At 44.6% G+C, this 111,260-nt stretch overlaps 2 protein-coding genes across 14 annotated transcripts; one reads left to right on the forward strand and one right to left on the reverse strand.

Annotated features, from left to right (window-relative positions):
• Positions 1-4,760: 4,760 nt before the first annotated feature.
• Positions 4,761-68,168, reverse strand: CAMSAP2 (calmodulin regulated spectrin associated protein family member 2). Of its 4 annotated transcripts, none has more exons than XM_081038949.1 (18): positions 67,469-68,168; positions 52,255-52,514; positions 40,795-40,956; positions 35,405-35,488; positions 30,833-30,865; positions 27,844-27,985; positions 27,392-27,531; positions 21,993-22,086; positions 20,251-20,344; positions 17,459-17,541; positions 17,075-17,144; positions 14,180-16,379; positions 12,520-12,656; positions 11,780-11,997; positions 10,715-10,787; positions 9,826-9,941; positions 8,228-8,346; positions 4,761-7,654 (listed from the first exon to the last, which is right to left on the reverse strand). In XM_081038949.1, the coding sequence occupies exons 1-18, from the start codon at positions 67,605-67,607 to the stop codon at positions 7,349-7,351; spliced, it is 4,470 nt and encodes a 1,489-aa protein (XP_080895075.1). In that variant the 5' UTR covers positions 67,608-68,168; the 3' UTR covers positions 4,761-7,348. The 4 variants fall into 4 exon arrangements, with proteins under 4 accessions (XP_080895075.1, XP_080895074.1, XP_080895077.1 ...); XM_081038948.1 differs by having other exon boundaries at positions 10,715-10,814; XM_081038951.1 differs by lacking the exon at positions 30,833-30,865.
• A 306-nt stretch (positions 68,169-68,474) lies between these two features.
• DDX59 (DEAD-box helicase 59) lies at positions 68,475-108,385 on the forward strand. 10 transcript variants are annotated; one of them, XM_081038960.1, is made up of 9 exons: positions 68,475-68,703; positions 70,055-70,240; positions 96,652-97,479; positions 98,609-98,776; positions 100,219-100,308; positions 103,484-103,735; positions 104,430-104,582; positions 105,092-105,220; positions 107,878-108,385. In XM_081038960.1, the coding sequence occupies exons 3-9, from the start codon at positions 96,667-96,669 to the stop codon at positions 108,139-108,141; spliced, it is 1,869 nt and encodes a 622-aa protein (XP_080895086.1). In that variant the 5' UTR covers positions 68,475-68,703; positions 70,055-70,240; positions 96,652-96,666; the 3' UTR covers positions 108,142-108,385. The 10 variants fall into 10 exon arrangements, with proteins under 10 accessions (XP_080895086.1, XP_080895084.1, XP_080895085.1 ...); XM_081038958.1 differs by lacking the exons at positions 68,475-68,703; positions 70,055-70,240 and adding an exon at positions 91,858-95,682; XM_081038959.1 differs by lacking the exons at positions 68,475-68,703; positions 70,055-70,240 and adding an exon at positions 91,858-95,515.
• Positions 108,386-111,260: the final 2,875 nt, after the last annotated feature.

Raw genomic sequence — 111,260 nt, forward strand, 5'->3', positions numbered from 1 at the left:
TTTGAGGACGAGACAGCCATCTGTTCTGAAAAGGTCGCTGGCAGAACTGTGCACTGGATGGGGACAGACTCAGGCAGTCCCACTGTGAGCCTTTGGCGTCAGCTCCGTTGGGGGCCGTGGGGACAGAAGGGAGAGATAAGTGTAACAGCACAGGTCTCAGCAGAAGGGTCAAGGGCGGGCCTGAGATGGCTCTGCCGGGAAAAACAGATGCCACCACGCAGGGGTGGAAATCTGAGGGGCTGCTGGAGACTCAGAAGGTTCTCTAACGTCTAATCACACGGGTGCTGCTGAGCGGCACCCAGAAGGGGGCCTGCAGCCTCGTCCCTGGAAGGCTGGCGGGGCAGAGCTCCTGGATGTCACTCCTCTGGGCACAGCTCCGTCTGGGACACCGAGAGCACCAGTGATTCTGAAAGCCCGAGATGAATAGCAGCAAGGGAACCGCCAGGAGGAGAAGAATGGGCGAGCAGCCAAGAGGGGGTTATAGGCGGGCGTGGGCGGAAGTAGAAGTAGCTTGTTTATTAAAAGCAGAGACCTGCTTCCTGGGGCTGTGATCTCATGCCCAAGGGAAGTCTGTGGCCCAGAGCACATGGCAGATTCTCGGCCGGGCCTGGGTCTTGTAGGTCCTTCTGCACTTGTGTGGATGAGAGGGAGCTGGGGCCGCTGCTGGGGCCTGGCCTCCCAGAGGCCCCGCCTGCTTTTAGTGCCCCAGACCCACTCACTCCAGGATTCTGCTCCCTCGTCGCCCCAAGGACAAGAAACAAGCCAACGCTTAGAAACACTCATCCTCATGACCCCAGAAGCTTGGCCGCTCACTGACAGCTGTCTACACAGCAAAGTGGAAAGGGTCCTGCCTCTTTCTCAGTCTTCTCTCCATCCATCACAGTGATTGGCACAAGCCTGAGACAGAAGAGATGACAATAAATATCCAAAGCCTTGAACTACCAGGTTTCCCTGAAAGTAAGACCCAGCTGGACCATCAACTCTAATGTGTCTTTTGGAGCAAAAATTAATATAAGACCCGGTCTTTTTTTACTATAAGACCGGGTCATAAATATAATAAATATAATATACCGGGTCTCATATTAATTTTTGCTCCAAAAGACGCATTAGAGCTGATGGTCTAGCTAGGTCTTATTTTCGGGGAAACAGGGTAGTAGGTTTATTTCTACGCATCTGTGGGTTTAAGCTCTTACAACTCCCCCCACCCCCTCGCCATTTCAGTTTTCCTGTACAAATCATCTTAAGCCTTTAGGAAAAGTGTTGAAAATTACATTTCCCTTTTTCATCATAAAAGCCATCTAATCACATTATAGAATTGGAAACAATAAAATCGTCCCGAGCCTGGGGAATTTACTTCCAACCAGCGAAGGACATTTTCAAGAGAATTTGTTGATAACCACACTATTCTGGGGTTTCCCACTCTTTCCACGTTCCATTTCAGATATTCTCCACATATGCACTTTTTTACGCCACTGTGTCAGTCCCATTTGGAAGCAGAAGGGACACAGTTTTCCAGTCGCTTCTCAGCGATTTCGCCAGCCCCACCCTCTGCAACTCACAATAAAACTATGAACTGAGAAATGTAGGAACGGCCACCGGCTCATTTTTTTCACAGCTACTTGGAGACTTCCCTTGAAATGGCAGCTTCTCGGAGTCCTGGCATGCTCATGGATGGTTATTTCCCTAACATGTCCTGCGGTTGCTGCAAAGCTGAGTAGGGATGAGCCCTGAGGCCGCGATGTCAGGAGTTAGTTTTGTGCTGTGATCATAAGGTACCCGGAGTTCACAATGAAATCCAGACTTTAGGAAAAGTGGGTAACAGTTGGCAGGATGGTTTGGGGGGGCATGGGATTTGGGGAGACCAGGTGGTGGTCTTAGGTGTGACATGGAGCCGGTGACAGTGAAGAGGAGGATCAGACTGAAAGCACGTGATGGGACCTGTTGGCTCTCTGGGCCGGAGGTGGATGGAGCCGGCAGCCGGAGGTTCCTGCCTTGGTGGCTGGATGCGCTCCAGGAAGGAGTTGGTTCCGCTGGGCATTTACAGGCTGAGGGTGACCGGGAACTGTCAGGTGAAGATGCCGAGATGACAGTTAGACACACAGAAGGCCCTCGGTACCCGCTCTGACTGACACTCCAGTGGGTACTGAGGGCCTTCTGTGAGGGCAGGAAGGACTGAGCCCTGAGACTGGCCCCCCACCTGGGGGGAAGTGTGAGGAGAAGGGAGAAGGGAAGAGGCGATCGGAGATCACCGCCAAAGGTTTGGAATTTCAGGCTGCGCCCGGGTCCCCTGGAGTGTAAGTGGGAACCAGAGGGAGTCAGGCCAGGAAGGCCAGCCTGGGGTTTCTATTTTGAGGGCAAACACATCCATGATAGGAAATCAGGGGTGGCCTAGCACACATCAGCCTCAGTTCGGGGCCTTTGGATTCTGGCCAGGGACTGGCCATCTGACAGGCATTCACCGGCCGCTCCCGTGACGACACGCGGACCCGTGGCACTCCACGGGTTCCGTCAGCTGAGGACACGGCTTGGACAACACAGCTGCCTCAGGCAGAGAGTGTAGAGGGTACAGTGGTCAAAGGGTGAAGTCATCGGCGGCCGTAGGGCCGTGTCACCAGAGCTGATGGCGCTGTGACCTTGTGTTCTTCATGAAGTCCCCTTTAACAGGCTGCCTTTGCCTGAGGAACCAGCCCCTCACCGTCACCCAGAAGAGCCAGTCGGCCGTGGCCTTGGGCCCGCGTTATCAGTTGTGGGGGCCGCTCCAGCACGCCGCCTGACGGCGCGTTCCTGGCTGGAGGTGCCCCTGTGCCCTGGTCCCTGCACCTAATAACGGTTCCTGCGATGAACTGGACCAGCCTGGGGGCAGAGTCGGCCGGGTCTCTCCATTCTTGTTCTGTGAACCTAGATGTCCGGGCACAGCAGTGTGATCTTAGCTGCCGTCGTGCTGACGCCAGTGAGGGCGTTCAGCCAGGGGACGACACCCACTTTCAGTGCAGTTGTGCTCTCCATCCGCCATGGGTCTGTCCCCACGTCGTGCAGCTGTCAGACTGGCAGTGTTTTGACCCCACACCATCTGCACCGTGGGGCACACACGGGCTCAAAACCACAGGGTGTGGCCTCCAGCTCGGATGCTGTCACCCACTAGTCTTGTGTCCCTGACACAGTTCCTAGTCTTTTAAAGACTCACCATCCTCATCTGCCAAGTGCACGCGTGACAGCTAATTGAAGAATTTTCAATTGTAAAGCAATAGTAAAGTGGGGGTTTCCATAGGTTCGAGGGTTGGGAGCATGTTTCTCATACAAACACACACCCCCTGAGGTCTGACTAGCCAGTAGGTCAGGGGTCAGTGCAGCTGGGTGTGAGGATGGGGGGCGCCGGGCATGAGCCGAGCCCCATGTGTGTGTGCCCTACAGCCATGTTCTCGCACCAACAGGCCTCCGGCACCCCTCCCCCAGGAAATAACCCCTTGGGCTCAAGTGGAAGGTACCAGCAGCCAAGTGGTTTTGCTTTGCACGTTAGGAAAAAAAAGAAAAGAAAAACCTTAGTGGGTCTTAAAACACTTTTTTGTAACTCATTTACTATTATCTTCTTCAATGAAACATGAATCATTTTTTTCTCTATTTTTCTGACCTAAACATAAGCCACGGCGGACGGAGGTAGCTTTAGTTGCAAATACCAGTGATATTAAGCACGTGCACACAACGGACTTGCCGAGGCCTCTGGAATACCGAGGAGCCAGGAGGCCTGTTCACCCCCAGAAGCAAAAGCAGGTGAAACGGGGTCCAGGCCTCCTTCTGTGAGAGCGGCCCCGACTTGCCCCACCCCCACCAAATGCGAGGAAGCAATGGTTTCTTCTAAAAGCAAAACTGCCATTGACGGAGATCCAGGCCAATGTTTCAAGCACAGATCCACTTCCGAGGCCTGGCAGAGTGATTTTCTGACGCCGGGTCACAGCGTCACAGCCACACTCCCTTCCCGGGATGTGGTTCTTCACTGTTTCTGTGCCGACAGGTCCCAAATGCCCTCGTCAACTCCTACTGAGAAGAGTCTCCCTCTGCCTCAGTTGGGACCTGTCATTAGCCAGACCAGGGACAGACCCGCGTTGTGTGTGGGCTCCAGGGAACCACCGCTGTGTACACGCCTCTAATACTGCCACATCTTAGGGGAAGGACTTTTATTCTGAACATGACAGTATCAGAAAACGTCGTGCTCTGGGTCTGAAGGCAGACACTGCCCTGCTCAGGAATGGCACGTTTCTTCAGGGATGCAGTGTCGTCTGAGGATTCTGTTGTTGCTGTGTCATTAGATTTTTGTTTTTTAATTGCTCTGGTCTCAATAAGTAGAATCGGCCAAATCAAAGTGAAACTTAAAGAATAACAGTCAAGAACTGCCTTCCCATGGCTGGTACGGAGATCAGTGCGCTCGTGAGCCCCTCAATTTCAAGGGGACACTGTCAATTCTGGCACAATTTAAGTACTAATTCATCGAAAGAGAGTGAGTTAACAGGCACAGCATCACTGTGCGAGGGCCACAAACACAGGTACACACTGTGAACACTGAGCTACGCACAGAAAGGTACAGACGTCTTAATATCGTCTTGAGGTCGGTATTCAAACGACGTCTAGTATTATTAAAAGTTGCCTCTTATGAATATTCAAATTGTTAAATTTAAACACAGGTTAAGAGAAAGGAAAACTATATGAGTTCACCTAAGTTCAAAGATTTCTTTGTGAAAAAACACATTTTATTCACGAAACAGGAATCATTTGGTGCCATGCTTTTATTCAAATGAGGGGAAACCACTCCACCAGGAAAGAGCAAACCTGACAGTATCTTAGAGCATCTTAAAAATCCTGTAGGCGGCGCCACAGCTGGGCAGGTGAGCACTCCGAACACGGTGCATTGCCCAGCAGTGTCCACAAAACCATCATTGAAAAGCTGAATTTGGCTTTCAACAGCCAAATAAAAACTGTAACAGTCATTTGAAAACAAAATCGAAAAGCTGAGAGGAACTGAGAGCTTTCCGAAGCTGTGTCAAACGGCAGAGTTTGACGCGGCCATGCTCACCGTGACAAGGGTTTGGCAAACTTCACTGAATAATTGTCATAGCAATTTGACCTCCGATGATGAAAGCACCAGTGTTTCAATAAGGGTGATGAAAATATCCAGCCTGGATAAAATGGCATCATTTCCATTTGTACATTGTTAAAACATAATTTTTAAAAAAGCTGCACCATAATAAAAAAGTCTGCAGATTAAAGAAACATATCCATATTCCTCTGCATTAATAAAGTAAACGGTCTACTGAGAGCAATGGACTTTGTGGCAATATCCACATTTACTTTTGGACTCTACGGACACTCACTGTTGGACACACGTAAATTTAAGAACAAAGGGTGGTCCTGTTTAGTGTCAATACTTCCTCCCTTGTCTTGCGTCCAATTTTTACAAATTGAATGGCCCAGTGACATTATGAAGAAGATTGCTTGGATGAAGGAAATTTGATGGCAAAGAACACATTTAGTAATGTAAAATGCCTACCAATGCTCCCTTTGAGGATAATTTATCACATTTTGATTAGATTCATTTGCTATTTTTGTAAACCAGTCTTAATCTAAACAATATCTGACAATTATTTCCTTCTACTGGTGATAGAAACTGTGGTCTGAAAGGTAAGATGTGCAATCCCCCATTTTTAATATTCATATATTATATACACAGTATGTATACACTTAGAAGAGTTACATATCCTGGTCTCTTACATGCAAACAGTAGGTCACAAATAGTTTTGAGCCACACGTGTATCTTGCACAGGTATTGGAAAAAAACCTGTGAAAATTTTTACAGTTTTAACAAATATACATAAATATAAGAACATAAATTACAGTAAAATATTGACAGCATTTGAGAAAATGTTGATAATTCAGATGCACTGGTACCTAAAGGCCGTGTAATAATAGAAAAGAACAGTTCAGGGACATCTCATTCCTAGTCTGTTTTTAAAGTAAGTAAATACATCCTATAAGATATTAGTTATTTCTCTAAGCAACTCAATTAGAGAAATGTATATATTTTAGTCTCTACTTCCCACGAAAGAAAACAAACCACGCATCTCATTTATGACACAATACTGTCGCTCCCCTAAGTTACACAGTTGTCACAACACTGAAACATGACAGGGTCACATAATCATTCAAGTCTTTTCCTGAGAATGAAGTTTTCCCCCAACTAACCCTCTGGAATACACTGTTAAAGGAACAAAAGTCACATAGAGAACATTTCAAGTGTGTACTTAATCTAAGCTGTTCCACTTGAAAAGGATAAAAAAGAAGAAAAACTCAATATAAGTAAAATAATGTGAAGCTGTTTTAAAATTAAAATGTAGCCCTTTGTACAGTTTAAAAATTCTAAATATAATTTTCATCAGTTATAAATATGATGTAAAGACCCTTGAGAATTTGCGGCAGGGAGTCTTACATCTTTAGGTTGAAATACTACTCTCAAAGTGTCATTGACTTCTGCCAACTTATAAAGTGACATACTGAAAAGAGATAGAAAGCCTTTTGGTTAAAAGAACAATCTAAGTTATGCTGAGTTGGCTAGAAGCGGAGTAAAAACAACACTGATTCAATCAGCAACTTCTTGTAACACATTCTTGGTTAAGCTCATGTAGTTGGAATCGAACCTACCAGCAGCTCTTTATGTCTCCTCTTATTTAATAGAGAAATGTTAATACTTGAGTGAATAATAAATACGACTGTAAATACTTAGCGGGATAATTCTTGCCAACAACTAACACCATTAAAACAGGAGGGTTACTGTGAAACTAAACACTAGTGTTTCTCTTAGCATCCTAAGAAAGGTGCGAATTCCCTGGGAAGGCCTATTTCCTACTCTCATGATTTCCACGTGAAATAAAATATAAAGTTATCTTAAAATAAACCCCCAAGGAGAAAAAAATGTCAAAATAAACCCTCTGAAGACAAGCACATACATTAAAAGTTTTTAGAAAAGCAACAAATAAAACACAGAATTTGTCATCTTAGCCATGTTCCTACCACCTAGTGTCTGAGAATTCAGTGTTTCAGTGTTGGGCACCGAGCAGGAGAGCCCGATGACACCATGTCCACCTGGGAGAGAAAGCACGTTCCTCATCGCTTGGACTCACCACCTCAGCGAGAACCTTCTGCGCTCCCAAACTCTGTGGTTTACATGCCAGCTGTTCACAACAGAGCTCAGTGTCCCGTTTCAATGCACAGAAGTCTGTTGGCAATTAGAAAGGTTTTCTACAGGCAGGAAAGATGAAGTGCAATTCACCACGAATGTCCTGAAGCAAACGCTTCCCGGCCCCTATGCTTTAGTGGGCAGGAGTTTTTTGGGCGTCATTGGTCTCTTGGTCTGCCACAGGTGGCTGTGGATGGTGATCGCATCGACACTGGCAGATAATGTTTTAGCGGGGATGTGGCTGAACTGCTTCCTGTCAGAATTGTACTTGTAAAGTCCTTCGATCATTTTCTTCGTGATGGATTTAGGGCCTATCCCAGTCAGTTTATTAATGTCCTCCGTTTCCGGGCAGTAGGTATACAATGACCTGAACTGACAGCCTGAGTCCCGGAACAAAATTAAGAAGTTGTTGGCGTCTGACTTCTCCATTTCCTTTGGGATAAAACGAAAACAAAACAAAACACCACTAAAAACCCTTAAACACTTCACAGAATTAATTGTGCACATTTCTTGGTCCCATCTGATGACATTTAATTTTTAAAAAAGTTAATAGCCAAAATCAGGTGCGCATTATGGAAGCAAAGACACCTGAATTGAAAAGCATGCAGACAGCGTGTACGGAAGGAACGCTGTGCTCATGTCGAGGTACTCACCAACCCCGCGCTTAGTCACAGCGTCTCTTCCTTACCAGCCAGGCCCTGATTTATCTTCTCTGCAATATAGCTTCCTTTTCAAAAAGGAAGGCTGTGTTACGTGCATTCATGAAACATGATTGAGTGATTCTGGGCGAGAACATAATTTATAATTTTATACCGTCACATAAGCCCAGGACCCCATTTGGAAGTGGATGGAGTAAAACCTAGAAACCTAAACACAGTTACAGATGGTCACGTGCTGTTGAGATGCTCAGAGCTGATGAGGAGTCTTGTTTCCTGAGCTGAGAGAGGGAAGACCCCTATCATTTGAGGATGCTGTGAAATTTAATTTCCATGCAAACACACTTACCTCCAGTATTTTTTTCTTCTGACCTTCATTTACTTTTCCAGCCAAACAGCAGTGAGCTAAAGCGTTTTGTATTATGTGCTTATTGGATTTTGCACTGGGTTCCTTGTAGAGCTTTGGTCCTGTGGTAAGAATTTGATGATGATAAAAAAAGCATTCCTAAGTCAGAAGTACCACTACGTTCAAATGACTCCCCTGTTCTTACACCGATGAAACACCGTGACAGAAAAGCAGTCCTGCACCCGAGGCCCTGCTGGCTGGAGCGCAGTCACACACTCTTAGCACCCAGGGACACTCGGGTCCCCTGCAGGCTGCTCCTGGCCTGCACCGGAGCAGTGCTGCCCTGGGAGCAGTGCTGGACTCAGGCGCCGCTGTAACGGTCACACTGCCTGTGTCACCTTCTTTCTCAACTCTGCTAAGGCTATCGGGGAGCTTAAAGCAGAATGGGTCTGTGAGCAACTTAAGCTTTTAAAAAGTCAAGGAAGCTTCATCTTTTCCTTCTCCCACACCTCCGATTTTGTAGCACTTTTTGCCCCGGTGGTGCTCTGTAGTCTGCAAAGCACAGAAGCACTTCTGCCACTGACCTGGAACATTCCTGTCAGGAAGGCTGCCTCCTATTCAGTCCCACTAAGCTCTGCCCGGGGAGGGTAGGCCTGAGCCTGCCCCGCACTGGTGGGCTCAGAAGCCAGGTCTCGGGGAAAGAAAGCCGTCAGCCCTGATTTGTGGTTTACCTATTGCTGTGGTGTCAGTGACTCCTCCCATGGCCGCTTTCAAGCTACCAGTGGGTCTGCAGCTGGTGTGATTCCCACCAACCGTGCGAGCGGGTCCAGTGCACTCCCAGAACTCTCACTCTAGGCTTAGAACAGAGTCCGGCCACTATGGTCTGAACGGGCACACAGAAGTAGAGGGAATAATAGAGATACCATCTGGGCCCAGCCTTAAAGGCTGGCAGCCTGGCCCAAAGCCACAGCCTGAAGCACAGGCTCCCAGCTCCAGGAGAGCGCGTGGGGGCCCACGCATGCTCCCCTGTGCCTTTCCATCGACCTCTTGACAGAGCATGTTTCCTCTCATTTCCTCTCCTGCTTCATTCCATTAGAAGTCCTCTCCTTACATTCTATTCCTCAGTTTGTGCTGATCTCAGTAATACCTAGCCAGCCAGGGGCTGGGGGAGGCCCTGATGGGGACACGTGAGGCTGGTGGCCCTCCTCCGTCCAGTGCAGTTTCTCAGTGCTTTAAAGGACGCACACTTCTGGACAGCTGGAGTCCCAGTGCTACAGCGGGCACTTCGAGCATTCCAGCCTTTGCTCAGTGCTCAGCACCCGTGACTGCGGACACACTCTCTGCACCCTCTTCAGACCCAAACCACAACACAGCAGCTCTACGAGAGGAGAGGGAAGAGGCGTCCTTCTGTTTGGAAACTTATCTCATCATCTGGGACAAGTTACTGCCTCGCTAGGCGGACCTGTGTGTGCCACTGCTTTTGACCAGTCTCCCGTGCTGAGAGCAGAGGCGACCAGTGAAGCCTTCTTCAGCAGACCCCACATCTATTCTCATCCCTGTGTTTAAGGAAAATGTTGCTCTACAAATACATAGACACGAACCTGTGTACTCCGCCCCAGACGCCACCGAAGAAGTGGTTGATGCGTTTTCCCAGTCTTTCTCTCCATTCCGACTGCCGCAGCGACTCGGAGACAAGAAGCCTTCCACAGACTCTGATCTGCATAGTAAAGACAATCATTTTCATGTCTCAAGCGAGGAAAGGACAGTGCGAGGGTCAGCAGGGGATGTGTGAGAGAAGCAACCCAAATCAAGCTAGAGGCTTACAAATACAAAGATGGTGATAACTGTCTTGTTCCACCCAAGTGCCCAGAGGGCCGCAGGCGCTGCACAGTACCTGCTGACTGAAGAAATGAATGCTTTGCACATGAAAACCGGCACTTCACGCAACAGGATGGTGCCGTTCTACCAAGGTAAGAACTCAGAGGTGACGACTTCACTAGAAACGTCCTTTTTTTCAAGTAGGGATTACAATGTCAGGTAACGAAATGCTAACTTTAGCTCCTAATCTATATCCTAGGACACAATACAACACAGATCTTGCCTATGTCAGAGGCAACCGACTTGAGAATTATTCTAATGGGGAAAAACCTCTTTCTATTTGGTGGAAAACAAACTAGAGGCTGTCGCTACATAGTTGACGGACTTTCTACTTCTCCAGACTGTGATTTTTATCACAGCCATTCAGCAATTAGTATAAATGATTTACATAGTTAATAAGAAGTATCTTATCAATGTCGGTGATTCTAAGCTTCTAAAAAACAAAACAGTGAAAGGTGAATAGACCTTTTATATACTAATCTCCTTTAAGAGAACCCAAACCATTTTAATCAGCAAAACGTACAAAAATTTTGATGATAATTATTACAAAATATAGAATAATTGCAGGGAACACACGCTTTCCTGTGAAAAGGGTTGACCTGAAGGATTTACCTGGGTGTCCTCTTGCCTGAAAGCACACTCTCGTTATCGCCCGTGTTCAGTGATGCCAAAGAAAGGCTGGAGACTGAAAAAACACGATAAATTCGTGATCCTGAACAAAAACAAAACCAGAAACTTAACAGGAGCAACTAGAAATGAGTCTGTTCATTAGCTGACACCAGCTTACGCGAATTGAGCTTCTGCAGTTCTGCAGTTTCCATCTTTTTTACTCTTAAATACATAATATGCATGCATGCATATGTGCACAATTCATTTACAATTAGCAATGAGCCTACTTTTAAGAAATAATGAAAAAACTGCTGTTAGGATTTATTCCAAAAGGAAAGTGGTAATATGACACATGATATGGTGAGTATAAGAAAAAAGGCAACAGAAGGAAAATTAACAAAAGAAATAAACACAAAGAATAAAATATATTTAGGAGTATCTAATTCCTAGGTGAAAAATTAATTTGTTAACTTCAGTTAACATAATTTCACTGTTAGAAAAGGCAGAGTTATATTATTTTTCCTGTTTTAAAATAATTATGGGAATTTTCTAAAATTTTCCTCCATGTTTAGTTTTAATAAATTTTTTTTAAACAATGAGTATGCATGTTAAGTTAAAATATATATATATATCCTCTCAACTCCAAAAATGATAAATTTAGGTTTTTGATCATTTCTATCTTAAAGGAGGAACTCGTGAACTCTTGATCTCATGTCCCTTACGACACCGATGGGTTTCTTATTCATGTCATGCACACAACGTCTGTCCTCACATTTACAAGAATGGGAAGGAAGGGAGGTTAATAATCCGGGGAGACTGTATCAGAGGGCAGAGTTCCCTAAGACGTTAGTATTTAAATTGGATTCTTTAGCACTCGTATCTGTCCTATTGAATATATGCATGCACACATAATACTAGTAAATCATAAACACGACATCTGCTCATTCTGGTTTTCCAGACACGGAGCATGCAGTCTCAGAGGTGGATCTCATTTAGCACAATCACGTTAGTATGACGAGCCAGGCTGGTGTTGTTTATGAACAGACTCTGCGTAATAAGCTGTGTTACCTGGAGGACCTTTGATTGGTGTTTTGGGGGATTCAATATGATCTCTGTGAATAGATTTTGGGCGCTGTTTTTTTTTTGCTATTTGAGAACGGGGTTTAATTACTGTATCCATGTCTTCCATTAGTTTCAGCTGTTTGCGCCTCATATATTCTTGCCTAATAAACTCTCTGCGTGCCCTCTCATCTTCTTTCTTCTGACGTTCTTCCTCAGTTTTACGCCTACGAAACCAAATGGTTAAATTTCTTATTCTGCATATCACAGAAAACAGACATTGGAGAGTACGTATTTATGTGAGTAGGTAAAACTATGACTTTTCAGCACCTTGGAAAAATGGTTCATTTAAAATATACTTGAGATAACTTAGGTCATTTAAATATATATAAATATGCCATTAATAAAAAATAACTACTTTAAAAATAATGTGTGTGAGTGTGGGTGGGTGTGTGGGTGTGTGTGTAAAACCCAGTGAAATTACCTTAATGTTTCTGGAGAAATTGCCTCGAAATGCTTCAAACTTAGGATGAAAACATACAGGTAAGTAATACTTTGGGGAAATAACTGAACATACAAAAAGCAGCAGAAATCAGCATTAACTAACTCAGCTGCCTTTCCATGGCGCAAAGGTCTGAAAAGCATGTCAGCAAAAGGCAGAAGAGACGCTGCCTCCTGGGGCACACACTGTCCCATCTCCCCGACACCCAGCGCCATAAGCACTTCGGCCAAACTGCTGTAGCCCTTACCTGGTCTCCTCCTTCTTATGCTCCATTTCTGCTTCCAACTGCTGTTTGCGAAGCTGGGTCTCTTTTTCCCTTCTCAACCGTTTCTCCAACAAAGCTGCCCGTTTCATTGCCATATCATTTTCTGCTTTTTGGTCATCCTAAGAACCGATTTCATTGAGAAAGATGAGATGTTTTAGGTGCTAATATTCTCGTTTCAGTTGTAGTCATGCTTATAACTGAAAATGTGATCTATTCAACCTTAGTCTAACCCCACACCATATGTGGACATGTTCCAGAAATTATGGAGGAAGAAATGAATGAAAGTGGTATCGGTTCTATCAAGTAACGAAGAGCACAAACTTACTTAATTACATGTTTTACAACATAGGAAGTTAGCAAAGAAGAACCGTAGGAAGGAAAGAAAGGACAGTTTTTGCTGGGCCCTAATAACTTGAGTGGGGAGTTTGCCCCAATTTTTAAAAAAGCATTGCATTGAAATGGTATTTAAAATACATGCTCAACAAAGAAAACGCAAGTAAAAGCATCAAAAATTAGCTCCCTGAGTTACGCGGCACAAGTGAAACCCTGCCGCGTTCTGTAAGCCGAGGTGCTCACAGGTGCCCACAGGGCCTGAACTACGGGGAGGGCTTGGCCTCTGGAGAGAGCACGGCCGTCCTGCTGTGCTCACGACCCGTCGGCCTCCTGGGCCTGCCTCGGCTTCCACCTGAGCCTCGGGGACAGCCCCGTTCTGACAGCTTCCGGAACACTTCTGAGGTCAGGGAAGCAGGTCATTGTCTTAAGGACTGCGTGGCACGCATTTCCTGGTGTCTGGCACAGTCACGACACAATGCCAGGCGCACGGGGTTCAAACGGGAAGAGAAATGCGCCTGAGCTCAAGGAGCTGAGACATCACACGAGGAAGGTGCTTGGCGTAGGGACCCAGAGTGATGGACCCGGATGAAGTCGGGAGGGACACGACCATCGGGATATTCACGTGTCTGCACCTAACACACTACGTACACCGGGCCGGGTGCGCTCTGGGGACAAAGTGACGCAGTGCCTGCAGGAGTTCTTGCTCTGAGAGCCTGTGGCACGAGCAAATCACAACAAAAGAGCTGAAACTCGGGGTGGCAGGTACCACGATGAGCATGTTTAGGACACAGCAGACCAAACAGTGATTCCTGTGAAACTGAAGGAATCACGGAGGCTCCGAGCGGCAGACAGATGACATGTGAAGTGAGTGGGAGAGAACAGAACAAAAGAGGTTACGGGGAGGTGGTGGACCAACGGGCTGACGTGACGCTAAGGGGCTGCATGTTGCTCGACAGGCACCTCGGGTTCTCTGACTACAGAGGCCCAACTGCATTGCGCTCTCGGGAGGAGGACTTCGAGTAGCATCTGAGGAGATCCGAACAGCTCAATTGTGAAAGGCTTCTGTGAAAGGGAGCGAGGCAGGGGAGCAAGCACAGCGCAGGCAAACATGATCAGTGGCTGTGATGGAAGAAGACTGTTCTAGAAATCGCAGGGAGCTGGCGTCACCGTGGTGCCCAAGGGGAGGGCCAACCCAGCTGAGCGCCGACGGCAAACCGGTAACAAGGGGCTGCTGCTGAGAGAAGCGAGCGCGTCAGAGGAAAAGACAACCCCAGCCCCAGGACGCCTGAGACGCGCCCAGCGCCATTACCTTGAAAAAGAATCCGCAGCACACCTTCTGGTCATCATCCAGCTGCTCTTTGTCACTTTCCCCGTCGTCTTTCTCCACAGACCCCTGGGCCTTTACGGGGGCTTTCAAGTCTGAGAGGGAAACTTCAATCAGATTTGCGCTTTTAGGAGCCGCCGCTGGGAAAGCCGGCCGGGCAGGAGGCTCCGTGGGGCCCAGGGGGCCCTCGTTTGGTGTCAGACACACAGTCTCCGTGACCGGCTGGGACAGGACTTCCGCGACACTCGACTCGGGCGGCCTCAGCTCCTTGGCGTCCGGGTGGCGCACCTGCTGCTCACACGTCTCTCTGGCGGCCTCGTCCTCCTTTCTAATGTCCTCCTTGGCCCTGGACTCCTTCCCCTGAGCTTCTCCGTCGTCCCCAAAACACACAAACGAGCGCGTCTGAATGGGAACCTGGCTTGGGGAAAACCTCCGTAACCGAGGGAGACTGTCCACGGACCGAGGGGCCGTCAACGTCCGATTCAGGGGCGTGAGTTTTAACTCATTTGGCCGAGGAGTCCTTTGATTTTTGACGGAGAAAGAGGTGCTCTTCCTGGCAGCAGACTGCGGCGATGGATGCGTGGCACGCGGGGAGTCTGAGGACAGCGGGGCGCTGGCCGGTGGCGGGCCGGCCTGCCGGGGGGCTTTCAGGTCCCGGACGTGTCTCTGTGGGGACGGCTGCGGCGGGGAGATCACCCACGACTGGCGCTCCCTCATCTGCATGAGCATGTCCTGCTGCAGAGACAAGCGCTGCATCTCCTGCTGCAGAAAACGCAGCGACGAGTTGAGCTTTTCGATGGACTTGGTGTACTCCAAAATCTCCCCCTCGTTGACCGTTTCTTCTGAGGGGCTGGCCAGGTTCCACTGCTTGTCGGCGTCCACAGGGCTGGGGGGCGACTTGCGCCACTTGGCCGGGGCACTGTCCGCGCTGCCCTTGATGTCCGCCAGGGAGCGGCTGCGCTGGCCGCCCGCTCTGTCCGGCTCCTTGTCCTGGGCGCGCTCGCTGTACACCTTCTCGTCCTCCGCGCCCGCGGCTTCCTCCCGGAGCGGGGAGATGCCGTCCCCTTTCTTCTTCACGACAGTGAGGAAGGCTGTGCGCCCCATCTTCTGCCTCTGTTTGGTGAAGGCAGCCTCCACCTTCTTCTTCTGGGCCTCGATGGCTCGCCTCTTCTCCTCCAGCTTCATCCGCAGCTGCACCATCTCCGAGGCCAGCAGCTGGGTGGTGTCCCGTCCCTGCGGAAGGCCGGCCTCGTCCGGGATGTGCGCCCACGTGACCACGTGCGGGATGTTCAGCTCCGAGCCCTCGGGGGTCGTTTTCTGAGAACTGCTTCCACTACTCTTGCCATCGGTATGGTTCAGTTTCCGGAACTTCTGTTCGGCAAAGCTGGTCATTTTCACCCCGGAGCTGGAAGACGCGCTGCTGCCAGGTTGAGACCTGGTGCTCACGGTACTCGGGCAAGGACTCAGCGCTTCCCGGGCGCTGCTGCCCCGCAGCTCTTGCTCCTGAAGGAAGCGGGACGCGTCGTCCATGGCCGAGTCGAGGCTCACTGTGTAATCTCTCAAGGAAGAATCTTCATCCAGAGTCTCAGGAATGTCTTCTGAAGGAACATGAATCCCAGTGTCCACCTCGGTGTTGTCGGTGATGGGACTCAGGGCGCCTCTCGTGTCGCCTGTGTCCTCAGGACTGGCCTGATGCCGCTTGACACTGGTGTTCATGATACTCACGTCCTGGCTGTGAAGAAAGAAGCCGTTGGCAACTTGGTCTGGCCGAGGTGTATGGGGAGACTTGTCCATGTCGTGAATTATTTGTAATGCTTCTTCAATGCTCGGTGTCTCGATCTGATTGCCAAACTCATCCAGAAGGACTCTGTTTTGTAAAGGCCCATTGGGAAGCTCGTAAAGAATGTTCTCATTAGAATTTAGCTTATCTGCGCGAAGGGGCGCGTACGACTGGAGGTCACTGGCAGAGCCGATATTAAGCTCTTCTTCAATACTTCCTGCTTCCTCTTCTCCGTTTACAGGCTTGAAGGACAGATTTTTCCGAATGTTTTTAGATACACGATTATTGTTCAGAGAAAGTCCTTCGTTACTAATAGAACGAGTGATTCCTCTGTTTGGGGTGGCTCTCTGTACAATATTTTCTTTATCAAAAGAAATATCAAATGAAACTCCATGCACTGATGATCTGAAACAAATTTAAAGAGATAATCCTTAGATAATCCCAGAAAAGAAATGGGTTTATATCACTGAACAATTATTTAAAATTACAGTCGTTCCTCGGCATCTGTGAGGGCTGGGTTCCAGGACCCCAGCAGACACCAGAATCTGTGCGTGCTCACGTCCCTTGTAAAAAATGGCGCAGTATTTGCTCGTAACCTACGCGTATCCTCCCATCTACCTACAGTCATCTCTGGACACTTATAATACCTAATACAATGTAAGTGCTGTGTAAACAGCTACACTGCATCGTTTAGGGAATAATGACATGACAAAAGTCTCTAGATACCCAGTACGGACACAGTTACCTAGGCCTTAGCATACAGTACACGTCAGCACGTCAGCAACAACATGACTTTTTTTCCTGAATGTTTTCAATCCATGGTTGGTTGAATCCACAGACGTGGAACCCACAGATACCGAGGGCTGACTATACACTACCTCGTTTTTTCCCCAACTTCTCAGTCATACTGTCCAAGGTAAGGTTAGGGCTACGGGCTACCTTTGCCCTTTAGCCCTCTGATCGATCACCTATGATCCCTTTTCAAATTTAGGTGCTAATTAAAAGTCCATTCCAATTTGGTTAACAATGATAAAGAGACACGCACACAGAGAATTAGCATTTCTTGATAGTGTGAGGATACTAAAAATCATTCTGTTTACCTTTTCTCTTTGGGCCATGTCCCTATGAAGCCATCAACGTAAGACATAGATGAAGACCTTCTAATTCCTCCTTCAAAAGCCAAAAAAAAAAAAAAAAAAAAAAGGAAAGGCATTGAAACCATGTAAAAAGTTTTAACTTATAGTAATTTAACAGATTTCACATATTTGAGGATTCATGAATAGCACTAAAAAATAAGTGCATATGGAGAAACAGATCATTTTATCAAGAAAAGCAAGCAAAAAGAAACAAATCAACCTTTTGGTGTGTATGCAACATTTTTTCAGAAAAAAGTCTGGATATTTTTGTTTATTTACATTTATCCTTAATCATGTCCCAGTTAACCCATTTCAATGGCATTTCTTAGGCTTTCTCAAATCTATTACCTGAGGCTGAAGAATGAGCTTGGGGACGTGAGTATCGAGAAGACAAATGATGAGAAGAGTGTGGAAATGCAGATTCTTCCCCACTGCAATGTAAATACATTTAAAACATTACGTTTTAGCTCTTTTAACATAAACTTTATATAGAATGGCTGAAACTAGGAACACCACCTTCACCTCTGACTGTCTGTCCTAAACTGAAAAAAGGAAGGAAGTATAATACACTGTTGAAACCAAAGGTTGGCTATGATTATGTCTTTATGGATTTTATGAAATACATCCATCTCCACGTCCTTGAGAGAGAAGATATTCACATCATTTTCTTTTTACAAACCTAAAAACTGAGAAATAAAAAGTGAAAGCCATCAGTTTGAAATACTTGGGTCAAATCTAAACCTGTAGAAGCCGCAGGTGTAACAAGCCCTGTAGGCCTGGCCAGCTGCCTTCTGCGTCTCTAAGTCACATTAGGATTAACAGAGCAAGCTACCTGTGAGGGTATGGGGCTTTCCGGGAGCTTCTTCTTTCAGCCCAGCCGTTTCCAGGGGGTTAGACAGGCTAGTTCTCAAATCCGAATGGCACTTGGCCAGAATTAGGTGCTTCTCTTTCTAAGTGTTACGTCTGCAATGGCCTACGTGCAGTCAGGTGGATGAGTTAAGCACCCCCACCCCAATCGGCTGGGAACGAAGTGGGGACTTCTGCAGCCCTGGCCACGTTATTTTTCAACCACATGAATAAGTCAACTAGTGAATTCAGAGGTAAGCAACAACTGTGTTCTTACTATTTAATGAAAGCCTAACTAAAGAGCTTTTCTGAAAGTCACAATGCCTTGCTTTTGAACTTGAGTAACCTTGCTCTGTCTGTCTGAAGCATATGCTCTTCTGTGGCCGCGGCCTTTCCCCTGAGCTGCATCTCACATTTTCTCCCAGTTTTGCTGGTAATCATCTGTTGGGACGGTCAGAGATACTCACACTGCCCCTGTCGTGTTTGTCTCTATTATTCCTCCCTCTGAAACCATGTCCACTTGCTACTCTCCCTTCCATCTATGATGGGAGGAGAATCCTGAATACACGCAGGAAGTCATGAGAATACATTCACTCTTTTCTTCTTTCCCAAATCACGGCTAAGGTACTGTTAATTCCTATGAATTGTCTCCCTTTCACATCTCCATAGGGGATTTTGATCTGGTGTAAGAACTGGACAGGCTAGGAGCCAAGTGTGTCCAATAGCTGCTAGAAATGTCTTTTGCTTTGCCTTCTTCCTATGTTTTCTTTTTTCCTTCATACAGCCATTATTTAGGTGCAATGACATTTGGAGATGAGATGAGAGGATTACGAGGGTCCAGAATGACAGCTAAACAATGTCTCTTCAAGGAAAAGAACTCAGACTTGCTTCTGGGTTAGAGGAAGTTTTTCTGCTAAAAAAATGGAAGAAGGTGGCCACTCAGATGTCTGAGTGGCAGAAAAGGCGAGTCTTCCAGAGGGCCTTGAGACATTCTCCAGTGTCCGAAACATGGAAGGCTGTCCACTCAGTTTCCTAGAAATCATAATTATGGAATAATCTACTCTTCAAGTGGAAAGTTAGAGATTTTAGAGATTTCATAGTTCAAGAGTTACGACCTAGAATACTGAGTGTTTTCTAAATTTTCAAGTCGGGAAATGTCACAGTGCTACCACCCCATGAAAGCACTGAGGAAGTAATATGGTAGACGTTTCCCATGGGAAACATAGAGAGAAGATCCTAGATCAGCAATAGTCTAACTTACCCTCTTTGTGGTAAATCTCAAGGATAGTTACAGAGTAGAAAGCTTAATGCAAGTAGTAAGAATTCACAGTAGTAAATCCAAGGATAAGGGAAACAACATGCTTCCTCAACCTGTAGGAAATGCCGTAGGCAGGGGGTACGCGCACGGTGAGGGTTTCACACACATCAGAAGCCTCGCAAGTGGGAGGACTGAGTAACACCTGCAGAACAAGCGCATAGCCAAGTTCCAATTTTCATGCCAAGCCAACAAGTCACATAGAAAGCCTTTCAGTTTCTTATAATTTTTTAAGTGTATTTTTAATGGATCTACTTGAATTTCTAAAAAAAACCCACAAAAGACATCAATTTTAAATTTAAAAAATCAGATAAATTAAGGAGTCCAAAGTCAATATAATTTTGGGTTCTAGTAAATACACATGAAAGCTGCTTACAGTATCTGCTGAAAAATATTTTAAAACATATTAATGTCTCTCATATATTTGGGTCAGAATTATCAGGATTATGCTGATATTAAATTTTTACTTAGCTTTCAATTCAGTTCCTGATATTAACAACTAAAGCATTAGATAAAGATTCAATATTACAATAAATATTCTATCATGACCTCTCAAAAGCTACAGTACCGAACAAACAAAACAGGAAAAACTGCTGCAAAGATTAAGAAATCACACAAAAAATGTAAAGATCTAAACAGAATTTTAAAATGTCTCCCGGAGGACTAAGAGTCACCTATCATTTCAGCAGTCCTCAATCATAAACATGTCATGCAGCAAGTTTGGTTTTAGGCTCGTTATGTGGACTTTAGAATATATTCTCCCACTTTCCAGTGTGATTCATAAAAGCCTATTTATGAAGCATTCATTTCAGTGTCAATTTCAATTACATTAGAGTTAAAAGAGGTTTTAATGGGGTAAGCTGATTAAAATTTATTTTGTTCAAAGTCCAACTGAAATTTTAAAGACTCGAATACGATATAACCTTATTTTGATTTCATTAGTAGCGAGCCATGGGGAAGGGAGCATTCTGGGGTCTACCTCGCAGGGAAGCCAGAAGAGCAGGAACGGTCCAAGGGGCTCCTTCTGGCGGCATTCGCGACAGGAACTGGAGGCATGTCGCTCACAGGTTCAGCTACAAGAGAAGGTAAAACCCCTCAAAATAATGAATGAAGCATGTTTCCAACATTATTTCAAGAATTCTAGACCACAAATAAAAGCTTAAATTTAATCTCAATTTCCATTATTACTTATAGAGAAATCATAGCATGTTTAAAGCTATCTTCTTAAATAATTTTCAAAAGGGAAAATTTTCTTTAAACTCTTCTTGAAGTGTTCTGGCTTTTAATTGAGGAAAAAGGCTTAACATAAAATAACTACAGATACTTAAAAATAAAAATAAGTCTGAGTGTCTAATTTTGTTTCTTTATGGAATAGTTGATATTTTGGTAATCAGTTAAAGAGACAGAATTTCATTGGTTAATAATTAACCCACTGATATAGTTTACATTTTTGTATAAATAACTCTGGAGAAGACGCAACTAACTTCTTGCCTTTGAGACCTAGTATAATAGGTGTTGAATACTTTGAACAGTGGGCTTCACAAACGAAATCAACAACAGCAATGTATAGGAAAATTCTATGTGAACTGTAAAAAGCTGTACAGATATTGGTTATGATAATTACTGAAGTCATCTGACTTTACCTAATGGCCTTAGGGAAGGATCTCCACTTCCTTACAGGTATTCTTTGGTACATAATGGATCAACACACACAATCTGCCTTAAACAGCTTGAGACGGAACAGATGACTTTTTATTGCACATTTCACAGACGTGTGCCTGAGATGCAGTGGGCTACTCCTGAGAGTGACATGCATTCCCCTTGACTACATATTTTTCCCTCCTTCCTGATCTCTTTCTCTTTGAGTTTTTGGGGCAGGAGGATAGAGATGGAGAGAAATAAGGGTACTGGTGAGAAAAATACTAAAATTTGGAGCCAGGGAAAGCACCTAAGCAGTTGGGACGCACAATAATCACGTTTTGTGTTGGGAAGGACGGCCTTTGGCAGCGGAAAAAACTGGTCCCAGAGTTGTGCTGGAAGAACTTCTCTAGTGGGGCAAACTTGTAACTTAGGACCATTCTTTCCCTATAGAAATAAGCCTCTGGTTTTATAATGGAAGCCAGTGGAAAATTTGTTTTGTTTTAGAGAAAATGCAGGAAGATTTTTGTTGCTTATTTCTAGAGGTCTTTATAATAACCCGTCTATTATTAGTTTTCTTATTATATACAATCAATAGATCATGATACTATAACAATCACAAAACCTATTAGGTGTATGTGTGTATATATATATATATATGTGTGTATATACATTTTTAATATAGTTTAATGCCAAATTCAAATGGCAGATTAAAACCAAGCCATAATTTGAGTGGATTCCTGGTAACAATGTTAAAAACTCAGAATCTAATAGGGAATCAAAGCTAGGGATGGGGATAAAAGATGCAAAGAGAAAAAGTGAACAAATAGTTAAAGCTAAAAGTTCTACAAGATCAGGATTCAAATCCAAGAGCCATCCTCTCCATTTTCTTTTCCTTTCCTATGTCATTTGTGTCTCATAGAGAATTTAGTGGCTTTAAATATTAAAATATTCGGAACTGAGCAAGCCTACTGGCTGGAACATGAACAATGGGAGGCTTCCCTCTAAAAGAAGCCGACACAAACTCTCCCTGCCGCCTGTTGTCGGAACACTTAAACTGCTTAAACGTAAGCGACTGGTCACCTCCTCGTGGGCACACCGCACGGGGCTGCACAAACGACGGCTTCACAACTTCAAACCACCAGAAGAGCTCTGCCATGAACACCAGGTAATTACTCTGTGAAGAGAGGTAAGAAATGGAAAGAACAATCAGGTGAAACTGGACCCCGAAGTAGTGACAATTACCCATTAAAACATGGATTAAATGTCATTCATCCATCAGTGGAGTATATCCACTCTAGGCTATTAAACCTAGACTAGAATATTAGCGTCTGTAGGTAAAATTTACAACAATTCTTCACATTCTCTACCGTTCCAGAATGCTGGTCCGGTTCGTCTGGCAGCGTTAATACCACTAACTGTAGAACGTGCAGGTAACGTCTAAGGGGTCCTTCTTCCAAAGAAGAAGGCTGTAGTATGCAAACAGCCTTTCACACTCTAAGACCGGTTATCGTTTACAAAAGAATTAAGCTCTTTCCAGATCCCTAAAAATTTCTCCAAAATGTAATCCGGTGTCTAGTTTAAAAATATTACATCTACGTGCTGGATAATGCTGAACTCAACAGTAAAACAAGCACTAAGTGACAGAGACTCTAGGTTGTTATGGCTAATTCTTAATAAATTTGAAATATACAAAAACATTCACACAGTTTAATGTACTTACTTAGTTTTAAAAAGTTACTAATAAGGATAAGTCAAAATGTCATTTGCCTTCTAATTTTAGTTGGAAACGTGAATTGTTAAAACAGCTTAAAATTAAAGGGATTAAGCGGGTCCTCAAGAGCCTATTTCTTTTACAAGTTTGTATCTTTAAAGGCATATATCACAAAAGCTTTAACATGAAGAATTGTTTTAATATCACAAAAGCTTTAACATGAAGAATTGTTTTAATTGTCAGGCATCTGGTTAAAAACTACACAAAATCTGTTTTTATAATTATTTAAAATAAATCATGTCTTTCAAATTCTGGGTATTTAGCATCTAATAAAACGGTTACTATCAAATTGATTAATATTTGATGAGGGACGTCTTACATTAAATTTCAGTTTTCAAAATTACCGTTGGAAATATGACTGTTTTTCAATGCCTGGCCTCCCTCCTCCCTGTTAACTATGAATGATCCCCAAGGCTCCACACTCGTTTAGAGTTCAGCTCTCTGTTTTCTCCTATTTGAGGTGGTGACTTTCAGACACTCATCTCTTACCCAGCCGTTCCAGAAGGCTATTGTGTATGGAGGAACCGAGGGAAAGAGGAGAACCCAGGGTGTCTCGGGTTTTTGTCTTCAGCAAGTGATAGTACCATTTAATGAAATGGGGAGCTTGTGAAGGAAGGGATCATAAGCTTTAGCTCTGAGACGCTGGCAGGCCTTTCAGTGGACCTATCGTGTAGGTGGTTGGAGTCTGGGGTGTTACGGACAATAAGGAACCGTGGTGAACGGCATTTGGTAGGCTTCCTACTTGCAGCATTCGCTTTTACCTATAAATTACCAGAATATTCAAACATGTATACAAACACATACTATTTTTTTTTTTAAGGAGGGTGCAGCTCACCGTGGGGATCAAACCGGCAACCTTGGTGCTATTAGCACCGCGCTCTAACCAACTGAGCCAACCGGCCACCCCCAAACACATAGTATTTTAAGCAGTCATTAAACTTTGTGACTTTTTTATAAAAAGAAAAGCGACTGTTTTAATCCCTAAGGCTGTGTGTTGGATCCCATTCCTGCTTACCTTCTCGGAAACTTTACATTCTTAATTATCTTTCTTTCTCCTGTACATTTATTCTTCCCCTCAATTGACTTCTGCCTACTTGGCTTTTAAACACGCTCAAATCTCTGCCATTGAAAACCAAATGCAGGCATCACTTGGGACGCCTCACAGCCTCTTCCCTCTGCACAAACTCCTCTGATGTGGGCCTTTCCTGACAACCCGTCATGCCCTCCGACTCCGCGTCTACCGGGTCCAGCACCCAGGGCATCGCCCGCCAACACGGCAGGAGCTCAGGTCACCATGACGCACCATGTTGGGAAATCAGCCGCCTTCAGTCTTCGCCTCACTTGACCTCCTGCCTCCTCCCTCCCCACACCCCTCTGCAGACTGCGTCCATGGCTGTCAGCTACCAAGTGGCTCCCAACGGTGCTGACCACACTCACACACGCCATGGCCTTCAGAGCGTTTTCTCCTGGACATCTCAAGGTCACCTCAAGTGCCCAGAATTGAACTAGTGACCTTCCCCAGCCCTCTCTTCCTGCCCCGTCTCACCTCACTGAACGGCACCACCATCCCCTGAGCAAACAGAGGCCCAGGCGTCACCCCTGTGCGCCTCCCATCCCCCTTCCCATATCTGGTTCACCACCAAAGCCGGCAGGGCAGAGTGTGCGTCCAAAGGTTCTCTGCAGCCACCCACTTCTCTCCATCTTCACCATGATCACTCTGATTTCAGACTCTCTGCATCTCTTATTTAGAACAAAATTGCTTCTTTTAGCTTATTAAGCCAAACAAACTTTTCAAAATGAACACACTTTCCATGCTCTTGGGAAATGACCATGGGCTCCAAGACCTCCAAGAGGGCACCTGATTGGGTCCCTTTTTAAATTTCTCCACCTGCATCTAATGCCACATTCTACGGGGGTCCTCACCTCACCCTCCAGACAATCGGGTCTAGAAGGACAAAGCTCATGCTCATCATTGTCTCTTCAGTGTTTAAAACAGTGCCTGGTCTGTAATAGATGGTAAATAAGTATGTATTGAACAAATACATAACAAAAAAGGCTAGCTGACAAAACATCAAATGCTGACAGGGAATATCTCTGGATAACATCACTGTGATTTATATTTTTTCTTTATATTTATCTCTACTGTATACTTTTAAAGCCAAAGTGTAAAATTACATTGAAAGTATTGGTGCTGGTTCCCCTCTACTAGCACAGTTATCTGAAAGCTGCCTGTATCTTTTGGGAAAACACTGTGTAGTGCTCAGTGATTATCTGCTGCTGGAAAAAATATTTGAAGCACCTTGCTAAGATAATCATCCTAATAACACAATTATACTGTTTGGCCACAAGATGTCAGCAAAGTAAGAAATAATTTTCCCAGTGACTAAACCTTATGAAGATCATTTCTTTCTGAATTTATGGTGATTAAACAGCAATAAATCTGTTACTATATTCCAGGAATGACACCAAATCAATTTCATTTACAAGCTTTTCTTTCCTCCTTTTAGTTAACACAGCCAAGTGGCTATATAGTAACACTCTTAAACAATGTAAACAATACAGAGTACAGATATAGAATATAGAATAAAAAGTAAAAATATGCTTTAACTCCTCTCCCCCAAATCCTAATGCCACACCCAGAAGAAACCACAGTTAAAGGTTTTGTGTTTATCTTCTATAGACCTTTTCCCATGCATCTCCATATGTATATAGATTTACATAAAAAAGAAAAAGGATTTAAAAAAAATACTATATCAATTACATCACGCTATATATAATGTTTGCCGCCTGCTTTCTTCACTTAATGTCTTGGAGAATAAAAAAGTAATGTCTTGGAGAGCTTCCTGTATCAGCAAAAACACCTCTAGCTCGTTCCTTTAATAGCTCAGCCATATCACACAACATTCAGGCTGTGTCCCTGCTGCGATGAGTTGTTTCCAACCATTCATCGCCATGGGTCACACTCATCCCGCCTTCTGTGCACTTCCAGTCTGGTTGGAACATGTCAAGCTGCCCTCTGAGAGGCCATGCCAGTCTCTACTGCCACACGGAAGGGAAGCCAGAGCCCATTTCCTTCACCCACATAAATGGTTGTCACTATGTGGAAAGTGTGAAAGTGTATATGGGCCAGGAAACCTCTCAAAGGCTTCAAGTCTTAAAACAGTCAGTTGAAGACAAAGCTGTGGTTCTAATAACTGAGCAGAGAATACAGAAAGTGAGCAATGGCTTCTCTGTACATAATTATCTTCTTTTTTAAAATTTTATATTATATTATATCCAGTCTTATAGTAAAATAAAGCCAGGTCTTATATTAATTTTTGCTCCAAAAGACGCATTAGAGCTGATTGTCCCTCTAGGTCTCATTTTTGGGGAAACACTGTATTACTTATTGGAAGTCCAGGGTATACAACTTAAACAATGTAATAAATCTATGTCTCAACGTATCTAATGAGATCATTTTTTCCTTTGACATTACAGACGTAGTATTTAAATTTTTTAACAGGTAAGTGCCAGAGAAGGCATTAACAAGATAGACATGGAGCTCATGTTCCCTAATTCTATTTTGACAGAAATGGCAAGGTAGAAACCTAAATTAATCAAGGTTTTTCTTTTGCTGCGTCAGATACTGGGGAGTGGGCAGTATTCTAGGTCGATAAAAATAGTGGTTTAGCTTAGCAATGCCTTTCCGCTTGGCTCTACCTTCTACCTTGTGGTAATCCAGAAACAGGTGAAGCACAGAGATACTGGGGAGTAAGACTTTCAAGAATCACAAGGCACCGCTGTGATGGGTCCATGGCAGAGTCTGTTGAAGTCGGCACTGGAGCTGCGATTAGGACTGAAATAAACTTGTTCCTCTCAGGCAGACGTAAAAACCTACTGTAAGACTATTTAGTCCTGAAACCTGGAAACACAAGTGGTAAACTTGGGGCAGGTGTGTGAGAGACAAAGGGATTCTGTGGCTAGGGCTGCGAGGAACAACCAAGGATTAATCCCTGCCATGAAATTCTGGAACAAGCAGCTGCTTTTCAGTTTGCCATTCCGAAGCAGTTCTGCCGGAGCCACGTGCTTCACCACTAGGAGGAAAGTTCTAGAAGGAGAGGGATCCTGCTTTTGTTCACTGATTTGTCACCACCACTACTAGGTGCACGTACGTGAGTCTTGAAAGAAGGGCAGTGGGCAGTGGCCTAGCGCTAACAGGCAGTGTGATAATATGAAGCAAGGGACAAGCAGCAAGGGAGCGGCTCGTACAATGGACCTTTTCAGGAGGTTCATTTCCAGACGATTGTAGCCGTTGCCTCCCTAGGTCTCGTGTCCAGCTCTGGGACCCGAGGGCTCCTTCTTCCCAGACACAGTCCACAGAGCGGCTGGAAGCTGCAGGTTACCGACCGGTAGTTCTTCACGCTCCCACCACTGTGTTAGCATCTGAGCTGCGGAATACTGACTGGCCTGGCCTCTGTTTTGCTAACATTACGATGACAGATCAAGTTTGTACTAGGACTGTAAGGTTAGCTTTACACTGTAAAAAAAAACCTGTAGCTAACAGTGTATTAAAAAACATAAAATAAGCGGAAAAAGCAAAAGCTATTTTTTTCCAAAAGCTCTTCTGACTGATATTACAGTTCATTTAAACTTAAAGTGGTTAGGCCATTTATGTATCTAATTATATGTTTTTAAACCAAACAAAGGAAAGGAGAATTATTGAATGTACCTTTATGGACGAAGCAGCATAGAGCATATCTTCCAGGGTAAAATGGCAACACTGGTTCAAATATTCTTGGCAAAATTCTTGAATCAGCTGCAGATTATACAGGCTATCAGCCAAAGACATGGTTTCTTTCAAACAAATATCTTCAAATAGGAAAAGAGCAAGGCAATGACTTGGGGTTAATTTTGATAATATATACATTTCATACCCATTTCATAATCAGCAACTTAGTACAAATACACGATTAGGTGGAATCTGTTTTAACAAACATACAGAGAAATATGGTGATCATTACACAGAAAGACTTAGAAGCCAAGCACTGCCCTACTCAACTATCCTCTTTAGGATTATACATAACTGTTCTTTTTAAGAAAGCCGTATTATTTATTAAATATTGTCTTAAACATTTGTTACCATCTATCTGCAGTTCAGAAATATTTCCCTGGAGCACTTACCCTCTAATCTGACAACCCCAGGACAGTAAAAATGAATGAGGGCAGCTAAAGCACAGCCATCGGTACCATCTTTCAGCAGATTTTCTACCACTGGAATGCAAGGCAGCTGCTTAAGCATTGTTTGTTCTTTCCTATAACGAGCCTAAAATATAAAAAAAGAAAGCGATGAAAATAAAGTACTAAACAACATACAAGAAAACTCCATACTGTGGTCAAATGTATCATGAATAAAATATGTCCAGAGAAATGAGAATTACTCACCAACACCCTTCTTTTCTCAATAATGCCAGACATTACTTGAACAAAGTGAAAAACACGGCAGCAGCACTCGCATCTTGAAGCCAGCACTTAATATAACATTATATGGCTAATTTCCGTGAAATGACAGTTAGCCCAAGTATTTAAATAAAGAAGCATCAGGAACTGGTCTTGAAGACTCTGTGCCCAAACCATCAGCTCTGCCCTCAGTGCCCAGGACAATTCCTCTAGCTTAATGGCGGCCCCTCTGGACTTCCGGTTCTCCTAGGGAACCGCAAGGGTCCTGCTGGGGCAGAAAGAACACCCAACTTGTCAAAACGGGGGCGAAGAATCCAGGACCACCCTTAAAGGAAATTCAGGGATTAGAAACCTGACTCTGAGGAACTGGAATAATATCCCCAAGACATTCCGGCTTATCATTGGCTTGTTACAGTAAAGCCAGTCAACTGCAACAACTGTGAAACTGAAAAAACCCTCCCAACTGAGGTTTCATTAACCAGTAGCAGAGCAAGTATAAGGGTTTTGGCTCCCCCTCAGAAAAACAAGAGAGACTTTCGGTTGTTAAAGATTGCTCAGTGTGACTGGATAGACATTTATAAAACAGTTCTCTAAAAATGAGGCAGCTGTGAAACTTAGTGGGTAAGAGAACAAGTTCCCGAGACAGACGACCCAGGTTCCAATCCTGGTGCTGCCACTTACTAGCTCTGTGAGCCTGGACAAGTTACTTAAACTCTCCTTTCTCAGTTTCCCCATCTGTAAAATGGGACCAACAGTACCTGTCTTCACAAGACCACTGAAGGATTAAACGAGATGCCGGACATAAAGTGCTATGTACACCACTGGGCACACAGCAGGAAATGCCTGTCAGCGGCTCTCAGCTCTCCTAAAGCCGGGAAAAGCAACGCTGGAGATGTGATGATGACACATAGTCAGGTATTTTATTAGCGAAATACACGATTATGTTGCTTATTGTTCTTCAAAGTTTTTTTTTTTAAAGTCTTACAATAACTAAATTTATTTCCCTAGATTCAGATAAGACTAAAGATTGGGGATTTTGGCTAGTGACAAAGTTTTAAAATATTATTCAAATAGTTTTTTTTTAATCAAAACTAATTTTTCTTTTAACTCCATCTAAACTGGTCATCTCTATATTTTAAAATACAATTATGAAATAAAGATAGAAAAAGAATGTACTGAAAGAGAAACACTTGATATTTGGTGGTGAAGCTAGATTTCCTTGCAATGGTGGCCTCGGAGAAGCACACGCCTTCAGGAAGAAGGAGACAGTCACTCCTGTTTCCCTCTCACTGGCTACCCAGAACAAGAACCGCGGGACGTTTTCCCTCTTGAAGATTTTCAGAGAAGCTGGCTCTCATTAACTAGTGTCGGCTAGACACCTACATTTAACAGTACGATCCAAACTCACAGAGTACCTATATTCAGAAAAAAATTACATACATGCACCATATAAACTCCTGAATTGACTATTTTTGCAGTCCTTAGAAAACATCCTCACTTTGCTGCTAGTAGACAGTTAAACAATCAACCATAAAAAAAGGGAGAGGAGAAGGAAGGAAGGAGGAGAGATCCAGAGAAATCAAGCAGGAGTGCCTCCAGCCTTAGGCTTCCATTCTCACCCTTGGTAAGCACAGTTCCAGATCTTACACTACTTTCTTTAAGAACCAAGCAGTCCTTGGAAAGCCTCCAAATGGGCTGCGCTTGCCCTCAGACTCCCCCGAGCTCTAGCACTAGCCTGTGTTCAGCCTGCAGTCTGCACTGCACTGAGCTGAGCGCCCAGGGTCCTGGAAAGAACTGGACTGTGTGCTTGCATTGTTCTCTGCCAAGTAGCCCTCTGCACAAGGCGCACACACTCACACCCCTTTACTGAGCTTTAGTAGGAAACGTCTACAGCTCAGAACGACACTCAGAGACGGATGAGTGGCACGCCAGCGCTGCGTTAGGTAACCCAACGCTCATCCTGAAGTCGTGTGCGACTCCCGGACGTTCATGTGCAATTCTCAAAGCTACAGTCATTTAGTCTCGACTGTGCTACGTGCTTATCAAGGCGCTGCACGGAAACAGTCCCTGCTCTTCCCATGAGCTGAGAACTCTGGCACTTAACAGGGGCAGCACACTTGCTTTCAACATCACGTTGTATTTCTCAGTTCCATTTTTACTTCTGAGGGTGTAAAATACTTCTTCAGTGGTCTCGCCCTGAGATTTAATCCTGAAAGATCAACGATTCAAGTCCAATAAGAATTGAATATAGTTTACATCCAATACAGGTAAAGATACAGAGAATCTGTCACTTTTTTTTATCACACACAGTGTCCCCTATAATTCAGGTTGAAAAGAAAATGATTCTTTCAAAAAGATAATTTTAAAATACAATAATTTACCATGTAATTCATATTCAGTTTTACTAAAATTATTAAAACTAATGAGAATCTATATTCATACTTTTTTTAACCTAGTTACTGACGGTCTGTGAATACAGACAAGATCATATCAAAAGGGTGCTTATACTTTACATTATTTTTAAAGCTTCTAATCCAAATCTTGGATAGATTTTTTTTATCTTCCCATTTTACATTAGGATCAAATACCTTAAAATCCCATCTCTATGTAGTGACTAACAGAATTACATGAAATGACTATCGGCAAGACAGAAACAATACCGTTCCGTGATTACAATTCTGGAGAGAACATTGAAGTAGCTGGGCAAACTTACTGGAACCAGTTTCCAAAACCATTTGGAAGGAGACTTCAGAGGAAGCAGCAGAAACAAAGGGAAAGCAAGAAGTAAAGGGAAAATTCATCAGAATTATTTTCAATTAACAAGTTACAGTCAAGTTTCCGCTAGTGGCATTCCAAGCTTATAGTTCCCACAACATTTTTTAAATGGTAATTAATACTTTCGTTTAGAATATATAAGTTTATTTAAATTATAAATATATCCGGACAGAAATAGATGACAATCCATTAAATAAGAATCCATAAATTCACACAGATAATAAAGAGATGATAGACAGAGAACAGACTTGCTTATAACAGAATCCTAACTAATAAGCACAGAAGAAAGGATGGAGTTAGAAAATGATCATTTTGTGACCATCACAGTAAAATCGAATTCAGGTAGGTATCATCAATGAATGCGAAATCTAGAGTGAGGGGAAACGCTGAAGAGGGCAGGATATTTACAGTCTCAAATTACTCATTACAAAAGGAAAAATAATAACCATGCAGTCAAGAAACTAGGCAATATCTTAACTTATTCAAACCGACGTCATCTAGTGGGGCAAATGGGTACCATGTGCCTCTGGACAGAATACCACGCGAAGGACACAATTTATTATACACAGTATTCCAGTCTAAGTTAAAGCACAACCTTCATCTAATTGTGAGGAAATATCAGAAAACCCCTAATTGAGGGGTATTCTATGAAAATGACCTGTATTCTTAAAAAATGTCAAGGTCATGAACAGAACTGAAAAGCTGAGGAACTGTTTCAGTTTAAAAAAGACCAGAGATACAACAACTAAATACATAATCTTGGATTGGATCTTGTACTGGAAAAAATATATAAAGTACGATTGGGACAACTGACAAAATTGCAATATAGGCTGTAAGTCTGATCAAAGTGTTACCCTGACATTAAATTACCTGCACTGTGGCTGTGGAAGTGAGCAGCTTTGTTCTTAGGATATATATATATATGTTGATGTATTAAGGGGTAAAGGAATATGATGTATACAAACTCTTTCAAATGCTTCAGAAAAATGTACATTTGTATGTGTGTGTATGTGTGTGTGTGTGTATACATACACACACACATGGAGAGAGGGGGGCATGAGAAAATGTTAAATTGATGAATCTGGGTAAAGAGTAGATAGCGTTCTTCTACTTATCTTCCATTTTTTTTCTCTGAAATATTTTAAAAGAAATGTTCTTAAAAAGTCCTACGAAGTCTACAACCCAAATCTTTGTAGGGTCTTCTGTCCAAATGCACAAGACTACTGACTTATACAGTTGGTGGAGAAATCTAATTTCTATAGCACTCTTAGGCAAATGTTAAAACCATGCTACTAGGACATCTAATACATCCATCTCTTCAGGCCAAATCATCTATAAAATACTGCTTGGAGGAAAAAAATCATGGTACCACCTCTGAATTTTAAAAATGTTTAAAATGCCCAGTTCCTCCCTTAACTACACTGAATGAGCTGATAATACAACAGGGGCGTACTCCAGAAATGGGGTACTGTGTTAGCAGTAAAGGCGAGTAAATTACTGTGAAAGAGAAAAGGGACGCTGGCAATAGATTCGAGGAAAGAACTTAATAAGCACTGACCACAAAAGTGCACACAGGATAAATTGTAACAATAGAATGGAATCTTAAGGGAAGAATTCTAAACAAGGCAGGTCAAGTCTTCACAATTATTTAAATAAAATAGTAGTATGAAAAAGGAAACCACGGTACATCTAAGAATCAAACCAAATAATGCATCTGAGAATGAATACTGTATTAGAACATCAAGTGTCTGTTTTATATAGTTATCTACATATGAAATAGATAACTAAATCAATTACAACATCACAAATTAATGTTTCCCAAAGTCGGCTCCAAAGAACACTTATTCTATGAGATATTAGCATACATCATTCATAAAAGAGTTTGAAAACCAAGTATGTTTGGGAAACAGCTAGACAGGCTCCTTAACTAGGCATTGACTTACTAAAATGAGTTGTGATATTCTTAAAAGAGCACAGACCAGGCAGCGTTTCCCAAACACGTGTGACTTCAAACCCTTTTCTCAAATAGTATTTTAGGTGCTGTTTGATGAAATGGAGTTGAACAAAAAAGTGGGTTATGGTTTTTAATTGCTAAGGCGCTTTGGTTAAGGCGGAAATTCACATGGGCTGAGGTAATCGAGCAGAGCATACACTACTCTCACTGGGGAAAGTGTAGTCTATTTTGAGACCATACCTTTAAATGAAAAGCAATTAGAGCTCAGTGAATGTCTTTTCTCCAAAGGTAATTCTTTCATGCAATTACCACCCCCCTGTAGAACACCTTGCCAATATTTCTCTTGAAAAAGTGGTAAATGTTACACTGAGTACACATGTATCTTTAATATTTTGAGAAACAAATTTGACTCTGTCTATCGTTACTATTCTAAGCTTAAGAATACAAAGCCATAAATTTACAGTTCTTTCAAAACCACCCAAATGGTCCCCTCACTATTCCCAAACGTGCCTTTTACTTGCAACTTAGCGTCTGCACTTGGTTCACTCCCTGTGGCCGAGTGCCCTACTTTGCAAACACGGCCATGAAACCTGCTAAGACCCTGTGCAGGCCCATTGCCTCCCGCAGGCCTTACACGCGTCACTGCCAGTTATCATAAACCTGCTAATGATGTCTATCCTACCTACCTACCTACCTACCTACCTACCTACCTACCTACCTACCTAGCTACCTACCTACCCGTTTATAGACACGCGTATACGGAAGTTTATGATAACCAACTACTTACTGCTTTCACCAACCTTTCGTTTTCAGTACTTTACGTTTACTAATATACTGAGAAGGGAAAATCTGAGAATCACTGTAGTTGCAGAATTTAGGAGCCATTCAATCCAACCTTTAGTTTTGACAGATAAAACGAGGCCCACGAGGCCGCCAGCGCAGAACCGGTCTGACTTGCGATCACGACTCGTGCGGCCGCAGAGAATGCATGCTGGCCTTCATGTCACGGGCCATACCCTCTAGAGATCTTTAAAGCAGGGTCGCCAGATTTAGCAAATAAAAATACAACATATTCATGCCACTTATACCAGAAAATCATTTCTTGTTTATCTTAAATTCAAATTTAACTGGGCATCCTACTTTAGAATCAAAAGGAGTAGTAGAAGCAAAAAAGGGCAAGTTGAAAAAAAATAGAGAAAATCACATTAGCAAACTGAACAAGACATTTTCTAGGCTGGCACTGCTTATAACGCCTTCCTCTTGGGACACCAACCAATTCAACAATCAGAATACGTCATCAGAGGACCTGATACCTAAAGCAATACCTTTGGATTTTAATTTTGGCCCAACACGACTAATATACAAGCAAGCTTCAACAACCACATATCTGACCAAGAAGATGGCTGTGAAAAGAAGTTTCACGAAATGAGAATCTCTGACAAGGACAAAAGGTAAGATGTGCTATCACCCAACAGTGTGGGCTCTGTCTGCAGCTGCGTGGGGCACAGACAACAGGACCGGCACCTGGGCAAGGCCATTAGTGTCATCACTTAGGCCAATGCCACTGGCACCTCATTCCTCGGTAGAGCCAGGAGCAATGGTGGGGGTGAGGTTATACCCATCTCCAAGGCAAAGGTCTCAGCTCCTGGGGGATGGGAAAGGGACGGGCTGGGGAGTGCCAGGCAGGAGGTGGGGCAGAAGCTGGTGGAAGGCAGGCAGAGGGAGCACACAGTTTGGGGTGATGGGCAAAGCGGTTTCCTTTCCTCTTCAACTTGAGCAGAAAGGATGCCCACAAAGACGAAGGGGCAAGCCCGGGCAATACTGTCAGGAGCTGTCAGTAAGCTAAATGGGGTCACTGGATCCCCAAACATCAAACTCAGACAAAATCTTAGGTGATCTTCCCCAAAACTTTTTCACTGAAGTTGGTAATACACCAACAGCTTTCCCTTTCTTTCCTTCTTTCTCTTTCTCTTCTGACAAGTACCAGTGACCAGTAGGGTCAGCCCAAATGCGGGATAACACTGAAGAGTGTTTGTCTGAATGGAAAATGAGGGTTCTGAATACTTATAACTTCTTATACCTCAACTCAAATACTATCCATGTTTAACGGGCTCTCATTATAATCCATTTCAAAACATGTAAGAAATACTATGCTGTAGAAAATATACTTGTGGTCTTAGCATATCACAAGCACCAACATTCTAAGAAGAAAACTCTAAATGCTGTTCAGGAATTTTAAAGAATGAATCCATGTTACCGTTTCTTCTTTCTTCACAGAGTGACCACTGTACAACTTACAATTCCTGGAATATAATTATACGGCTCGAGTCATTAACCATTTCTGCTAAACACCACCATCCAATTAAGCTTCACTTTGTTCTTCTTCACTGTGTACACCACTTACGTGGTATTTATGGCACGTCTTTCTAGGGTACAGTTCCCATCATCAAATAACAACTTAATGAACACAACTGGTAACATTTCCCAAAACAATACACGGATGTTAACATATGTCGAGTCTCATAAAGGCACCAATTTTTTCTTTGCAATATCTACCTTTTGACCTCCTGGAGTTTCAACTGTGTGATGTTCTTTCAATTTCTGTTCTTGTTCCATTATGTCTTTCAAATGTTCATTTACCTTAAAATACAGAAACATCAATTTGAAATTATATTCATATATAACAAAATAACATGTATTTTAAAATGTCTGTGGTCAACTTCCGATGCTAAATGTCAGTACCACTTAAATGAAGAAAATTTCATTTTCCCAACCAGAAAAAAGTACTTTACAGGTGTTACATTTGATAATCTAAAATGCATCATTAATTTATTAACTGTTGTTGAGCACCTACTGTGTGTCAGGAACAGGTTGGAGTGCTGGAGAAGAAAAGGTTTTCGGTTACTTCAGTTTTAATGCTCAGGAAGCAGTAAACCTTTTTTTGGTAAAAATTTTACAATCTCTTTTAGACTAGTAAATAAAATTATTTTCCCTAACGTTGCACTGGCAATGCTGCACTTTGAATCAAGTTCTGAATCTGTGACGTCACAGACACGCCCTGGACTGTACGTGGGTCTGAGTGTGGTCAGAAGGCCAGTTAAAATACATGAAAAATTTTTGCATGTGGAAGCTTTTTGAGGAGTGCTAGTTTATTTCCTATCGGGTCGCTCAAATAGCCCCCAGTGCAAAAAGGTTAAGAAACAGTCTCCCTAGTGCATAAAATATTTATTCAGCATATTTACATAATTTTGGATTTTGAGTTAATGATTTTAAAGTCGCTCTAGTAATAATAAATAAATGTTTAATTAATAATGGCACGCTAGGAAATATTAACGCCATTATCAGCTGCTATAAACGCTAAACTAAATCAATAATTTTCTCAACTCTATTGCCGAAAATTCATATCACTGGCTAAAAAAAGTGACTGGAGAATTTGAAGTTATGATAAATGGAATTAACAACAGTTGCCGAGGGTCTCCTCTGTTTGTGATGTTATCTAAGGCGTTACAAGGAGTTTAATCAACATACAGGGTCACTTTGGCTTGTGAGTCTGCCGCGCTCCGAGACCTCCCAGAGGGCCACCTGGCTGCATAAAACACTCTGAGAGACAGCAGAATGGAAGAGACCCGGGTCCGACTCAAAACCCCCATTATAAGCTGTGATCTTAGCAATTTCTTGACATCGCTGAACCTAGGTGCTGGTTTGAATAACACCTACTTCCCAGTGAGGTCTGGGGTCATGGCTCTACGATGGTCCCCAGTGAGGCCCTGGAGTGTGGGCAGGACCTGCCAGTTGCTTCTAAGCAACAGAACAGAATACAACCAAGGTGATAGGCTATCACTTCTGTGATTTGTGACCTAATGCTGTCATTTCTATCTTGCCAGCAGACTCTCTCCTGCTGGCTTTGATGAAAAAGCTGCCATGCTGGGAGCTGCCCCACGGGGAGGCCCACATTGAAGGCAGCTTCCAGCCAACAGCCAGGGAGAAATGGAGGCCGTCAGCCCACCTGCCCGAAATGCACCCTGCCAACAACCACCTGAGCTCGGAAGCAGGTCCTGCCACAGTCGAGCTTTCAAATAAGCCCCAGGCCGGGCTGACACCTCAACTGCAGCCGTGTGAGGGGCTATGAGACGAGGTGCACCTAAGCAACGCCTGGGTTCCTGACCCCAGACACTGGTATCATGAGATGCTAAAAAGAAGGAAGTGAATAACTGAGATACTGAAAGGGTGTTGTGTAAGCAGCTAAGTGTGTGATAACCATTATACCACAAGAGCGAGCGGAGACTAAAAGAGATAATGTGTAAAAGGTACCAAATAAAGTGCATGGCACATAGCACACACGCCATAAATAGAAACTACTGCCATTATTTAGAAACACCACCTCAAAGTCATGGCAGGTAGTTATATACCTGTGAGGGCTTTGGCAAACCCTCATCAAAATACTGTGAGCTGATATAATAATGGTATACATTACCCAAAACGCCAAAATCATAATTACAAGACAATTTTACACGTTTGTAATTCATTACCTCCTAGAATAGGGAGAACACAAAAAAACTACAAGACAGTTCACTTAGAGTTATTTAACTACTTGGGTACACAAAATGGATAAATGAAATAATTAGCTTCGTAATTCTCAAACCAGTTCCCAAATGCGAGGAGAAAGTTCTACTATCCAAGCAGAAACATGACATCCCTTGGGCAACTCAAGTATAAAAGCTAACGGTTTGTGTCCGAGAGCCCACCCTGAGTTACAGGTAGGCCACCTCGTGAACCAGTGGTGAGGACAAGTGACCCAGAGAACGCCAGAACAAAAGTTGGCTCTAGCAAAACAAATTAGTTAAAAACACATGAGCTAGAATGGTACATTCATTTTAAAATACCCATTAATTTAAAAATATGCACTAGCTTTTATTTATTTTTTCATTTTAAAATATAAAATAGTAATGTGTATCCTTTCCCTGATATATGTGTAAGCCTAAGGTTAGTCAATATTTTTACTTCCCTCCTGAACACACGAATGTTAGAAAGGCTTTAATTCAAATCACCTCCTTTCATGTTCCATGCTATTTCACCTACAATTAGTCCTTTCTAAAGGGCCTCAGAATTAGACACTGCGCTGATTTTAATAACACTTACTTAAACTTACCCATGTATATACCAATTTCTCTTTATCATTGCTTCCTGCATCCCACTTCTCTCTTCTAGGTTCGATTTCTTTCTTCCTGAAGTACACCCTTTAGTAGTTCTCTGTGCAAAGGCCTGACTGATAAACTACTGGTCTTTAGACAAATCTTGATTTCACTTTTAGTCCTGAATCAAAGGTGCAGAAATCTAGGCTCATGGTTATTTTTCTTCAACATCTTGAACAGTCCGCTACACTGTCTTCTGGCTTCGAAGTCTGCTGCCACTCACTCTGTCATTCCTTTAAGGGACTGTCTTTTATCTTCAGAGTTCTGCGATTCCATTACTATACTACATGCAGGTGTGGATTTATTTTAATTTATCCAGGTTGGAACTCACTGTGGTTCCTGTATTTGAAAGTTTATATCTTTCATCAGTTGTAGAAAATTTTCATTCACTGTCTCCCCAAATATATTCTCTCTTTTCGGAATTCCAGTCAGGCCACCAGGCACGTCCATCAGCCTCGGTTTCCTGTATTCTACCTCAGCTCTCGGGCTTCAGTCTGGGTCACTTGCTCTCAGGTAACTAACTCCCTCTTCAACTATATCTAATCTTCTGTTTAAACTGAGTTTTCAATAACTAAAATTTTTCATTTCTGAAGTTTTATTTGATTCTTTTCCCAATATGCCCTCCGCGGTGCCTTATTCCTTCCTGTGGTTTTTCTCCATGTTTTGTCTTCAGTCATTTCAGCCTTTGTTTGCATCGTCTGTTTCAGATTGTGCTCCTTTCTGACGTTCTGGGAGGGGAGCTGTCATGTCATGTTTACTCCTGACTCTTACGTGTGCTCGGTACTCCCCAGAGCTTCATGACTTTTGATTGTCAGTACTTTTGAATCTGCAGAGAGGATTCTCCGTCCCCCACTGCCTGGGAGATTCCCACAGCTGTGGGTCTGCAAGTGACCCTTCGGAGCAGGTACACGTGCTTCTTGGCGCATGCAGGAAAGGTATCGTGGGCCCCATCCGACTGTGAATTGGTTGCTATCTCCCCCTTTCTTCCTTGCTGTCAGAACCGCGGTGGTGCTCAGCTTCCAGATGCTCAGTTATGGAGGCCTCTTTCCAGACCGAGAGGGAGACTCCCCATCAGCTGCAGACGATCATGGCAGTCTTGGTCTTCTGGCCAGAGGGCGCTTTAGGCACAGGCAGGAGAACCAGCTGAGTGGGACCTGGGGTGGGAGGGGGAACTTTCTGGGGGAAGGTTCTCCTTGGTCACAGAAGAGCCCAGAAGACCTCATTTTTGCTGGATGTTGTCGTGACTGTGTGTGACTCCTGGACTTACTGCTGCCACTGTACAACCACGACTAGAAATGTCCTATACAGTTAAGATGACAAAACAGAAAAGACGGAAAGCACCTGCATGCACAACGCTGCTGCTGAGCCCCGGATTAACTCACCCTGGACGTGCCCAGCCTCCAGACATCTTGCCATGTGAATAACGAACCCCTTAAGCTGTGCTGAGTTGGGTGAAGTCAAGGAGATGGTGAGAATTAAAGGCTCAGTGACGTGGAACCCATGATGAAGTTGAGCATTGCACTACTGGGGTATTAGAGTAACTGGAAGAGTGTTCAAGAGCGAGACGGCTGCATGGGTGTGCAGGTCACAGAGTATCTGATGGCGAACTGGTCTGGCATGTGCCCATGATTCTCTATAGCGAAGGAGGAGCGGAGAAAAAAATCACCACAGATGGAAAATAAAGGAACTCCAGGCACAAAGTGTTAGACGGGCCTTCTCCATGGACTCGCAGGTCACAGGTAACGATGACAGAGGTGGGGGTCTTATACGTAGCTTCTTGTTCCAAGCTTCACAGAAGCACTCAAGGAAGAATACTGAAGATAAAACTGCTTTGGAATCTGTTCAGGTCTTGCTCACAGATAAGGTTTAGTTTTATCTGGGGTGATAGTTGTAGATGAACTAGAATCAAGGGGAATTAACCACACCAATTGGCAAAGGGAGTGACAAACTGACAACCTAAACATCATCGGGGCACAAATAACTAATCACAGTTCCATAAAAGTTTCCAAGAAGATTCTAGAATCGACATAATCTTATGCAACTCAGTCAAGCAAACCTAAGAATCATCTCATCGGAAACATGAAAAATGATTTCATTCTTGGGTTCAAATCATATGTACTGAACAGCCACAGTGTGTAGTTCCCTGCTCTGAGTGCTCTTAATTCTGTAATCATCTGATATGAACTAGTTTAATCATTATGAAATATAATCATATATATTACAGAATATATAGAAATCTATTTTCATCACTTTAACAGTAGTTTTTGTTTTGTTTTGTTTTTAGGGAATGGGCAATTTTAACAAGATTCCATAGCTTTAGCTTTCACTTTGATTTAAAACAAAAAGAGTAACGGAGTGCATCTTAGTCCGTTCAGTCCGCTATGACAAAAACCCCACAGGCTGGGGCTTCTAAACCACAGACACTGATTTCTCACAGTTGGAGGCTGACAGTCCCAGATCAAGGCCCCGGCAGATAAGACGTCAGCTGAGGGCCTGCCTCCTGCCATCACCCTGCTGTGTCCTCACATGGCTCAGGAGGCAGGGAGGTCTCTGGGTCCCTTTGTAAGGACACTAGTCCCACTCCTGAGGGCTCTGCCCTCCGATCCGATCACCTCCCAGGCCCCAGCTCCTAACACCGTAAACATGAGCTCTGGGGGACACACACTCAGCCCACAGCAGAGAGGCCAAGTGGAATTGCGGGTTTCCCTCTTCCTGGGGACGGGACTCCCTCTGCTCGGGTGAGTACACTCCTACCTTGTTTATCCAGTACATGACGGCGTCCTCGACGTCATAGGGCAGCTCCGAGGCTTGGAAGAACGCGGAATACTGCTGAGCACATGCCACCACTTTCTCTACACTGACCATCTCTACAGCGTAGGCCATCATTAGGGCGTCCACCATCGCCAAGTGAGCACTCTGGAATACAAGACAAGAAAGAGTTCCAGCTTCCACTTTCAAACTGCCCTTTGTCTATTTTAAGTAGTAGTAACATTTCCTAACAAACAGCAGGACTAAAGACTGCAGAGGACGGGACTTGTAAGAGAGCACAGATGGTGACGGCTCAGGTGAGCTCAGGTGCCCTCCAAATACTCCTGAGAGCCCATGCTGGAGACACTCATCGCCTTCTGCTGAAAGGTGTGCCTTTTCCTACTTGTGATAATGCCATAATCGTTTACTCAGCAACGTAATTTACAAACGTCAGTGGCATCTTCGACTCTGCTCTTTCCTCCAGCCTCACATTCCCGTAGTAGAACCTCACAGATTCTGCTTCTGAAACGGCTTGCAAACCTACCCTTTTCCTCAGTCTGACAGCCACAGTCGCACCTCAGGCCGGCAACACCTCTCACCCCTGAACAGGCAGAAACACCTCCACTGGGTGCCCTCGCTCCAGCTTCTCCCTCATCCTGCTGGTCCAGCACAGAGCTTCTAGTCCTCCCTTCCCTCCCGTGGTGGTTTTCTATTTTTAAATTCAAAAGTGTTACATGGGGTTCTTAAAATGCCCAAATGACAAAGTATCTAAAGAAGGAAGTACCCTCCTCCCCCAGCAATGTCTCCAAGTCTGCTATGTGTTGTTACAAAAAAGTTGAATGTGCGCCCCGCAGCTGGACACGCACACACCGGCTCCTACCATTTGGCACGACAAATCGTGCTGCTGCCTGTGTCTCTGGCACAATTCACTGTGAGCTCCTGGACCCCGAGGACCACACTTAACTTCGGGGAGATATAACCTGCTCTCTGCAAAGGCCGAAGCGACCCCGGCCTCCCACCCACCGTGTCACCATCGTGCTGCCCTCACCTTTGTGCCAACGGTAGATGTCACTGACTTATAATCACCTGTATCAGTCGGAAACGTTAAGAACCCTCTTTTGTCAACTTCGCATTTCTCTGATTAACAAGGAGGAGCCTCTTTTTCTATGTTTAATAGCGATCTGCATTTTTTCCTTGGAAAACTGCCTGCTCATAGCTATTGCCTATTTTTCTCTGTGGGAGGTTCATCTTTCTTGATTTCGAAGACCTCATTCTATATGAGGTACAGTAGGTCTGTGTCATTCGGGTAGCACATACTTTCTCCCACTTTGTCTCTGGGTTTTCAGTCGTATTTATCGTGTTTGTTTGCCGCCCAAGTTCTAAATACTTATTTGAATTCTGACTTCGTCATGGGAAGGAGGACATGGGGGGTTGTCTTTAAAAGCTCCCAGAGGACACAAATGAGCAGCCAGGGTTGAGAAGCACTGAGTCACCCTCCCTGCGGTCGTCACCTGCACACCTGGAATGTAATTCCAGGTAGACTGCAGGACTCCCGAGGGCAAGAGCGGTACCTCAGTCAGGTCCACATTCCCTACACCCAGAGCCCACCTGGCAGCTGGAGAAAGGAAAGCAGGGCCTCTGACCACGGCTCCTCGCATGCTTGCTTGTCTGTTTCTCCTCCTTTCTGGTCCTCGCCCAGAGAGCATCTCCTCAGAGAGGTCTTCCCTGAAGATCGTGCCTGCCTCTCCCCACCCAGTGATTCTTTATCAAACCATGCAGTTAACGTTATGTGGTGTCATCTGATTTGCATTTGTTTTCTGCCCACCACGTTGTCCCCTCTTCTCCTACCTCTACCACAGACACTTCATAAGAGAAGATGTATGAGTGGCCAATAAGCACACGACAAAACACTGAATTACGCTATGGGTGGATGCCCATTAAATCTACGAGGAGACACAACACCCAAAGGGTTGGGAAGGATGTGGAGTAACTGGAACACACTGACAGCGGGAAATGAAAGCCCAGCCACTCTGGGAAACTGCTTGGCAGCCACTCAGAAGTCACAAAGACTTACATACGCACGGCCCACCGATTCAGCTCCTAGGTAGCGATCCAAGAGAAATGAAAATACATTTCCTGCCAGAAATGGGCACAAATGTTCAGAGCTGCTTTATTTGTTATCGGCCCAAACCTGGAAACACCAATGCCTGTCATCTGGTGAGGGAACAAAGTGTGGCGTTCGGACGGGGAGTAATAGCAAGCACTAAAAAGGAACAAACGACATACAACAACGTGGGGGAATCTCAAAAACACGAGCAAAAGAGTCCAATCGTGCATTCATTTAGATGAAATTCTAGAAGAGGCAAAACCAATCTAGTGACAGAAAGGAGATTAACGGATGCCATCGAGTGGGGTGTGTGCAGGGAGCTGAGAGCAGAGGCACAAGGGAAATGGTCGGGGTGGAGGGTGATAAAAATAAGTGTTGTATATTATAACTAGAGCAGTATTTACACGAGTATATGCATTTGTCAGAACTCAAACTATTTACTTTACATACGCATATTTTACGTTAAGTTACGCCTCAACAAAGTTGATTTTTGGAAAGAAAGTTCTAACCTTAGGAAGTTGCTCAGACTTCAGCCAAGCTCATCTTCTTCATCTACTAAATGTGGATAATATTCAACTTCTCACCTCACATGGCATCAAACGTGATGGATATCAAAGTACTCTAAAAAGTCCTAAGTGATATCAAGATTTACAGTGTTCCTATTACTTCAGGCATTGCACAGTCAGTGTGTAACTATGGGATTAGCCTAGAGAATAGTTTAGTATCTAAAGATAATCTTCCAACTCCATGGTAACCATTGATTTTTTACGTTTTCCCAAACAAATGCTGCATCAACAAATCCTTGATGGAATTAAATCAGGAGAGTTCGAAACAATGTGCCCGGCCCACTAACGGTGGGGTTGCCAGGGAGCCATCAGAGATCCGTAAGCAGGAAACAACAACCAGAACACCGAGACGAGAGAACATGGCTGATTCCACCCACAGTCAAGATTTAAGTGCAGAACACACGAGGAAGTATCTTCCCCATGTCCTAACGGCGGTGACCTGGGCACGGTTTATTTTGAGGATATTTACATATGGCAGCTCAGGCCTGTCCACCAGCACTCAGCATAATGCAGCTACCCGAGCCAACAACGTGTGGTGACAGCTACGTTCTTTCATCTGCTGACCACTGTGACATTCCTAGTACAGTCTCACCAGGCACATATGGTGTACTTCAAAGTATGTTTGTGGTTTATAGCTTTCCAGATCTGAAAGTTTTCCAGGCACATGCAATGCGGAGCCAAAAACTGCTTCAAATCTCAAAATCTACAAGTTACATCAAATACACTGAAATATGCTTTATCATATAAAAATAACCATCAGTAAATGCTCCACTTAACACTCAAAAAATTGCCTGAAAGGAAGTTTGTCAGCAAATTTCTTTCAGCTGGGTGTGTATGAAAAATATGCCTGCCGTACGAGCTTTCCCAGAACAAAAAGAAACTGAAGCACACGAGGTTACCACAGTCACAGCTGCTGCCGGGCCGGCCCCGCCACCCAGCCAGGCTGCTTCTCCCAGCAGCGTCCAGGAGCAAGAGAAAAGGAGGTCCTAAGGTGACCCTGGTGACGAGGGAGGTTACACCCCAGGTTTTTAGGAACTTTCAATTCAACTGAAAGTTGCACAACAGCAGGGAATTTCCTAAGAATCTCACAGATAGGAAGAAGTGTGAGTACCTTCCCCAACCTGCCAAGTACCAAGAGGTGACCCTACGCAAATGCCTGCTGGCGAGCAGTGCCCAGACTAAGACCCCAAACAAACCTGACCTGAGCTGGCCACATGGCCTCCACACACACACACTGGCCAGAGCCCAGGAAGCGACAGCTACAGGGCGAGTAGAGAGCTGTAGGTCTGGGAGGCGGCTCACCGGCAGGAAATTGTACGCTTACTTGAGGAGTCGGCGTGTATGAACCAGTGTGCTCAGAATGGATGCGAGTCAGCCACAGAGCAGGTACTTTCCTTGCCCCCCAAACTCACCTGGTGACATGGTTCTCAGAAACTGCTCCGACCTACAAAACACTGTCGAGCCTTCACTCTGTTAACTAAGGGGAACAAATATATAAAGGGATCAAAAGACTGTTGCGGTTTTTGTTTTTTAACCCTCTCAGCTGGTTAATACCTTACTTGACTGATTTTTCAAATAGTTGACAAGTATTGCCCAAATAAAATGCCACCTCAATAATTTTTATAGATCATGACATATATAACACCTTTAAAACAATTTGTAATGAATCAGTAACTATTGACATTATTTAAACTGAAATTCAAATTTAGGTCACTACAAATTCAATAAATAATGGTCTTATGTATCAATAATACTGCTATCTAACAAAAGAAAGACTGAAAAGAGAGCTGTGTTCCTCGTATTTTCAGACATCCTCCAGTAATATTCTCATAATTAAATGGAAACTAGTGATATGGCATAAACTGTTTAAGATGAGGAGAAGCTTATCACAGGCAAGTGGTATCCAGGCATGCCACTGTAATTAATATATAATTAATAAAATATCAAACTATCCAAAGAATTTCTGAACCTATATGCCTCATCATTTAAAACTTTTAAAACAGAAACTTTTAGTTTTTTATTTCAAAACTACTTTAAAAAAATCTGAGATCATTCTTAATATACCTAAGAATTATTAATTAAGAATTATTTCTGTTTTTTAAAAATGGAACTCCGATCATTTTAAAACGCCTTTGGTTGTAAACACGCACCGACAAGGGACGGGGCGAATCCATGTGGTCTTTTCAGATCATAGAATATCGTGCAGACGGGGTCTATATTCGTTCACATGGAAAGATGGTTAGGAAGCCTTTCCATCCTCTCCCCCACCAACTCCACGGTTTGCCACGACCCCTCCTCCCCTAATTCCACCTCAGGACTCTGCTTAATTTCCCCATTTGCTTACAAGCAAATCTGTCCATGATTTGTGCAGATTTCTGAAGCAAAGAAACTGCTTGGCCTCATTCATCATCTTGTGCTGGGCAACTAGGCAGACACCATAGGTCACTAACTACCCTCTTTGGATCTTACCTGCTCTTCCCAAAAAATGGTTCTGGCCAAATGCAATAACACTCTGAATTAATTTTATAATTAAAATATTTCTCGATCAATACAGCACTTCTATATGATGAAAGAATTTGAGCAACAACCTCAAATCTACTGTAACTGGACTTAGTTTCTAAAATATGTCCTTGGTTTTAACAGATCTATTTATATCGGAAGCAGGCTTCACTTCATGACGACGAACTGGGAAAAATGCAGGATTAATTAATTGTGAAATTTTATTTCGGCCTTGAGGTATAGCTGCTACATGAAATTGCATGATATTTAAAAAGTACAATATGGTGATTTAATCTGTGTATATTAATCGTTCATTTGAAACCGCATGGCTGGACACAAAAAGCCCCAGTAGAGAGGGAAGTCAGCAAGTGATCGTGTCAAATTGAAATCAAAAGTCCACACCCTTTTCCCCATAATTATTTGAAAGTGGACCCTTGTGTTAAAACGATAAAATAGAAAGCTAATAATCTAATCAATTAATTAGATTCTCTCGGTAAACTCCATGAGTTCAGGAGCCTCCTCCAAACACGGCACTGGAAGCTCAATGAATGTGTATTTCATGAATAATTACAGCTTATTATTCAAATCTGTATGGAAAAAAAGTGAATCTTCACCACTCCTCAGCAGGGATTTTGAATGACTTCTCCTTCGAAAGAGTATATTTAATTCTTAATGGAAACCTCCAGTGCATCTCCTGCTCACGCCCTGACTGGGCACGTCCCCTGAGCCAGGCTGGGACATGACAAACATGGTCTCGGGCCCTGTGTTTGTGGAGCTGATTCCGTCTGAAAAGCACATTTTCATGAGCCTCGCTGGGCGGAGCAACTGGAAAGTAACAAACAGATTTCCTATTATGAGCTGATATGAGGAATTCTGCCTTGGCTCCAGCATGTAAAAATAAGCTGAAATTCATAACCCACCTTTACTAAAAAATGACTTCTAGAAGTTAAAAAAAGCTCTAACAGACTTAGAGTATATCTTTCTAGCCTCATTTATCAGAGAGCAACCAAAGGCTTAGATGTTATTAAGCTCACTGTGGTGAGCATTTTACAGCATATACACTTATCAAGTCACCATGTTATCCACCTAAAACTAACACAGTGTTATATGTCAACTACATCTCAAAGATAAAATAAAAATGCAACACAAAAAGAAAACACGGGGATAAGTGCTATATCCGTTTCCTTTCAGATAATCACACAAGACGCCCTATCATGTCTCCCCCAGTAGGCTGAGATTTTCCAGAAGTACTTTGATCAATGTAGACAAAAAATCTAGACAGGCCTTCCCCGACCATATCCTATGAAAGTAGCATGTCCCACTCCTTCCAGCTCCTTCTTTTTGATTTATTTTCTTCAGAGCATTTATTATTGTCTGAAATTATTACAGTTTTCTTATGTTTTTACTGCTTGTCTTTGCTACTAAAATATTAGCTTGATGATAGAAAGAGCCTGGTCTGCTCACACTGTATCCCCAGTAGAAAGTGAGACATTGAAGAATAGGAAAGTCTTTCTAATCACAGCAGATAATACACAGTACATAGCAGAAGCTCAATAAATTAACGAGGAAGCTAATGAATGGCCTGACTGACTTCAATTTTATTATAAATATAAAAAGGAGTTTTGAGATCATGTGGTAAAATAAGCACCCTTCATCAATTATTTCTATAAGAAAGTAAACTTCGAGTTCTAAATAAATGATTATAAATAAACTGACTCGAACATAATAAACACAGTTGTAAGATATCGAAAGAGAATGTGAATTTGTTTATGAAGTTAGCTAGAATTTATGGAATCCAAATTAGCTACATGATTAATGGGATACAAAAAACTGAGACTGAGCATTATCATGAAGGGAAAAAAATCCCTGTTAACAACAGCTATGAAAATTTAAAATAATTTGTCACAGACAAGTTCTACTCATAAATTTGCAAGGCATTGTTATACAAGGGTGACTAGATATTAATATCTCCACTACTAATGTGATGTTATATTGATATAATCCTTTTACTCTCAAGTGCAATTTTTCATCTTCTTGAATGAGGAAAAGATTTTTTCAAGCGTCTACATGACTAAATGACACGGTGTTCCAACAGATGGTGGTGCCACAGAATGGCAGCCAAGCAGGAGCAGTATGTCGGAGGGAGGGAGAAAGAGCAACAAGAGGGACAACACAGTGTTCCTGAGATCAGTGTCTCTGTTCTCCACACCTTTCAGGTATCCAGCAAAGACAGGGGTAACTGGGGATGACCCTGAACATTCTTACAAATCAAGAAACTCACATCCACCCCGAAGACTCCACCACACGTTTGCTTCCCCCTCTGTTGGGAGTCAAAGGCGACAGTCACTCCCAGGACGTGAATATACAATAACATACCCTCCCAGATGGAACAGAATGGGTCAAGCTCTGGAAGAAGCTTGGGCAGATTCCCCGGTAGCAACCATTTCTGTTTCCTTCCGCCATTGCACCTGCCCCTGCCCTGTTACCTCGACCTACTATCCCAGCACCGAGGCAAAACCCACACACAGCTTAGTGTGAAGAGCGTGGGTTTCCAGCTGAGGCAGAGACGGCCCGAACCGTGTCTTCACCACTAACTGTGCTCGCTGAGGCCCTATGTTCTCAGAGCCCCGGTTTCCTCATCAGCATAACAGGAAGGGGACGACACGTGTTCCTGTTAGGGTTGCTGTCGGAACGAAATCCTGTGAGATCGAGGATGTAAAGTAAGCACAGCCCCTGGCACACAGAACAGTCAGTGAAAAGAGCTCCCGATCGTCTGATGAGTGAACAACTAGACGCAAGATACAAGCAGGTGAGGAAGGCCTGAGACCGAATAAACCGCAGTGATTCGCACGAAGCCGACAGCATAGCAGTTTACACAGTGTTTCGAAGTGTTTTGTGATGTTTTATTTGTTTAATGTAAGCAGAGAAAACAAAACAAGCAACCACCACCACCAAACCCAGAGAAAATAGTCTGAAAACGCATTCCATGGTCCTGTAACCCACAAAAGTTTAAAGCCCTAACTTCGGCTTATGGCCTCTTCCTGACCGAGCCCAAACTAGTTGTGGCCTCATCTCACATTGATGCCTGCATGCTGTCAACACTCAGCTTGTAACACGTAACACGCTTTCCTAGTTCAAACGTGGGTCAGACAATTCCTTCAGACTGGTTAGCACTCTCATTCGCCCCTTTCCCCATTAATCTTCCATCCTGATCCTCCCAGCAGAAGTCGTCACATCCACCTCTGCAATCCCAAGGCCTGCTGCTTAAACTTGTGCAGAATTGTTTAGTTTATATTTTCTGAATATTCCCAAACAGCCATTCTAACAATACTGACAGTTCATGAGAGAACAGTTTATGCCTTACTTATCAAATGACCTATCAACCCACTTTAATTTCCATTCAGCACATAGAACAGTCAATCTCTTTTTGGTCCTCGTTAAAAGAAAGCACTTCAAAATAAATTTTTTGGTTTATATAATAATGACTGTTCCAAAAAAGATTTGGTTAAATAATAAACATTACAAGTCACATATGAAAGTCAATCTCATTACTTCACATCACACATACTATATACATTACTTAAGTGTTTTATAAATATCAACTCTGATTTCCTATATATGCAAACATGGTTAGAAAGCTGATTGGCAACCAAGAGTTAGATTCGTAACAGTCTCTATTTAGATAAAAAGCTGCATAAACGTGATTTCAATAAAGTGAGCAAAATTGCCACAGATTACAGCACTGTCCATTAGAAAGTCATGGTTCTAGCTCATTCGGCTTCTACTTCTAGTTTTGCTAAGTAACAGTGCTACCTTAGGCAAATCTTACCCTCTTTAAAGGCTCACACACATAAAAAGAATGGATTAGAATAGTACTTCCCACACATTCTTGATTGTGAAAATCACCCAGAACACTTGTTGAAAAGCACACGTCCCCACCCCTCTTCTCCGGGTTCTAATAAGCAGCTCTGGCTACAGGGTCAGGGGCTCCGGATTCCAAGGTGGCCAGGTTCCTCGTGATTGGGAGTCTGATACCCACTGGTTCCTGATGTCTAAGGCTCTTCCTGGTATAAAATTCCACGAATTTCAGGTTTTATGACACTGATCCCTCAATCCCCTAGCCAACCTGACGCTGCCGAATGCAATCCACGTGCAACTTCATTGCTGTAAGAGGCAGTTCAAAGCCTGCTCTGTACGTGCTCTGAAGCTTTCTCCGTGCCCTGCCCCTTTTTCCTTTGTATTTTTTTTAGCATCTGGCTTCATTTGCTACAAGTCCCTCACTTTTACATCAACCGAGATACCAGCACTCATTTTGACAGATTATTTGACAGATGAAATGATTTGGGCTAGAACATACTTTGGGTTGAAAGATACTCCCTTGCGATTTTAATGCATGTAACTCTTCCTCCGGTGACCATTCAGTCATTCATTTAATGTTGATTCAAAGATACGTTAATTCTAGCTCTCGGGACAGTGTGTATTTCAACACTGTAACTGCCTATTATTTCCATTTGTCCTTTACTCACATATTTATAATATTCATTAGGCAGAGATAATGCTTAGGTGCTGAATAAACTTTAATACATTATAATTCTTAATTATAATTACATATTCATTATAATTACTAATTGGCTTTAAAACACAGTGTCTGAAATATATTTTCCATTGATATAAATATAGAAGAAATCATATTAAAGGTTATACTCTCAAAATCTGTCCTCTTAAAAGCACTGTGATAAAAGGCACATTCTCCAACATGCATTGTCCTGAAAAAAAAAAAGCATTCCTCTCACCCCTCCCCCGCCCCGAAATGAATACGATCAAACTCACTTTATACTAACGATAACACTTGTGCTGCCACCACCCAACTTTTTCCCAAAAGGTTGTAAGGCATCATACAGAAATAGAAGGTCCCAAAGGTTCAGAGAATTTAGAGGTGGAAGGTGGGGTCTGGGGGTCACTATGTTCAATACTGTTAAACACACTATTTTGCAATATACTAAAGAGAATCTAAAGGAAATAACCCACTCTAAAGATACCTAGGTGATGTATCGTGTATCTATCTGTATCTGAGAGAGCAGCTACTAGCAAACACTGATTCACAAAGTCATCCCTGTGCTTTATAACCATCCATTTGGCCTGGAAACAATGAAGTGGAAATATGTACGGCACGCGTGCCAAGGAGCCTCCGTGACTCTAGAGGCGAATGTGAGATTCTGCCTGGACACCTGAGTAGAATTCTGCCCGCCCCTGGGCTGGGAGCTGCTCACCGACAGGGCATGTATGCAAAGTAGGTACACAAACACTAGGGTACGCACCGGTCAGTCTGCAGCCATGAACGAAAGTTCAAAATCTCATCCCTGATAACAAAAGTCTTACTTATCCTCAATAATTCTATTCTTAGTATAAATCCATAATTACATTCATCAACTGAAATTTTCTTAAGACATTATTCTCTATTCTTTGAAAGTAATAAAATGGGGGGGTATTAAAAAAAAGGAAAATAGGCAGAAAGCAAAGCAGGTCATCCCCTCATTTAGTACCGGATTTGGGCAAACTAACTTTTGGGCATCCTTCTTCAATTTCATAATTTCATCGATTTCTTAATCTAGTCTACACGTACCTCTCCCTCTCCCCTTCCTCCCAGAAGACGACCAATCTCATACAAGAGCATGGTTTAGAGCGATGAGCACAACTGTTTTTTCTTTCTAAAACCATTCCTGATGACGTCAGCACTTTGTAGAGTTCAGGTAAGGCGGACCACAGCCTGAAGCGGTACACAGTGAACTTAACTTGTGGACGTGTCTCCAGAGACCATCCCGAGTCCCTGCGTGCTTGTCTCAGACCAGCCTGGGTCCTTCACTGTGTGTTCTCCACAGGAGTGAATTAATGGCTATTAAATACACGAAAATATCTACTCTGCAGAAAGTGACCAAGGGGTTAGTTAGTCAAGCATGTAAATGAACACTTAACAAATCCCATCTCTTTCCTAATGAGAAGAAAATCAAGGAGACACTTTCTATCTCTTCTAGTTAGTCTGTGATGGAAAAAACAAGGTTCTAAACGGAATAAAAAATCACTTAAAGTAGCTGGAAATTATGTGATTATTTTCTCCAGGGATTAGAACGGCACCAAACCTTCCAAAATAGTTTATTAAAATCTTCCTTAACTTGGATACAAGGCTTATAAGAAAAAGTTTTTAAACTCTCGGCAGAGACGACAATTCCATTTCAAAACCTATTTCCCTCTCTCTGAGAACACAGTTCACAGTCAGCCTTGGAGAGATGGACTCACCATCTGTATGGGCTTCTGGTGGAGGTCTCGTTCGGTCACCAGCTTCTCCTGGTCAGTGACGTAGAGGCCTTTCTGTGCCAAAGCCTGGATCACAGCGTCATGGCCCAGAAGGGGCTTTGCAGCGTCGCTCTTGAGAATGAGACTCCCGGCGCGGCAGTACAGCTCAGCCGATAGGAGCAAGTTCACGACGGGAGGTTTGATGTGTTCCTGGTCGTACTGATCCGTGTAAAACGGTTCTTGGAGTTCCGCTGGCACATTGTCTACAAAGATGAAGGGGAAATTCTTACAGGATTTTTATAAAAGAAACGCAATTTATTTAACAATTACTATTGATGTCGTAAGTTAAGATTCCTTCTAAAAAAAATAATAGCCCTTCAACTGACAAGGTGGTTTATTAGACCTCGGCAGATAATCTGAAATGAGCAAGAGCCAGAAATCTCTTTTACAGAAGACCGTGTTCTGAGTATATTCTTAAAACAGACTACAAAACAAAGCAGGGGAAAGGTTGAGCCTAGTGAGTCTGGCTAAGTATCCCCACATGCACACTCGATACACAGAATGAGCTAGGAGAGTCTTCAAATGAATTGCAGTGAATCGCCTCACACTCGAGCCGTCAACCAACATGCTCCGCAACAGCCATTTCAGGAGACCGCTCGGCCTCGCGACCTCAGAGCCTGAAATCATTGGCTCCAAGTTGACAGCCAATCAGAATCTGCCAAACTTACCTGTGCCTGCCTGGAGGCCTCGGTCTCCCTTCTGGCTTGGCCTGCTGACGCTATTGAGGGGGAGACACAGCTCTAGTTCGGGGGAGAACTACTCTTAAAAATCCCTTACACTAGGACACCACCAGTACTCCACCTTCCCACTGACCACTCCCCAGCCGACCCCAAAAAGCCCTCCGGGCCCCCAATTAATCCATTCAACGGAGACACCGGAAGGGTCATTTACAAATGGGACATGAGAAGGAAACCAAATGCTCCTCCCGGTTTCCTTTCTGCTGCCCACTGCCCTTGAAGAAGGCCTCCGCCATGTCTACTCCCCATCAGCAGGAGGAGCTGCACGGCACCACACACACAGGACTCGCCTCACTGTCTTCTTGCCTTTTCTACCCAGTGTCTCTTCTTTCTCCCACTCCTCAGCCAGTCCCTCGCCTGCCTTCTCTTTAGAAAGTGAGGTTTCGGGGCCAGCCAGCCCGCACGGCCGGTTTTAGGAGTGTCCTGAATAGGCAGCTTTAATATACGATCGATAATACACAGCACTAACCAAAGTCAGCATTTCAAAAAATTTATTCGCATACAATGAATAGACTCCTTAAAGTGTTTGAAAATCTCCCATTGGAAGAATACTTTCACAAACAATATTAAAGTAATTATTGTATATACCAGCATGGTTCTGGGAAATTCGTTCAAAGAATCAGATGATTGTCCTCAAGGAGCCAATCATCCACAAAAAGTCTAGGAAGACGGGAAAGTTAGGCAATTCAGAAACTGGAGACGCTAAATGATGAAAGGAACAATTCAATGTTCCACTTTCAGAGGAGGAAGTATTGACAGTGGACTGACAAGACTTCATCTTAAAGAAATCGGATAGGAAGAATAGGCAGAATTTGTTTAATCAGAAAAAAGAGGCTTTCTAAACAGAAGGGGGGAGCAGCAGGGGGAGGGAAGAAGGGTGGGACGGAGAGAAAATGTCACGAGACACCAAATGGAAGAGTTTGGGTGGAGAAGGGTTTGTGCAGCAGAGGCACAGCTGGAATGGGCGGCTGGCATCAGAGCTGAAAGTAATCTCTCTTTTAAACATGAGGCCTTTACATGATAACTAAGAAGAAATTGCTGACAGTTTTAAAGGTGAGAGTGAAACTGAAGAGTGAAGTTTAGGGGCAATTAATCTGGTATTCAATATTGACAGTGGTAAAAATCAGAGCTAGAAGATTACAGAGATAAGGAAGTGAAGTCAGAAGGCAGTATGAAAAGAAATGACAGTAAAAATATCCAAGTGGAAATATCCAAAAATGCAGCTGGGGACCATACAGGACTCTGGAAAGAGGTCAAGAGTAGATGTATCAATTTGGGATTTGGGTGACATCTAAAAATATCATCCTCATTTAATAATTGAAAACACGTTCCTTGCTTCACAGCTGCATTAACCAGCAGTGAGCCGGCCTTAACCTTAACAGCAGCTGCCTCAGCACGATACGGAAGCTCAGCTGTAAACTACAGAACACGGCTGGGTCCTCACTCAACTGTGAGCGTCACAGGAACGAAACAGAAGCCACCTAGAAGAACCACTTGAAAAGGGGAATTATTTGGTTGTTAAGATAATTATTACAAAATGCATACATAATGGATTTTTAGTTCCTGTAACAATGAAACAGTGACTGGTATCTACACTGTAACTGTGCAAAAAGCAAAGCGACTGCTCATGATCAGGATTACAAACTTCTCCGTCAGACCTGACCATCCACCTAACCTTCTACTGCTGTTCCAATCATCCTCACGTGATCTTTATGACACCTTGGTGAAACTGGCAAATCAGATCACATACAGATAAAAATTAGGGTTCGACTAATGCTTGTGAAGCATCTTGTGTGTGGCAGACACTGTCCTAAGATGCATTCTGTCATTCAGTCCTAACAATCCTCCTGGCCCCATTTTACAGTGAAGTAACCAAGAAAGGTTTCTCTGGCCCAAGGACACACAGCTGATAAATGCAGAGCCCTCGCTCATCCAGCTAAAAAGGAGCAAAAATAATGGTTTACCGAGATCACAGGCTAGATAGAAGGTGGAGGACAGTCAGCTGAGGGGCTACTTGCATTTTATTATGGCATAGCCGTGAACTAATGAAAGCGTAGTAAACTCTAGAAGATCCCAATGCAAAGAAAAGGGAAAGGATCCAGAGCAAGTCAGAGAACGTTTCAAGAATACGCAAAAACAGATTTATGCACCAAGAATGCAAACCTGCGTACTGAGTATTACAAAACAGGTCACTTTTTAAAACAAGTCTTTGAGAACTAAATATGCTAAAGCGCAGGCTTTGAAAATGTCTACCATTTCTACCATTAGTACAAGACTATCAGTTTTTAAGAAACAGCTTGGAGTTGTATCACATTTTAAAACAAATGAACTGAAACAGCATCCCAGAAGACAAACAGGCAAAATCAAAGATAAGAAGTTTCATTCACCCTCTCCCGAACCTCCAGAGCACAAAAATAATGAACACGTAAGGAGCGGGTGTGACCGCCCTAGAATTGCAAAGAACAAGAGACAAGTTTTTCCTGAGCACCAGGCCTTATGCAGGACCTACCTTAATCATGTTGTTATAAACCTGACTAGATAGATCTAAGTTCTGAAATTAACAGTCACCTGAAATACTGGCGGTACAGGCAGAGGGGGAAGAGAGAGTGTTGCTCAAGGCATTTTCTGTCATTTTCTGTGAAGCTGAGAGTGCTACCAGCTGCATCTACATGCCAGCTGATGATACAGAGTTCTTTCAAACAACAAAGGCATTTCTCTCCTAGGCCACCCTCCACTTCTGCAATAGTACCCCCTCTCAAAACCAAACCCTTTCTCAGTGAACCAACATTCACTACCGTTAGAAGGCAGCATGAGATAGTGGGGAAAATTGGGGCTTTGGGTTTAAAAAGCCGAGTCGTAATCCTCCCACTGCATATAGAACCTTGAGTGCAATGACTCACTTCTCTGAGTTCAAGTTTGGCCAAACCGCTCAGCTGCACCTACTACTGCTCCAGACTCCACCGTCCTCTGCGTCCCCGGGCCATTCTCTGTGTCCCAGACAGCCGAGCCTCTCTGCGGTCACAAAGTCCCCAGTCTAGGCCTCAGGGACTGTACACGTGCTCCTTCTGCCTCCACAGCTCCTCCCCCCATCCTTCTTCACACGGTTGGCTCTTCCCATTCAGTTCTCCTCGGATGTGCTCTCCCTGACCACCCCATCAGTCTTCCTGTTTTAATTCTCTACATGACAATTATTACGCCCCACAGTACTGGAGGGTGTTTATTTCCGCTTCCTCCCACTATATATAGTGTAACTTCAAGGACAGCAGACTACCTCTCCATCCAGAGCCCAGCATCTAGGACCTGCCTCCAACACAGCAGGCATTCGAATATGTACAAGAAGAGCGTGAGCACCTAAACACAGAGTTCCACCTGCCGAGAAGATGCCAACTCTAAGCGAGCCGCTGCCCTCCACGTACCGAATGACGTGCTAAGTGCTGTGCTGCGGTCCTGAGCTCACGTGACCTCGTCCCCCTGTGTCCCCTGCTGCCCCTGAGACGGACGCACCTCCTCTGAGCTCCAGGTTCTCTAAGCCCCCAGCCTTCTCAACTCCTCCCTTGGATTGTCACAAAGACCCTCAACCTCAAACTGGGAGCCAGGGTTCTCAGTGACCAGGGCCGTTCAGCCCTCTGCAGACAGTAAACAGGTGCAGCTGTATGTTACGCAGGCATGTGCGTGTTTCCTGGCTGTGTCTGCTAAGCCTGTACCTGTAACTTGGGTTCTTATACCCTTCCCACTAAAAGGAGCCAGGGCTCCAGAAGAAATGGCTGTTTCCAGGACCGAAGGACGCAAAGTACAAAATGAGCTAAGAATATATGTGAATATGCGTGTGCACGCCAGGAAGTAAGAAAATGCCAACAAACGATGGCGCTGTGTTAACAGGTCATAGTATCCAGCTGGAAGGAGATCTCACTGGCCAAACTGGGGACAATTTAAGCATCAAAACAAATGATAATAAAGGACTATGACCCATTGAATAAAACAACAATCAATGAGTCCAATCTGATATAAATGAGTAAGTAAAAGAGAAAGGAGGAAATGCTCTTCCTAGTAGAATACCACCCAATAAATGGGAAAAAACAACAGCAATAATCAACAGTGATTGGTTCAAGCGAGAATCATTACTGGACGCTAAAGTGGTGGGTAAAAGTTTGATGGACACGGTGTTTCAACATTCTTTCCCCACAAATTACTCACGAATACAAAATGGGAAAGCATTCCTAGGAATTTTTCAGGGGAGGAGGGACTGTGTGACACTACTCTAACCGAGTGGTCAGTGAACGTCACTAACACTGGGACACGCTCTGGGCCTCCTGAGGCTCTGGCTGCCTGAGGGCACTGCACCCCTCTGGGCAGCCTGCCTCCAATCACAGGCACAGAAGCCAAATCCAGATTGAGGAGCATTCTATACCGTACCTGGCCTATTGTTTTTATAAGGTACAAATGCGTTTTGATAAAGGAAAATATCAGCACCGCAGGCTCTGGCATTTTCGGGTACTGAGAAACGGGCTTCTCTTCTTTGCTCCCTGGCATATGTTAAGGGGAGATGTCAAGTCTCTCTGATTGGGTGGGAAGGAGGGTGAGGAAACCTCTCTCTGTCTGCACGTCTCCCCTGCCTGGCAGCCAACGGGTATGTCCCTGGGAGCCCAAGCTCCCTGTGCAATACAGGGGGCAGGACGCTACATCTGCTGGGGGGGGGACACAGGTGCTGGTGGTACAGTGGTCGCTGGAGGAGTGAGTGAGCCAGAGGGGAGCAGGGAGGAGGGGAGGAGGGGAGACACACAAGGGAGAAGGACGAGAAGGAAGAGTGCCACAGAAGGTGGGGAGCACCAGAGGGCGGGCAGGAGTCTGTGCACTTTGTGTCTCTTCCCCCAGTCTAGGCATTCTTGTTGGGACACTGCAGGCAGCCGTGCCAGGATCTCAGCTCACTCAGCACATGCAGCCCACAGGCCACGTGCTGAAGGAGGGCCCAGCACACCAGAACAGGAGGGGAAGCCCGGGGGAGGCGGCGCAGTCGCCCCTGCAGAGGCCACAGGCCACGGACGTGTGGCCAGAGCTCCGGGCATGGCCTGCGGCTGGGCTGCAGGTGGTCAGTTCTCTCAAGTGTCAGGGTCCTGGAGCACAAGGCAGACAGGAGGCGACTAAAGGGACAAGTCAGCTCCATGCAGGGCGTGACGCCGGACCCGAGCCTGGAACGGGGCCAACCCAGGGACAATGGGCATGAAGACAAGCGGTAAATGTGAGTGTGGACTCGGAGGGGGTGTGGCCATTACAGCCAAGTGCAAATCCCTGATTTCTGTGACTTTTCTGTGACTGGATGAACCCCATCCTTCCGTGTAAGAGACAGACTGAAGTGTTGGGATGAGGGGACACTCTCCAATGCGTTCCTAAACAGCTCAGAGAACATTCCATATGTACAGACGCACATACTTGTGTGGGAGGGAGGAACGGGAGGGAGGGAATGAGAAGACAAAAGGCACAGAACGCTAACAACAGCAACCGGTCAGTCTGGGTAAAGGGTATTGGAGCGCTCTCCACACTATTTTACACATTGGAAATTATGCTGAAAAAATGTTACCCAACCTCGCGATGCCCCAAATCAATGTTTCCCCCCACGCTTGATCATCTTCGAGTGTCCCTTCCATCAGTGGAAACCTACAAGGCCTCATCGGAGCCCCCTTGTCCCGCAGCCCACCCCCTTCTCACGGCCTCAGCTCCCACGCCCCAGCCCAGGCTGGCAGTGCCTTTCGTGGGAACTGCCGCCTTTCCTCGCGCTCGCTCCGCCCTGCTCCAAACTGCCCTGCACGAGAGCCAGAACTGGCTCACTTCCCGCAAGCAATGTGAGCATGTCACACCAGCGGCAACAAAGCCCAGGGTTTTCAGAGCCTTCCAACCTCTCTCAGGACTCAGGTCTGTCCTCTGACCTACAAGGGAGGCGCCATCCCGTCCCTGCCCGGCTGCTGGTATTACATGCCCCTGCGAGCCACTCAGTTCCTGGAAACCGGGCTCCCTGCCACTCCCGAGCGCTGCCGCACATCGGGTCACTGTCAGAACACCCTCTCTCCCTGTTCCCCACACTCCTTCCGACTCCTGGGGCCCAGTGCTCCATCAGTTCGGTCCAATTTCCCCCAAAGGGAGACAACACAGCATATCAGTCTTCCCTGTACTGCAGCGTAAGGTATTTTTACTTTCAAGGCTATTCAATTCTATTACAAAGATGAATAAGTTTGTAGAATATACATGGAATCTTTTCAGATATTTTAAGTATAGATAAGTACTAGCAAGGAAAAAGTTTGTTAGACACAGAATTCATAAAATGTATTAAATAAAGGTAAGTGGTTAGTAGCACATGTACGTGAAACATAGAAAGGAATGGAGAAAACCGAAGATACCTAATAGCCCTGAGGTACGCAGGCACTAAATATTCATGACACACTAAATATGCATGAGACCAAACAAACAAGAGGCCAGCAACACCGAATATACATCAACACTTAATATTCACGTGTGTGTAACTTGGCAGCCATTGGTGACACCCGTTCTGGCCTACATGTCTGTCATCTGCCCAAGGAACACAACACCCTGGGCACCTCATCAGGTTTACTGGCAAGCTGTGCCATGACAGCACGCTCGTGCCCTGTGTCTCTGACAGCAAGTGTGTGTCACTGAGGGCTCCTTGCTCAGACCTCCACTTCGACCCCTGTGGCCACAGCACCAGAGGACAGCGCTGAGGAACCCCTACCAGGGTGGGCAGTGTGCACGAGGCCCTGAAAATTCCTCGGGGTCTTTAGAAGCTCTCAGGGAGGAGAGACACAGGTGGCAACTGAAAGTAGAGAAAGTAACTGCCAGTCACTTTGAGAGAAAGGATGGAGAGACACAGGGACCCAAGACAGCACAGCCAGCAAAGGAGCCAGACGGAGGGTGAGCAGAGCTGGGAATCCGCAGCGCTGGGAAGAGAACAGGCAGGATGAAGGGGGCGGGAGGTGCAGCTGAGAGGCTAAGCAAGAAGAGGGGTCGCCACCGGCCGAGTTAGAGTTATGGGGTTAGCAGCAGGAAGGTACTGGAGATACGGCTGAGAACATGTAAGGGGGCTGGGAGGCAGACGGGTCTGGACAGAGCCGCAGGTGAACGGGAGACGGTACCAGGTCTCTCGAGGGTAGGGGCAGAAACTCCAGCTCGAACTGGCTGGCACTGGAACGTCCACTGACCGACCCTTTCGCTGCCTCCCTTAGCTGCACCCTTCTGCATGATGACTTGTGTTCTCACAGCAGCAAATGCCCATGGCAGTTCCAGGCCTCACACCACGTCCACCATTCACAGCTCGTCCCTAGTCACTGAGTGAGAGTTCTGTGCTCTTCTCTTGCTTTTTCTTTCTTTTCAAACAAACCATTCGGTTTTAGAAAAATCTCAAATATATACAATGACGATAAACCTTCGCGTTCTCTTCATCTGGCCTCCACAATCAGCACCTATGGCCATGCCTGAGCTCTAAGCAATGACCCAGCTCTAAGCAACCCACCTCCACCTTGCCGATTGTTTGAAGCCAACCCCAGCCGTATCACCACTTCCTCTGTACATCTATTGGTATGGATGCCTAAAACGGGGGGTGGGAAGCAAGAAGAGAGCTGAAAAAGAGAATCTTGAGAGCAGTAGTAAATGCCAGCAGAAAAAAATAAAACCAACTACTCTAAAAATTTCCTTTGCCGAAGACAAGTGTCTTTTAAAGTACGTCAAAGGTTTCAAATGTCCTTTATTCCAAGAATCTGCCTGCAATCCCATTTTGAGAAAGAAATAGTGTGAAGGAGAGGGTGGGGAATGGGGGAACACAGTGGTTTCAAAATAACTTTTTAAGGTCAGACACATATGCTCCCAAAAAGCTGTCTGTGAGACAGGGGGTGGGGAGAGAAACCCTTCAGTTAACTGAAATTCCGCCTGTTTATCTCCAGAAAATCGTACGCAGGTACTTCACAGCCTCCAGCAGGCGCAGCGCTGCGGAGCGCAACGGCCAGGGTTAGGAGGGAGCTCAGTGTCCTCTCGACTGCCCTTTTCCCAGCTTCTGTCTTAGTATTCCGTTTGCGGGGGAAGAATATTTTTCGTGAAAAGAATTCTTTGAAACGATTATAAGAAATATACTCCCATTCCACAATGAAAAACAGAATGTCTAAAGGTGGCCTAAGAGTGAGACTGATCAATCTAACACTTTGCAATTTGTTTTTCTTCCCAAGAACTCAAAGCAGTATATAAATACTTATTATGGTGACTATTCAGCGAGTAGGGAAACTGAGACAAAGAGTACTTTAGGAAAAGGCCCCAGAACGAAAAGGGAGTAGAAGGAGAACTGGAAAGATATCACTGTATAGGCCCTTAATCTAAAATGTTCTGCTGTTAAAGAGCCAATAGTTAAAAAGAAAAGAAAAAACCATGCAAGGCATAGGGTGGAAAAGTGCTAAATGTGCTGAATGAAAACAAGTATTATCTCAGCTAAAGCACCAAGCTTGTCACCACTAATACACGTGTAATATTTAATTTAAGCATCATTGTTTGTAATTTACAATAGAAAAGTCTGTAAACTAGATCCAGTGGGGGAGAGGGAAGGCCCTGAAATGACAAAACAATGCCAAATACATTTCCTATTTCTGTACGAACTCATCAAATTTAACTAGGTTTGTTCAAGAAAAATTAAATGTGCTTTTAAGTTCTTCAACAAAATTTAAGACTTGCATTTGAGAGGTTTTCCTGATTTCTCGAGGCCTTCACTTCCAGGGATCCTCTACAAAACGTAATGAAGTATAGGAAGAGCAGGACACAGAGGTTCAAACACAGATTTAGGATCAGAAAGGCTTAGGCTCCTATTTGCGTCCCACCACTGACACGCTGATGAGAAGAGAAAGTAATCTAACCGCCTCTAAATCTGTTTCCTCATTTATAATAAGGGCAAACTATCATATTTCCTAAATTTGTATTTTCTAATTGAATATTTGTGACATCAGGAAGTCATGGTTCATTTATACTTTAATGTACAAAAAAACCCATTTTAAACTGAAGGTGCAACTTATAATCTTTACAGCAATGGTTCTCAAGCTGCGGTCGTTTTGCTACCCAGGAGACACCTGGCAGCGTCTGCACACAGTTTTGGTGGAAGTGGGAGTGGGGGATACAACTAGTGGGGAGAGGCCAGGATGCTGCTAAAATCCTAAAATGCACAGGACGACGCCCACAGCCAATAGTTTTGTGGTTGGGAAACTGCATTAGAGTCATAGAAGAAGAAATACGACAATATCTACTTAATAGGGTTGTTCTCAGAATTAAAATAAATAATGCACGTAAAATGTTCAAAATTGTATTTAACAGAAAATAGGTGCTCAGTAGGGCCAATTTACCTACTTATTAAATAAATACCAAGTTCCTTAACGTGTTGTCCCAAATCACCTTTCGAGTTGGAGCTCCCACTACTGCATGACGTGAACTTATTCCAACTCAACTGGTCTGTGTGGTTTCACTGACAGTTCATGGGTTTCAAAACTCCAGGCCGCACGCAAACCCGCTCCTCCATCTGCAGGGCCTCCTTCCCATTCTGCGGACCCCCTGCAGGGTCTATTGTGGCCACCACTCCACTTCAGGGGTCTCCTTCACAGATCGCCGGGCCCACAGGGCCCTCCTGCCGCTGTCCTCCCTCCACACGTCCCTGTCCCAGTTACCTGGCTCTTACGTATTTCCTGGCCTCTCCTATAGTTACACACTGATCACGCCACCTCTTCTTCTAAGAGCACCAACTCATAGAAGAAAGGCATGATTTCAAACCTGCGGTATCTGGCACTGTTAAGGAGCCACCCCCCCCAAAGCCTCCCCCAAACTTCCTCCTCCCAGGGCCTCAGTGTTATCAGCCTTTCTTAATTCTCTCCTAACTGACTGCTGTCTCCTCTTCCTCAGCGCTCCTCCCAAAGCATTCTAATGCTCATTACCCTAGATTCTGTCTAAAATGTCTTTCCATCCACTGTGTTTCCCAGAAAATAAGACCCAGCCGGACCATCAGCTCTGATGTGTCTTTTGGAGCAAAAATTCATATAGTAAAATAAGTCCGGGTCTTTATAATAAAGTATAATACCAAGTATAATATAGTATAACATAAAACGGGGTCTTATATTAATTTTTGCTCCAAAAGACGCATTAGAGCTGATGGTCCAGCTACGTACGATCTCATCTATTTCCAATTTCAATTACACTTTATGCGCAGAAGACTCCCAAACTGTCATCTCTATTCTCTGCTTCTTGGTCATACTCCGCACCTACATTCATAGCTGTCACCTCATTGGATGTCTCAGATAAGATATTTGGCCAACACAGCAAGTTCAAGGTCTCCAAAAACAAAGTTTTTGGTTCCCATTCCAACTTGCTGCTTTCTCTCTCTGCCAATGGCATCATGGCTCATCCTCTCAGTCACTAAATCTCAAAAGCTCAGGTAACCTCATCCTCCTTCCATCCTCAGGTGACCTCATCCTGTCACAGTCTACCTTTTGATTTAAACTGCTCCCCATGCACCCCTAATGCAGTCACTTAGAAATACTAGGGATTATAACTCTGCAACTTGTTTCTGTCTTTTGCCTCTTTCCCATTAATTTGACTCCTACCATTGCAGGACAGTGGTCAAGAGCACAGACCATCAGAACCCCGGTTCAGATACCTCTCTGTAAGGTGGGTGGCTATGATGAGTCCTAAACTTCTGGGCTCGTTTTCTCACCAGTAAAACTGGGGGTGAGGACTAGTGTCCACCTCTCAGGCTGCCATGAGAGATAAAATAGATAATACATGGAAGTGTTTGACCCACGGTCGGTGCTCAGGAACTACCAGCAGCTTTAGCATCAATTGCACCCTACTGCAAGCTCTCAGCACCTCTGGCCCGGACGCCTGCACTAACTCCCCAAACTGGCCTTGGCTAGGATTAGTCCCTCCTTACTCTGTGCCATCACTGCCTTGACATACGCGAAAGAGTCAGCTCTTATGGAGGATTTCAACAACAAAATGTGTTGGGATACACAAAGAAATGCAACAAGGTAAATTTCTTTTAAAGAAATTTAAAAGAGTAAATAATTTTATATTATACTGAACGAACTGGTATGAAAAGGAGAATAATACTTAATAAAGTTGAGATGACAAATTGACATGAGGAAGCCAGCCTTAAATTCTGTGTTAAGAACTCCAAATTCGAGAACTTAGTACGACGGTCATAAGAGGTCCTGCACCCATTTCTCCCAAAGGACAGAAGGAAGCAGAACATTTAAGTCAAACTCAGTAATATCGCTGCGTAATTGGGTTAAGCTGTACAAATACAATAGTTGAACTTTCTCCTCTTCCACAATTTGCTTAAAGTAATTAGAGCAGCTGTTTATTGGTTAAAATGCATCCAAACAAACTTATTCTTTATTTAATCAAAACTGTGTCTGCATTCTTCCACTAAATAAATTACTAAAATCTGGGCTATTTGGAATATTTTTAGTGTAAATGATTCAAACTGCTTTCTACGTATGAAGAGCTAGTATTTTATTTATTTTTTATGGTTCAATAACTTCATTCTATATCCACAATTGATTTCTAGCTATCATTTTAAATGACATTTTGAATATATGGTTCTAAAATGAACTGCTTTTTAATATGTCAAAAAAGTTCCTTATAGAAACAGACTAAATCTTTACCTAAAGACCCTATATCTCATTGTTAAAGAAGTGAGTTTAGTAAATCCTAACAAAGTTGGACTAATTTTTTGAATGATTAATTGAGTGCCATTAGGTAATAACCTTTGATAAATGTTGTATTTCAACATTCGCTGCATAACAGTGTCTGCAGCAAATGAAGGCTATTTACATGAAAAGAAATGAAAGCTGACTTTTTCTAGTCACACCATATAAATTTATACTTTGAAAGATTGTTGATTAAAAAATAAACACAACATACAAACATAATATTGTTAATAATGTTATTAATTTCTTGTTACTAAGTCACTGTCTTAGTCTTCCGAACTTGTTTTTCGTTTCATTTCGAATATGGCCTTTCTATCCATCCCAACTGTTGCCAAGGCAAATGGTACTAAGTACCAACAATATTCATGCAAACCACCTGAGAGCTTAAGATCTGCCTACTCTTTAAAGAAAATAAAGACTTTAAACGCATACGAATGCTCCTTTTTCAGACTTGCGGATAGAAGATTAGTCTGCAGAGTGCTGTAGAGAGCACAGCGTTTACAGTCAGAACGTCTGAGCCAGCAAGCAGGACCCACCACTCACGTATTTCTCACACCTCGAGCAAAGTAATCTCTCTAGAACCCATTCCCTCCTCAAAAAATGAGAATATCGGGAGGGTGCTGGAGGAGGAAACGAAGGAATGGACTAAAGGACGGGGTATCTCCAGCGATGCCACACCCTTGGGAGCCAGATGGTCAAATCCAAACTCATCTCTGCCCTTACCAAACATGTGACAGGCCAGAGGAAAGCTGATTAACCTCTTTGCGCAAGGGCGATCTTTTTTGAAATGGGGACCACAAGACCTGCATCACAGACTTGCTGTGAATCCCGAAGGGACCCCTTAGTGCAAAGCATGGAGCACAGGGCCTGGCACAGGAGAGATCCCAGAGATATTAGCATCCTCTCACTTCCTTTCTCCCAAAGGGTATTCAACGTGTGTTCCTCCAGTGCTCCAGGATCTAGTAAACCTGCCTGACACAGAGTCAGAAAGCCGGCCGCTGCCTGCTTAGGAGCCTTTGTGGATCCAGGACAGCGTGTTGACGTCTGTATTGTAAGTGTCCTCCGCTTCAGAAGGAAAGAAAATATTGCCCTATGGCCCCTGCCTTCCACTCTGTACACATTGCTTTTCCACAGAGGTCACTCTATAAATTTCCCTCTTTCCATCTTTTCTAAACCCTTAAGAGGCTTTCATTTCTCCTCCAAATGGACATTAGCTTCAGTATGCTGCTTAAGTTAAAAGGAAAATACATCTATTATTCTCACTGCTGATATCAGCGGTGCCAGAACATAAAAATACACTTCCACTCTCTGCTTCCTCCTATGTGTTACCCTACAGTTTACTTCCAAAGAAATCTTTACAATTTAAATGATCTCAAAATGGCTTTTTTATTACATTTGCTTCTAATGCCAGTTTTAAAACATTTAACATCTTTTTCTATTTCAATATCAAAGCGTGAGGATTCAAATAAAATGAAAGCTGTCATAAACATAAAATCCTGCTAATGTGATGTTTCCCTCAAAACTAATTTGAATAATGTTCCAAACACTGAGGTTCATTTGCTAGTTAACTAAACTGTGCAGCCCTGAAAACATTCCGCGGTGTATGTTTAAGCGGTAAGAATGAATTAAATCTTTACCTACACATTTTCCCAGTTCTAAAAGTGGAAGTAAGCCATTCACCCTCCAAAAAAACAAACTATATTTAACATCTGGAGACAAGTCTGTAAATACTAAGAAACTTGCCAGCAAATGTCTTACATATTCAAAATTTATTAACCAGGGCACCGAAGTCTTACAAAATGCCTCTTGAAGTTATCAGACAAAATTACCTTACAGGGGCATCTCCAAATGAAGAGCTGTCTCCTTTTCCCAGCGGTCCACAACATGGGCCGGGGAGCAGCACAATTACAACGGGAGGCCCTTTTCCTGTTATTTTGCAAAGAGCGGCTAACGGAGGGAGTGCTTGATTGCCAATTCACGTCCACAGCACATGCCCTCAAAAACTCTCCTATTAAAAAAAGAATTCCACAGTAGGGGTTTTTGTTTTTCCTCCTTTGGGAGCCAAAGTACATTTGGAAAACGGAGTATGTGTCACTGGCAGTACGAAGTGAAAACAGCGCGCTCCATGCTGGTGCTAAAGAGCCGCTTTACACCGGCGCCTGGACTGTGTCTGCACGGACAGCCCAGGCTCACGAGTGACAGCAAACACTCGCCCTGCCTGTGCAGCTGGGCCACCTGACTTTCGGAGCGCGCACAGCCGCCGTCATCCCCAGTGTCACCACCGGCGCGGCGCCGGGGGCCGGCCGCCCCCCGCTTCCAGCGACCAGCAGCGGCCCGCACACTGGCGCGCGGGGTGGCCCCAGGGCGGAGCGTGGGGGCAGCGGCCGACGCGCACGCAGGCACACGGCCCACACTGAGTCCCGGGGTCACAACGTGACAAAATGACTCGCTGGGGAAAAACAGAGCCACTCTTGCGATGCAATGACAGGAAGGGGGCCGACCCCACCTGGCCGTCCGGGGCCTCGGGCGTCCGCCCACACCCGCCGTGGGTCCCCTTCCTCGCCTCCCCTCCGGGGCGCCCGTGCCCTCGCGGAGCCTGGAGGACACGCACCGAGGGGCTCCGAGGATGGCGAACGAGGACCGGGATGCGCGCGTCCGAGGGGCAGCGCCGGGGACGCCACCACCTACCTGTCCCGAAGGCTTTGGCCACCAGCCAGGCCAGGTTGCAGGCGACCTTGGCCCTGGCGAAGTCGTAGTGGTCGAAGGGCTTGATGGCGGGGACAATGAACGTCCTCCTCAGCTCCCGGGGGTCCGCGGCGTCCCCCATCGTGCGCGGCGGCTCCTCGGCGCGGGCGCCCACGCTCACATGGTGCGCGGCCGGGGGCCGAGGGGCTCGCAGCGTCGGGCGGGCCCCGGGCCCCGGGCAGCTCGCCGTCCGCGGGGAGCCGGGCCCAGGAGGAGGCGGCGCCGCCCGCGCCCCCCGCCCGCCCGCGAGCGCGCGTGAGCGAGGCCGCTCCCCTTTGTCTGCGATCGGCCACACGGGCGGGGGAGGCGGCTGGACGCGCCCGGAATGTCGGGGGGGCTCAACAATCGCGCCGGGGACGCCGCGCGGCCATCGCGAGGCCTCCGCTGCCTCCGCCAGGCCCCGGGCGGAGGGCCGCGGGCGGGGGCGGCCGCCGGAGACGACGCTCCGGAAACGTCAAAATCACTGCGGCGGGCCCTCCTCCGCGCCGCCCGCCGCCGCCCGCCGCGTCTTCCGCCCCGCGGGACGCCGCCGACCCCGGGCGCTCGGTGGCTTATCACTTATGCCCTCATAGGTTCTCTCCCCGCGGCCGCCCGACTCGCTCGCTCCCCCTCGGCCGGCGCCGCCGCCGCCGCCGCTGCGGTTTTCCAGCTGCGGCAGAGGAGCGAGTGAGCAGCTGGGGCCACTGAGCTTGCGCCCTCGCGCGGCCCCGCCCCGGGCAGGCTCCGCCCCCGGGCCCGCCCTCGCCCGGCTTCCATCCAGCCGCAGGGATTCCGGCTCCGCCCAGCCGCGCTCCCGCCCCGACCACGCCCCCGTCCCGCCCTCGGCCCCGCCCCCGCCCGTCTCGCTCCGGATCTCCGCTCGGCGGCCCAGCGCACTGAGCATGCCCAGCCTCGGCCCCGCCCCGACCACGCCCCGCCCCGCCCTCGGCCACGCCCCCCGTTTCGCTCCGGATCGCCGCTCGGCGGCCCAGCGCACTGAGCATGCCCAGCCTCGCTCCATCCCGAGCCCCCGGTTGCTTGTGGCTACTTTTCAATCCTAACTCCGGAATCCTCGCTTGAATGGATATCCTCCGCGTCTCTGGTGTTTGGCTGCTGCTGCTTACACTGCCGGGAGAGGAAAGGGAAGGAAGGGAGAAGAGAGGCCTGGCAGTAGCTTTCCTATTTTAGCTACAAAGTGGGTAAGCAAAGAGAACTGGTGTTGATTCAAATGCTTGTTATGTGGCATGCACTTTGCTGCGAGCTTGACGTGCAGAAGTCTAGGTAGTCCTCGAAGTGACCCTAAGGGCTGGGTGTCATCGCTGGTGGGCCCCGAAATCACGGGGCGAAGCGAGTGCGTTCCTCACACATGCTTTCACCAGGTGCGGGTCCTGGGAAGCTCCAAACATGTATTCATGACGTCAAGATGCTCTGAACGCCATGCTGTGCACCCAAACGTCCTCTCCAGGTGAGGGTACGTCCATCAGTGCCTCCCAGTTCCCTCCAGAGAAAGCATCAGTTCTTTCACAAAGCAAACGGCCGCGCTCCGCGATCTGACTCCGTCGTGTTGGAGCTGCTCTCCCTTTTCCCCAAGGCGCATGCTTTCTCGGAGCTGTGGCCTTGTTCAGTGTGCTCCCTCTATGCACCTGGCTCGCTGCTATTGGGCCGTTAAGCCTCTTCACAGTCATGACTTCTCTAGGGAGCCCTCCGTGACACCCTCCCAGCCAGGGCTGTCACATAGGTGCCTCCCAACTGTTCTCCCAGCGCCCTGTTTACTTCTGTCTTGGCACTTACCGCATTCTGTGTCATCACCAGGGACTGGTCCGTTTCCCACGAACATCAGGGTCTGCCTCCAGCAGCTGGATAGCTCTCAGACCATAGTTACTCAATTGCTGTTTAGGGACTAGGGATGGATATTATGGTAGTTAACGCTTACTGAGCTGATTTAAATCAGTAATTCCTCACAATATTCTTAACCCATTAACCCATTATCTAATCATTGTCAAATCCTGTTACCTTCATTTCACAGATGAGAAAACTAAAGCTGAGAAAGGTTTAAAAAATCACCCTAATTGGTAGACCCAAGACTTGAACCCCAGACTGTCTTACTCCAAACCCCATGTTTTAACTCCCAGGGCCTCCCTGGTATTACCTACCCTTAAGGTAGGAGCAAGATATAGGAAGTATGAGGGGAGGGTCTTCGGACCCTGTATCTCAAAGGGTAGCTCCACCCGCAAGCAGGCTCCTTTGATCCTGTTTAACTCCGCCCTGAACCTTAGGAGGGCACTACAGAGAAGCCCTGCTAGCAACGTGGGCTAGGAAAAGAATGTGAGTGAGAGAATCAGACACCGCAGGGTGGTTGATGTCATTTTTCAGGAATTTAATGACTATTAATGGAGTATTTCTCATGGGCAGGACCCTTTGCTAGAGCGCATGGGGGGCAATAAAATTAACACTGGTTATAGTTCACAAAGTGGGTTCAGATGATAACTGTAAATTCTCACCTCCTTTTGTGAGACCCTCGTGAGTATCATTTTTCCATTCTGGATGCAGGACTGAGGGTTGCAGAGATTCAGCTGCATGGACAAGATGTCACAGTTGATGCATCTCTGAGTGTGGCTTCCAAAGCAGGCCCAAGTCTTCTGGCTCTGCTCCTCGGGCAGCGTCCCAGTGCCTGTTCCCTCCTTGGATTATGGAAGCTGACATGAACATCAGTGAATCGAATCCAATGGTAAACGGGTAAGTGCTGAAGCTGACAGAACGTGTAGGTGGAGGGATCGGGAAGGTTTCTTAGAGACGTCTGTTAAATCCCATGTATTTAAATTCACCTTCTACTGAATTCTAGAGCAAGAAGCCAGATTAAGAAAAACCTATAGCTTGGAAAGGTCGAAGAGCGATACTGATACATTTCGCCAGTCATTACAATAATCTGCAAGGCAATATAAGGTTCTGAGGCCAGAAACCATGTCTAATTACCTTTATGTTGCATATGTGACCTGGCACAGCGCTCTGCTCAGAATGGATGCTGGCTAAGTGCTTGTTGGATTTTACCGAAAAGTATTTCAACCTAAATGAACACCATGAGGAAGAAAAGGAAGCAAAGACAGTTGCTCTGACTTGTCCTTTGATTCAACGGTGACACATTTAGTAGCGATGGCATTACTGTGACCCCCACTGGGGAGAAGTGTGTTTGGGAATGAGGGAAAGAAGCGCCTACACAAAGAGCAGCTTTAACTTTCAGGGTGTCTGTGAAACATGGGATCCTCATAGGAGGCTTTTATTAACGGAGAAACACCCTGAGTACAAAGAAGGATTCATTTTCAGGGGGGGGCAGACTCTCCTAGTGTGTTCATGACAGCTTCAGAACAATCCCTTATAAAAACTGGAGATCTCTGCAGAATACCACTGTCAAAAAGAGATGCTCTCTCCTGCCTTCGTAAGATACCTGACTTCGTTAAAAACAAAACCAAAACTTAGTGGTTCTTGAGCCAGCTTGTCTAGCCACAGAGTTACCCGTCTATTATTGTCTGCAGGCTCAGAATCTCTACCCATCAGGCGACAGCTACATATATTCCTACATATACAATCCTCCCTCTCTCTATTTGAAGTCTCTCCTTTCTGTTGGAAAATCCACAGTCTCAGCCAGACTTCCACTTTTGTGGCCGTCCTCCATTTCTGGCCTTTGGATAGAGGCATAGATTGTTTCATCCAGTCGTTGGCCAATATCGATTGATTCAGTGCCTGCGGGCTAAGGATGCAGTATTGAACACGATATGTAAGAAAGGAAAATTTCAACGAGAAAGTTTGGACATCCTAGGACCTGAGCGGCCCAGCTCTCCTTCTTTGTTGTGTCTGTATCTCCATAGGCTAGAAGCCTTGTTACTTCTGTAGAAATCTCAGAAACAAAGAAACACTAAACCATTGAGCTACAGTGAGATCTCATGTTATTTTTGAAAATTGAAAGCCTGTATCCATATACTATCATCCACCTTCAATTAATTACACTAATAGTAACTAACACTCCTTACGTGGTAACACTTTACGTATCAGGCCCTGCTATACATATACAGAGGGTGCCAAAATAATGTATACCCATTTTAAGAAAGGAAAACTGTATTAAAATTGTAATACTCAATATATATCAATAACAACAGATGAATACAAGTCACGTTTGACTTCTGCAGTTACAAGAGATGCTCCCATCAGCATCCAGACACTTCTGATTACGGTGAACTACTGCTTGAGCAACGTTGACCAAAGTGTCCACTTATATACATTTTTTGGTACCCCCTGGTATATTAACTTACTCAATCCTCACTGCAGCCCTATTCTTATCCTCCTTTAGCAAATGGAGAAACCAAGGTGCAGAGAACTTAAGTGGGGAAGACCTTATGTTATTTTGAAACCCAAGGAACTAGACTAAGGAAAGTTTGAATCAACCAGGTTAAGAATGACCAAGGTGTACGGGGAGAATTCCTGGCTAACTGAAGACATAGCGTAGCAGCATGTCGTAAACCAATATGGGAAGGAAGGGTCTGTGCTATGTAGCTGACATTCTGTCATTTCTAGACGAAGTTGTGGCTTTCATTTGAATTGCCGGCAGAATTTTATAAGGATTACCTCATCAACCGTCACAGCAATTCCAGCGAGGCCTGTGTAAAAGGTCTGATGCCAAGTGTGTAGCTAGAGCCACTGAAACCCAGGAAGGCCACAGAACTCCCTGAGTCGCTGTGAGTCAGTGTCTAAACCGAGAAGTGAAACCTGGCCATCAGGTTCCCAAGTGCAGTACTAAGACCTCTTTCCTTCTTCCCTACTCAAACCAAGGTCCCCACGTCTCCAATAACAGGCAAAGTATCCATCATTTTTAACATCCCTGATGGCAGGTAAGGAGGGAGGTGACAGAAAGAACACTGGGCTGGGCGTAAGGGCCCTGGGTTCCAGTACTGTCCAGCCACATGATCTGGGGGAGACATGTCACTTCTCTGCCCTCTGATTTCCATCGCTGAAAACAAAGAGATGGACTTAGGCAACTTCCAAGGCCCTTCCAAGGCCAGCAGTTTACAATGGGAGGGGGGCATCCATGTACCTTAGCAGATTGTAACTGCAGGTTGGGTCAGTCAGCAGCCTTTCGCTCCGATTGAAATATTTAGAGCAGGACTTACCTTCTTCTCTCTGGAAAGCTTTGTGATGGCTTTGTGATGGGACTGCAGAAAGGCTGGGCGAGCTTACTGAGCAGGAAGCTTTCCGGTGACAGTAGGGACCAAATCGAAAGTGGAGGGACACTGAAGATGGGGTGATGGTGTTGCTGTTGGTTGGTCAATAGTTGTCCTCCCACTGAGGCCATCAAGGTCTAGAGTTGTAGAGTGTCACCCAATCAAACAGGAAACTTTTGTTCTTTTCATCAACTTCTTGATGGAAACGGCCCAAATGTGCCCCACAGTAGAGGGGAGGACTAACGAAATGGATTGTGCTGCCTGCAGGGTCATGGTATCTCCTGGAGAGATCCAAGACTTCATACGGTCAAGTAAAAAGAGAAAGGTGCAGAGTAGTGTGTGTTTACTAGGGTGTTTAAGAAACATATATAGTCATGGGACATCCCTGGATGGTCCTGGAAGGATGGGTAAGAAACGGGAGGAGGAGGCAGGAGACCTACTTTTCGTTTTGTATGGTTTTGGTAGCTTTTGGTGATTTTGTATTATTTTTGCTTATGCAAAATGTAAATTAATCTTTTTTGAAACTAACCCCTTCTCTCTTTCCTGGCACTGTGCTTCTGCTCCCACCACACTCCTGAAACTGCTCTCACAAAAGTCCCCCTTGTTGGAACTTGTGTGCTCTTGTTTCTTTGGCCTCAGTGACATGTGGCACTTATGAGTGCCCCTTTGTTCTTCAAACTATCTTCTCCCTCGGCTTCCCTGGCCCTCCTGAGACACCTCACTTGTTGGATCCCCTCTCCGCTGCTCTTCCACTTCCTTTGTTTGCTGGCCTGCCCAGCAGAGAAGCCAGTCAGACTCAGTCCTGGTCCCTCTTTTATCTGGGCATCCGCTCTTGGGGTCGCAGTGGAGTCTTTCTGACTCCAGCGCTCGTCCCTGTACAGACGGCTCCCTAATCCGCAGCTCGGCTTCTGACTCTTCTCCTGAGGAACTTCCTAAAACCTCCTGGACCTTTCCACCCACATACAGACCCCACATCTCACATTCAAATCCACCAGAAGCAAACTCAGCAGCTTTCCCCTCACTTGGCCTGTAGCCCCAGCCTCCCCTGTTCTGCTAATGACACTTCTCAGCTTCAAACGGGTCATCGTCCTTCGGCCCTTCCCTCTCATCCCTTTCCATCCAGCAGTCCAAGTACCTCTCACTTCCATGTACTCTTCTCCATTCCCACGGATTTCTCATCCCCCTCATCCACTCCCACTCAGTTTCTCTTTTTGACCCCACAGGTTACAGCAATAATCTTCCTAAACCTGAATTTGATGATTCGGTGAATATCCAGTCGACAGACGTTAGTGATTTCAGATCACGTGTCTGATACTTACCAGGCCTCTCGTTACTGCATCTTATGTAATTTCATCCTTAAATAGCACGTGATCCAGGTATTAATATCATTTGACAGGTGGAAAATGGGGGTGCAGAGGGATTAAGAGAATTCCTCAAGTTTTCATGGGAAGTGAAGAGCTGACTCTAAAAGTCATGGCTCCTGATTTCAAGGTCAGGAATCTTTCCATCCACACCCACCCACGTGGTGGCTAAGCCCCGTTACTAGATGTAGTCTAAGCACTTGCTTGACTTTGAAGATCTTTTGCAAAATGGCCTATCTTTACGTTCACATTTCCCTAGTCTTCTCCTACACTTATCAAGCCAGATTACTCCAAGACCTTCAACATATTTAATTGTTTCCAAGGCTTCTTGGTTTGGATAATTTTATTAACCTCCCTCCATAATCCGCCCCCAGACCAATGTGAGCTGTTGAAATCTTCTCATCTTTCACTCTTTACCTCAAATGCCTCTTCTTCCGTGAAGGCTTCCCTGCCTAACCTGGGCTCCTCTGATCGATTTGTGCCTTTTTGGGTTTTGTCTTGAAGTAGAGCTCTTTCTGTGCACCATAATGGAAGAGACCATCTTATTCCGCTTCATGGTCTTCATCAGTGCCTAATAGGTAATAGACCACAGGAAGTATTTGCTGAATAGCTGAAAGAATTGGTGAATTAACAGGTAACAAAAAATACACATTAGTAACATTCTAGGGCCATGAAACAGATCAATGTACCTAAGTAGCTTATATGGGAATTAAAAATGGAAAGCTGGTCCCCATAATGCTATAGCAAGTGGTTTCCACTAGTTCCTAAGTACTAGTCTATCGTGTTTTATTAGAATTGATACTTAGAAAATGTAGTGATTTTTTTTTTCCGTAAAACTATTTTTTTCCCTCTGAAGGACTATTTTTTATTATGAGATAATTCCCTTCATGTTAAAATGGCCTTTCTTTTATGAAATAATGGTGAGTACTGATGACGGTTGAGATTTTTCTGTCTCCTCATTTGGTAAAATGAAAAACTCATAACGCTGTGTTCGCTCCTCTCCAATCTGTTCATTCATTCATTTGGGAAACCTGACTGCTTTGTGAAATCCCCAAGCCTAGAGGCCACTGCTCTCATTAACTGAAGTACACAAGTTAGTCCTGATTAGCTGCTCGAACAACACTGGCTCCCAGCGGCATTCAGAAAAACAAAGCAAAAATCTGTTATTGTTGTGTATCTCATTTGCTACGGCAAATTTATTACTGTGGTTTCAAATATGTCGGTATTTGAACAAGTCATAGCATTTGGGCTAATGTTCCTTCTTTTTTAGTCACTAAACATAGATATCAAACCTTCCTCTAAGCACTAGTTGGGAGCTATGCCTCACTTTTGTGGACTTCTTTCTAAACAGATTGTACACTACCAGTGGGTGTAGGCCATGGCCCTTCCTTTCATTACGACCTACAGACAGCTGGGAAATAGGCTGCATTTCTTCTGGAGGTGTGGTCTTTTTGGTCAGAACACTAGGAGGAATTTGAATGTATGACTTAGATTAACAGAAACAAAATAGGGCAGCTTCCTTCTCCTAATTTAGTTGTCTCGTCTGTTCCCCCACCTTCCTCCTAATTTTCTAGATCAGAGAAATGTGACTTCCTGTTTAGTTTCTTATATTGTTAATTTAAAGCCTCTGGATAAATCTAGAAGAGGAAAATTACAGCTTGACGTTGAGAATTTGAAAAGATAAAAGCTAGTGGCATCCAAACTGATAATTCCCTATAGAACTTCAGTAACTCAGAATGTTATTTTTGCCATGCTAGAAACACTCTACTTTTAGGTTATTCAGCATGAAAGCCGGAATCGGAAAGAAAAGCAAAGCAATAAACTCTTTTCCACCGCACACTTTCAATTGAACATCTAATGGATAGTATATCATTTTATGGCATCATTGTATGTGATAAAGCAGTAACACCTCAAAATATTCTGTTATCAGATGACCTCATTATAGCATGAGTCTACCCAGAACGATCTCTTCTGAAACATAACTAATTGCAGTAAATGTTTGAACCAACGCTTAGTCTCTAAGTTGCATACCTGGCTCAGACCCATCCCCCACAGAATCCCAGAGTTAGAAAAGAGTGTCACTGACTCTATTTTAAATCTTCTAATGAAAATTAGAAGCAGCATTCAATTTAGAAAATCATTTCCACTCAGCATTGCTCCAGCTAATGAAATGCTGGAACAACAATTGTCATTGAAAGGACGGTATTGTGTTGCTTCAGGCATTCCAAGTGACTGGAGAAAATGCTGAATAAAATAATGAAGGGGAGAGTCCCCCCTGGAGGAAAGATGGGCCTAGTGACCTCAGATGTCTTGTTCAGTCCTTGAGTTCTGGGACACTTCTGTGGTTACAGTGTCGTGGAATTTTTAAAAAATTGTTTTGTAGTCTTTTTAGAAAATATATATTAATTATTGTAGTTTAGAACAGCATGATGTGGGTTTCACTACAAGGTGGTTTTTTTTCACCTGATTCAGTAAGATCCCAGGTCCTTTTTCTTAGAGGACATTCTCTAAAAGAAAACAAGTTACCAAACGTTTTCCAAGCCCATGTCTTAGTTTTTCCTAGATTCCAAATGGAACTATAACTACATGATGTAACAAATTCTTGCCAGGAGTATGATTGGCTTGTGATCAAAAGCCTGACTGAAATACCCACTTTCCTAATTGCATCCTTTCCCAAAGCATCTTAAAATAAAAAATGAGAACACAACTTAGGAAGGGAGAAAAACAGGCTCTACATAAAATGCTTGGTTTGTTTTATTTGGTATGAGTGTGTTTTCAGAATTTGTAAAAAATGAAAAATAAAAATATCCCTTGACCCAAAGTTGTATGATGAATACAGTGTTCCAGCCAAGTTATAAATCTCAGCAAAGGGAGGTTGAAATGGCAAGTGTTGGGCAGGACGGTCCCTTCAGCCCAACTGCACAAACAAAGAGGCATTCACAATCCTTGTCAGTCAGTGAATGTTCCAGTCTGTCACCAGCTAAACATAAGGTTGCTAGAACTGTTAGTGAAGTTTACCCAGAAAACTCAAAGGCACGGAAAGAAACGTTAAAATGTACCTGGCATTGTCCCAGTCATTGGACTTCGGGTAGACCAGATATTATTTTGGCACCTACATTTCATTAGGTAATAGTGTGCTTTCACAGGTCAACAGAACTGCACAACTTCAAGCTCAATGTGTCACACAACCAATTTGGTTCTGGTTTGCTTGTTTTCTTTAATTTCATGTTCTGTCTTAAAGAACACGACCACCTCCTAATTAGAAAAATCAAACATCTATTAAAAACCACGGTTTGTTGTTTAAATTTGATTTGATTCATTTAAGACAAAAAAAAAAAAGAAATCACAGTCATCCAGTCATCGTAACTGAGCCATGTACAGGCAACTTCTCCTTTGTGGGTTTTCTTATCTTAGAGCCTAATTAGAGGAGAGTCTGCTTTGATACTTTCTCCCCTGGACTTTAAGGAATGTATTACAGGGAATGTTCTGCTGTAACAGCAGAAATAAAAATAGACTAAGAATGGATTAGTGGAACAAATCTCAAGATTTTTCATTCTCAACTCCCCATTTTTAATTCCCCATGTCATGTGTCTGTTAAAATACCTAAAACAAAAGAAGCAGGCCCCTTAAGCCTTTTTTTTTTTTAAGGCTTAAAAACACAAGAGGAAATAGAGGCATAAAAGGTTAACTCATTGTTTCTGTCACCATTTTTCAGTTTCCCTGCCCTGCGCTTCCTTTTCCCACTGAGCACATTTTCTGGCAGGTGGAGACCGAGGAGGCATTAGGCAATGAATCCGGAAGTGGAAGATTCTTGTCCTGGGGACTGACCTCGCCTTCCAGCTCTGGACTCCACCACAGGTGACTTCACTGAGACTCAGTTTCCCCATTTTGAAATACAGATGTTGAAGAAGACACCAAGATCCATAAAATTCTATGGCCTAAGTGAAATTAAATCACATTTGGCATCTAAGTCTCTCCTCTTTCCCTATTCCCTGGCCCCACCCTTTTCTCCTCCATGGATCTTATATGAATTATCTGATGCATATTTTTCTGTTTTTCTCCAGACTTACACAACCATACACAGTTATATAGATTTAAAAATCATTATCTGCTTTGCAAAATTGAGATTATATGACATGCTCTGCTCTCATACCTTAGCTTTTTCATGCACTAATACCTCATTGAAGTCCCTTTATGCTGACCGATCAGAATGCCAATGCATTCTTCATGTCTGCATAATATTTCACAGTGTGGACTCGTGATATATCCACCCAGTCCTTTCTCAGTGGACATTCACTTTGTTTCAGATCTCTCTTATTATGAATGGTGCTGCAATGAACATCATTATACATATTCCGGGACTTTTATTTCTAGGACATGGATTCCCAGAAGGATTGCAGGGTTGAAGACATGTAGTTGTAATTTTCATCAATATTGCCAGATGCCTTTCCAAAAGGTTTTATATTTTTATCAGAGGTGTATGAGAGTAATTCCCCCAGTCCCAGTCAGATGTGGGTGATGTCATTACCTTTTAATTTTGACAGTCTAATGAATAAAGAGAGTATTTTATTTGTATTTGCATTTCCCTGACGACTGATGAATCTGAGCATCTTTACTTCTGTGTCTTACATTTTGTATTTGCTCTTCTATGGGACACACTCTGCCCAGTGTGTGTGTGTGTGTGTGTGTGTGTGTGTGTGTGCGCGCCTCGTCAATCTGTCATAGTTCTTTGCCTATTGTAGACATCAGCCCTTTTCCTGGTGTAGCATCACAGGCTTTCCTCCTCCATCATTGACTTGTTGAACTTGGTGTAGTTTGCCCTTCAAAATGTTTTTAATGTTTATATCGCCCAATATGTCTTTTTGGAAACTGGCATTTGGATTTCCTTCCTTAGTTGAGAGGGTCCTTCGCTCTAAGAGCACTTGTTGTCACCTAGCTATCCTTGTAAGATTTTTATCGTTTTAGAAGGTATGTGGTATGACACAGGGCCTGACTGTAATTTTTCCCCAGGTGGATAAGCAGTCATGCCAACGCCAGGTGGTCATGAGCCACACTCGTCCTCCGCATGGAAGCCCCACCTCAGTCTTGTATTCAGTTCACACAGGCCCTGGGGTCTGCTCCTGGACTCTATGTGTCACACTTACCTGACTGCCGGGTCCTAGACCCGGCCATAGAGTTTGATGGCAGCGGCCTGGGGATGCATTCTGCTGTCTCGTGACACAAGTTCTCTGGCACCATTCTTCATTTTCACGCTTTTTATGTTCTTGAGCTTTATTCTTCCACATGAGCTCTAGGATATTTTGATCCAACACCCTCTCACTCCCGTTTCAAAAAACAAGAACCACCCTAGTTAGCACTCCCATTGGAAGCGCGGTGACTTTGTATCTTAATTTTGAGAGATTTGTCATTTTTAGAATGGTAAATCGTTCCATTTGTTCAGATCTTGTTTTAAGTCTATAAGGGTTTAAGTCAATAAGAGTTTTACTTTTTGTCATGCACACCCTATGCCTGTCTGAAAAATATACAGCTACATATTTCCAGTAACAAGTGGTATTTATGTCTCTCATTTTTAGTGCCCTTTGAAATACTGAAAAAATTCAGAAGCTATTATTTTTATTTTTTTTCATGATTTGAAATTTTTTATTTTTATTTTCTGAAATGGAACCATTGTACATTGTACAAACCAGATCTACTGATAGAATAAATAAGTGAAAAATTATACTGCTGTACAACACACCAAAAAAAATCGTAAGAGGAAAAAAAAATTAGATAACGTGAAAAAAGGTCTTTATACCTCTACCCAGGTCCTTGGCGGTAATGAGCATTCCAAACCGTGACATCGTTTGTAATGGGAGGTCACCACCCTATGAGTCGGTCAACTGCCTTCCGGGTTATGGGTGTTAAGTGCCAGCACTTTGTGGAATGTGTAGAAGCTATTATTTTGGATTGACATTTTAATTGAGAGAATTCTGTATTAGCATGCCGTTCCGAGTAATAATACAGAGAGATCCCAGTGTACCTTTGACCCAGTTTCCCGATGGTAACATTGTGTAAAACTATATAGTATGTATCACAAGCACAGTGTTGACACTGTAGCCAGAAACTGTATCCAGATTTCCCCAGTTTGACTTGCGTTTATCAGTGTGTGTACTTAGATACAATGTTATTACATGTGTAAGTTCGGGCATCCACCATTCTAGTCAAGGTACTCAAGAAAACTGGAAACAAAAAGATACTGAGTCGTTCTGTCACCACAAGGATCCCCTCCAGCCACACACACCCACCCCCTTGTCTCTAACCCCCAGCCACCACTAAACTGTTCTCCACTTTTATAATTTTGTTATTTCAAAAATGTCATATGAATGGACTTGTCTGGCATGTAACTTTTGGGGACTGGCCTTCGCCCCCTCAGCACAATTCCCTATGGACCCCAGTTGTTTTGTATGTGTGACTAGCTCGTTCCTTTTATACCCTAGTGTGTTGCCAATTTGTTTAGTCACTCACCTGCTGAAGGACAAGTGTGCTGCTTCCAGGTTTTGGATTTTAGGAATTATGCCTGGGATTTAGTCAGCCTTTTGAATTTGTACACTCTGGTCTTCAGCACAAAAATATTTTCTTCTATTCTCTCTCCAACATCTATTGCTTTTTCTTCTTCTAGAATCTACCCGCCAGGATATATCTTCCAAATCTTGTCTCCTCTCTCTCTCTCTCTCTCTCTCTCTCTCTCTCTCTCTCTCTCTCTCTCTCTCTCGTTACTGTTTCTATCTCTTTGTATTTTTACTCTGTCATTTGACATATTCCATTGAATTGTCCAGGCTTCTAATTTGAGTTTCAGCAGTAGCCTTCATTTTATTAAATTTTAGTCTGAAAATCATGATTTGATTTATCTCCAGAAAGTCTCTTTCAGGCTGCATTCATGTCTTCTTGGCATTCTTATTAATTTTTTGTTGCTGCGCAAGTTGTTATCTGTCTCTTCCAGCAGCCATTTCACAGGGGACTCAGTCTGATTGTTCAACTGGCTCTTTCTCTTTCTGGTTCTGGGCTTCGTAGGAGGAGCTGAAGCGTCAGTGGTCCTGAGAGTGTTGAAGGGCAGTGGTATCTGATTGTCTGCTTCCTGATCGCCTCACGTTCTCCTGGCTCGGTTTGGTTCCTTCCCAGCTCCCTGGGGTCAAGGAGAATATGCATACTCAGGGCAGATAGGCCAACCATCATTGGAGTTCAGCCACCAGGGACCACTGTATTCAGGTTGTCACATTGGCACTGTCCCACTCTGGCCCCAGCTCCTGTCCTGCATCACATCAGGCCTATGACTCTCGCCCTCCAGGTCCCTCCTGCCTTCTGAGTGGCCCCGGCAGATGGAGTTGGAAGGAAGTAGAGGAGATGTGACAGACACTAAGCTGCCATCTTCCCCTTGCATACAGTTGAAATTAAAAAAAATTTTGTATTCCTCCAGACCATCTTTCAAGCTCCATGGGTAGTGTGCCAATAAGGTCTTTGTGAGTCATCTAAATATAAAAACATACTTGGTACTAAAATTTCAAAGAACATATTATATATTCCTTACAGAGCTCCAACCAACCAAATGATTTTTTGTTCCAACTCTCCAACGTGAATATTTGTATGTAGACATCAAGCTTGAGAAAGGTCAAACCTGGCACGAAAACTCAACAAATAGCAGAATCTATGGTTTTAGAATGGAGTAGTTATGTGATCGTTTTGCAAACCTCAGCCTGTTTCTCTTTTTTTTAACCCTCTAGAAAGCTATAATTTGAATTTAAGAGCAGTAGTTAGGAGAAAATGCTAATCAAAATCAGAAACCCATGTATAAAATCCCCTCATGAGTGAGGCACCATGTAATACACGACTGAGCTTCCATCTAACAGACTGGAAGTATTTCTTCCAAACCCAGCATTAGCTCTTCATGTACCCCAAATTTCTTTCTGCAGACCTCGGGTTTTCCCAGATCACTTCTCTTCCTCACTATGGCTATCTAATGTTTCTTCTAGAAACTTTTTTAAAGGTTAGCTTCATAGGGGCTACTCGCACTGTTTTTCAAGCAAGCACATAAAGTTTTTCATGTTTCGGGTTTTTCCTGCTCTGTATTATTGAGAAACGGGACTAAAAATAAACATTGGAAAAATTACAGAAGTGGAAGCATTCACTGAGAGTTATCTTAACTGCATGTCCCCGGCTGCAGGGAGACATGCATCTGAGGCTAGAAGACTCTGTTCAGCCCCTTTCTTTGACTGCTCGCTTGGGAGCCATAAGAGCAAACCTTGGCAAACCATCCGTCCACTTTCTGTTGCCCTCTTATTCCTCTGGCTGCAACTCAGGGAGCCCATCTCTTCTCTGACCACCACCCCCAGCCCCTCTGCTTTTCCATCAGCCTCAGAGAGTCTGACAGTCTCATTCGAGTAGAACTTGGGGTGTGCCCTAGCCATTCACCCAAATCCACGCAGGCGTTCAGAGTGGGTCATCCTATCCCCCGAGAAGCTCTGAGTCTGTGCTCTTCACACAGGGACATGTCCCTATAGGTTGGCCCTTGACCAGCATGGGAGACTGAAGGAATTGTGACGGAGCTTGTCCTCAGTGTTCAGTAATGTCATTTACAGCTTCGCTCTAGTGACACAATGGAAGTTTGAGAAGAAGTTCAAAGAAAATTCAAGTGGTTATTAAAGGGCTGGAAAATACAACAGCGTGAGGAAAAGGAGCACAGTTTAGCACCCCCAGTACTGTTAAGGTGTAGGGGTTATTGGTGTGTGTGTGTGTGTGTGTGTGTGTGTGTGTGTGTGTCCAGCCTCTCCTCACTAGATGCCAGTAGGACCCCCGCCCTCTAAGTTGTGACAAGCAAAAAAGTCTGTGAATGTTGTCCCCTGGGGGTAGAATCGCCCCCTGTTGAAAATGACCGGGTTAAAGGAGTTAAGATATTTGGCATAAAGAAGAGCTTTTAATGCCAGTATCCAAATCTATGAAGCGCTGTCACACTGATGGCAGTCGTCAGCAGCTTTCTATTTCCACCTAGAACAGGAGAACCTCGGGCCAGAGGATTTGGATAAACCTTAGTTGATTAAATTCTTGTGAGGCTTGTTATGGGCCTGACATGGCTTACTGAAAAGGAATGGAATGCCTTCCTCCGCCAGTCTTTAAAATGAGGTAAATGGCTGGCTTCTAGGAGAATTCTGGCGCAGTCGCTGCGTCCAGGACGCGTGTGGGAAGACCCCCGCCCCAGCCTCTGACCTCTTCTCTGGCGCACCCGGCGCGTCTGGCTTCGCGTGTGATACTGTCCACCAGCGTCGCTCCCACGGGCGAAGGGGCCTTTTCCAAACAGACAACACGGCGGGCGTAGGAATGTTGCTTATGCTGACCCTGTTCCAACAACGCGGAGATCCCTGAACCTATCCTTCAATATTCTCTTCGGGAGACACTTCTTAAGGGACTGGGAAGACGCTCTTCCTCTGAAATATTATTCATTGCCTCTACGTGGTAAGAAGAAGGGTTCTTGGTGCCTTTTAAGAAGCACAGGGAGACGGGGGTCTGTGGAAAAGGAGAGTTTGACGTCCTCGAAAAGGAGCTACCAGAAAGAGAAAGAAATTGCTGGATGTCCCTTGATCCGTATCGATGCTCCCCCCATCCCAGGAAGACTTCAGGCTGAAGCCTTGATGACGACCAGGGTCTGAGCAATGAAATCCCGGGTAACGTCGTGACCTGACTGTGGGAGGAAGCCGCCTGGAGCTGTAAGTTGCGTCGGTTCTGGGTTGCGGTGCGCACAACCCAGCGACGCTTTGCGGGTCTTTGAGACCTGTAATCGGGCCTCGTTCGCGTAGGTCAACCCGTCAGATACTTCCCTGGGTTATGCAAAATGATGTTAACTCCTTCTTGTGTACTTTTACATTTTGGAGCTTTAGATCCGTTAGGATTTTCTTGTCTTGCAAGTTCCAGAAAACCTAGCACAAACTAGTGTAAGGAAAAAAAAAAAAACAAAACAAAAAGGGAGAAGAGAATTTACTGGACCTTGTGCCCGAGAAGCCCCCGGAGAGCCGACCTCCGACGGGGCTGGGGGCTCCGCTCAACACCGACAACGAAAGGTGTCGTCGTCCTGCTCCGCGTGGCAAGGTGTCTGCAGCCTTCACGGAGCGTCTGCTTTCCTAGTAGCGGGATGGGGTCCCGGGCCTGTCCCTGAATCCCGCGTGGTCGAGGGAGTGGCGAGGCGAGGTCACAAGCCAGCCCTGGGCTCAGGACAGGAGCGCACACAGAAGCCCGAGGGGTGAGAGGAAGCGTGCGTCCCCCAGAAGAAGCCAGAGCTGTCGCTGGAAGCGGAGTGAACGGGTGTGAGGCGGCCAGCAAGTGTCCACCCCGGGTCTGTGCGGGGTGTCAGTGGGACTCTTAGTTTCCCACACGTTATGGTGACATGTGGTGCGGAGCTGCTCTTGAGAGTTGTGGTGGTGAAGATGAGGCATTCTGCCCGGCCTGCAGAGGAAGTGGGCACCTGGCCACCCAGGAGACACACTGGGCTCCCACTTCCTCTATCAGTGGGGGGGGGGCACGCAGCCAAGTTCTAACCAAGGAGATTTTAGTAGAAATGATGTATGCAATTTCCATGCCACCTCCTAAAAGGAAAGGCGGGTTAGGCTACTCTTTTATATTAATATATATTTTTAAATGTGATATATAATATTATATATTTATTTAGTATTCACTATATACCTCATTATATAGTCTATTATATAGTCTACATATGATATATATTACATTCTATGGTACGTTTAAACTCTATTAAATATATTATATATTAAACATATTTATATATTAAATACATAAATGTATGTTACCTATATTTCAAAGAGCAAGAAATATTTTTAACCAGGGGAAGAGAAGACTTCAGATAGTGGTTTTAAAACAATTTTGAAAAGATTTGAGGACGCATTCTCTTTTCCACCATGGAAATAACTTTTTAACCTCAGTAGGCATCACGGCATTAAGGAAACGCCCCACTGCTTTTCCAAACTTCTCGCCTTCCCCATTCCCAGGGGCCAACATTGCCCAGGAGGCAGCTGTCCCCTCCTTCTGCCCTTCGCACGCCCAGGACTCCAGGTGAGAATCACTGACTGGAGATGAGGAAGCTTGTCTTTAAGAATGAATTTGCTGTCATGGGACATGGGGTGGCCCTGTCCCTTGTGCAACAACAGGAAAACGTCACCACACATACACCTGGCCACGAAGGGACCATGGCTGCAATGCCCTGTTATTGCAGGTGTTTCAACAGAGAGGGATGGTTGTTTAGGAGGGATGTTGGAAAGGGACTTCTGCCTTTCCAACCCTGGTTGGATTTCAAGATTCACATGAATTTAAAAAGTGACCCTGGCGCATACGGAGCTGGGAGGCTAGGAGGTTGTCTTCTTGCTTTGGAGTCAAAATTGCACAAAACGGCTTCATTGTTTGGTTGGAAATATTGGGTCTTCTAAACTATCCGTCATTCATATTAAAACAGGAAAAACAAAAAACAGAAAAACCACCATTCCGAAGACAAAACAAACAAAGACCCAAAATGGCATCACTTTAGCCAAGTGTCCCACTGTCCCCTCTACTGGCATGCCATCTGGAATTAACTCTGAAACATCAAGTGTGTAAAGACCAGGGGTCTCAGTAAATTCTCAAAGTAGGTGATTTTTGATTTCTGGGTTTCCTCTTTCTTTGTATTATCTCCGCTTTTCCGAGGACTTTTTAAAAAATTATCTTCCAGCTTTGGGTCCTTCTCTGATGCCTACCCTTGGGAAATGAGCTCATAAACTCAGTTCAGTCTGAGAATCAGTGATTGATGAGGTTTAAAGTGCTGACTTTTCAGAGTGTTCAACTCCAGACAGGAAGGTTTAACTAAAAGGTACACCCTTTAATTACAGGATTTATGCCAACAAAAGTCAGTGAGAGTGGGTGGGATTTGTGATCTTGGTTTTGCCGTTTGTAGGGAGACTCTTCTTGGCAGCTCTGGAAATTTTTACAATCAGTTTGTTTAAGTCAAGAACCAAATAATTATGTTTAGTTTATATGTCTCTTATAAACTGACTGTGTGTTCCTCCTTTTTTCATTCTCACTTTCTTTGCCTTGAAATGTGTTTATCGTTTTTTCCTGTAAGTGTCCCCACAGTCTGAATTTTGCTAACTGCATTCTAGTGATGTTGTTTAAAAGACTCCTGTCTCTTATATTTTCCGTACATTGATACGTCTAGAGGCTCAATTGGATTTAGGTTCAATTTTGGGTGGGGGCATGAATAAATGATTTATTTGTAAGTGGCTTTGTGTACGTCCATCAAGAGGCACAAAACGTCTGGGTGCCTCTTTCTGTGTTGCTAAGATGAATCGATGGATTCAAGCATTGCCAGGCTGAACCACACACTCTTGTCAGTTTTTCACCCAGTGCTTTTAGCAGCCGTTGCTGGGTTTGCCCATTATTTCATCAGAGGTCGCAGCACGGTGATATTTTAATTCCATTATGCCTGCTTCACTTAGCCAGGATATCTCTCTCACTAATGGTTACATGAAGTTACAGTCTGTATAGGAAAGATGCAATTTTCCCATTCATTTTATTTATACATTTTTAGAATTATAATTTGGCTCCTAAAAGAAAAATACTACCATTTCTCCTACTCAATATACTTCTCAGGCTAAATGTATAGGTTTTCCCCCTCACATTAAGAAATTATAGACATACAAATTGATACTTGCCTATTTATAGAAACCTTATTTTCCTTACACCAAATTAATCTAATGCTGATTAATCCACCCACCTGCAATAAAGTAATTATTATAGCATATTAACATATTAACATATGCTATAATAAAGAGAAAATCCCCAGTTCTTTGTAATAGTTTTATATAACGTTTTAGACGGTTTATAATCCAACACAATCATTTTCATTCCCACAGTACATTATTATATTGTCAAATCGAAATTTAAGATTTTTTTCTGCAACAGGTATTCCTTGTTGCTTACTTTTATCATTGTTAAGGGATTATAACCAAATGGTACCTGGTCATGGGGTGAGGGATGGAGCAATAATGCCGTCGGCTAAAGTGGCTGAAAGTATTAAACTCAATTTGTGAAACCGCACTGAATGTATTTCCACCCAAATTGAGATTTTTAAAGTGCAGAAGGTTCTGGCGAGGCCGCAGACAATGAAACATCGAAAACGGAAAGGCATTCAGCCTGAAATGAATCAGCACAGAAAACGAAAAAAGTAGAACCACCCACAGATTTCCTTATTTGAAGGGGAAAAAAAAACGTCCTCTATTTTACAGTAGAGAACAATAGAGATGCAGGAAATGGCAAGGGATAAGGAGCATTTTCTTATAATAGGGACAATTACTTAACTTAATGGTCTTAAACCCAGAGAGCTCTGCACTTAATTCGAAGAAGTTACCTTGTTGAAATACAGCACTTAAACCAATAACATTGTTTCTTTTCTCTTACAACTAGAAACACTCGTTCACTGTGGAAGACATAGATGAACAAAAAGATAAAAATCAACATAGGGGCGGCCAGATGGCTCAACTGGTTGGAGCTGGAGCTCTGAATAACAGGGTTGCTGGTTTGATTCCCACATGGGCCAGTGAGCTGCGCCCTCCACAGCTAGATTGAAGGACAACGACTGATGGGTCCTGGAAAAACACAGTTTCCCGATATTCCCCAATAAAAATTAAAAAAAAAAAAATCAACGTAAGTCCACCGTTCAGAAATAGCACCTTTAAAATCTTTATTTAAAAGTTTTATTGAGATCCACCTACCATCCAATTCACCCAGTCCAAGTGTACAATTCAATGGTTTTTAGTATATTGACTGGGTTATATAACCATCACGACAACGTAATTTTAGAACATTTCATCACCTGAGAAAGAAACCCATTGGCAGTCACTCCCCATTTTTCCTACCCCCCTCCCCCCTTCAGTCCTAGACAACCACTAATTTGCCTGCTTTGGACATTTCATATATCATAAGTGGAATCACAATATGTGGTCTTTTGTGACTGACCTCTTTCACTAAACTTAATGTTTTCAAGTTCCATGTTGTAGCGTGTATGAGTACGTAAGTTTTGATTGCTGAATAATATTCCATTGTGTGGATGGACCACATTTAGTTTATCTATTTGTAATGAACACTGCGTTGTTTCTATTTCTTATCGTAAATAACACTTCTATAAATACTCACGTACAAGTTTTTGTTTGAACATCTGTTTTCAGTTCTCTTGAGATCTAGGAGTGGAATTTCTGGGTCATATGGTAATTCTGTGACTGTTTTCCAAAATGGCTATTTATCATTTCTATCAGCATGTATGGAGGTTCCAGTTTCTCCCATCCTGTCAGCGCTTGTTATTGTATCTCTCTCTCGCTCTCTCTTTTTTTAAATGGCCATCCTACTTGGTGTAGGGTAGTATCTCATGGTGGTTTTGATTTGCATTTCCCTGATGACTAGTGATGTTGAGCACCTTGGCATGTGTTTGTTGGATATTTGTAGGTCTTCTTTGGAGAAATGTCTATTCAGATCCTTTGCCCTTTTAAAAATTGGGTGATTTTTCTTTTCGTTGTTGAGTTGTAAGATATCTTCATTCTGGATAACCTTGTCAGATATATGAATTCCAAATCATTTCTCCCATTCTGTGGGTTGTCTTCATTTTCTTGATGGCAACATTTCTAGCACCAAAGTTTTAAATTTCTCTATTTTGTCTTTTGATGCTTGTGCCTGGGGTGTTACATCTAGAAGGTTCTGCCTAACCCAAGGTCATGAAGATTATTCCTATATCTTCTTCTAAGAGTTTTAAAACCTTAGGTCTTACATTTGAGTCTGTCCATTTGGAGTTAATTTTTGTGTATGGCATGAGGTAGGGATCCAGTTTCAATTTCTTCTGGAAAATGCCATATTGGCATCAGGTTTCTAAATGTCCTAATGATCTTAGCTCTCATATGGTGTCTTCTGCGAGGTTAAATCTCGTGAAACCTGTATGTGCCTCACTTTGCTAAGGTTTACAAAAGTTGACTCTGGAGCTCAGTACCCATCTATTTTTCCTAACTATCCATGACATCTTTGTAAGTCCCAGTTTTCGGAAGAACATAGAGTTGTAAACTAGACCTGGTCTTAACAAGGCATCTCCTAGTTTGACATCCTGGCAGCTTCACTGTCGAGAACGATGTACTTCTATGAATATATCCATGTCAGGAGTTTGGGCCAAAAGAATAATATTGATTACTGAGATCATAAATTCTATGATGTATTTGAGTAGAGTAGGAAGACATTTCTAAGCTTATCAACAATAAAATATTTATCATGCTATTGTATTAAAGTCATCACTTGAAAGCTTTTATCTCCATGTTATGTTTTGTGGTTAGTATAAAGCTATGCAGTGTATGTTGAATCTGAGTGTCAACCATAACTTCTTCTCTTTCACGCTCCATGTTCAATCAATCAGGAAGAGCTATTGACTCTACTTTCTACGTATCTCTTGACTCTTTCCACTTCTCTGTATCCCCACTGCCACTGCCTGAACTCAGGCCACCATCTTCTGTAGCCTGAATCACTGCCTCAGCTTCCTACCTCGTTATAGCCTTATAGTCATTTTATAGCACCCCCTACAAGCTTCTCTCTGCATTGCTGCATGGATAAGAAACAAACCTTTGTTTGGTAGGCCACTGAGACTGTGGGATCATCTGTTACAGCAGCATAACTTGACCTAAGTAGACTAATACTGGACTCCTTTTAGTTCCTACGATATGCCCTACACTCATGTAGGGCCTTTGCCTCCTCTTCTCTTTCCTGTTTTAATTGTTCCAATTCCCGTTCAGCGCTCAGATCTCACTTCCCGTATCACTTTTCTGGGCAGCTTTCCCTGAGCCCGCGTCTGGTTTATGTGTCCATCCCAGGCATTTCTGTGACATCTGTACTTCCCTGAGCACTGCATGCTCTTTGTAACATCTCCCCTCCACACCTGGAAGCTTCCGTGTGGGCATACACTGTGTTTTCTGTTCCTCGTTGTATTCCCAGCCTGCTACATGGTAGAGCACATAAATCTGTTGAATGAGTAAAAAATTCAATTTTTGGAGTTTGAAGTCTTTGTCATAATACTTATCAGGTAAAGGTACCAAAGGAAGAAAATAGGGGGTCCTGGTTGTGCTCTGGTTCGATGATGCAAGAAAAGAAAAAATGGGAGGCAGCCAAATTCTGTCATCCTGTGTTTTCTGGTCTTCACTGTGATGGAAATTTATGCAGGTTTTCCAAGCCTCACATATTCAAAGAGTAAGGGGTGGGTATAAATTAATGGGTGTGAGGCTGAAGTTCCCTGGGATGAAGAATGATAGGCATTATTATTTCTGTACATGTCTCAACAGCACGTAAGAATAACTTATAGGTCAGCTCACGTTATTGCAGCATTTCCTGTTCTAAGACACAGCTTAAGGCAAACTCCTGGAATGGTCATGTAGGATGTATGCATTCCACAACTCTTGTCTAAGTGAGTCACCCTGGACATTTTCCTGCCCCTCCCTGCCATAAAGCATCAATCACAACAGGAATGTATTAGTAATGCCATGTGTGGTTTCCATGGGAATGACTACAGTAAGGCTTCCCGAGGCCCCACCATTCAAGGACCATCATCAGACCATGTCGGTGAAGACGTTTGTGAAGAAAACAGAATTAGCAGTTTAGGTTAATTAGACTGTGCTCTGATGAAGACCTAATTGGAAATCCAAATCTGAGCTCTGAATTCAAGGGTTAGAGGTACTTGTGAGAGCTGCTTTGTACTGAGGTTAAACTTAGTAACCTCGAAAGACGCAGGGCTTGATGAGAAGTACAAGGCTCCATGCAGCATGCCTAACGCACATGCAGAAATGAGTTGGAACTCACTAGACTGCACATGAAGAAGGAAGCATGACACATGTAAAGACCGATTAGTTGTCCAAAAGTGAGAACGTGAATGGCAAGGTCCAAAGCTTCTGTGAGAAAACTGATGACAGTTGGAACACATATTAGCCTGAGTTATTTAGGAAGTTTCCAAAGGATTGGGAATGCTTGGAACAGTGAAAATAGTGGTTAGAACCAGGTCTCTTGATGGAACATTAAAGGGACATGGTTGTAAACCCAACGTACAGAAGAACTTGGCAGCATAATCGAGTGGATTTAGGAGGCAGACTGGGCTTACTTCCTGCTCTTCCACTAGGTTGTGTGTGACCTTGGGCCAGTTGCTTCACTAGTACAATGGGGATAAAATCAAGGTTGTACTGAGAATTAAACATAACAGTGTTTGTGAAATGCTTTGCATAATGCCTGGCCTTTCAGAGAGCCTAATGAATGGTAATTACAATCAAGCAGAGGTCTCCAGTGAAGAACCGGGCTGCCCAGTAAGGCGGGAAGCTCGCTGCCTCTAGGCTGTGGTTGAACTTTGGTGACTGCATTCAAGTCTAAGGTTCTATGACATATTAATGCTCACTTTGTTTTACAAGTAGTGATTCTAAAATAAAATGGCCCCCAGATACACAAAACTAACATTTCTGGGACGACAGGTGAAATGGACCGACCCACCACTGTCATGGGGGATGACTGATCTGGTTTATCGACTAATGTGCGAGAGGCATACAGATCAGCACATGTGAAATGTAGCAAATGTGAACCACCAAGCTGGATTTATTTGAATGTATCACTGCACCGTCTATTGATGAAATAAAAATTCTGTTCTGTGTTAGAACATTTATAAAAGCTGACCACAGACTAGCTCAGACAGCAAGTCTCAGGAAACTTTGAAGAATCAACATCATATTTATTCTCTGGCCACAATGCAATCAATGTATATGTAAAAAATATAAATACAAATATATTTTGAGTTAAAAACATTATTCTTCATTTTAATAGATTAGGGGAGGAAAGCCTTTTGTTGATCTCACAAAGTGAAAAAAAGAGAGAGAGAAAGCATTTGATAAAATCCAATACTTATTCGTGATGAAACCTTTAGCAAATCCAGAGTGAAAGAGAACTCTCTTAATTTAATAAAGGGCATTTGAAAAACCTGCAATACACATTGTTCATAATGAGGAAACATGTGAATTATTTTAAAGTCATCACATTTTCATCACATTTATTCAACACTGGAATGGAGATTGTAGCCAGCATAGTGAGACAAGAGAAATAAAAGGAAAAACAAAATTGTTATTACTTAAGATGTGTCTCTCTAAATAGAAAATGAAAAATAATCTATACATTAGAAATATAAAGACCATTTAACAAGGTGAATATAATGTCAATATGTGAAAATTAATTTCATTTTTAGAAACCAGCTGGCAATTCAAAAACATAAATTTTTTAAAACCACTTTTAATAATATAAACAGTAATGAATCTAGGAATAATTCTGACCAAAGAAGGGCAAGCCTCTCTGGAGAAAATTCGAAAATTCTATGGAAATCATTAAAGAAAACCTGAATAACTAGAGATACACAGGAAGAGAGTATTGTAGACATCTCATCTCCCCCCCAAGTTGATCTATACAATGAATGCATTTATAGTCATAATCACATCGGTGCTTTTTTGTGGAAACTGACAAATTGATTCTCAAATGTATATGGAAGAACAGAGGGCTAAGAGTACAACCTAGACACTCCTGAAGAACTCCAGCGGACAGCAAAACTTACAAAGGTGCAGTAATGAAGACACTGTTGTCAGGCACTGGCGCAACTTGGAACTTCCAAGACAACTTGGAAGGAATGGTGAGTGCAGAACAGACCTGTGCGTTTGGGAACCTTGATGGATGACCAGAGATGGCATTGCAGACCACTGCAGTCTCCTTAATACTGGATATTCAGACAATAGGCTGGCCATCTGGAAAACAGGAACTAGGTCCCTACTCCATACCAGACAAAACCAGTTCCACGTGGATTAATGAGTTAAAGGTGAAAGGCAAAACTTTCTCCTCAAATTCTAGGAAATACCTTTCTGACTTGGGGGTAGGCAAGGATCTTTTTCTTTGATAGACGTTATTTTTTAGAGCAGTTTCAGTTTCACGGCAAAATTGAGTGGAAAGTACAGGATTTTCCACATACCCCTGGCCCCCCTCACATCACAGCCCCCCATTACCAACAGCCCCACCCGATGGTACATTTGCTACAACTGATGAACCTACGTTCACACCTCATCATCACCCGAGTCCGTAGTGCGCATTTGGATTCACTCTTGGTGTCCATTCTGTGGGTTTGGATAGATGTATAATGAGGTACCCACCGTTACCGCGTCACACAGTGTATGCTCACTGCCCTAAAAGTCCTCTGAGCTCTGCCTAATTCATCCTGTCCTCCCCTTAACCCCTGGCAGGGCAAAGACTTTTTAAAGACACCAAAGTTCCTAACTACAAAAGAGAAGATTGAAAAAATTACCTACATGAAACTTAAGAATTATTAAGTGATTCTGCAGACATAAAGAAAAAAGATCTTGGTCTGGATTGGAAGGGGAAAAAATGCTCTAAATGACATTATTGGAACAACTGCTGAAATTTCTTTTAGCATGGTTTATTGACCATTTTTTAAATTAATATTTGTTAAAAAAAAAAAACATGTCTTCACATACAGGTAGACTCAGTGCAGTTCTGTTACAGGTCTGTGACCTACAAACTCAGGGAGTCTGACACATTTTACTTTGTGTGATTCCCAACAAGAAAGAAAACTGTCAAGTTTATTTAGAATCATTAATCATGAATACATTCCTGAGAACTTCCATTGCCTAAGTGTTGGTCAGAACTGGATCCTCTGCTTACAGTTTTACACATGTAATGAATTTTTATAGACTAGCCTCTAGCTCTCTACGGTTCACTATGTTTCTCCCCCAGCACGTACCCACTTCCGGTGCTGGATGCTGTGGGACGGGTTCACAAGCTGGTGTGCCATGTGTCCTTGCACCTTCTCAGTCTGGGTTGAAAAGCAATGGCCTAACGTAAACAGACTGCAACCCTCGGATACATTCTACTGGACTTGAAGTAGCAAATGCATCCCCAACTCAGCCCGCCTTGGCTCGGCCCCCAAATGCCTGCGCCCATCACCACCCAGTTTGAGAAATGATGAAGGAATGTGAACAGAAAGTGGTCCTAATCTATCATGGTTTAAATAGCTTTCTTTTGCAGAGCTTACAAAAATATGTGAGCATGTGAACACGTTGCCAAGAGACTCATGGGAGGGAGGGGCCCTGATGCTCAAATTTCATTAGCTTCATGGTGAATTGGCCACTAATAACAAAATACTGGGGACATTCAAGCATCCAGAGGAAAACGGATCAACAACTACACACAAACTACTTGACAAACCCACAATGTGCTACCTGCTTTTACACTTAGCTTAGATGAGTCGAAGAAACAAATGTTGAATGATAAAAGCAAATCCCACAAGGCTATATACATGTTATTGTTACAAAGGTCAAAAGAGAAGATAAATGAAACAATATATCGTTTAGGAATGTATCCAACTATGATAAAACTATTAAGGACAGCAAGGAGAGACACACAAAACGCAGGACAGTGGTTGAGGGAGGAAGCAGAATCCAAGAGATGCGCGGATACGGGGTCAATCGCTTTATGAGCGTGCTTTAAGATGTACGTATTCAGTGTATCACATGCCTCCAAGGTTAGGCTGAAAACAGTTTAAAATACGAAGACACCCGGACACACGTCAGTCGTGCCCCCCGGCCCCCTCCCCGCCGCATCACTTCCGCACAGGCCGTGGGGACCGTGGCTCCGGCGGCGGCACAGGACTGTCCACCGGGGGGGGCGGGCCCAAGAACGGGACTGCTCCTTCCTTCTCGGTGTCGGCGTGGGGTGTGGCGGGGCAGCGCCGTCCAGTCCGTCCGATGCCACGTGGGGCTCCTCGGCTTCGGTTTAGAGTCCTCCCCGCCAACGGCGGCTGGGTGTCCAGGCCTCCGGGGCCGGCCCGGCCCCTACACGCCAACTGCCCCTCGGCGAGTGTGCCAGGCCCGGCGCCGCCGCTTCCGTCCTTTGGGCCGGTCTGACCGCTCACGGTCCGGGCTCACGCGCTCGCGGCAATTCTGCCACGGGGGTCCCCCCGCCCCCTGCACCGCGTCCCGGCCTCGGCGCCCCCGGAGCGTCCCCTCCAGCGCCGCGCCGGGAAGGGGGCGTGGACAGCCGCCGGGAAGGGGGCGTGGACAGCAGCCCCGGGCCCCGCCCTCCCGCCGAGCTCCGCCTCCCACCGAGCTCCGCCTCCCGCGGTGGCTCCGCCTTGCCCATCGCCCAAGGCGCACCGCGGCTCCTCCCAAAACCCGGAGAAGTGGACTCTGCGTCCCTTCCAGCCACGGTCAGGCCGAGCCGGCGTGGGCCTCTCGGCAAGAAGCCCGGCCCGGCGCCTGGCGGGGAGTCGGCTCCGCGCGGCAGCGGACGCGGCGGGCTCGGCGGCTCAGGCCTCCCGGACTCCGGCGGTAGGAGGAGCCCGCCCGTCCCGTCTCCTAGCAACGCCGTGACGCGCACGCGCCCTGGGTGCCGGGCCGCCGTGACGCGCACGCGCCCTGGGTGCCCGGCCGCCGTGACGCGCACGCGCCCTGGGTGCGGAGCCGCTGGCGGGAGTGAGGGGCGCCCCCGAGCGAAGGTCGGGGAGGTCGGGGCGTGGGGGCGTGGGGGGCGACGGCGACAAGTGGGGACCTGCAAGCTGGCTCCGTGTCGCGCTTGGAGGCCTTGGCGTTCCCCTTTCTGCTCCCGTAGAGCCGCTCGTCCGCCTCCTCCGGGACGTTTCCGGAGCCTTAGGGACAGTCATTCTGGACCCCCCCCGTTGCATTTTTGTTGGGGTGTCGCTGTCGCAGTGGAATCTGGCAGCTTGTCCTAGGAATCATCCTTGAGGACGACGTGTATGAGTGTGTGCGATGGTCCCAAGGTTGGCTGGAAAGACCCCTCTGCCAGCCCCCGCCCTTTGCACAAACACTGCGGCGACAACGGGGCGGCTGTGGGCGGGGCCGTGGCGCCGGGTCCCGCGTGGACGTGAGGCTGTGACACGCAGCACAGCGCAGGGGTGCAGAGCTGTGTACGGGGGGCCCTGCCTTCCAGGCCTGCGAAGGTTAGGGTTAGGGTTAGGGTTAGGGTGGAGCCCCGAGCGCCGCGGGGGGACGTCACGAGCTCCCTGGGTGCAGGGGTTACATGCAGGTGGCATGTTTTTCCGTGCTTTGTGTGTGCATTTTAAAGACCCCACTGTGAAGTATTCCTCCTGCTTTCTTTTGTGAAAAGAATCGGAATGACCCCAGAATTTCTGGGTTTTCATAGTGCAGGGAGTAAGCAGGAGGAGGTGGTGTGAAGCAGTGTGTGGTGTTTCCCCCCTGGTGTGTGTGTGTGTGTGTGTGTGTGTGTGTGTGAGCACGCATGCGCCCGCACGCCAGGGAGTTTGTGTTTTCAGCAGAGGAAATTAGTGAATGGAAGAGAAGTTTGAGGGAGGGAGTGTCCTGATTCTTCTCTGTTCCTTGAGGCAAAGCCCAGGCCCACTAGGCCGACTCCAGCATAACCCTGTGGTCCTTTATACTTGAACTTGACTGAGGGTGAAATGAATCTCATTATACAATTTCCTCCACAGACGGTCGGTCGGAGGATGTTTGTTCCAAGATCTCTCAAACTCAGGAGGGGTGCTCATGATGATGGCAGAAGTTGTGCAGCTAAGAGAATGAAACCAGAAGCAGGAGACGGCCCGCTGGACGAAGGCAGCAGTGATCGGGGGGACCCCGTCGTTACAGAAGGGGCCCCAGAAGCAGACGGGTCCGGCGTGGAACCACGCTCCTGCCCCTGCCCCAGTCCAGAGGGCCAGGTGGCCAAGCTCTGTGTGGTGGGACCTGAGCAGAGCGCCGAGGACGGCCACCTCTCTGAAGAGCCTGTTAAGTCCTTTTCTAAATCACAGCGCTGGGCAGAGCCTGGGGAGCCTGTGTGTGTTGTCTGCGGCCGTTACGGAGAGTACATCTGTGATAAGACAGATGAAGATGTGTGTAGCTTGGAGTGCAAAGCGAAACACCTTCTGCGGGTTAAGGAAAAGGAAGAGACGTTGGGGTGCAGCCATCCGCAGGAAGCTGGCTCTCAGCCCGAGGCCCCGATTGAGGCTCGCTATGTGTACAAAGAGCACCCATTCATCTCGAGCCTTCAGGAAGAGCAGGTGGAGAATCTCAAACAGCAGCTAGGTATTTCAGTTCAAGGGCAAGGTGTCCCCAGGCCTATTATTGACTTCGAGCATTGTGCTTTTCCTGAGGCCTTATACGTCAACTTGAAGGAGTGCGGCTATGAAGTCCCAACCCCCATCCAAATGCAGATGACCCCCGTGGGTCTCCTGGGACGGGACATCTTGGCCAGTGCTGACACCGGCTCCGGAAAGACGGCTGCCTTTCTCCTTCCTGTTATCATCCGAGCTTTATTCGAGGTAAGTTAGAGTGCAAATGTGCAAATGTATCTCAGAAACGAGTGGGGTATTTACCAAGTTTTATACTCACCGATATTAAAGTTGCAAACCGAAACTGAACATTTATGATATAATAGTATGTCTGAAAAGCATCGGTTTAGGGAATTCTTCTGTTATTATATCGAACCAAAGATCTTCACTGCAGCTCTCAAAAACTGCTTTTCTTACAAAACGTTTTCTTTCTAACACATTTTCTATGAAAGGAGTAAGCTTTTAATTGGAAGGGGTATGTAATCCTGCTGACCTGATAATCTACAGTGTTTTTATGTCAGTTTAGCCTCTTGGATCTTATATTTTGAAAAAAACTGACTTATGCCAAAGTTGGAACACTATTGTAGAGTTTCATAGTCTACCCTTAAATGTGATCCGTGGTTCATCTTAAAGTAGTACTACCTTCCCTCACGTGTTCATTTGCAGTGTACAAAGCACTCTCACACACAATTAGTTTAACACACACTTTGAGTACTTACATGCTTGTGAGGTATGAGGTCTGGCAAGGAGTGAAAAATGTAGGCAAAGAGAATAAAGATAAAGGAGGCAAACTGGGAAAGCTGAAGAGTAGTAGGAGATAATGTGAGAAAAAAATAAAAGAAAGCCCACGTTCAAGACGGAAGTGAAATTCACTGGAGGACCAAAACAGAGCTATAGGGCAGGATATTCATGTAAGTAAGTTATCAGGACGAAGGGGGAAGGGAATGTACAGAAAAGCCAAGAGTGGGGGATCAGGAGTTCAGGGCTTTGGAATACCCAGCTTGACCCGGGTCTTCAGGGCGACCCGGGAAGAATGGCTGGAGGTTTCGGTGACTAGGAGCAAACCTTCCGTGTTCCCACTTTGGTCATTGCAGACGACTCCCTGTGGCCCCGATTTTTACCGTTCATTGTGTATCGTGTTATGTAAGATGTGGGTTCCATTTACGGTGGGTTTTGGAGGCAAAATCTGCAATGAGCAGGAAAGGCTAGAGGGCTCATTACCAGGTGGGCTGATGGGAACGCGTTAAAAGGGAAATGCTCCCGGAATCTCTTTGAAGATTCGTCCGTGTCCTCAGGAATGAAGTGCTGGTGTTTTCGACTTGTTTTTCTGTCTTTGCAGAGCACAACTCCATCTGCAGTCATTCTGACCCCAACGAGAGAGCTAGCCATCCAGATAGAGAGCCAAGCCAAAGAGCTGATGAGAGGTCTGCCGCGCATGAAAACGGCGCTTCTGGTGGGGGGTTTGCCCTTGCCCCCCCAGCTGCATCGTTTGCGCCAGCATGTCAAGGTGAGCACCAGTTCCACGGAATGCCTGTGAAAAGCAATGCGCGGCCGGGATGTTTTCTCCTTGAGGACATTTTGCCTGTGCTTTTAGGTGGCCTTTCAATTGTGGCCACATCAGGGTCATTTTGTAATTTTTTTTACATAGGAACTAAAAGGAGCACATGTATTGAGTGCCTGTTGTATGCCAGACATTGTTGGATGTCTTCACGGGCATGCTGTCCTTTAATCATCACATCTGCCCTAACCCTTCCTTGGTGTGGGGTGGCGAACAAAGAAAATAGTAACCGTTGACTAAAGAAAATAGTCAGAACCATGAACAATCTGTGGGTTTTGTTTAACTGGAGTAAAATACTGGCTGACGGACAGGAGTATAGAAATGCAGGAAAGATGTGATTGGTGGTAAGCATTGGTCCTTGATTGTTCAAAGAGAAAGAAGGTGAAGATTTCGATTAACTTTGGACTTTATGAAGTTTTCTGTGTTAACATTCTAGGGGGAGCTCTAAGAGAATGGGAAAGAAGTTTATGTCTTCTAAACCAGCTGAGGGAGGAAAAGGAAATAGAAAGGGGAACTCAGTTTTTAAATGGTGCTGGTATTTCTGAATTCAGTACGGAAACAGAACCCTCGAGTTCTGTGGCTACAGGCCCTTATAACCCTGAAATTTTACCACCCTCAGTGATCTTCCCATTGGGTTGGTGTGAGCTTGAAAGTTGGAATGAATTGAATGTATTAGGTCATTTGTAACTCTATACTTTATGCCAGGCAGCCTCATTTAATCCTCACAGTAATCATTATCATTCCCATTTTATCGAGGAGAGAATAGAGACTCACACCCTTACTGAATGCTAGACCTAAGATTCCTACCGAGGTCTGTTTGACTAAAGAGCCCCCATTTTTAATCACTACTTCAACGAACATATTATAAAACTAAGCAACCTTAGAAATCTCGGTGCCCAACCTCTTAATTTAAAAATGAAATAGGCCCAGAGAGGTTAAGGAATTTGCACTAGTTCACAGAACCAGTGGCGGTCAGCTGCCTGCTGGACTTTCTGGTCTGGTCCTGCCGAGGTGTCAGCCTCGCCCTGGGCTCTTCCCCTCTTCCCACGGTGGCCTGTCAGCACAGCATGGTCGTGGATGCTTTTCGCTCTGCCTGGACCTTACTCCCAGGACTCATGTAGGGTTTAGCTTCGCTGTTGCCTAGGACTGGAAAGAGTCCCCATTTATTGCATACAGGAGCATGTATTTGTTCCGTCTGTTTCTTCCTTTGTATTATGAGTTTCATGAGAGCAGATGTGTCTGACATTCATCATTGAATTCCGAGTACTTAACACAGTGTCTGGCACACATTAGCCACTCAGTAAGTGTGGGAAGGAGGGAGAGAGGAAGCGAGAGAGGGACAGAGGAGGACGTTATCTAATCTTTTTATTTGCTTTATCTCTTTTTTTCAGGTTATCATAGCAACTCCTGGGAGACTCCTGGATATCATAAAACAGAGCTCTGTAGAACTCTGCAGTGTGAAAATCGTAGTAGTGGATGAAGTAAGTAGAGGTATTCAGAAACATCACTCACATAATTTTGTATCATTTACGAAAAGCATGTTATAGTTGTATAATTTCGTTGCATATTCAGGCATTTTCTTCCTTCCCCAAGGGACAAACGTGTAGGGGTCTCTCTGAGCTGCAGTGGTGGGTCTTCAGGTCGTTCCCAGGGAGACTGCCGCTAAGCACTGAAAGGAAGCCGTAGCTGTCTTTTCCTAACTGACGGAAAACACAGATTCTGTGGGCACTGCCTTCTCCGCGATGGCTTTGTCAACATGCTGGCCACCGTTCTCTGCAAAAACGAATCCGCGGCAAATAACTGAACAGGAAACATGGTTGTGGCTGATGATACTTAGGCGTCTGTGGTTGTGATTTTCTGTTACAAGAGCATGTCGGCATTTTCACCCTTTCTTCTCACTTAGTAATAGGAAGGAGATGTGTTATTCTTTGAGGACACCCCGCTGCAAATAAGCCTGAGGACACAAAACCAGGTCAGATGGGCCGGCCACGCACCATTTCTGCGTGCTCTGCCCAGCTGCATTCACAGGTCCTGCTGGCGGTGACACAGCAGAGGCCTGGTGTCAGCCAGCATTGAGCAGAAGCCAGGGCAACCTGGCCAGCCTTGGGTGGGCCCGTAAGTAGCCATGGGGTTCCAGAGGGTGTGGAAGGAACACGTCGCCAGGACCCACAGAACCCAGGTTTGAGCCTTTGCTCCACCTGCCACAAGACCTTCCAGACTGGCCTAGGATGACGCCAAAATTGGGAAAGTGCCCTGGGGACTGCAAATGCCTGTAGAGTGAGAAGTAATATTATTCAGCGCTGTGTGGGCGCGGCCTTTTGGTGGAGCTGGCTCCCGGCATCTGCTTATCATCAGAAGTGCTGCCACCCTGACCGTCCGCTCAGGCTCCCCTCTGCTCTAAGCCCATGCTCTGATGTCCCCATCTTAGGAGCCTGCGAAATGGTCCTTGTATAGAACTTAAAGTGAGGGTTCCTTCGTGCTGGCGTCTCTTGACAGCATTTTCACTTTCGTCAGTATCAAGGTTTGACAGGAAACCTCTGCTCTGTGCTCAGTGTTAAGGCACAAAAACAAAAGGGTAGTAATTTCAGGCTTTGGGGGCCGAGTGGTCTCTGCTGTAAGTACCCGGTACAACCTTAGTTAGACAGCAGGCAAAGGAGTGGGAGTGACTGTCTTCCCATAAATCTGTATTTACAAGAACAAGTCAAGGTCTGAATTCGCCCTGCAACCAGCTAGTTTCCTGCACCCTGATCTAAGCTGTTAGTGAAATAATAGGACTGGGTAGGAGATGCTAATTGTTTTGGACAAATAAGATCAGAAGGAGAAATGAGAGGATAAGTGGACTGGCCCCGTAAAAACTGGCTTCTCCGAGGTGATGGGATTTGATCAGGGCATTTAGATGGAAGAAGACTGAGAAAACTGGAGGACGTATCACGTCTCTACATGAAGAGATTAAGGAAGTATGCGGAGGGGACAGAAACGCGATCTGCCAGCTGGAGTCTCCCCTGAGGAGTTAGGGCAAGTCAGGTAGGGTTGTTAGGGCAGGGTCAAATTATAGAGGGATTGGCCCTGATGGGGGCGACCACGAGGCTTTCTGAATTATTGCGTCGGGGTGTCACATGTTGAAAGTGGTGGTTTAGGAAGGGTATTTGCTCCACACAAGAGAAATTAAAGCAGGAGTCTGTGGGATAACAGCCAGCAGCCCAAATGAGAGGTGAGGAGGGTCAGGGACAGGTGGAGACAGTCGGCATCAAGAGTTGTGTCTGAGAGTCACTGTCCTTTACGAGTCTTCCGATGACTGAATATGAGCGAGGAAGACGCCGGCGGAGGTGACTGGGCAAGTTAGGAGTGTGCCTTTCATCTTAGTAAAGGGTCAGGGGGTAAGGGTTAGGGCTTGGTAATGATATCGAGTTTGGTATTAGAAGTATCGAATGTCATGTGAGTGATGGACAAAGGGAAACACTCTGTAGATATGAGGTGTGCATTAGAATCGATGAGACCTACTGGTTTCTCTAAGGAAAGAAGGTTAGACACAAAGACGGTCTGAGGGTCTGGCTGGTGGTGTTTGGAGATGAGTCAGTAAACAAAGAAGTTGTCTGAGAGACCAAAGAGGAACTGAGAACGAACAACGTCCCTGAAGAAGGGAGAAGCCATTGTTTCATCATATAGAGACCGTCCACTGTATAGAGATTGTCCGTCATACACAGATTGTCCATCACATAAAGATCGTCTACCATATAGATTGTCCATTATATAGAGATTGATCAGAAGAGAAAGGAATCTGAAAAGGTATTCTCCTGTCAATGAAGAAAGAAAAATACGAGTTTGAAGGAGCACTGGGCCAATATGCCATGTGCTGTAATTTAAATATACAATATTTCAAGTAGATTAATACAGTAACTTCTGGTTGGCCCGTCTGTTTCCCATCTAGCCCTAAGTTCTGTGACTGTGGGGTCTCTTCATGGGCCTTAATGACCGAGCACAACGCAGCTCAGGGTTGATGGTGTAGGTTTGGAGTCAGATCACCAGGGTCCACATCAGCTCCGCCACTTCACTGATCACCAGGTAATGTGCCTCAGTTTCCTCGTCTGTAAAACCAGGACCATCGTGGTGCTACCTCACAGGAGTGTTGTGAGGGCATGGGCTGCACTTGAAAAGGTGCCTGGCACATAGTAAATGCTCAATAAACGGGAAGCATTGACCACTGCCAGCTGCTCAGTAAAGGTCTGGTGAGTGGATGTTCAGCCCTGGGGACCCTCAGGTGTGAAGTTTTGGCAGGAGAGATGGGAGTTGGATCGTCAGGCTTTAAGGACAACATGAGCAATGAAGACATTGCAGCAGAAAAACAGAACACTTCCCGGAAAAGCTTGAGGAAGATGTCTTTTTTTTTTTTTTGATTAAAGGACGCCAGTGTTTACCTCTGACTCTGTTTACCTCTGGCTTTTTCCAAGTTGTATATCATTGTAAACATATAGTTACACTATATGTCATTTTATGTAAGTGTATCTTTTCCCCAGTTGAACTTTCATCTTTTGACATTGTGGCGTATTTCTCTGTGTAAGAGCTTTTAGTTTTTTATGTTCTTCATTCTGTCAGTCTTTTCTTGGGTGGCTCTGGGTCTTCCTGTCAAGCACTGACTTGAAATGGATCTCGTTTTAGGCTGACACCATGCTAAAGATGGGCTTCCAGCAGCAGGTGCTTGACATTTTGGAGAACGTTCCTAATGACTGTCAGACCGTTTTGGTTTCAGCTACAATCCCAGCCAGCATCGAGCAGCTGGCTGCCCGGCTTCTGCAGGACCCTGTGAGAATCACGGCCGGAGGAAAGAACCTGCCTTGCTCTAGCGTGCGGCAGATTATTTTGTGGGTCGAAGAACCCGCCAAAAAGAAAAAACTGTTTGAAATCTTAAATGTGAGTAGTGCGCTGTCACCGCTCTGCCGTAGATGGTGTTTGCATGTTTCACAGTTCTGCAGAGAGTGGTTTTTAGACGCAGCTTTGGGGACTTTGGCCCTGGTATATTGCTTTGCCTCCCTCAGAATTCTGAGAATCAATCAGTGTTTATTCGTGAAAACATGCTATTTAGATACAGACTCGGTTTTCATTTTCCTTTATATAGGAAGACATTTAAATATCAAGATTATTTCTAAAGGATGTTTCTTTTTTCTGTTTCAAAAATCTTTAGTGGTTTTTATATAGAAGGTGAGGTGGAGAAGTTCTTTCTTGGCTATCCTGTTTTGAGAAATAGAATTTTTTTGAACAATAACTGACTTAAAAAGAAATCTGTTAAGTAGGTGATATATTACTCAGTAATAGAGTATTAAGATAGTGTGGTTTGTATTGGCTTATGAAAGACTTTTTAAATTTTAAATTTTTATTATTTTTGCAATAGTAATGAAGTTATAGGAAAATGTAAAGGGCAGTAGACTGACTTCTGTTCGTGCCTGTTTTAAAGAAAAGACTCATTTAAACAAAAGATGCCTGTTTTCCTCCTTAACAGTGTTTACAAATCTGTTGGTAGCCAGATTGTGCTAAATGCTTTCAGAAAAACTTCCCATTGTAATTATGTCACAGGGATGATTTTAAATGCGTGTTTTTAATGTTTCAGGATAAGAAGCTCTTTCAGCCTCCCGTGCTAGTATTTGTGGACTGCAGACTGGGAGCAGACCTCCTGAGTGAGGCAGTTCAGAAAATCACAGGCCTGAAAAGCATGTCTATGCATTCCGAGAAGTCTCAAATTGAAAGGAAAAACATACTGCAGGTTTGACACGCGATACCATCTCTGTCTGTTTCCCATAAGTCTGTTTTGCCTCATTTCGAGACACACCCTACCGTAGTACAGCTGGTGTTAGTGCAGACCTCCTCTTCACGACTGAGAAGCTGAGGCATGCACGCAGTGGCCGGGAAGCTGACCGTTCTTCTTGTCCAGGCTTCTGTGTCTGGGGAGCAGTCAGCCTGGTCCCTGGGGATCGTGTACTGACGCGATGGCTCATCAGAAGCCACCATTTCTGAACGCAGGCCACTTTGGGCTGGAGGGAGCAGACCTCACCTGTGGGAAAGGTGTGCCTGGGTAACTCGTAGGAAGCCTCGTATGGGGCTCGGGAGGGACTTCCATTACGTGCAGTGCTCAGGTGTCCTCAGACTTTGCTTCCTGCAAAGGTACCACAGCAACAACACTGCAGAGAGCACTGAAAAAAGGAAAGCTGTCTGGGTTATAGACGACCCCACAGGCTCCGTGCGAGGAATGAATTGTGTTGCTTTTTTGGCCAGGGGCTGCTTGACGGAGAGCACGAGGTGGTGGTGAGCACGGGTGTCCTGGGTCGGGGCCTGGACCTGATCAGCGTCAGACTGGTGGTGAATTTCGACATGCCTCCCAGCATGGATGAGTATGTGCATCAGGTAAAGGGTTCGTCCACCTCCAGCCGGGTTTCCCAGGGCAAGGCGGTGTCAGAGGAACGGGGTGAAAAAAGAAACAAGTTCTGTAATGGCCATTGAACGACAGTTTTTTGCTTTTAAAATATGTATACATCAACTAAGTTTTATTTTTAAAAACTACGTATGCCTAAAATGCATTTAAAAAATAATTGGAAAGAGTACCCTAAAACGTTAGTTTGAAAAAGTTTTTAAGTCGTGGGTTTCTTTTTATTTCCTTTATATTTTTTATTTTCTTCAGTGAGCTCATTAAATGGCTTTTATAGCAGGAAAAAAAAAAGGGGCTTTGTTGAAGTAGATATATCGGGCCAAAATAAAATGGATCTGTTAAAGTATTTGTTTTTTTAGGAATCTTGTCTTCATCTGCTCTTCGTATCCTTGTTTGTTCTCGTCTTTCACCTTTTATAGTTTTGTTTCTTCCCTCTGCTGCCAACGATAACAGCAGCTCTTTTTTCTGGCAGAAATAGAGCCTCCTCTTAGCACTGCCTTATCTCACTGCTGCTACCTGTCTCCCTTCTCTGGCATCACTTACAGACTCTTCAAGGAAAGCCTTTCTCTGATGTTCTTCGAATCACCCCCAAGTGCCATGCTGACCTGGATCGCCCACTGAAGGGCTGTTAGGGCCCTGGACACATTGTCACTGTGATGTTTGCTTCCACTCAATGACAGCAGCGTCCTCCCTCCCTCCCTCCCTTTCTCTTTCCCTCCTTCCCTGCTGCCCCATCCCCTCACTTAGCTGCACACCAGGGAATTCACTGTCCCACCGGAATTGATTGTTCAAACAACCAAAGTTTATTTTCTTCCACACGGTTAGTAATTGTGGATGGAACTCTTTCTAAAGCATTAAAATACTTAGGAAGCATCTATGCTTCTTGGGTAGAGTGTGCCGATTACAATTACCTAACCATTTCTTGCTGTCCCCAGATTAACCCTGGGGTTTATTGTTAAAACACAGAACACCTGACATGTTATGCAGCGAGTGAGGGTTCAGGGGCTGGTGACGTATGTGGACCTCTTAACCTTGACTCAGGATGGCCCGAGCTCTTTCTGCTTTCTTAGTTCTGTATCTGGATGCTTCTGTTTGTTTCAATGATTGAAGTACACACACGCACAATAACAAATACTACAAATAACAAAAGATAGAAGGTGAAAAGTAAGTCTGTAAGGTCGCCCTCTGAGTCGTCCCCAGAGTTCCCATTGCAGAAAATAGAAATGCATGTGTGCCTGTACACACGTACGTGTGTGCCCTGTTACACTTGTTACACCACTGGGACCACAGAATACCTACTGCTGCCTGCCTGGCTTTCTGTATTAAATACTGTGTTTCCCCCAAAAATAAGACCTACCCCGAAAATAAGCCCCAGTTAAGATCGTCAGCCAGATGGACACATTTAGTACATTATAATGATATTCCAGAAGAAGATGACATGACTGTATTTGAATACATGTAGATGGTTGTACATGAAAAAATAAGACATCCCCTGAAAATGCGCCCTAATGCGTCTTTTGGAGCAAAAATGAATATAAGGCTGGTCTTATTTTTGGGTAAATACAGTATAAGACCTGGTCTTATTTGTGGGGAAACACGGTATATGTTAGCTGTCTTTCCTTATCAGCATGCACAGTAGATACCAATTAGTAAATGTGGATATGTATTGAGTGCTTTCTCTTTGGCAAGGTGCCGTTCTGAGCTCTTTAAATGTTTTTACTTCTTTAATCTGCCTGCTTCTCCTTATGCGGCCACATGGCAGTGTATTGTACAGATGTCCTGTGATTTACTTAACAAATCCTTTACTGCTGGACAATTAGATGTTTCCAGGGTTTTTTATGAAATAACACTGCAGTGAACATCCTCGTAGGTAGCTGTTTGTGGGACAAGTTCCTAGTAGGAGTCCTTCTCGGTCAAAGGATATATATATATTTAAATTACAATAACTACTCCCATGTGTCTGCTTTTTAATTTGGGGGATGGGAGCTTCTGGGGAAACAATTTCATGTGTTAATGTCAGTTGTCTTTTAGAGTTTGGAGACTTGCAGTTATTTTGTTTTTAAACAGCTTTAAATCTCAGTAGAAAATATCTCAGAATAAATGTCTCAATAGATGTAATTCACATGCTCTACAGCTCATCTGTTTAAATTGTGCATTCAGTGGTGTTCGTGTATTCATAGAGCTGTACAACCATCAATACAATCAATTTTAGAAGATTTCCATCACCTGAGAAAGAAACCCCATTCTCATCCCCTTAGCAGCCATTCTCATTCCTGATTTATCTCTTCCCCTCTCTCTCTCTCTCTCTCTCTCTCTCTCTCTCTCTCTCTCTCTCACACACACACACACACACACACACACACACACACATCACTGAAACACAAGTTTCACAAACAATGCTTTTTATTACATGTGATTGCTTTCTTATTTTCTACTTGGACTGTGTCATTAAAACCATGCTGGTGCAGCCCACGAAACCGACCTCACAAATACAGAGATGTACTATGCAAAACACGCTGTCTGAGTGGATGTTAATCTCAGGGAAGGCTCTTGAAATACCAGCTTTCATTTTCGCTCAAGGGACGTTCAGATTTTATATGAACATTTTGAAAATGCCGTTTGCATTTCATTTCAGGTTGGGCGAGTGGGAAGATTAGGTCAAACCGGAACAGCCATCACCTTCATCAATAACAACTCGAAGCGACTCTTCTGGGATGTCGCAAAAAGGGTGAAGCCCACGGGCTCCATCCTCCCGCCGCAGTTGCTGAATTCGCCTTACCTCCATGACCAGAAGAGGAAGGAACAGCAGAGGGACAAACAGACACACAGCGCTCTGGTCACAAGCGACAATCTTATGGACATTATTAGGAAACACGATAAAAGCAATTCTCAAAAGTGATTCGCTAGACCACTTGGAGTATGTTTTCATTGTGTACTGTCAGTGAAATCTCTGTATATTTTCACATGTGGTTTGATAAACGGGACATGTACATGAAATAAAATTTAAAATAGCCTTAACAATTTTTAATGGACCATCAAATTTATACAGCAATATCATATTTATTTTCCTCTTAAATTCTCATAAATTAAAAACATCAGAAAATGAATTGCTAAATAAAATAATTTTTTTTCTCTCTCTGGACAAAGCCTTTTTTTTTTTTTTTTTTAAATTACTATCCCTCGGAGCTGCTGTCAGAACCAGAAACCTGCACCACAAGGCGTCTGACTCAGCATTTCGGTTCTTTTGTTTGCTGTCCCCATCGCCCTGCAAGCGTGTTGGCACTTGGATTAGTGTTGAATAAATGAACATTAGGAATAAGGAAGTGATGATAGAAAGTGGAAGACATGATCAGTGCAACTTTGAAAAGATAAGTATGAACTATCTTTTTTTATTCTGTTGTCTTCCCTTCAGCTCCGTGAACATAAATTTATATTTAACATCGGCTGCTTATCAAACTAATGTCAAGTTATGCTAATGTTGCTTTGCAATTCCTGTGTTATGTTAATGTCTCTGCTGATTCAATTGAGCATATTAGATACATTGTACTTCGATACATCTGGAAGCTTTCATTGCTTTAAAAACCAGTAGTATCGATTTCGTAGGGGATTTAGTTAGTATGTTACGCAAATGTTGACACTTAAACTTTGTATCCTCAGCATTCTCCCCGAGGGGCTGGGGGCGGGGGCTTTAGCTAACTCACTAGAGTCCCTGTGTAGGCAGTTTCTTCCAGATTTCTCCACCCAAAGCGAAGCCTGGGGTCAGAGGGTCCCCAAAGAGTGTGTGAACCCTCAAGACTTACTGCTCCCGGGTCTCCCGTCTGCTAACTGCTGAGTGGTGAGTGTGTTGCATTGAAGGGGCCAGGATGAGGCCACTCTGAGGTCCCAGGTGCTGTAGCACAGACATTGGCACAGAGCTTAACAGGTACAAGTGCCAGAGAGCGTCGGTCACTTCATGAGAGGACGGGCAGTTGTTCACTAGACTCAACCTCATGTAGAAATAAAAGCAGTAAGGACAGAAAAATAAGATGGCTTCGCAAGTCAGCATTTGTAGGAGACTATGTTTAAGCAAAAGTCAGTCATGCCGGGCTGTGATGTCAGCTCACTGCTCAGCCTCATTGGCGGGCAGGCTGCCCTCTCCTCCCTTCCCCTCCCAGCACTGTGTTGCCACCTCTGTTCACCTCATGACCACGCGTCCTGCCTGCTGGCATCTGAAGCCTTTTATTGCATTGGGCATGGTTGACCTCCCTCTGAAACCCACTCCCTCAAGGCGGCCTGTGGATGAGATGGTGTTGGGGCGTGGGAGCCCCAACTCGGGCTCATAATGAGAGTAAACATCATGATGTGACAAGACCCCGTGAGCAAAAGGCAGCCCAGTGGCCTTCTCCTCCCACACAAGCTCCCTGCTTCTCCAAATCATGGCTGCTGGCCTTGTCCTTCCCCAGATCCTTCCCTTCGCGCCACTTCCTTCCCTCACTGCTCCTCCTGGTCATCCGCACTGCAGGGCTGGCTATGCTTCGCCACTCGGGGCATTTTACAGACTACAACTTGCAACTTGTAAAAACCCGTCCCAGTGCTGCTAGTATCCTCCCCGATTAAGGAGGCGAGTTTCCAAAAGCTACCGCCTGTTGTTTCATGATAGAAAGAACATGAAAGAAAGAACAAGAAGGCAGGACGTCCTCTCGGAATCAGGGCTAGCCCTTCCGAAGGAGTGATGGCAGGCTTACAGCGGTGTGCCATATTATGACATTTTAAATAATGGGTTTTTGAAAAAAATTATTATACGGTTTGAAGATTTACGTAGCTGATACAACCAACCAGTCCTATATGCTCAGACATTTGTTTTATGCTTCCAGTTACTGTATCATAAGACAGAGGGACTGAGTTCACCTTTTGATGGCTTCATGGCCAGATTTGAAACAAACGTCTTTTACCTACCAAACCCCTTCGTGCCTAAAATGACAGGTGGCTTTAGACTCTGCAGCACGCAGCGCCACTTCCGAAGATGCGTTCAGTGCCATTGTCCCGATATTTCTAATACCAAGCAGTACACTTTTAGAAGCCCAAGTTTTATGTGGTTTTGTAGCATCTTTACAGAAAACATTGCCACATATTTCACCTATGACTCTCACTGATGAATGTACTTGAATAAATCTCAGTTGGGTCCATGAACTGTCCTATTTTCTGAAGAAACTGTCCTATTTTCTTTTGGCAGGCTGCGTGGTATCCAGAGGAGGCCCCTCTGCGGAATTCACAGCAACACCTCTTACCTCCTGGTTACATTCTCTACTGACTACAGTCAACACAACGTTTGTTCCATGATGGAGGCAGGTATGGAACATGTCATTCAAGGTGACTTTCCTGGCAGTCACAAGTAAACTGACTCCGGACAGATAGGGCTCTTTTGTTGTCCCCAGGCACACTTAGTGTGACCCCGGAGGCTCCAGGCCACAGTGTGAAAACCAACCAATGATAATTAAGTAAACACAGCTCTCTTGTCCTGCCATTAGGATGAGAATCGGTTCCAGTCACCTTTCATAATGGACGGCACGTGGTGGTGTTTGACAGAATGACAAAGAAAGTGTAAGATGAATGTTTACTTTTCAGATATGTTTACAAATAGTAATGTATAAAACGTTTACAAACAGTCCTTTTAAAACTTGAATTTCAGCTTTCCAAAAAATTTGCATGTCATCCTTTTTTTTCTCATTTCATCTCAGAAAGATGAAAACGTGGCAGAGCTGTTTGCGAATAACTCGGTTCCGGTACGGCTCCCCAGCTGTTGTTTTTCCTTAGGGGACATTCCTTCCTACTCTCGTTAGCTTGGCTCCTCCGTGAGATGAGAACGTTTGCTGGAAACTTCTCTAAGATGTCCCAGATCTACATTTCCTCTGCCTCACACTTCCGTCCCCCTCTCCAGATCTGGGATCTGCTTCAGGCTAATGTGCAGTGGGAACTGTCCCTGGGACAAGGCTGGTGGTGATGGAAGCCCGGTGACCGTGGCAGGGGACCGCCTTACTA

This window comes from Rhinolophus hipposideros (genome assembly GCF_964194185.1).
Source record: "Rhinolophus hipposideros genome assembly, chromosome: 26".
Classification (NCBI taxonomy): Eukaryota; Metazoa; Chordata; class Mammalia; order Chiroptera; family Rhinolophidae; genus Rhinolophus; species Rhinolophus hipposideros.

What these genes read in the sequence shown, in the direction of transcription:
- CAMSAP2 (XM_081038948.1), bottom strand. Translation starts at nt 67,607, where the DNA reads ATGGGGGACGCCGCGGACCCCCGGGAGCTGAGGAGGACGTTCATTGTC. An exon ending in GGTTTTGGAAACTGGTTCCA is followed by an intron (nt 27,986 to 30,832) that starts GTAAGTTTGCCC and finishes TTTATATTTTAG; the next exon opens with GCTCGTTATAGGAAAGAACA. An exon ending in GCTGCGGATTCTTTTTCAAG is followed by an intron (nt 12,657 to 14,179) that starts GTAATGGCGCTG and finishes ATCGGTTCTTAG; the next exon opens with GATGACCAAAAAGCAGAAAA.
- DDX59 (XM_081038955.1), top strand. Translation starts at nt 96,622, where the DNA reads ATGAATCTCATTATACAATTTCCTCCACAGACGGTCGGTCGGAGGATG. An exon ending in AAATCGTAGTAGTGGATGAA is followed by an intron (nt 100,309 to 103,483) that starts GTAAGTAGAGGT and finishes ATCTCGTTTTAG; the next exon opens with GCTGACACCATGCTAAAGAT. An exon ending in TGGATGAGTATGTGCATCAG is followed by an intron (nt 105,221 to 107,877) that starts GTAAAGGGTTCG and finishes ATTTCATTTCAG; the next exon opens with GTTGGGCGAGTGGGAAGATT.